General features: G+C 40.1%; 3 protein-coding genes across 3 annotated transcripts; 1 reads left to right on the plus strand and 2 right to left on the minus strand.

The window, feature by feature from the left end:
- The first annotated feature begins 8896 nt into the window (after positions 1-8896).
- LOC128735607 (uncharacterized) lies at positions 8897-19521 on the plus strand. The gene is made up of 6 exons (XM_053830091.1): positions 8897-8947; positions 9004-9831; positions 18557-18682; positions 18745-18910; positions 18968-19350; positions 19411-19521. The coding sequence occupies exons 1-6, from the start codon at positions 8897-8899 to the stop codon at positions 19519-19521; spliced, it is 1665 nt and encodes a 554-aa protein (XP_053686066.1).
- Positions 19522-33015: 13494 nt separating this feature from the next.
- Positions 33016-102808, minus strand: LOC128735608 (neuropeptide-like precursor 1). Its single transcript, XM_053830092.1, has 6 exons — positions 102733-102808; positions 102262-102662; positions 62652-63366; positions 53045-53284; positions 52449-52752; positions 33016-33460 (listed from the first exon to the last, which is right to left on the minus strand). The coding sequence occupies exons 1-6, from the start codon at positions 102806-102808 to the stop codon at positions 33016-33018; spliced, it is 2181 nt and encodes a 726-aa protein (XP_053686067.1).
- A 14161-nt stretch (positions 102809-116969) lies between these two features.
- On the minus strand, positions 116970-120355 carry LOC128734028 (2-hydroxyacyl-CoA lyase 1). Its single transcript, XM_053827995.1, has 5 exons — positions 120282-120355; positions 120138-120200; positions 119760-119882; positions 117440-118752; positions 116970-117378 (listed from the first exon to the last, which is right to left on the minus strand). The coding sequence occupies exons 2-5, from the start codon at positions 120183-120185 to the stop codon at positions 117159-117161; spliced, it is 1704 nt and encodes a 567-aa protein (XP_053683970.1). The 5' UTR covers positions 120186-120200; positions 120282-120355; the 3' UTR covers positions 116970-117158.
- Positions 120356-129326: the final 8971 nt, after the last annotated feature.

Raw genomic sequence — 129326 nt, forward strand, 5'->3', positions numbered from 1 at the left:
TAATAAAAGGTTAAGAGGGAATTTCTAGGCACGAATTTACTAACGCGATACATAATATGCCACATAAAGACGAAACCTTTTTTTGGGCATGATCGCCCCAAGAGAGTGTTGAGTCTAACACCAAACCTAGGTATTTAAAATTTAATACTTCTTCAATTTCTTCTTATCTTATCTTTTTCCTTGGTGAGTGAAAAATCATATATTTGATAAATTTAATGAAAGCAAATTCGTATTAAAAAATATCTAATAAGAATCTGCAGATCTTCGTTTATGGCTGATACAATAGGTGATACCTCATAATTTGGTTAAAATAATGCTGTATCATCAGCAAATAATTTGAGGATTCCTTTAAGCGGTAAGTTTCCAATATCGTCTATGTAAATAAGAAATAAAACTAGCCCAGTATTACTACCTTGCGGAACTATAATGCTTACAGGCAGGCTTGACATACACTTTTCGCTTTAATTTTGCTCTTTTGATTACTGATCCTCACCCAAGCAAAATTTGAAAAAGTGATGTATGGGGAGTTTGTAGAATTTGCTTTTATCTACAATATTGCTGAAGTAAGCATTACTGTGCATTTTGTATTAATGCGCTATAAGGCTGCTACCCGCTTGGTAGCAAAAAGAGCGCTCTTTTTGCTACCAACGGCATTGCTGCCCTACAGCGCCGTAAATACTAAAGATAAAACTTCACTTTCTTCAGCAATATTATAGATAATTACTAACTCTACAAATGCCCCATACACCACTTTTTCAAATTCTGCATGGGCGAGGAGCAGTAATCAAAAGAGCAAAATCAAAGCGAAAAGTGTATGCCAAGCCTGCTTACAGGTTTTAGAAAACTTTTAGCATCTTTGAAGGCTACAAATTGATGCCTTCCACTCAAGAGTTTTAAGAGTGGTACTGGCTCAGTGAAAAATACATGAAAGGAAGAGGTTCTAGGGAAGTGAAAACTGACCTCCCTCCCCGGATTAATTTAGACGGTGATGAAATTGAGCTGGTAGAAGAGTTCCTGTATCTCGGCTCACTGGTTACCGCAGACAACAACACCAGCAGAGAAATACAAAGACGCATTATGGCAGGAAATCGTGCCTACTTTGGACTCCGTAGGATGCTGCGATCGAACAAAATACGCCACCGCACGAAGTTAACAATCTACAAGGTGCTGATTAGACCGATAGTCCTTTACGGCCATGAGACATGGACAATGCTCGTGGAGGACCAACGCGCCCTTAGTGTTTTCGAACGGAAGGTGTTGCGCACCATCTACGGCGGAACGCGGATGGTAGACGGAACGTGGAGGAGGCGAACGAACCATGAATTGCATCAGCTGCTTAGAGAACCACCCATCGCTCACATCGCAAAAATCGGTCGCCTGCGACGGGCTGGGCACGTTGTGAGGATGTCGGACGACTGCCCGGTTAAAAAAGTTCTCAATAACGATCCGACTGGAACGAAACGGCGGGGCGCGCAGCGAGCAAGATGGATCGATCAAGTGGAAGGCGACCTGCGGACCCTACGCAGACTACGTGGCTGGCGAATTGCGGCCATGGACCGAGTGGAATGGAGACGACTTCTTCGTACAGCAGAGGAAACCACGGCCTGGAGCTGATTAAGTAAGTAAGTACTGGCTCAGTGAGCGCAATGAAACCTCTTACCCATACTTGTTCATTCTAGGAACGAGATTGGAAAGCAATGATAGTCCAATACTTGTTGCTATTAAAGACCAGAGAATCCTTCGCATCTACACAAGCATTTCGGAAAAAGAAGCAATTAGTGTAATGGAAGAAGGTACAAAAATTGATCCAACGTTTTTGTTAGATGCAAAAATATTGCGAATAAGCCATGATTCACTTTAATCTACGCACGCGTGAGTGCGTAAATAAATAATTTTATTGGTCTCGAATGACCCTGACCGCCGCAGAGATTTAAGGAGGTACCGCAATGGCTAATCTTATCAACGGTGATGTAATTTTTATGTTACTATGTTTACCAACCGAATCACACATGGTGCGAGATAATACTCTACATACTAAAATTTTTAAGTATAAATATCCATCCTCACCCCCAAAGAAGCATCAGTTACTGAATCGGATTTTGCAGAGCATCCCAATGTTGGCAAAAGTATTCCTTTTGGTGGCGGCCGTCCAGGCAGGCCTGGCGCAGTCCGACGAAGTACCCGGAACACTTCAAGTATCATCAATCTTTCTACCAGCACCAGCAGCAACTTTTGAGTGCACTGGAGGATACGGATCAGGTTGCAAAGATTGCCGAACGCAACAACAGTGTTTAGGAGCACTTGACCCCGTTGTAACAGCTTGCGCAGCACCAACACCGTACTGTACCAGTGGATCGTGCTCTGCATCCATTGACCCAGAGGCAACCTGTACTTTCACTCCTCTCACTTGCTCCGGTGAAGGAACGTTCCCAGGTATAACTTACAGTCTGTCGATGTTCAATCAGTACGATTAAATTATGTTGTTCTTTCAGATCCAACCACTTGTCAACTGTATCATTATTGTTCAAAAGCCGACAGTCCTTCGGATGTCTACGTTTGTCCTACAGGATACGTCTTCAACGCCGCCACCCTTTTATGCAAGAGATCATCCCTTCCTGCGGATTGCATAACAGTGACATGTCCTCCGCAAACGGGTCTGGCCGCCTATGGTAAAAGTAAAACCTTCTACGCTGTTTGTATCTACGACGGTACAACTCTATCGAAAACACTGATGCTGAAGTGCTCGGTTGGAGCGTCGTGGGATGGGGCAAACTGTGTTTATGCGTGCAGCAAGGAAGGCAACTTCCCGGACACTAATGACTCTACCAAATACTATCAGTGCTATGTTCTCAACGGAAAGTGGGCCTATAATCATCTTACCTGTGCATCTGGTAAAACGTTCGATACTACTAAAAAAGTATGTGTGTAACTTTTGGCTGCATTTTAAAAAACCAAATAAAATATCTACCTGATTCCGTAGCAATGAATAGCATGTAGAAAGGTTGCATTAAAATAAATTTTATCATTCGAATTCGAAAAAAGAAACTCATATGAATAATCTCAGTGTTCTATCAATTTAGTTAATATCTCAGTTAATAATCTCTTTAGTCTTTGTAGTGTTTTTTTATAATTGCAGTGTTCTATGGTTTCAATTTGCAATTTTTCTTGAAATTTGACCAAGATTTCTGGATTCTGGATTTCTGGTTAGAGCACACTTCATGTACTTTACTTTATTATTGTCTCTATGAAAATTAGGCGTAGAAAAACGCCGACTCAAGATCGATCATCAAATGCAGGCATCTTTCACGACACGCAATATTTTCATGCACTTCGTCTTTGTCATCATAATGAAAATCTCTGTTAACTGAATTCCCAATATCTTTAAACATGTTTATCGAGATTTTAACAATATCGTTTACAGTAGCAAGAATATGCAAGAATCAGATTTCACCGAATTTCGTATCTATGGATATAACATATAAACAAAAATATAAATTTGGATTATCACAGGTGCATTAGAGATTACAATTGAGCACAATATAGTTTGCATTTCCAAGCCTACGAATAGCCTAACAATACATCATTATCTACTTTACTTTTGTTATCAACTGTTTCGGGATTAAATTGTCTCACTCTCTCTTATTCTGAGAAATATCGCAGCCACAGCATCTGCGATATCCCACTATAAAACTACTCTGCTACTGGCACTATTTTTGATCAGTTTTGTACGAACATCCGAGCAACAGTATGAATCTTTTGATAGTGCTATTAGCAGCATCGCTGGGTACATCACACACAAGAGCGCAATCGGAAAACCAAGGGGATGTTCCCGGAATAAAAGTTCCTGCTTCATCTCTAGTGCGATCAAGCATTCCAGGAACCTGCTCCGCAAACGGCGATGTTATTTGTCTTAATTGCACTTCGTTATCAATTTGCTTCAGTGGAAATCCTGTACCAGGGGGAGTCACTTGCGGTGGAGATCTTCCCTACTGCAATCCTGGAACCGTACAAGCCAGTTGTTCTGCAACCCCTGCGACTGGTTGTGGAGGCAGTGATGACACCAGTCAGTTACCTATCGTCTGTCCATCGATTGGAGTTTTTCCAGGTTATTAACTAATCACAAATTACCGCTACAATACTGATACAGTCTTTTACAGATCCCAGCATCTGCACCCGCTATCACGTATGTCGGGAAGGACAACTCACTTCCGATTTATATGTCTGTCCGAGCGGAACTCGTTTCAACATTGCAACCCTCCAGTGTCGCTCTCAGGCCAACACCAATTGCGTCACTATTCGATGTAACACCACAAATAGTGGATTTGCCTATTACGGAAACTCCCGCCAATACTACGCCTATTGCTCGGTCGCCGACGGTGTCGCGACTCCTTACATTTTCAAATGCCCCAACCGTGCTACGTTCAGCATGAGCACATTATCCTGTGTCTATAGTTGTCCCGGCCAGGGAAATTTTGTGAACACAAACGACCCGACCACCTACTACCAGTGCTACATTCTGAACGGACGCTGGGTAGCTGATTTGAGGCGATGCCCAACCGGAACAAGCTTCAATCAAACCTTGCAGTATTGCGTTTGATTTGTGATTGCTAACCAATCACCAATGAAATCGTGGATATTGAACAGCAAGTTGTGACGCAGATTCTCGTTAGTAATGTTATATTAATTTCAAGCATAAATTCGAAATGGCAGTTTCACGCAATTATGCCGTCACTTAAAAACTTTTCATCCCTAAAAAAATAGCGTATGCATAAATATTGAGAAAAACAGCCTATAATATACTACAGCATTTTACTTCTTGTTTTACCTTTTCTGTTTTGGTGTTTTTGGATTCTTGCCTTTTTGGCCTGTTTGCCTTTTTGTCTTGTGCTTTTCACCCTTTTGGCATGTTTGCCTTTTTACACAAAAAACTTGAATGTGAACTTCTTTAAGACTCGATCCCCCTGTATCGATAAACTTCGCAGCCGGTTATTGGAAAAAAGGACAAATACGGGGCTAGAGCAACGATCCCACTGATTGTAGCGGCACTGCCCAGCCGAGATTGGAACATACGACGACTGGCTTGTTAGACCAGCATCGTACCTCGAAGCTAACTGGGCGATTTCGTTTTGCAATTTTACCCTTTTGCGCTTTTTCAGTGCCTTGCTTTTAGTATTCAATGTTAGTTTTTCTACTTGAAACTTACTACTTTCAACACTTGCAATTTTGGAATTTTAAAATAATTCTATTCCTATAGAATCCTATCCTTTCTGTCCTTTGCAACAATACGTAACGCTAGGTATTAACCCCACCATCATGTCACGTTTACTAAATCAGCCATTTCCCTTTTCTCAACTATACATAAAAATCGCATAAACCATTTAAAGTGTTTATTTTAACAAATCCAACAATTGCCTCCCCCTTACCCTATTTTGAGGAATGTGCTGCTCGAGTTATAACTGCTGATACCCACTATATAACAAGTGACGCAAGCTCAACCTCATCTTCCCTCTATGTGCTGCGCAATTTGTGTACAAAACCATTTCAACTTTTCTGTTTCCTGTATTTTGTTTTCTGTCTTCTGCTTTCTGCTTTCTGCTTTCTGCTTTCTGCTTTCTGCTTTCTGCTTTCTGCTTTCTGCTTTCTGCATGAGCTTTCAACTTTCAAATCTCAATTTTGTACTTTGAACGATTAACTTGCAACTTTCAACTTTCAATTTTCGACATTCAACTCTCAACTATCAATTTTCAGCTTACAGCATTCAACTTTCAACTTTCTACTTTCTACTTTCTACTTTCCACTTTCCGCTTTCTACTTCCTACTTTCTACTTTCTACTTTCTACTTTCTACTTTCTACTTTCTACTTTCTACTTTCTACTTTCTACTTTCTACTTTCTACTTTCTACTTTCTACTTTCTACTTTCTACTTTCTACTTTCTACTTTCTACTTTCTACTTTCTACTTTCTACTTTCTGCTTTCTACTTTCTACTTTCTACTTTCTGCTTTCTGCTTTCTGCTTTCTGCTTTCTGCTTTCTGCTTTCTGCTTTCTGCTTTCTGCTTTCTGCTTTCTGCTTTCTGCTTTCTGCTTTCTACTTTCTGCTTTCTGTTTTCTGCTTTCTGCTTTCTGCTTTCTGCTTTCTGCTTTCTGCTTTCTGCTTTCTGCTTTCTGCTTTCTGCTTTGTGCTTTCTGCTTTCTGCTTTCTGCTTTCTGCTTTCTGCTGTCTGCTTTCTACTTTCTGCTTTCTGCTTTCTGCTTTCTACTTTCTGCTTTCTGCTTTCTGCTTTCTGCTTTCTGCTTTCTGCTTTCTGCTTTCTGCTTTCTACTTTCTACTTTCTACTTTCTACTTTCTACTTTCTACTTTCTACTTTCTACTTTCTACTTTCAGCTTTCTGCTTTGAACTTTCAACTTTCGACTTTCAACTTCCAACTTTCATCTTTTTACTTTTAACCTTCAACGTTTAACTTTCAACTTTCAATTTACACATTTCAACATTCAACTTTTACCTTTTAACTTTCAACTTTCAACTTTTAACGTATAACGTTTAACTTTAAATTTTTTTTTTACTTTTTACTTTTTACATTTTACTTTTTATTTTTTTCTTTTTACTTTTTACTTTTTACTTTTTACTTTTTACTTTTTTCTTTTTACTTTTTTCTTTTTACTTTTTACTTTTTACTTTTTACTTTTTTCTTTTTACTTTTTACTTTTTACTTTTTACTTTTTACTTTTTTCTTTTTACTTTTTACTTTTTATTTTTTACTTTTTGCTTTTTACTTTTTACTTTTTACTTTTTACTTTTTACTTTTTACTTTTTACTTTTTATTTTTTACTTTTTACTTTTTACTTTTTACTTTTTACTTTTTACTTTTTACTTTTTACTTTTTACTTTTTACTTTTTACTTTTTACTTTTTACTTTTTACTTTTTACTTTTTACTTTTTACTTTTTACTTTTTACTTTTTACTTTTTACTTTTTACTTTTTACTTTTTACTTTTTACTTTTTACTTTTTACTTTTTACTTTTTACTTTTTACTTTTTACTTTTTACTTTTTACTTTTTACTTTTTACTTTTTACTTTTTACTTTTTACTTTTTACTTTTTACTTTTTACTTTTTACTTTTTACTTTTTACTTTTTACTTTTTACTTTTTACTTTTAACAATTATCTTTTTTCTTTTTACCTCTCAAATTTTATTCAGCTTTCATCTTTCACCTTTCGTCTGTTGACTTCCGATTTTTAACTTCCATTTTCAAAAATTTTTTGTCTGCATTTTGTTATTCTTTTTTATATTTTTAGCAGTTTTGAGATCAAACATTGTGCTTTTCTTTATTCATATTTTTATGTGTCATCTATTCTTACCGAGGGTTGATGCTTCCCAGTTTTAGTACTTCTAGTATGTTTTCTTTACCAGAGCTCCAATTTAAGTATTATTATGTTCTTCTAGTGGTTTTCATGACCTATTTCATAAAACCTCTACTGAAACTATGAGTTCCAACAGAACCTTCTGATGACCACTATAAAACTTCCTTCCGACCAAAAGGCCCACTCTTCAGAAGGATTTTATAGTCTCAAAGAGTCAGGCGTAAGCTCAAGTAGGATTATTACGCTCTGCTGAAAGCAGCCACGACAACGATAATGCTTCTCGCTACTTGACCGTAATATTGCGTACCGTCGGTGCCTTGTGCATAAAATAGACCCTACAATGGTTGACAGCCTCTTATTCAGCAACTCCTATCCCTACTTCCTCGTGGGACCAGCCGGGATACGAGCAACCTTGGTGAAGACCGGATAACCAACACCGGTGGAAGTCAATGTCGTACGTCGCCTATGCGGTCGTGTCTTGTACACAACCCCTCTGGTTTTTTCGATAAGAACCTAACTTATTACCAAGATTATTCAAGCTATTCTTTTACCATTTAACTTACGTTAAAATAGTTTCTGAACTTCATATAGAATTTCAATCAAATTTCTCCATTAGTCCCCTTAATTTCCCTTTGTTAGCAGCTTGTTTTAAACCTTCCGCTTTTTTGAATATAGCATATAGCTATAAAATATAGCTATACCAAAATTAAACTCGTGTTGTCCATAAATAATCGACTAATTGCCAAGAGTCTCCCTAGAGATCACAACATCGTTCAATTGTTTGCTGGATGTCGACCTAGGTGGGTTTCTTAGTACAGTTCCTTCCTTAGCGAGGCCAACTGTAAAGGTATTTTTGTATAAATACAAATGGAACCTTTACAGTTTCTGTGAATTATGGAAACTGAAGCATTTCATAAACTCGTTGTTGACGAAATCGTTCTGGTATCGTACTTAGTAGCGATTGTTTGTCGAACTCTGAACTAATTCTACTGAATTGGAGGAATATAATACCTTTAAACTTTCTTCATTTCATGTTATTTTGGACAAAGAAGGGTAGGCACAGCTCAAACAGTTTCCGGTGCCATTTCAAAATACACCACAATTGTTATTGGCTGATGCGAATCTCACTGTATGTAGTATAAACAAAACATTTGCATCTTCTTGATAGTATTTGTTTAATATTTAGGAAAATTTTGTGGTCTAAAGCTTGTATAGAGAAGCGAACGATCTGTCATTACCCATGTGCGAATACTTGTAAGGAATAATTGACGATTCATGAAAAAGCTAGATCACAGTAGAACCGGTAACCGCAATTAACAGTAATATGCAAAATTCTTTGCCCCAACATCACAAAAATAGTTCGACACCAAACTACATTTCCTGGTTGAACGTAAATATTTGGTATGATCCCATACGTTATTTGCAATTTGACCTACTTTCTCAAGCGGGTTTTATTTTTCTATGTTTGCACCGAGTATAAAAAGCAAACGCTTTCTTTTTAACTATCAGAAGAACTATTTGATCCCGTCAACAATGACCTGCTGGAAAGTTTTACCACCTTGTCAAGTACTGCTTCTAATACTGGTAGGTATTGAGTTCAATAGGAATCAAACAAAATTACATCGTTTACTATTTTTTAGACAGCGGGAACACTAGCACAAAATGGTCAAACGAGCCAGAACACAATAAACGAGGAGTTCACTCCAGGAGTTCTTCGCCAGGCTTCAACGGATGATATTATATACGATCCACCAGTCACGTGTGGAAACGGACTGTTGACTGTTTGCGTTGGCTGTCGAACAATTAAAATATGCGTTGGAACGGATGATACTACGAACCCGACCCAGATTTGTCCTTCCTCAGGTCCGTTCTGCAATACCGCCGAGGGTGGCTGTTCGACGATACCGGATGACTCTCTAGAACAGTGTTCGACCGCATCGGAAAATTTGCTGTTCCGCTGCACTGGAAAAGGTAAATATCCGGATCCGTTATCGTGTGAAGGCTATTATTATTGCGGAGGAATAGACCAAACTGGCGATTCATACCGGTGTCCATCGGGATATACTTACAACAGCAAGGTCCAGTTGTGTCAACGTTCCAACAGTGGATGCAAACCTATCAACTGCACTAACTCTGGTCCAATTTTGAAAGTTTACCCCTCCAACAATCAGTACTTCTATTACTGTCAGTACGATGCTGCAGACACAACGGCTGATCCGAGTATCATTATGTTCTCTTGCGGTGATGGAGCAACCTTCGATACTAGCACTAAAAAATGTTCTTACAAATGCCGAAGGGAAGGTCTATATGCCAAATCGACCAACACGAACATGTACTATCAGTGCTACTGGGCCAACGGTAAACTGTCGTACATCGAACGCTCCTGCCCGCAGACGGATCAGGTGTTCGATGACACCAAGAAAGTGTGTCTTGCCTCTACGGTGGCATCCAGCAAACGACGCTTTTGGGTAAAACAGTAGTATTGTTTATAAGTTGAAACTGAAAATAAATACTCGAAATGTGTCTATAGTAAGTAAGATAGTTTGATTCCACGACACGCATTCCACGCATTCACCCATTTCACATGGTTCTTCACTGTTTGCACTAAAAAGTTAGTTTACACTTCACATTAGAACTAGGTAGTATTTTTTGAGTGCCGTTCAACCGGTTAAGTACTCGTTGAGAAAACATCAAACTGGTTAATCAAATGATTTGTATGTACCCCTCAAACTGTTTGAACTCCTATTACATACATGAAATATAACTCAGCAGAATAAATTTTCGGTCAAAACAGCATGCTAAAAGTATAACCTTCCCTTAAGGTGAAATTAGTCATCATAGATTCTGCCAACTTCAAACAAAAGTTTTTTTGTTTGAATCATAATTTCTGTTCATGAAAACATATTCGCTGTGTTCAGATTGGCAAGAAGAATGCAGAATTTACGATTTTATAAACAGAACCCCGCTTTTGGGCCCAAAAACTGCTTCTGAAATCGGACTCTCGAACGAAAAGTTAATGTCTGCCAATTTCCCGCTAACGATATTGATAACTGAATATTTAACATGGTATTCAAAAATTTGGTTTTTTAGTTCTTTCATTTTTAATTGCCTGTACCTACATTCACTATTCAAAAGTCAAACGTTCTTGCAATGTAACGTCCCTTTCATATGGTGCAATCCCTTTCACATGCGATTAATTGGTTTCCGGTGCCCTTTCGCAGGCGAGTTTCATAGAAAATGCCTGACATATTGCACGGAATATGCAGTCCACGTGCTGTTCCAGTATCTGGTGGACGAGTTTTAACCTGTGCGGGATGTCAAAGTATGAAAATTTTCATCAACTCCATGCACGACAACATGAATCCTAGGCAATTATGTCCGGACCGGATTCATCGTTTTGTAACATTCTGCCGAACGAAACTAATACTGAGAGCAAGTTCATTCCGGAAAGTAGCTTCGAAACATGTCCTGTGCGAACGGTGGCCAATTCCAACAGCGCTGTTACCAGCCTTTATCCGAATCCATTTGCATGCATTGCATGCAACTAGTACCACTACTGAGTTGCAAGAATAGTCCTTCCAAGAGTAAGTTTCACCCGAACCAGCAAGCTAGCCAACGAAACATGCTCTATCTCCAGTCAAATTGAATGTCCGACGAGAAGCGTTTTCGCCACATACATTACTAAACCAAAGTATTAGGCATACTGCAAGTACAATGTTGGCTCCGATTCGAAGCTGGCTGAATCTAAATTTGCAATTTAGGAATCGGTCTGGCTTTTGATGATAGGCTCTCGATGCATTGACTGCACTACTCGCAGTAACGGAAATTTATACACTAGACAAACCGATGTGAAGGAGAGCAACTGTTTCATCCTGTTGTGCGATTATGTTTTAAATCTGAATAAAATCAAATCATATCTAATCTAAATTAGAGACTCAATTATTGAATTGAAGTTTTTGGAGCGTCTTAGCAGAATACGAAACCTGGAATTAAATAAAAAGAAAACTTTCTTTTTATTTTTATTTAATTCCAAATTATTGAATTACTAGCAGTAGCCCGCGTGCGTCGCCTTACGTCTAATTGAGGGCGATTCATCCCAATTTTCTATAACTTTGACGAAAAAACATTTCTTTGCTATGATAATCTAGATTCACTATAACGGAGATAATCGGAATGTAAGACCAAAACAAACAGCTAGATGTCTTGACTACAATCTGGCATATCTGATTTGAGTCTTCGCTTACTCCACGCTGACGTTTTAATCAGGGCACTGACATCAGAAGATCATTTTGTCAAGAATGTATGAAATTACTTTTTCGGGCTCACAGTAAATCCTGTCTCGGGGGAGAGAGTATACATGGGCTACTAGCCTCAGCTGACTATCTCCAATTGGGAACAGATCTGTGGGAACTTATCAACCCGGTTTCGTCGAAGGTCGGTCTACAACGAATTCAATATTTACACTGCGGTAGATCCTACAAAAGAGTCGTGAATACAGAGTTCCCACGCACCATTTGTTCGTTGACTTCAAAGCCACATATGATACCATCTACCGGAAAGAGCTGTGGAAAATCATGTACGAGACCAGCTTCCCCAGGAAGCTCATCAAACTTATTCAAACTACGATGGATGGTACGCACTGCTGAGTACGGATTTCGGGTGGATTGTCAAGTTCATTCGAATCACATAGAGATGATGGTCTCTCATGCCTGCTGTTCAACATAGCGCTACAAGGTATAATGAACTGAGGGTATGTCAACACGCGGTGCACGAGCATCAATACATCTAGTCAATTAGTCTGCTTTACTGATGAAGTAGATATTATCGGCAGAACGTGTGTGACGGTGGCTAAACAGTACACCAGATTGAAGCGTTAGCATTAGTGTTAGCGTTAGCAGAAAAGATTGGGTTAAAGCTAAATACATCTAAAACAAAGTACATACATGCTGGCCAGCGGAACCCAGGCCGACTCACGCCGCTCGGGCAGTAGTATAATGATCAATGGCGATGACTCATCGCCGATGAGTTTGAAGTGGTCGGCGATGAGTTTGAAGTTGTCTACCTTGGCGCACTGGTAGTGGCGGACAATGATACCAGCCGTGAGATTCGGAGCGTATTATCAGCGGAAGTCGTACTTACCATGGGCTTCACAAGCAATTTCGGTCAAGCAAACTAAGTCCCTGTACAAAGTGCACCCTGTACAAGACGCTTTTTAGACCGGTTGTTCTCTACAGGCATGAAACGTGGACAATGCTCGAGGAGGACCTGCGAGTTCTTGAAGTTTTCAAAAGACAAGAGCTAAGAACGATCTTCGGCAGCGTACAGGAGATCGGAGTACGGAGGCGGAGGATGAACCATGAACTCGCACAGCTCTGTGGCGAACCAGGTATCCAAAAGGTGGCTAAAGCTGGACGTATACGATGGGCAGGACATGTTGCAAGAATGCCGGACAACTACCCTGCAAAGATGGTGTTTGCTTCAAATCAGATAGGAACAAGAGGATCAGGAGTGAGATCTGGCGGAGAGTACTCGGTATCCGAGGAATTAAAAAGCGGTACCCCACAACGGAGTTAACTGCAGCAACCTTGTTCAACAGACTTTATCTTAGTTTAGGTGGCACACGTGTTGATTTCAACTTTGTACAAAGCATGTAGGGAGCTAGCAGTGATTCCCCCGATACTACGAGTGATACCACGAGCATATGGTGTCCTGTCTAGGACCTGGTTTTGGTTGTAAGGATGTGTGAGATTTCGCGAAATTTCGTGTTTACCGAAATTCATCGAAATCGTACGAAATTCATCTTAGATTTTATAGTAGATCACCATTCAACTACAGTTGAATCTATGGTCTAATTTCGTCCAGTTTCGTTCGATTTCGGTAAAGACGAAATTGCGCGAGATCTCGCACAGCCTTATTTGGTTGCAGACAAAATAAGATGCTTATTGCATAAGATAAAAATAATTGCAAGTTTTTAAAATAAAAAATCTCAGTTATCGCATTGTTAGTCCGCTTCAAAAGCTCGCAGCCCCTAAGATCGAAGGATTTTAAGGGAATATCCTCCTAGATTCAAAGAAGCGAAGCAAGCCGGTTTCACGCACAGACTGATATGATTAATAAATAGGTAATATGTAATAGGTAAAAATCAATTTATTGCATTCAATAATTTTCATTTTCTCTTAGCAAAAAATAGCGCAGATAGAGAAACGAATATTATAACTTCATTGCAAACAAATTAATAAAATTATTATTAATAATAAATTGATTTTATTGGTAGTAAACAGCCACCCACAGGATTGATGCCAATTTACAATACTTGCTACATGTCCTGACCAACTACCTTCTCATATCGAAATTTGACCTTTTAATAGAAAAACCACTGAGTTAAGAGCCTCCTATAAAGTAAGTACTTCATCATAACTCAAGATTCTCTTACGTCTTACTCTGGGTCTTACGTCTTTTGACAAAGCCTCGTAATTCCTTCATCTAATTCTGTCCATGACAATTAACAGTCTTCACGGAACTCCACGGGCACCCAATGCTCGCCAGATCTCGTTCCACTTTGTCTTGCCACTTGGCTCGCTGTGCCCCTCTTCGTATTATTTCTTCCAAATTCGATGCGAAAACCGTTTTCAGAGGATAGTTAACCAGCATCCCAACAACATGTTCTGCCCAATGCATCCGTCCATCTGAATTCATCCAACCGTTCTGGATACCGAATTCGCCATAGAGTCGCGCGAGTTCGTGGTTCATTCTTCGCCTCCATACAGCATTCTCATGCACGCCGCCAAAGATGGTTCTTGGCACCCGCCGTTCGAAAACTCCGAGCGCTCGTTGGTCCTTTTCTAGCAGTGTCCACGTTTCATGCCCGTAGAGGATAACCGGACTTATTAGCGTGCTCTTTGCACTTATAACAATGTGCACTTTGTACGGAGGCTCAGATTGTTCACCTGCAAAAGTAGACACAACTTCCGCTAATAACACGCCTTTTAATCTCCCGGTTGGTATTGTTGTCTTCTGTTACCAGTGAGCGTCAAATACCTCAAAGTTATCTCCGTCGATTACCACAGTACTGCCTAAACGGAACCTGTCGCGCTCGGACCCGCCCGCCAGGGTATACTTCGTTTTAGACGTATTTACACACAGCACTCGATCACCTCCATCATAGCCATGATAAGTCTAGTAAGCTTAGCCGTTTTGTCCAGAACTTTCTATAGCTATCATATGCGGCTATCATCATCATCAATGAACAGGTGATAGGTGGGGATTCGGAATTCACGGCACTTCTAGAGGATCTGCCGCCGAGTGAAGATTTGATCCGCTGTAGACAGACCCCCCATCAAGCCGGCCTGATAACTTCCCACGAATCTGTTGGTTATTGGAGACAGTCGATGGAAAATTACTTGAGATAGCGGCGTTCAGGATAGTGTTCGCTCAGTAGTTGTCATAATCCAGCTTATCACCTGACGGGGAATGCCATTAAGGAACAAGAGATTTAGAGGTATGGAACGTGCTTGGAAAAACAATCTAACAATTGCTATTAGGTAGAATTTGGACAAGAGCGGTATGAGTTGACCACGAGTTAGAAAAGTGTAAGAAAAAGCGGCAGAAGCAGGACATAGCTCGTGAAGAGCAATAATAACTATTCCGGGCTAATGAGATGCACAACCAGTGTTTATAAAACTCATATTGCAATGCCCCTGAATTGATGCAATATACTGTTCATTCTTTGCTGTTTCTAGTACAGATGAAATGAATTCAGCATTGCCAACCTGAAACGAATGATTCGAGCGAATCACTTGCGTTCGTGTTTCTGTTGTTCTCTACATTCATTCATTCTCGACAATAGTGAACGAAATTTTAAACTGTCGACAACGGCATTCGAAATTACAATAAACGTAAACATTACTCCGAAGTTTTAATTAATTTCAGGTTTTCGTTGATTTTAAAAAGCAGGCAGCTTAAAAAACTAAAATTTGAGATCTAAAATATGAGTCAAGAGCAAGAAAATCGACTGACAGGTTAGTGGTTAGTCGATCAATTATTCAGTACTGCAATTCATAAATAAATTAAAAACTGAGAAATACAAACACTGTCAGTAGTTCAGCAGTCATGTTCATGGGCACAGAGATAAAAGAATACTACCATGGGTAAAACTGCATGCACTAAATGCGTTCTATATTCGCCTTTATGCAGGACTATCAATTTTTTCGAGCACTGCGCACAACTTCTATGAGAAGGTGAACCAATCTCGTGAAGACTCCGCGCTGAAGCATGATATGTGTAGGAACGAGGAGGGAAATCTCGTCACAAACGAGCAACGACATGGTCGACAGGTGAAAGCAGTTCTTCGGTGGGCAACTCAATGACGACATAACAAAAGGAGATGATCGGTCAGCAGAATAAAAGAGCTGCCGGAAAGGACCAACTCCCGGTAGAATTCTACAAAAATGGCAAAGCCTTTTTTGTGGTTTGTCTCATCTATAAAAAAAAGCGATCGGCTCGATTACTATAATTACTACGGCATTACGCTAATTAACGCCGCCTACAACGTGCTCTCCCAGATTTCGTTACGTCGTCTATCCCCTATAGCAATAAAATTAGTAAGACAGTATCCCAGGCAACACAATTTTGATGCTTCTAATTGTGAATCAATAATAACCAGAATTAGTCATATAATCAGTTGCTATAATAACTGTGTTAGTAGGGATCAGGCGGACTTTATGGGAGCCCTTGCTACTACGGATCAAATTTTCACTCTCCGTCAAATCATCCAGAAGTGTGAGGAGTGCAACGTGTCCACGCGTTATATTATCGTGGTTTTCAAAACAGCGTACGATACGGTCGAGCGCAAACAGCTGTGGCAGATAATGCAAAGAACGGTTTCCCGGACAAACTGACGCAGCTGATCAAAGCTACCTTAGAGCAGGTGATGCTACATGCGTGTTTCTAAGGCACTCTCGAGTCCTTTCGAATTGCGTAGAGAATTGTGGCAAGGGGATGTACTGTCCCGTCTGTTGTTTAACAATACTAGAAACTTTGGGACTGCCACCAGACTAAAAACGAAAGCTGGAGGATTGGGTGACGAATCAATGCTTTAAAAATATGAAAAATATGGTGGGAAGAGACTATACATAAAACAACGTTCGCCTCCCACAGACAGTGACTATATTGATAGCGATGGAATGGAAGTGGTTGATGAGTTCATGTATTTGGGATCTCTGCACTCAAAAAAATCAGCACGTCAAGTTTACGTGAAAACATACGTAATTCTCATCCATCACACTTTTCATGTAACATTCACGTGAATTGTTGGTAACTCGCGCTCATAGTTTATGTGCGATCCCGGTAAATTTTATCAATTTTCCCATTAACTAGTACATGAGGTTCACGTAAGTTGCTGTACAAAAGTTTACATGCTTTTTCACGTGGATGCGACGTGTCGATTTTTTTAAGTGTGGTCACCGTCGACAATAATACGAGTGAAGAGATTCAGCAACGCGTTGAAGCAGGAAGCCGGACCTACTTTTTCCTCCGCAAGACGTTTCGATTAAGGAACATACACTGGCGCACAAAACAAACGCTGTACAACACGCAAATCAGACCGGTTGTTCCTTTATGGTCTTATGGTATTTGTTGTGTTTTGAAAAGATGTTGCGGGCTATTTTCAGTGGCATTCAAACAAAAGCAAAAATAAGCGCTACCCTATGAACCAAGACCTGTAGGCACTACTTGGAGATATTCCCATCGTGGGCTTGGCAAAAGTTATGACACTACGATGAGCTGGCCATGTCGAAACTATACCGGACGACTATGCTGTGAAAATCTGTGCTCTTCAACCGCCGCCCGCCACCAACACCAATTGAAGAGAACACCAATATGCTAGATGGTTCGAGCAAGTTGAAGCCGTTTCCAGATACTCAAAGAATAACCGACGAGTAGCCCAAGACCGGATATAATAGAGAAAAGTTCTTGATATAGCCCGAGCCACCTCGGCTCTAAGCTGTCAGAGGACGAGGCATATTATATATCGACCTGCAGTATTCAACTATGTCTGTTTCTGCGCTGTTATAGACATCATAACGCTACACGATTAACGAAGCCATAGCCAAGGTGAATGTTCCCGACTTTTATGCGGAGAATATAGTACATTTTGATGCGTTAATCGTTTTCAGACACGTCCCATAGAGACCCGAGAAGTCTGTTTCGTTGTTGTCCGAATCCGTCGCATGCGGTGATCTAGTGTGCTATACGTGATGTATGGATTCGTGCAGTTCTAGAAGCATCGATAATCGTTCAATTTTTTATTAAATTGCAACGAAACTAAAAGAAATATGTGATTTTTTAAGAGAAACTTTATAAAAACGCCTTGAGAAACACTTTTTTTTTTGCTTTTTGCATAAAAATAGTTAGTAAATTTCATTAACGTTTAATGGCAATTTCCAGTATAAAATTTTCTCAGCGCTTGAATGAAAGTAACCGAATTGAGCTAGCTATCATACTTTTTATACCAGAGCTCATTTAAGGCAAGCAAAACCGAAAACTAAAAATGTTTAATAAACTCTGTAACAATTGAGATTTAACCATATGCGTAGAATTATTTTTTCGTCAAGTGTGGTCCGCTATCACCCCCTGAAATATTTGCACCAAGCTACCTAACACCCTGTATAAACTTATTATTAATTGCGAATTTGGCACTTGGACGGTCAAGTTAAATTTCTTAAAGGCCCAAAATTAATTGTACCAATGCTTAAATTTCACATAAATTTCTAATAGAATAAGATTTTGAGTAGTACTATCAGTTCTTATCTATCCAAAACACAGAGATGAGAATCATTCATAACATGGATTTAACGTGAATGAGCTACAATTATGAAGAAACTGGTATAGGATTAAGTCTTGATATTTCAAACTATCACTAAGTAAATTTCCCGGTATTCAGGAATTAGCCCAGTTTACCTACATCCGCAAAACAAAAAGGGACTTCTAGTACCAGTTGTTTATGAACATAAACTTATAATCGAGATCCCAACTGATAAGCATTTTACCGCCCAGAAAACCACTATATCTAGATTGGTTCACACGAGCAACCTTCAGTTGTTCTTGCACTTAATTGCCCGACAGCCTCCAGGAAAAGCAATGGCGATCCGTTTCTATTTCGCTACATTGGTAATTTTAGCGGTTTGTTTGCTACAGACAACCCTGGCAAGTGCTGATCCGGCCCATAAACGGAGACTCGTACGATCGGTGGGTCCTGGCCCCAGAAACGCCAGATGTGAAGATGGCAAACGGCTAGGTTGTGCCGACTGTTCCTCAGTACAGGTGCGATTCAATACGTTTGTATTATTCTGAGTATACCTCAAATTCAAAAATATTTTTCACAGGTATGTGGCTGGGATGGTAATCCAATCGAATCTTCGAAATATCGCTGCGATTCAGTCGATCGCTCGAAACCATACTGTTCGGGAAACACGGGAGTTTGCGTCGAGAAACCGGCTGCTGATTGCATTAAACCCAGTAACTTGTGTCCAGAACCTGGAATTTTTCCTCGTGAGTAGCATGTTGTGATTTTAACTAAATTAATCATCAAATTTTATTTCACAATAGAACCCACCAACTGTCGCGAATACATATTTTGCGATAACGAGAAAAAGTCCTACGTAGCATCATGCGCCGCCAACGAAGTTTACAGCCATACGAATCAGGACTGCGTTCGGACTTCACTAGCTAATCCTTGCTTCCAGCTAAACTGTGGGGCTCCCGCTTCGCAAAACCAATGGTACGCTTACACGCCAAATGCTACACTGTACGTGTTCTGCTCCAGTGAGGCCGGCCCAATGACGTTCAAGTGTAGTGGTCAACATTCAGCTTTCAATGCCAACTTGAAACGTTGCGACTTCCGCTGTCCGGATACTGGTCGGTATGCTATACCGGATGAACCCGCTGACAGTAGACGTTACTATCAATGTGTTGCTGGTCCTGGTAACGTGGTGAGTTTTCGACAAAAAAGCGTTATATTACCCGTGATACCAATAGTTGTTCTATTTCAGTTATCCTATAATGTCCAAGAATGTCCAGTCCCTCTTATTTTCGATGCGGAAAATAGGCGATGTGCTCCTCCCCAGCAGCAGCAGGAGCAGCAGCCCCCCGTTACAGGATAATGGTCCATCTAATGGACGTTACAGAATATGGTTATCAGCAGAGTAAAATTATTTGTCTTGGACTATGCACAATGAATAATAAAACCAACTAATATTTCATCTCAACATGCAAATTTAATGATTTATTAGTCACTTCATACAAATGTATTACGATATCACTAAATTTAGATTATATTTAACAAGTCTGTAGGAAATTTTGTGTGTACCGAAATTTAGTAAAATCGTACGAAATCTACCTTATATTTTATGGTAGATCACCATTAACCCTCTAATAACGGCAACAGCATAAAAACGATGCGATCAAGCTAATGACACAGATAAACAGACGAGACACTCGCATTGATTCCATCGTCAATCCAAAAACCACTTGTTTTCCAAAAAATCATGTTTCGCAACATGGCCACACCGCAACACTCGAGTGTTGCTTCGATTTTTCAGTATCAAACCCGTACATATGTAAAAGCCCTACAGTATAAAACCCTACAAATATAAGTTGCAACAAGCATAACAGAAGGTGCTAGTGTGCAAGAAAAATGTGTAGGACGATGGTTTTTAAAAGATTTTATGTAGTATTCTTCTATGTGTCATGTCAGTTCGTTAGCACTGGATTATACTTTATGAAAGCACCCTAAAAAAGAACATGCATTAGATTTGGATTGCACTTGTATTGGATTTGGATTCGATTTGGATTGGATTTAAAATGGATTGGGAATGGATTGAAATTGGATTTGTAATTTCTAGTAATATAGATAAGACACAAATAGTTTACTAAAAGTAATAACCTAAAGCCAAGCATTCAGCAGTTTATCCATGGTCGTAGTTAAAAAATGGGTTGCTCAATTTGGTAAAAATGGGTTATATTTTAGTTGTGACACTTTGCCCATTTCGTACCACTTTCCTAGCAGATGAAAGAATAGGTTGTGCTGTTAGCGTAAATTTTACGAAATATTTACAGCTGCCACGACATACTAATTTTCCACCCAAGATCAAGTAAGTTCATTTGGGGCGAAGAGGTTGGGTTGTACAAGTGTGATTGCATAGATTCCTCAAGACCTTTCTGTTCCGGAAATAGTGTGTTTGTAAACGCTACGCAGATGGAAATTGCATCCAACATACCCGAGCAACAATTTGGGCTTTATTACACTCTTATGATGGCTTTTATGACCACAATAAGAACACAATAAAACTCATACTGTTGCTTGGATTCTGAGATTCTGAAATAAAGATAAACAACAAAATAATTGCTATAATTTTACTAACAACACTCTTTTCAGATAGATGGGTCTTTACCAATATCTGGGAAACACAGGGCCTGGGGGAAAAGTTGGGCTCGAATCCTGTTAGAATTGGCTCCCATTATAACTTGGTTCAATCCACGGATCCTCCAGCATAGGCAAAGAGGAACGTTATACAAACTTAATAAGCGATGCTTCAATAAGCATTCCTTACCTAATTTTCCGCTCTTTCACTTTATGCCATCATCTTTTCCCTACCTTATTCCATTCTGTTTGGATCCTGTCATCATCTATATTTCGTTACCTTCTTTTACCGTCTATTGGAAAAGATTACCGTTGAAAAAAATCCATCGTTGATGTCGATAATGGCCGATAGCAATAAAAATTCGAGAACGTAGGTGAAAGTGGATCGGACACATCTTGAGGAAAGGAGTGAATGAAAGCGGCAGAGAAGCGATCAACTGAAATCTGCAAGGTCAACGAAATAGTGGCAGCCCCAGCTGTCATGCAGGTCGCAGAAGAGGAAAAAGGCATACTGGGAACACAACTTACAAGATGAGGAAATGCTGAAGGAGAAACAGATACAAATGAGAAAGAGTCGATAGAAAAGTGGTGCCAAATTATTCGGCAGACGACCGAAAGTATCAGTAAAGCTTGTTCAATTCCGAATTCTAACCAAGAAGTCCTGAAGACTGACCCATCTTCAGCAGCGGTTTCAAGCAGTGTTGCGAAGCCCACACTCGAGTGATCTAATTTTCTCCCACACGCGTACTTATTCTAACGAACGGCATAAGTGACCCTTTCTGACTCTCGCTCATATTTATTCATGAATTGCGACGAGTTTTTGCGAGTATGTGTTTAGCTAACAGCTACGGTCTTCGCTCTCGTTCTTCGTTGCAGCCCGAGCTGCTGATGCCGATTACTCGCGACGACTCCCACCCGTGACTAGAATCGGGGGCGAAGATGAAGAAGAAAAGAAATAGTAAAGCAAAACCTGTATCCCAGTGTGCTACTATGCCTCACGGGCAGCTGATTTCTCAGGAGTTTGACTCGCGAATTAGCTATGCAGGAAGACAATGTGAGGATGTGCGTGGGCGAGTGTGTAGGAAGCAGAATGTCTGCAGACAGCAACGGTGGCTGTTTGTTTTACGCTTACGAGTGCGCGTGCGAGTGGACAATGTTGACTTCTCGCTTGATTTGCAACATTGGTTTCAAGTAGTCGATGATCGCCAAGTAGAGCATGGATGCAAAAAAAAACGTCATCCAGATTCAAAGGTGACTACGTGGCAGAGCTCTAGAGACAGGTAAGCGTCGTTAGTTTCTGTCGTTGGGGGTACTGCCTGTCACTTGTGGTCCATCCGGTAATCGATAAGATTCACCAGATGATGCCGTCTAGCCATGACGGACTAGACAGCTTGATAAATTTTTGACATTTCGGTACGGAATCTCTTTGACCATTTCTGAACAGGTTAACAGATACCACCATTCGAATCGGAACCAATTAGTTACTTTACCGGGTTCCCGTAGTTCTCACAAGCTCACAAGCTAGTTACACAAGCGAAAACTGATAGAGACGGAATCGTCGTATATCCGCTGTTGGAAGACCCCATAGCTGATAAAACTGCTGTCTCGATACCCACGAAAACATTCGCTCGTCAGTAGACATAGTAACATCTTTTGAGCTACTACGTTCTGTCATCCTAGCACTCTCGAGGGACTTTAACCATCAACTCCGACAATTCAACTTTTGAATTTAAAACTGCTCGAAATTATTATTTTTGTAACCTCGTTACGGCAGCATGGCTCGACCATGTTGAAAGTGATTTGCAACTTCTCCAAAAAGTTTACAAAGATGCTTTTCTAAGTGAAACAACGTGCCGTGATTGGTTATGTCGTTTCAAAGACACCCGTCCGCCTAAAGAGAAGCCAGACACCTTCCAAGACGCTGAATTGGAGCCATTGCTCAATGGAAGTCCACGCTGAATGCAAGAAAAGCTTGCTCCAGCATTAGAGGTTGTCCGCCAAGACATTTCCAAGCGATTGCATGCGTTGGGATGATAGAAAATTTAGATGATTTAGTGCGAAGTCTATTCTTGTCCTCGTGTAACATCAAATCTATCGCTAAGATTCTGTCAGCAATTAGAAATAACAATTTAAATGAAATATTCTGAAATCAATGGTTGGAGAATACGCATATAATTCAAATTTTAAAGTAATATTTAAGAGAAAATTTCCTTTATTACGAAAAGTTGCAACTACGTTTTAGTCAAGGAATAAAAACAATTCTCCCTATGAAATTTGTCCTCAACAAAAGATGTTCTCAAACGTGAAAGAGCGGCAAATTTTCAACACTAAATTAAACATCAAATCAGCGATTAATCTGATCGTTTCATTTCTACTGTAACGTATTTTCTCTTCCACGAATTATGCATCTCCGTTGTGCTATCGAAAGTAGCTTGCCCAACGTTTCCGTTCAAACTTCCGGTTGTACCACTAACAATGTCGATTGTTTCTGCACTATTGAACTCAGCACTATTTTCCCCATCGCCATCCATTACATCCTGCAGTGCTCTATCGACAGCAGTCAGCAGTGCATCCGTTGTAGTATTCAAGCGGTTCCTTTCGCCAGCAGCTGTGAGCGGATTCACCGCACCGAGGGAAACGCGTGGTGCTTTGTTTGCTCCGTTGCCTCCGATCCAATCGAAAATTGATGGATTGTTGTTTCCGGAATTACTAATCACATTCACCAGCCGGTTGTGGCTATTTTCGGCGGGCAGATTGATTGTGATATCACTTCCGTTCGCCACAAGCACTACGATTGCAGCAGAATTCGCAAATCGAATCAGCTGAAAATAACGGAAAACACATTGCAGGATGATTGTTTTTTGTTTGTTTTGATCAAAGTAAAATGCGCGCAAGGAATATAACGGAGGAGAAGTGATTCGTAAACTAGTGAAATGATAGATTTCAAAGCACTATAGATTGATTGTAAAATTTTGTGCAATTTTCCTCTACATACCAAAACCGGTGCTATCAATGCGAGTACGCTAAAAGTAGTATTCATCTCGATATTTCTTGAATAAGGCAGCGGTTATCGACACTGACCTTGAAGCTGCTTCTGTTGTTCCTAACCTAAACTCACGGCGTATTACCGTCGCTTACTTTCTCCATGCAACCCCCTACGCGTTATCGGTGGATGCTGACTAGGACAATCCCGTTTAATTTATTTCAAACGGAGACATCCCCTACAAGGTAAATGTGTGGCAACGTTCGTTTGAGAAGATGACTTTTATAGTTCAGCGCTAGCCATCCAGTAGAGAGCACCAAAGCCCCCAGCCACCCGATTATAGGAATATAATAAAATTGATTCAGAATTATAACATTTTTACTGTAGATGCAATGCATTTACACAAAAGCGTATTCACACAAAAACAAGGTAAACAGATGTTTTGTTGTATTATTTTGGGTTTGGCCAACTTTAAAGCTCATACTAAAGCATACTATGCAACTGAAGCTGATCACTGAAATTATTATTGCTTCCATTACAGAAAACAAATTGCGTTTGAAGTTATCTCGATATTTGCTCACAAATAAAACTTGTTTTCTGCACTATTACAAGTTTGTTGTTTCTCGGTAATTGGGTCTTATTCATGCAGCGTACCGAATTTCCTAGACAACTGGATTAAACTTCCAGTGGCGCTAGATTGTTTGTACATAGAAACTATTTGAAGCTATCGTAGAGCCCGTTAGCTTAGGGTAGGCAGTCGTGCAATATTAGCCGAATAATGTCTAAATGAATCATACAGAATTACCCACCACAGCTATTATTTCATGTAAGGTACAGTCCTCATTTTAAAAAGTTTCACCAACATCTTTCAATTCAACTGCCAACCCTATCCCGCTGTGCCGCTGCAGTTGGAGAAAATGTTTACAATTTTCTCGTTTGCGTTGGCACGCAAACTATTCATTTGCCTGAGCTTATCTCAGTGTCAACAAGTAAAACGAAAATACCAGCTGAGCGTTCTGAAACTTCCTGATAGTACACAGAGATATCTTCACGCTTCAGCTACGTTTATTTTCATCGACTATTCTCAATTTAGTGACGCCTCGGTTTGTTTCGACGGTCCAAACAACAGCTCCCTGGACAAATATTGCAAAGTAAGCTGCATCTAGGGAAAGCGACTAAGCAGCTGGTACTTTAGACGGCAATTAACTTAGAATTCATCGTTATAAGCCATTTTTGTTGGAAAATAAGGGGAAACTCATATCGTTGTTAAATAAGTTACAAAAAAGGAACCCATAGAGTTTTGAAGAATAAAGATATTCGATGATATTCCTACCCAGTGAATTCCACGATTATATTTCCTGGGCAAATCGATAGATTCGCAATTTTCAATACACTCTTTCGAAAAAAAGAAAAAATAAATAGAAGAGATAGCAAGTATTTCTGCTGGGTGAATTTGGCATTTTTTTAGCGAGTTCTGGCCTTTAAAAGAGGTTTAGAGCGATCCTAAGCTTAATTTGAGAACATTTTCATTTTGGGTCTTTTCTGCACTTCAAAGGGGTTTATATCGATTCTGGACCTAGTTTAGGACCATTTTAATCGAAATTCCAGGAAGCACTAATGTACCTACCATAGAGTGCACCTCCTTAGTATTAAGGTCTTTTTAGGACAGTTAATAATGTATGCACTTAAAAAATGAACCAATTACGGATGGCAAACAAAAGCTTCAAATCAAATTTTTCTTGGAGCAAATCCTGCGTTTATTAAGCCTTGTACGAAATGATGCGACGTCTTGCCGGGCGACGTTACAAAAACTGACGGGAGCCTTAAACGTGTCCGATGAAAAAAGATGGATGTCGGGGCATATTCATTAGTTCTTTCGTAGGCTTGGTGATCTTTTGGCCATCTTTTGGCCAATTATTGGAGCAGATCCACCATTTGAGGTTCGGCCAAAAATTTTCCATCGCAGCTGGGCCATCCGCACGCTCTTTTAGTTTTGCTATGTGAACGCGGGCAAATGAAATGTGCGATGTATGCAGAAATGTCAAAAATGCTGTTCAAATACTACGAACGCGGACTATGCCTTCCGCCATTATGGCTCGTAAAAAGCTGGATAGGTGCCCAAGTAACACACAAAACAAACTAGAAAATAATATTCACAGAAAGTCGTTTCTGTCGTTTGTTTGTTTGTGCATAAAAAGCAGAAACACTGTGCCGTACAACGATAATACCAATTGTATGAAGTCTATTTTACAGCTGCAAAGAACCGCCCAAGTCTTACTTGTTAACCAACTGCAGAAGACTGAATGTGATCAGCAGTCAGATAGTTGAATGCGGTCAGATGATGCACTGAACCGTTCATACCCCGCGATGGCACAACGTAAACACTGCCGAGATTGTGTATTACGCGAGACTTATTCTAATGCTGACGCCCACATCTCTCCTCTCCTCTCTGGGACAGAGTTTGTGGCGGAGGTTAATCCCTGTGGCTGCTCGCCAAGATGGTACAGCAGTCTGGCGTAATTACCAGCTCTTACATAGTTCAAATGCTTAGCAATTCCGATATTCGTTTTAAATCGACACCATCAAAAACACTACTGAATTTTCCAACCGAAGTTCGTCTAATTCTTAATCATTTTTACTAAACATATTACTCCGTTAACATCAGTGATGGGCCCGTACACATTTGCATCCCGGAATACTGAATGCGGCGAAAAGGAAAAATAGCTGCATGCTACACTAGAATCTCATTTTACGTGATTTCGTTTTAAGTCTGAAATTTGAATAAACGTTCTCTCGTTTTACGTCCAAAATTTGAATTACCGTACTCTTTTTTTTACATCCAAATTTGAATTAACATCCTCTCGTTTTACGTCCAAAATTTGAATTAACATCCTCCCATTTTATGCCCAAAATTTGAATTAACGTCCTCTTTTTTTACGACCGATTTTGTTTTACGTCCCCCCAATACTGGACGTAAAACGAGATTTGAGTGTATCTATCTTCTATCTTCTCTATATAAAACTGAGTGTGAGTATGTTTCGCCATAAGTCCAGTACGTCTTGACCGTTCTCTATCAAACTTCGCACATATGTTCCTTGGCATAAGGGATTCCTTGGGGAGCACTTGGGGGTTGACAAAAGGGAGTCTCCTTAATAGGGCGGAGGCCATAACTCCGAAACGCCTGGATGTTCGTCCTCAAACTTCAAACACGTGTTTTTGACATAAAAGAATTAGCGCAGGGGGTTGATAAAAGAGGGGCACGGTCTCTTACAAGGTGGGAAGAAGGTTCAAATTGGTAAAGGGGTGTGTGGAATTGCATTTGAAACGATAGCAGTTGTACAAGCGGTAGGATTTCTGAAAGGGGGAATAGGGTGGCAACTAATAAGAGCTTCAAAAACGTAAAAAAATCTTTGTGACGATCTATAGGGATTACCGAAAAGAAGACAAATTTACAAGTGGCTGGGAGGCAACAGGAGTGGAACTGACAAAGGGAGTAGACTCATTCAAATGAATAAAAACAGTTTTGTTTCTTGCATTACGAAAATTTTTGTTACAATAACAGATGTACAAGTTACGTGACTGAGAGACAAAAAAAGCAAAGCCAGTCCAGTCCAGTTGATAACTTGACCCTTCTTTATCGACAGACTTCGCAGCCGGCTATTAGAGTACAGGACAGTTACGGGGCTAGTGCAACGATCCTTCTGACTCTATCTAGCAGCACCGCCAAGCCGAGATTCGACCATACGACGACTGGTTTGTGAGACCAGTATCGTACCTCGAAACCAACTAAGCGGCTAAGCGGCGAACTGAGAGTAAACCAGTAAAACCACTTCATAATCAAGTACCACCATACTGAACAAAGCCTTCTTTTCGACAAAGGTTGTACCGAACCGTGTCATCCATCTATGGTCGTACCGAACCATATACTTCATTGAACAATCATGGTACCGAATTATTTCACTTATTGATGGTAGTACCGTAACACTTTATTATAGAGAATAATTTTCATCGCTAATGATCGTACCGAACCATTTTTTTCATCTATGATCCTACCGAACCATATATTTCATTAAACAATGATCGTTCCGGATCATTTTACTTATAAATGTTCGTACCAATTTAATACTTCCGTTTTTGCGAAGTTTAATTGAAATAGGCCTCTTACAAGAATAATTTAATTTGTAGGATATGACTATACTGGTATACGTCCCAAGGTAAGGTAAAATTTGACAAATTGTATTGTTCTTTTCTATATGGAACTAATTAACATTAATAGTAGTCGAATTTATACGTTTAACATATTAGATATTCAATAAAATGTACTTACGCCCTTTAAACTCTCAAACTGGACTTACCAACATCTGTAAAAATCATGTAATGTTATATCTGAAATATGTAGAGCACTTTCTACGTGTTTTTTATTTCGTGAAGTGGTGGCTTAGCAAGTGATTTGCAATGAATATTTTGTCGATTTAACTTTGTTCTTTGTACTTACGGCACTTAAAAGGGCGTAACTCAAATTTCCACCGTATCAGGATTTTAAAAGTTTCACCAGAGATGCAGTACAATCTCACAAATCGACTAGTGAGGTACGATTTCATGGAACATTTTTTTTAATAACGGTCTGGGGGAGCACCGTGGGTTGTCTCCGTCACCCGACGCGTTAAGGAATTTAATCTAAGTGAACCTGTGATGTAGAGGAAAAAGTAGGAGGGATCTTGTATCGGGCATGTATTGCTTAAATCCCAAACGGGGTTCGACCCAATGTGATTTAAAACGGTGAGGAAGAAGAAGCCATTTGATGGTATTAGTAGCGAAAAGTCAGGAAACGACGTCAAACTACAAAAACAAACCGCGCCGAACAATGGGGTTTGTTTTTGGTGTTTGACGTCATGCTTAATCGTGATTGGTCGATATACGATTTCACCCACACCGTGATGAAATTTCTTCATGGCACTAACACCACTTTACCAACATCACCACACATGTATATACCACATTGGGTTCGGCCCACTTTTTATTGTTGCGACTGCAATTATCTACTTCTTTCCGTGCAAAACGTTCGAAACTCGATGATGATAGCACTATACCACCCAGTAACAATTACCAAATGCACAAACAAGCGCCAGCCGAAGCAAATTCGCATTTTGTTTCAGAATTCCAGCCGAATAGTTAATATATAGCGCTACAAAATACATTCTTTTTTCTGACCTTATATTTCACATCTATAGTCACCATGAATTTGGCAATGGATCGCCAATGTGATATCCTTTGGTTCGCCATCTCCACTACCCAAATAATGTTTAAACAACACATATAGTACATTCTAGTTGAATCATCCTGAATGATATAGATACCAGGATGCCAAAGTTTACTCCGTGGAACACCTAAAAATAATCATGGGCGTTGAGGTACAAGACAAATGAAGACTCGACTGAATTACGAAAATTGGATGATTAAACTGTGCCTAAATTGTCTTTGGCAAAGTATTTCATTCGCTATGTGTGTGAAACGATGTTTTCACCTGGATAAGATTGTTCTATTTGAGAAGCAAAATATGGATGATAAGAGTGCAAAAGACAGAAAATATTTTGCACAATACATCGATTTGTGCTTTCATAGCGTATAGTCGTAAATCAGATGGTATGGTACAATTCGAATATCACTCCAGTTCTTTCATTCACATGCCGAAAACATTTACAATTATCTGAGGAAAACAGTTTCAATGCCTCTCAAAGACAGTTATCTACAACATATAACTTACCCGATAAGAAAACCTTTGAGTCATCCACAACCAAAGCTGAAATACCGAAAGCCCAGAAACAAAAATGCAATTTCATCTCAACCATTATTTGTATTCAATGTTGACTTTATTCTCTGTTCAGAAGGGAGTGGGGAAGGGGGAGAGTAAATACAGTAAATATATGTACTTTTTTTCTTCATTAAGATACACAAGTTTTCCTCTTATGAGCGAAAGCTCTTCTAGCCAGTGCGTCGCTTATGATAATGCTTCGCCAGAAATCTCATGTTGGATTTTTTTTTCTCGCCGAACTTCGGCTTACGGCGACTTTTCCTACCGCGCGCGTTTCATGCTAATGTTGAAAATCACTGCCGAGCTATTTTTATCCTTCTTTTCTATTCGCTTTCGCGCCTTTCCTACTGCTGAGCAATTGTTTTTTTTTTTTTTTGTTTGCACCGGAAGTTTTGTTGGGTATGTATGTACGTATGGTTATTTCTGTCTGCATGTGCCTGTTGTATGCTTATCTAGATTTTCTACTTGTGAGCGGGTGTTTGCCTAAAAGTTCAACAAGTGCAATTTTCAGCTCAGAAGTATTGTTTTTATAGTCTGCTTGGGAAGATAAAAGTCCAATAATCTATCTTTTGCTAGTCGATTTCAAACTGCAGATGAGCACGCCCATCAAATTATTGTCTCGGAAATCTACATCGTGGAGGAAGCAACTGTTATCAGTATTTTCTTCGTTTATTTTTTCATAGCTATTTGGTTTGTTCTTTTCTTTATTGTCCATTGGCTTCTGTTGATGATTAACTATTCTCTTTCATTCGAAAATATGTTTCTTCTTGATGCAATTTATTGTCATGGCTTGTTTCCATTCTGTCATGGTAGTTTTCTTTTTCGTAAGCTTAAGTTTCCCATCATTCTATCTCGATCCTAACTTGCCTAGACTAATGTCTAATTGTTTGTCACTATATTACTATATTATTCATCAATAGAAATGAGTATATAATTTTTCGGCAAGGACACACAGTCGCACACTTTCCACCGGAAGCTATATAATGTGGGTGGGGTGGAAAGCGTGTTTCGTCGTTGCCTTGCAGCGATGGCTTCCCACTAGTTGGGAATAATATGTATTGTCCATTGATTTCTTTTTGATACTTAACACCTAGCGGTTAGCAGATTGTTAGGAGAGGATTGTATTCTAATGGGTAAAATTTGTATGTAAGGAAAACTGTCAAATTCGAACCGGAATCTGCAGTGACCGTAGTAATGATAGGGAAAAACTGAGACAGATAATCGTTGTGTAGGAAAAATTGTCGTGCACAGCATGTTTCGATAAATGTTTTCAATTGATTTTTCTCCCATTTTCCTACCACATGATTCGTTCGTAGTTTATTATGAAATAAAACATGAGAATTATTTATTGTGTGGTCAATGAGCAGCGAGTCTTCAATTTCACACGAATATTTGCAGTGAATGTATGATTTTGATGCAATGAATTGGTTAAATTACCATGAAACCCATCAAATTATGGTTTGCTTAGCATTGGAGATACATTCAATCAGACTCTCATTTACTCATTTACTCATTTGTCTGTCAATTTTTTTGGTAAAATTCGGTAGAGTGGAAAAAGATGGAGTTTTCGGAATTACAAATAATGAGTCAAAATAATATTCAATGAATTGAAATTGGTGTAGAGTAATTTTCAACATTATTTGGAGGTAATTTATAAAAAATTTGTACCAAATATCTACAGGCCGACAAACTGCGAACACAAATTTCGCTACCGAGTTCGACCTTTCTTCCAAATTTGCCAGGCGAGTGATTTATCAATCGTACCGTCTAATCCATCCATCTCGCTTCCAGGATTGATTCCCTCGGCATCCATAAAACATGATCTGATCAGAGCGACGAAAGTACTTCAAATCAAACCGAGTCGAGTCGCATCAAAAGCAATCAATCCGCTGACAACGCGCAGCGAAAGCAAAGCAATTAGGTATAAGAACCTGCTAACGAGACAATTTAATTTGAACATTTCTTATAGCATCTCCATCTTTCTTCCGATTTGTACTATCACCGAATTCCGCCATCGAATGGCCTTGTCTGAAAATGTGGGTCTGCCATTATATATTACTTGACTGCTATTCTCCGTATCCTAGAAAACGGTACTGATAAATTGAAGGGGTTTTTCTTCCCCCACAACTCGCTACATTGTAGAAGTACGTAGTACTTCGGCGATAGGGAAGCCGGCATTTATAGGCAACAAGCGATTATAATTTCAGATTACCGCTCTTCAATTTGTTCACGAAGAACGACTCAATATAAAACCAATTTTATTTTTTCATTATCATGATTTTACAGTAAGTCGACTTAATAACATAACCTCGCATAACAGACACTCCGTTCGCCCACCAAGCAGTCCACCACGTAAATGATAGCATAAATCTGAATGAATTTGTCTACAACACTAGGTTAGGTCCAAACCCCTCTACACTATAATAGCTGCCACCGTGTTTTCTGGCTGGTTTGTATAACGATTTAATATATCTCAATGATGCGTCCGGAACCGCGCAGTCTTCCAGCGGATGCCGAAATGACGAAACGGTCGTAGACCACAACAAATAAACTATTCGGGTAGGATCAAGTCCTGCCATCAGGACCTGGCTGTTGGCAGCGGACCGGGAATGTTCGTGGGAAATGTTGAGAAATATTTGATGATAAGCAAAAATGAATAGGTAGCGTTCCATTTCCGGTGAACATCCTCGGGTTACACTTTTATTCGACCGCAAACAGCCACCGTCCGTGAATGGGTTGGGTATTTATGGTTGGCAAACAGCAGTGCCATGTTTGTTTTTACTCTCAGAGCTATACCTAATTTTGAGTACAATAGTGTCTATAAATATGTTAGGATAAAATTTCATATTTATATTAGGGTTATTAAAAGGAGAAGGATATTGTTTTCTTCTAAATATAAAAAGTTCAGTTTTTTAAGTTTTTCAATTTGATATGAGAGAAAGGATATGAGGATAGAGATATTGTTTATTTTAGTAAGTCAGCTTCGCTGCCAGAAAGCTGAAGCAGAGGAAGATTTCCAGTGAAAAACCGAAATTATAGAAGTTTCAACCCTAATCAGTTTGACGGTCGTAACCGCTCTTGTTAGATAATAAATACATCTTAAAATTGTCAATAATTGTTACCTAACTCTACGCTTCAATACCGTATATAAATGCTTATAAACACTTACGAGGGGGCTCCTTTTTATTTTGTTTTATTGTGTCTTAGTCTAAAGATGTATATAATAAGGTTAAACAGCTTTTTTTTTGAAATTTTACTTACATTTTTTGGTTTTGTTTGGTTTAGTTGATATTCGAAACGCCACCTTGTAGTTAAAAAACTATTAAAACAATATACAGTGCCAGCAGCATTACCTTTTTAACCAGTGCGAATTATTGTCTTGTGTCAGCTTCACTTCAATTATACTTTTGTTTGATAAATTCAAAACAGCTACGATCTACTTAGATATATCTTAAAGCATTTCGTCCGTAGACCGCCTGTATGTACTTATTGTCCAGGTAGTACTGTTTCTTAAGGTAGTAGAGCAACTTGCGTAACCGTGCGGCGCATTGGAACTCGTCCTCGGTGTAGAAGGGGTTGGGCGGGACCTCACTGGAGTCTCCGTAATACAGCGGGAGCTCCTCGCGTGATCCGCCGCCGTACGTTCGGAGACGAGTCGCGAAAACGTCGCCAGTGTAGCGCGGTAAGTCTGGGCGGTGCGGAACCCCACGTAGACTGTAGGCCGGGTGTTCCCCAGCTGCTGCTGCTGCTGCTGCTGCCGCTGCTACTTGCGAAGAAGGGGGAAGGGGCGCCTCGAAATCCGCTGCTGTCGCTACTAGTGTCGCATCGTCTACAAACGCCGGCGGTTGGTTGTCGTAGTCGCTCGGGTTGGAGGTAAAACTCGACCTTTCAAAATAATTATCACAACAAAAGAAAAGAAAACGGAAACATATTAAAGCAATGGATCATATTTTTCTACAATTATTAGCAATTAACATAAATTTCTAACATTAATTACTAACTACGCCAAGGATTCAACACAGTCTGCAAGAAATTTCAACGAGATTTGCTATCGAACTCGAAATAGTTAAGACAACAAACGAACTTCAACTACATTAGAAAATATTTATATCTACTACCTACATTAATGAAAGTAAGTAAAAATCGGACAATGTAATATAACCTAACGAGAATAATCTATATTTAACTAATTTAACATTTCCACACTTTTATGGAGGCATATTGGGCCATTCTTTAATATAAACATTAATCAATGGACTATATAATTGTCATCTTTACGAATCTTATGGAAACTTATTTTCATTTAATGATAAATAAAAATGTGTGACTATTTGTTTATTTGCGGGAGGGTGAATTCCGTACTGTCAAACCTGATTTTCTGCGGTTATTTTTGTGCGATAAACAAGTACTTCACAAAAACAGATTATAAGTCGATTTTCATGTCAGAATGCAACTAGAATGATTTTGCTGGAAGCTAAGATTGGCTAATAGAATAGATTTATTTTATTTAAACCACTGGCTTTAAAAAAAATGCAGAATTTGGATGGCGCGTTAATTTAAGCTAGCTTTCATTCCAAAATGCATGATAAAATTTAATGCGCATATGCAGCACAAGTACGAAAACTGCTGAAAACTCATTATATATTCATTCGGATTTTTTATTATGGTCGTTGTAAATCAAATCGAAGAGAATACTCTGACAGTGAAACTTTACTTATAATAAGCTGACCCGACAAACTTCGTATTACCACAAATTAAGCCGTGTTGTACATAAATCGTGAATCTCGGATGACCATTGTCACAATCTAGAGTTTTGCAAGTTTCTGAGGAGCTTCATGGGTGTTTTAATATACAAATTTTCCTTACAGTAAAGTAGAAAACAACTCCCCCCATTGCTTAACTTGATAAAATAAAGCGGATAGCATTTAAATATTCGCCATCATTACAAACCATTTCGCCGACTACCATTTTGCGGAACACCAATTCTCGGTTAACGCGGAATATAGAGTTTCGCAGAATACCATTTCACGAAAAACCTTACGCGGGATGTACCATTTCACGGAAAATCTTTTCGTATACAGTACCATTTCGCAGGGGTGACCCAACTGAAGAAAAGTAATAGAGGTCAGTAGCACTAAGAAAATAAATAAACCTAGATAGAGGTGATCTCTACGCAGTGGCCGGCGCTTCCGGCGGCAGGACGCCGGCAACACTCGCGGCCTGTGGCCGCCTCGCCCTGAATCATCTAATGTTACTATTGATAGTTTTTGGTGGTCTTGTTATTGATTAATGTTTTATGAAAGTGTCTAAAATTTCTCGAGTTCGATTAGTTTTTCTTAGTTCGCAAAAATTTCTGTTTTATTTCTATAAGAGTCCTTATCCCCCTACCTCAGGGGTTAGGGGTCTCAAACCATCATAAAAAAATCCTGTCTCCAAAACCCCCCACATGTCAAATTTGGTTCCATTTGCTTAATTAGTACTCTACGTATAAGAATATTTGTATTTCGTTTGTATGGAAGCCCCTGTCGCAAAGGAGATAAGGTATGGAAGATCCGTGGCGGAAAGGCCCAGTTTTACCAAAGCGGTGGCGCTACCAACGAACTGGGAACGGGCTTTGTAGTGCTGGGCAGAATGCAGGATCGCGTGATAGATTGGAAGGCGACCAACGAGAGATTGTGTGTATTGAGGATAAAGGGCCGTTTCTTCAATTATAGCATCATTAACGTGCACTGCCCGCACGAAGGTAGACCCGACGATGAAAAAGAAGCGTTCTACGCGAGGCTGGAGGCAAACGTACGACAGCTGCTCGTCACGGGACATAAAGATCGTCATCGGGGATATGAACGCCCAGGTCGGTAGGGAAGAAATGTATAGACCGGTGGTAGGGCCCCATAGCCTGCACACCGACACAAACGATAACGGCCAACGATGTATAAACTTCGCAGCTTCCCGAGGCCTGGTGATCCGAAGCACCTTTTTTCCGCGCAAGGATATCCACAAAGCCACCTGGAGATCACCTGACCAACGTACAATGAACCAAATTGACCACGTTCTCATAGAGGGCCGGTTTTTCTCTAACATCACGAACGTGCGCTCCCGTCGGGGTTCGGATATTGATTTTGACCATTACCTAGTAGCAGTACATGTGCGCTCAAAGCTGTCCACCGTATACCGGACACGTCAAAGCCGCCCTCCTCGGCTGAACATCAGGCAGCTAGATAACCCACAAGCTGCCGAGAACTACGCGCGAGTACTGAATGAGGCACTGCCTTCTTCCGAGGAGTTAGGCGCTTAAAACCTTGAAGACGGTTGGGGCAGAATACGCTCGGCCATCGGAGAGGCCGCTACCGCGGCACTAGGTATTAAACCTCGGCGTACACAAAATGATTGGTTTGATGGGGAATGCCAACAAGCGGTGGAGGAGAAAAAAATGCTTGGAAAAATTATCTAAGTATTGCCACTAGAGAGAACCTGGCCAAATACCGACGAGCTAGGAATCAGTTGACCACGATCCTGAGGAGAAAAAATCGCCAAAAGGAGGACAGAGATCGTGAAGAATTAGAGCAACTATTCCGAGCTAATGACACGCAGTTTTATGAGAAGGTGAACCAATCTCGGAAGGGCTACACACCGAAACTTGACATGTGTAGGGACGAGGGCGGGAATCTAATTACAAACGAGCGCGAGGTGGTCGACAGTTGGAAGCAGTTCTTCGATGAACACCTCAATGGCGAAGTCGCAGAAGGAGGCGGAACGCAAAATACCCAGGAGCGCCCATGGAAGATAGTAAGCACCTGATCTATAAGAAGTCAAACGAGAAATCGGGCTGCTGAAGACCAATAAAGCCGCTGGGAAGGACCGCCTACCGCCTGAGCTTTATAAACATGACGGAGAAATGCTAGCAAAGGCTCTACACTGGGTTATTTCGAGGATTTGGGAGGAGGAAAAGCTACCGGAGGAATGGATGGAAGGAGTGGTTTGTCCCATCTACAAAAAGGGTGTTCGGCTAGACTGCTGCAACTATCGTGGTATTACGCTGGTAAACGTCGCCTACAAGGTACTCTCCCAGATCCTGTTACGCCAGCTGTCACCGATAGCACAACGTTTCGTAGGGAATTATCAGGCGGGTTTCATGGGGGCTCGCGCAACTACGGACCAAATTTTTACTATCCGACAGATCTTGCAGAAATGTCGGGAGTACAACGTGCCCACGCATCACATCTTTATTGATTTCAAAGCAGCATACGATACAGTCGATCGAGACAAGCTATGGCAGATAATGCACGAACACGGTTTTCTGGACAAACTGACGCACATTGGATCGAGTGATTCGTACGCATCTCTGGGACACTCTCGAGTCCCTTCGAGACGCGACGAGGGTTGAGACAAGGTGACGGTCTATCCTGTATGCTGTTCAACATCGCTCTTGAGGGAGTGATCCGACGAGCGGGCATCGAAACGAGAGGCACGATTTTTACCAAGAGTAGCCAACTTCTAGGCTTTGCAGATGACTTCGATATCATTGCCAGGAACTTTGCGACGGCGGAGGCAATCTACGCCAGACTGAAAGCGGAGTCTAGGAGAATTGGACTAAAAATAAATGCGTCGAAGACCATTTATTTCATGTAATTGAAAGGAAGAGGCTCAAGGGAAACAAACGCGCGCCTCCCACGGACGGTAACCGTTGACGGCGACGAACTAGAAGTAGTAGAGGAGTTCTTGTATTTGGGATCGCTGGTGACCGCGGACAACAACACTATTAAGGAGATCCAGCGGCGCATCCAAGCGGGAAATCGGGCCTACTTTGCCCTTCGTAAAACGCTACGATCAGAAAGCATACGCCGCCGCACGAAGCTAACAATGTACAAAACCAATATTAGACCGGTAGTTCTTTATGCACTTGAAGCCGTGACGCTGCTTACGGAGGACATACGCGCCCTTGCCGTGTTTGAGCGGAAAGTGCTGCGGACGATATTTGGCGAAGTACAAACTGAAAGCGGAGAGTGGTGGAGGCGTATGAATCACGAGCTACAGGCACTGCTTGGGGAGACTCCCATCGTACATCTAGCGAAAGTTAGCAGGCTACGGTGGGCCGGACACGTCGTAAGGATTCCGGACGACAGTGCGACGAGAATAGTCCTCTTTAACAACCCCACCGGCACCAGGAACAGGGGGGCCCAACGTGCACAATGACTCGACCAGGCCGAAAGCGATTTGCGACTTCTGAGACGACTAGAAAATTGGCGACGAGTGGCCCAAGACCGAGTTGAATAGAGACGAGTGCTTCAAACAGCACGAGCCACCCCGGCTCTATGCTGCTGAAGAAGAAGAAGAAGTATGGAAGCCCCCCCTCTTAAAGGGGAGAGGGGTCATAATTTCCCTTCTAAAGAGGGGAGGGGTGTCAATTCACCATAGAAAAAATTCTTGTCTCCAAAAACACCCACATGCCAAATTTTGTTCCATTTGCTTGATTAGTTCTCGAGTTACACAGAAATTAGTGTTTCATTTATATAGGAGCCCCACTTCTTAGTGAGGGAAGGGGTCTCTAACCATCATAAGAACCTTCACTGGCCCCAAAAACTCCTACATGCAAATTTTCACGACGATCGGTTCAGTAGTTCTCGATTCTATAAGGAACATACCGAAAGACAGACAGAACCTGAAAATAGGAAATTGGAAGTTAAAAATTGAAAGCTAGAATTTGGAAGTTAAAAGTTAGATGTTGAAAATCGTAAGCTGGCAATCGTAACTTGGAAAACACGGAAATTAGAGGTTAGAAGTGGAATTTGGAAGCTAAAAGTTAGAAGTGGAAAATGGAGATTGAATGATGAAGGTTAAAAGTTGAAAGATGGAATCTGGAACACGGAAGTTGGAAGTCGTAAATTAGAAGTTCGATGCTTAAACTTGGAAATTTACAGTTTAATATTGTGAATTGAAAGTTTAAAATTAAAAATCGAAAATTGGAAGCTGAAAAATGAAATTCGGGAGTTGAAAGTAGAAAGTGAAAGCTGGAAATTGGAAGTTGAAAATTGGAAGCGGCAAATTGAAAGTTGAAAGTTGAAAGCTGGATAGTGCACGTTGGAGGATGGAATTTGAAAGTAGGTAGTTGGAAGCTGGATGGTAGAATCGGAAAATAGAGGATGGAAGTTGTAAGCTGGAAATCGGAAGTTGGTAATTTTAAAGCTTGCAATATTAAAGTTGGAAATTGAAATTCGGAGTTGAAGGTGGAAAGCGAAAGCTGGAGGTTGGAAATTGGAAATTGATAGCTGAAAGTTGGAATCTGAACGTTGCAAATAAGAAATTGGAAGTTGAAAGTCAGAAGCTGGAAGTCGCCAGTTGAAAGCAGTAAGTTAGAAGTTGGAAGTTATAAATTGGGAGTTGGAAGTTGAAAGTTGGGAGCTGGAAATTTTAAGTTGAAAATTGAAAATTCAAAGTTGGAGGTCAGAAGTTGGAAGTTAAAATTTAGAAAATGGAAGTTGGAAATTGGTAGTTGAAAGTTGGACGTTGGAAGTTGGTAGTTGGAACTTTAAAGTTGGAGGTTGAAGCTCGGGTGCTGGAAGTTGAAAGCAGGAATTCGGAAGTTGGAAATAAGAAGATGGAAATTGAAAGTTGGAAGGATGTTCGGAATTGGCAATTGGAAGTTAGAAGTTAAAAGTTAGAAGTTAGAAATTGGATTTAGAAATTCGAAATTATAAGCTGGAAACTGGAAAGTGAAAGCTTAAAGTTGAAAATCAAAAATTGGAAGCTAAAATTTGATAGTTAGGAATCGGAGGTAGAAACTGGAAGCTAGAAGTTGGAAATTAGAAGTTGGATGTTAAAATTTGGAAGCTGGAGTTGGGCCGTTCGTTTAACGTTCGTTTAAAGCATTAAATTCTACACAGTCGCCTCGTCCACCGCACAACACCAGCTTGCCACAAACAGCTTCTCTCGCTTCCAATAGTTTATGGAGTTTTCTTTAGATTCCACTTGTCGATGGACTAACATAACTCAACTGGTCAGAGCTCTGGCGTGTAGAGAGGGTCCTTGTTTTTTGGCAGCACCTTCACGTTGTTAGCGGCATATCCCTCCACTGTTTTTGTTCCGCTATACCAAATCAGGCTAAAACAACACGGAACAATCGTGATGCTTCAGTATAGGCAGCAGAGGTATTTACAGACATTTGTTCTAGTGAATTTTCTGGTTGATGGTCGTGGTTACAATAAAAATGCCGGTTTTCAAACCACAGGCAAAAACCCGCCAACTCCGATATTGTTTATTGAACAATATTGAATCATATTTCATATGCTTGAAAATGTCTGTCACCTATCCACTCTCTGTAGCCCTATGAAACTCGTACCCGAAAAGATGCTTTTCCTGTTTGTCTTTTAAAGCAGGTTTCGCAGTCCATCATCACGCAATCGAACTTCGTCTGCATCGTCATGTAAAGCTTCCGAGATCGTGTTTTGACCGTTTTGATCCATTCATCATCGCGATGCCTTATAAGTCGAAAGTTCAGCTCCGTTCTAAACTCAATGCACGGTTGTGAATAACACTCTGCACTTGTTTGCGACATTTTGGATGGAGATGTACCTCTTTGTATCGTCGCTGCAGCTTCCGGCATTCGATTTTCTTGTTGCAATAGTGACAATAGATTTTGCCACTTTCAACGATTTCGCTAACAGCGATGTGCGAGTAGTTTGGATTTTCATCAAAATCAAAATAATTCTTCATGCAAGCACCTATAAAATAAGGGGTTTTCAGAATTGTTATTGCACCATCAGTGCTTCAAATTTTGAACACAATTCACAAAACCCTTTAATTTTCGACAGAAAGGTAGGTAGAGTAGGGCGGGGCATAAGTGCGATGTTGTAAGTTGTCATCAATTTTCATGAAATATAAAGAAGCACAACAACAAAATATATTTTATATTGATGCAATAACTCAATATCTTCACATTCAACTATAAATCACCCGGAATAATAGTGTTATGCAAAACAAATTTTTCATTTTTTCTGAACAAGTGCCGATTCGCACTTTTACCCCACTAGCGGGGCAAAAGTTCGAATACCGCGGGGTAAAAGTGCGAAGCTCGAATCCATGAAATTAGCACAGCAGTAGCCAACGAAACTATATTATCTTCAGTCTGCGATATGTTTCGGTAAGAAATATTCTCAATTTGCACTTTTCCTATTTTGCGCTGGTGTATTGCAGCCTCCGGCAGATCGAAACTTTACCAAACGTTGTTTTTAGTTTCATCAGTGGAAAAACACTGTTTTCCTTCGGCCAACATCTGCATGGCACACAGTTTTCTGTAGATCTTCCATTTCTAGGATCTGTATTATAGTGCCTAAAACTGTATACAATTACCTATGCTTTTTTATGATTCGCACTTTTGCCCCATCCGTGAATCGCACTTATGCCCCGCTAGGCGCTTGACGGGGTGTGATTAAATTATGGAAAAGCGAAATATATTTTGTAAATTCCTTTCACCGTATTTTCAAAACAGATATGTGAGTGATGTGAAATGTTGCCACAAATTTTCAACAAGTAATATTCTCCTGTTGATATCGTATTTGCCGTATAACGAAAATTTACATCAAAACCGCCCTAAAATAACATTTGCACATAACTCAGCAACTATGCTTCGTAAGCATTCAAAGTTTACGTTAGATTCAAGCTGTTAAAGTAGTCACCCATCCATGCCAATGTAGACAATTTACTTGGAATCTGCACCGATAAATCATTAAATCGCACTTTTATCCCCATCGCACTTTTGCCCCTCCTTACTCTATATTATACATTAGGTTTGCACTGCATGATTTCACTTGAGCGACGTCTTTTTGTGTCGATTTTTTCCGCGTGTCGCTAAAATACTTCGTTATGAAATTAGTAACAAAATAAGCAGAAGGGTTTAAGGAAGCGAAATCTGAAATTAAAATTAAAATTGATTTTTTGTTTTAATTTTCGTCGACCTCAACTCTGCAGTAATTTCATTTTAGTTTACTTATGTATATATAGTTTAGCCATTAGGGGAGTGTCGTCGTGGTTGGGCCACGTTTTGGAATTTGCCCATAACTTTCGTTTCAAAAGGAATTTTGGAAATCTAAATACATTATTGCAAAGGTCTAAAAAAAAGGTATATTTCCGGAAAGTTTTGAACTGATTGCTTAAAAAATAAAAAAGTTATAGGCATTTACGTGAAGACAAAAAATGTTGTCATAGTCGGGCCATGTTGTACAGGTTGGGCCTCCGCAGAAAATGTAAGACATACGTATTGAAATTTTATATAGAGACATGAAAAGAATGAATTCCGTGAACAACGGCTCAGATAGGTATAAATACCCTATTTTTAATTGCATTTTTGCGAAATTTTGGCGATCTTGTAAAATCAATATTGCTACACTCGCCTTTTCCGAAGTGTACAACTACAATGAAAAAACACCAAAAATCTAGGTTTTCATCGTATTAATTATGCTTTATTTCATCACATTTTACGAAACTGACATTCTCTAGCGATTATTGCGCTTCTGCGCTTAAAATTATGGTGGCCCAACCATGACTACTCAAGTGGCCCGACCTGTGCAAATAGCGCTTTTCTAGTATTTTACCTTAGCCTTCCCAAACACATTGCTGGAGGGGATTTTTCTATAGTCTTCGTATGCAGCACAACACACTTTATACATTTTCAAAATTTATCTCGATAATTGCATTTCATGAATCATTTCTTGAAGAAAAGTTCATTGCGCCTGGAAAACTTTTTTTGAAAGATTTAGTCACTGAATTCAGTGCGGGTGTTTTGAATACATGATTGAAACTCACAATATTGTGAAAAGTTAGTTATCACAGTAAGAAGTTTTACAATGGTTGTATCATAGATATCATGAGTTACTAAAACTGTAAAATCGTGATGGCCCGACCATAACAGTGGCCCGACGATAACGACAATACCCTACTGCTTTAATTCTCTGCTGATAAAAATGAATTAAAACTAGAAGTAAGGCTGATATAAGAAGCAGATTCTGCTTTCTGCATAGTTGTTCTAGGGTATGTGTTTCATATGGCAAATGTTAAAAAAAACTGTAATGAGAGTATATTAAAACAACACAAAGATCCTCGGATTGTACCAAAAAGTGCAGTGAAACATTCAGTAATGGGTTCAGAGTGTATTAAAACATGGCAAGGAATAACACCAAAAACAGTTCTGGAAAAGCAAAGTATTATATGATGCTAAACAGTATTTAATACAAAAAACCGGTAAAATAGAAACATGCACAACCCGAACAAAATGATTAGCGCTCAAAATTCAATCAGCACACAAAAAGAAAAACACATTCTTCAAAAATCCATTCTACAGGGGGATCCCAATAAGGCACTCCATTTCACCTGCTCCCTGTAAGGTTCCCGAACGGATTGAGAGTCGCATAGTGTCGCGAAGCAACACGCACGCACGGCAAATGGCCAATTCACGGATAGAAAAAAAAACAAGACGAAATGAATCATTTAATAAACAAAGCTCGTAATTACTGTTGCGACCGCAACGCGTGCAATCGCTTCAGGCTGCCATTCGCAAGGTCAACACGGTGGAACACAGCAGCCAGTGCAGCGCTCCCGCATCGGTTCTCGCTCGCGCTTTCGACGGAAAAGCTCAGTGACAAGTATGACGTTTGTTTGATTGTTTGCTTGTAATCTGATGCCCAACCCACATCGCATCGCACAGCAGCGGCATCATGCGGAATTACTCGTTTCCGAAAATGTGGTATCACAGCCACGACACGGCACAGGTGTAGCTCTTATCTCTACGGTTGTCAGGCAAATAAAAGTTGGTCGTTTCCGCGTCAAAAGTCACACAACCACCAAGCAAAGTTGAAGATGACACGAGAACCAAATAGGTACACTGTTTACGCTGCCTCGCGTCGCGAGTGCTCGGCTAAGCGTGATTCGAGATGAGTTGTAAGGTTTTGATTTTGAGATATACGAAAATTTGCATATATAAAATTTGTAAAGCAATAGAGGAATAACCTAAAATAATTGAACAGTGCTCCAAGAAGATAGGTTTGAAACGATAGGAATGATAGATTTTGAACTGTATCTTCTATAGTTATTCATCGTAAACTTTCTAACAAAGAGTGTGGATCAATTTTTGGCTGTCAATTAAGATTTTCATTTACATTTGGTGTCCGATATTATTATCTAACACAGCGTACAGTGTGAGACCCTTTCGATGCGGATTCGAGGAGCATGACAATGGTGATTCGTGCCTTTTGACGAGATTTGAGCATTCGATTTAGCGAAATGACTGTGATATGATAGTTTCTAGAACATGTATGTTTTGAATTTTTACTGGCGTCAGTTACATGGGTTTAATTTTGCTTATTACAATCATTGTACCGTTACGACTGTTACTGTTACTGATATTGCTGCTATTTGCAGATTTTACTTGTACATAAACAATACTATTGCAAAAGTTGACAGATTGCATCAATTTTTTGGCCTTGTTATGCCTGCCAACTCTTTCTGCCCATTGAACATTTTCGCTACGATCTGCTCTTTGCAGAGGTGTAAGGTGTGAAGAAATGTCTTCATTGTGAGGAACAAAGAAGACTTTTGATTTAGTGTGGTGCAAGGTGAAGACATGCCTTCACAATGCAACTTCAATGGGCTGGAAAGACGATGAAGACAAATGAAGTCATTTATCCTTGCCTCGTGAAAACTTTTGTCAAAAACACCTAACATCCCTCCTCACTCACACAAAGGCTCTGACGATAACACTACAAACGAAACCGTATTTTTGTTATAGACCATTACACGGGAGCTCCTAACCACACTTTTTTGACAGCACTTGGTGGTTTGTTTACATGGTGTTACAGTTTGAATCTTGGTTTGAATTGAGTTTTCTATCTTTGTCCGGCAGATAATGATAAAAAATTATAGTTTTTATTTAAGAGAAAGCACCTTACATGCGTTTTAAAGCACCAAGATGCAGTAATCCTTCACGAAATTTCAAATCGAAACCGGTGGATGTAACAAGAAACATGTAAACAAACCACCAAGTGGTGTCTTTTGACGACAAAATGACGTCATCGCAAAATGATCTATTGTAAAGCAAGAGGTTGACACAATGATATAGGTGCGCTAATATCGCGGCTCTAAACACACGGTTAAAAGCTATGGTAACACGGAAATTTGCTGATTTTCTTGCATTGAACAGGCCCCCGTTATTCACACCCTGAAGAGAGAATGACATTACGACGCAGACCGGTTTCATGTCATAAAATATTGGTTCCGTTCTGGTTGAACGGACTACAGTTGAAAACTATAAAGCATATTTTGCATTTGCAACATATTTTCATAATCTTTCGCAACCCATTCGCAATTCCCAAATTCAAGATAGCATTAGAAAAACACCCAGTTTTCAAGATGTTAAGGTGCGCTTAAAATCTACTTTTTTGAAAACTGTCCAACCCACGCGCGTAGCCAGAAATCTTCCTTGCGGGGGGTTTACAAGAAAAAAATCTGACATAGTCTAACCGTAAGGAGTTTATTCAGAAAATAGACTCCAACCCCATGGAAAACCAGGGGTCTGCTGTTTCGAGGCGTTGAAAGTGTTGTTGTCATTATTAAACAACCTTTTGTGCTTGGTTGGCTGGTTCAATATTCGAACACCTCGTGTCAATGGTCGTCTCGATGACGATTACTCACTAAAGAAATTTTTCATGTTTTACCAATTTTTTGGAAAGCTAATGCACCAATATTGCGAACCGTCCTTCGGTCTGAATCGGTCTTTTTGGGTGGACCAATCAGATTGCAATGCAGTTTGACAGTGGATCACAGACGTTCGTCGAGTGTGTTTGACAGAACATGTCTATGCTGGAGCCATCTGTAAGATTTTTCAGGTTTTTCAATGATCCATTGTAATGGTATATGTTTGATCTACTTCGTGCTCGTACCGTATTGAGAAGTTATCTCCAATGCACTCTGGACCGAGCTTAGATTATAAAGAATATAGATACGCCATTCTTTGCAGATTCAATCGTCAGTAAAGTGGCGCCTAACGGTAAGAGGATTTGCTGACCTGTCATAGTGTTCGTAAAGCGTTCTCATAGGCACACGTCATCTGTCACTAACACTTGTGTAAAATGAGAAGGCCATACAACGACAATGCTAATCTAGTAAACCTTACCACCAGTAGATAGTACTGAAGGCATTCTTTTTGCTCATGTATGAGAAAATCATACACTGGCATATCTAGTTCCTTTAATAATCTAAGTTCCAGGGCTACTCTTCGTTAATTCTTTGAGCGTTTCGGCACTTGTAAGTTAACTTTGATCAGGTCGAGCAAGTCCTCTTTTCTCAAGAAACAATGAGCGTTTCATTGCACATGTCTACTGGCTCTGCAAACCGAAATTGGTCTTCAAGGCTTTGATAAGAGCGCAATAAAACTCGAATTGTTGCTTGGATTAAAAGTATAAATTTCAGTGTGACGTCTATCATCCTTGCGTCGTGGTCGCCTCACCGTAACAACCTGATTTTCACCATATGGGTCATTTCACGTCAAGTGACCGAGAAAAAGTTCAAACGTGTAATCGACCTTCATGGATTTGAACCAAATTTTGCCAGATTGTTCGTTTTCGGCCAGTAAAAGTCGGGAAGTAAAAATCCAAAATTTGGTGCCGATCGGACATTCCCTCGATTAATGGGAGCACCTTCAAGAAAAAGTTATTTGGCTCTTAGTTTCACATTCAAAATAGAGGATTGCTTGCTTTAAAACGCTGTATCTCGGGATCGGCGAAGAATACCTGAGGGCGATAAGTGATTCTTATGTAAAAAAAATTGCAAAACACGATAAAGTTGGAACTTTTGAGATCAAATTGTCTTCATTGAGAGAAAAATGTAAATTTAGTTTTCAAATTGGGTTTAAACATATTTGGCAGCACTGGTGCTCAAAAATAATATTTTTTCGAATTCTTTGGGTAATTTCCTTTGAAAATGTGAAAATAGTGTCTTTCTAAACCTAATACTTCCGGAGATATAAGCAAAAGAAAATGAGAGGTTTTGACAAAAACGGGTATTTTTCTTCAAAATGGAGATGCTCCCATTAATCGAGGGAATGTCCGATCGGCATCAAATTTTAGATTTATACTACCTAACCGAAAGCGAACAATCTGGCAAAATTTGGTTCAAATCCGTGAAGGTCGATTACACGGGTGTCGGACACTTCGCGTGGAATGATCCATATGTATGATGGATATCTTTCCATAGAGTGCCTGCGGCTCGTGATTTGTGCGCCCTCGCCACTCTCCGCTTTCTGTTTGCATTTCACCTAAAATACTTCATGACACCTTTCGTAGGAATACATTTCTCGTAAGCTAAGTTAAATCTCAAGTCGGTAATGAACTACCGGTTTAATTAGTGTTTAGTACATCGGCAGCTGCACTCAATGGCGTACGCGATGTCTTGCGGAGGGCAAAGAAAGCGCGTATCTCAGATTGAATGCCCGAACATAAGAACTCATCAACCACTTCGATTTGAGGTTTACGTTGTTTTCTGTTGAGCTTCTACTTGTCATGAATTTGGTCTTAGATGCATTGGTTTTCAGCCAAGTCTCCTAACCTCCGCTTTTATTCTGGCCTGTATTGGTTCCGCCGTCCGAAAGCTTTTAGTAATAAAACGGAAGTAATCTGAGAAGCCTAGGAACTGACTGTTCCTGTTGAAAATCATACATCTCTTTTCGATCGTCAATGGCGATGTTTATTAACACACAAGGCAGTCCATGGCCATTCCATAGCGGTCTGCGCGATTCGAATGAACTCAAGAATGCCAAAAACGCTTTCCATCTATCCCTCCCGTAGTTTCTCCTTCTCCTGGAAACGATCCAATGAAGGCGACCAGTAATGGCACTTACTAGTTTGTATAGTTCTGCCGGAGAGCCGGTCCTTTCCGATGATTCAGTTAGTCTTCAGCTATCCGATTTCACGCCATATCTTCTCGAAATCGGAAACCAGGACCATACTATCGTTTTTGGGCACTCCCAGATTAACGTCCATGTTATCCCCACTAAGCCGCTCCTCCAGGAGCTGCTTTCCTCTGACGACCACCCCGCGTTCCATTGTAATCAGGTTTCTCTCCTCATCCCTAGACACATCTGGTCTGCAGCCATTCCAAGGTTGATTCATCTTGTTGCAAAACTAACTCATGGCATTAACCTACAACAATTGTTCTAACTCTTTACGATCCCTATCCTCCTTCTGGCTTTTTCCTAGAGTCATGATCATGATTTTTTGACCTCCAACAGAATCAACTGGCTCCGCGCTCGCCAATTCTAGACCAAATTCTCAATCACGGCAACGTGTCTTCACCACATGCTGGCAGTCCATGCCAACCAGTCATTTCGACCTTTCTAATAGCCGACCATATGCTGTCTCATCTAACTTCATGGCTTGAAGTACTTAGCTGTACAGAAGAAGTTAGAGTCTCATCCAATAAGCGGCCGTAGTTCTCGGCAGATTGCGGATTATTGAATTGTCGAATGTTTAGTCAACGAAAACTGGTAAATGACGAATGTTCTGCTACTGGGTAATAGTCTGAGTCCACACCTCGTTGGCGGTCTTTGTATGTTATGCTCAAGAAAAGTCACCGATGAGAACGTGGTCGATTTGATTCGTTCATCATCGATTAGATTATCACTAAATGATCTTGTGGATATCTTTGTGAAGAAATAAAGTGCTTCGATTCTCCAGGCATTGCGAAACAGTGAAATTCATGCACCTCCGGCGGTTATCATTCGTGGTCGTGTGCAGGCTGTGGGATGTAGCCTGTGTAGGCTACACACACCGGAGCAATCATAACCACGTTGACGACTCTTGTGGTGAACAGCTGCTGTATGTTACCTCTAGCTTCACTTTCTTCTTGTCGACAGCTCTACCACAGACTAACAGACGTAACACTTCGAACAAATTTTCTAACAAAACAACGTTTCAATGACACCCTTAAAACTTGGAAAAAACACTAGCATCACCTGGTGCTGTCTTCGCGCTACGCCAGAGTAGATTCCCAAGTAGCACACTTTAGGTCCATTTAGTTGAAGCAACCGAATTACGACTGAAATTAGTCATAATTCGGTTACCACAACTACTTTGTAACAACCGTGCCAATAGGGTTGTTATAAATTTAGCAGTGCTATAAATTTACTTGTATATTATCTGACAATAGCGCCAGCGCAGGCGAGCAACATTTTATCGAGCGTCATTAAAACTGATTTTCGCTAATATGACACGCATGTACTGCCTTATATTGAAGACTCCTGTAACAAAAAGACTGGCAGCTCTGCCAATATTCGAGAGACGCTGATGGTAGCTCGCTCTGCCGGTCAAGATGGGCCCTGGATACATCTGTGTGAGTGAACGCTAATATTTATATCGCCGTGCCAACAGAGTCGAACAAACACCAATACAGAATTTTGGAGCGCTTACTGACACTCATATAAAATTTACCACCTTCGCTAAAAGCAGCATCGCTGACGGTGACACATAACGTTTATATAGAAAAATAACAGAGATGCCAGTTTTGTTAGTAATGAGGTCTTCGCTTATATGTTGACATCTGCACCTCGACAAGGCTATATTTCCTAAGTCAGCTCTAGCTTACTTAGGAGTCTAGGAATCGCCCTTGCATTCCATTTGTTGGACTATTCTTGTTTTCTGTCCGTACCTTCTAGCTTTGGAACAAGCAATACGAGGGGTACCGATCAACACGTTCTATACTAGTAAACTAGTAAACTGAGCGTTTCTACAGCTTCTTGTCGAACACTTTCGTATTCTACTTCTCCTCGAAAGTTCCTATCCTTCATGGTGTAATTTTTATTTGTCAACGCTCTCAGTGGATTCTGGAACTATCTTGATAAAAATTGCCGATAGATCCGTCATTGTGCGGTAGTTTGTCCTTTGGAGAGCATCATAATAAAAGTCTTCTCGATTGAAGCTGATAGGCAATACAATAACTTGACTTGATGGGATACTCACGTTTAAACTCTGTCCATCATCAGTCGGCTTGATTGCGCGATTGAACACTGCGGCGACGGCACTTCACTTTTGAGTCGAATCAAACCCATTTCAGAGCATTCACGTGATCTTGTGCCCTTTGATTCTGTGATTAACAGACTGAAAGCTAAGCGGAGCTGAACTATTTATTATTTTTCTGACACAAATTGTGCTTCGTCCCCGTCTATTTTAGTCAACCACCAAATTAAAATTTTATCCTGACTGGTTTTCTAACCTGGACGACGAAACTGTGGAGGCAATAACTACTTATGAGAAGTTGAATCTATCCCATAGAAACGGAACCTACCCCGAACACTCGCGTTGAAAATCACGGCTAATATGACGAACACCGGGTCGTGTAGTGCCTTGTAACTGCTTGAAAACTTGACATCGTCTCAAAAGTGGCCATTTTTCATGTTCTACCAACCTTCCGAAGGTTGGCTCCTGATACTGACGGGAACGAAAACGAAACAAAACCGCGTTGCCTCGTTTATCACTATTTTCACGCAGCGACAGACCTTTCATTTACTGCCTCGAAAATCGAACACTGAAAGGAATTCCTTCGCTCCTCACTGAACACGAAGAGTCAACCTATTGTGACCGTTCCGAAATCACGGCGGTTTTTTGCGACTTACCGTTATTTTTTGCACCAACTACGACCCGATTCACATCGAAATCTAGAGGTTTCCAAACTCCCAAAAAACATCGACGTGTTCAGTCATGTACCGTTATCTAACTTTCTACTTTTTGATGTCGCTCTTCTTAGGGCATATACGGATGGGTTTTACATTCCGCAGCATTTTTATTCCAATTTTAAAAATTCAACTCTTATACTTAAATTACGTAACAATTAGAGCGTAACGTAACAATATCGTGGTACAATAGCCGTTCGGTTGAAGAATCTTGCATCTAGTGGAATTGTCCCTGCCACAGCCGCTGGGCTGCATAGTAACTGCATCCCAAGTAGCACACTTTAGGTCCATTTAGTTGAAGCAACCGAATTACGACTGAAATTATTCATAATTCGGTTACCACAACTACTTTGTAACAACCGTGCTAGTCGGGATGTGAAAATTCCGCTAATTTTTTGCTTTGCATAAAAGTTCGTCTCTCCCTCAAATGGAAAAAATGACTAAAATTCTTTGTTCCTACAGATCGAAAATTCTTTGCGGCTAGACGACTAAACGAATTTGATATCTGTGTTGGAAAAGTACTTATATTCTATTCGTTGCCATTTACAAAAATACATTGTTCTAGGCAATTTTCGAAGCACTTAAAATACATATTTTTGCAGAAGACTGCAAATATTTAGGGCCTTTCCTTCTACAGTCATCGCAGGGTCATTGCCCAGAACATTGAATTTTTGTAAAATGTAACTAACAAACGTTAAATTTAATATTCTAATTTTTTTGCCAAGAAAATGCTATATAACTGTGCGCTAGAAGAAAAGACAAATTCCATTTATTCAACAAAGTTGCTTCTTTTTACATATTCTACAACTTTACCGAAGAAACTATGTCTCTATCTTTTAACACAAAAAAAGTTAGACCAACCTCTTGTTTTTGGTCTTGACCTTGAAATGCAGTCAAGCATATAATTAATATTTTTTGAAACGGCGGTTCTACAATTGGTGAAGCGACAGTGAGGGTGGTGGAGGTGAGGGGGGCGGGAATATTGGTAGCTACGCTTAACAAGTAGTCGTTGTAACTCCTACCTTTTCCAGCATTAGACAAAAGGTAGGAATCACAACTCCGCCCCCCCGCCTTCCTTACCTTTCCACTCTTTCCCCTCCATTCCAAAAAATTGTCATTACTTTCCCCTATCGTCCCTTCGTCAATTGTAGAACCACCGTTTCAAAAAATATTACAAAAAAAGTTATTTTATTTTTGACTTAGTTTGTTAAAATGAAAGCAAAACACGTCAGAAAAAATGTTACACTTTTTATCCGTTTAAGGTAAAAATGCTTTGGTCCGGTTTGACCAATTCTTACTAGTTTATCCAGAATGATAAAAGCTGGAGCGATATGATAACACAACAATTCGTTTTAATTTCGTTAGCAAACATGTATTACAAATTAACACAATAAACAAGTTACTAACTATTACAAATTAAACACCCAGATCAACTTTCTATTCTCAAGCCAATCACGGAGATCTCCGCCGAAGGTACCTTGTGGCCACGCTTGTTGTACCTACGACCAGATTCCAGAAGAAGTGCTTGAAAATTTTCACTTTATTTTGTTCAAGAGAAAGCAACATTCTCTTGAAGCAAATAAACTAAAACAAATTAAATGCATACTTCGACCATTCCTTTTTCGCCCTCCAGTCCCTGCAGATGGAATAATAATCGAACAATAGCAGCAACAGTAACAGTAGCAGTAGCAACTTAATAATTTCAAGTAGATTCCAAATGTGCAGCAAGAACAGCACTGGAATGCCATTTTGCAAGCGGTAAACTTTTCCAATGTATGATGATGGAATGATACGAAAAACAAATCGTAAACATCTAAACACTTGGAATTGTATATGGAAGGGGCAAATGCTAAAACAAAACATTTCCAAGAATGCTTCAAATGTACATTTAATTAACAGGCATTCAACATGAACCTTGTGTAACGAGGAACACATATTTTCCGGAAAAAAACTAGTCAAACCGATAAATAAAATTTAATAAAACAGCAATTTTAGGAACACGTATGTAGCTGGCACAGTGCATTCTCAGAAAAATAGATACACTTGAAAGGATCGAAGCAGACAGCCTACGATTCCGGCTGCCGCTTCCCTGGGGATTGCCTTTGTCTAACGAGGAACAAACATCTACGCTACGGTAAAGCGTTTAGACTTCCTACTATTTGAGACCTCGCCCTTCCAGATCGGCTGAAGCGGCCTGCTCCTGCCCGGGACGGCCGGAACGCGGGCAACCAGCCGGAGCGTGCCAAGGCAGCAATGTGCCGCTTTTGCGGTACCGCAATGCCATGCTCGTCCTCATCACGCATTGTCTGCTCGTGGAAATCCGTATCACGGTCGTCGTCGTCAATGTCGTCAAGCGAATCACCATTATCATCAGCATCATCATTGTCGTCATACGAGTTCCCCAAGCTCCACGTGAAGCGCTTGTGATACCGATTGAAGCGGCTCAGCATGCCGGAACGCGCTAGTGAACCTTGCGAATGTTTGCATTTGGGAAAATTAGAACAAGACAATTTCCCATCGAAACTCGCAGACCATCCGGTTGATGAAAAAATGCGATAAATTCATGTTTTCTAGAAAGCATACTAATACTTCAATCAAGTGTCGCATTATTGTTTGCTTATAACACTACAAGGATTCTCTTTTACTCGTTCCACAAAATCGTTCACATTTTTTCACCACCCTAGACGACCCCGGCGAGTTTCCCTCAAATTCGTGTATCACCGCGAAATAAAAGAGCACAACGAACACGTCCGCACACTTACCGAGATATCGCTTTTCCTCCAGGTGGTTGCCGCTCGGGGCGTAATACGGATACGCCTCGCTCATTGCCTCCATCAGTTCTTCGTAGTCGAGCGGAGCGGATTGGTAGACAGGCTCAAGAATTTCGGGCGTGCTGTCATCCAGTGATCCATCCTCGTAGTAGAGCTCCCGCTTCTTGCGACCGCTGTTACTTTCGCCGTTGTGGCTTTGCGCATTCTTCAACGACTGGATGTTGCGTTTCTCTGCGAATGTCGGAGAAAATGAAAAATATCCTGTTCAAGATTAGTGGAACAATGAAAGAAAATGCAGACAATGTCGGGGGCGTTGCATACTGAGTGATAAAGTGGCTCGCTAGGAAAATGTAATCCACGGATTTCGCGTCCACTTGACCGGTACAGTGTGGGATTGGCGGTACCCTCTCGCAATTCAATTAAACTTTATAGCAGGACAGACTTTGTCCAATTGAGTAAACAAGCATGCAAATGATTTGTTACTCAGCACATTTTCTTTGATTATCATTCGTGAATAATGCATTTTATGTGAGTGAATTCAACTGGAAACCTTCAAGATCTTTAAAACGGTGTTAGAATGGATGAATTATAGGAAATTAGTAGTTTTGCAACATTAAAGTATATGAAGTAATGAATTCGACATCGTACAGCAGTAAAATATACCTTTTCTAAAATTTAGCTACAGAAATGCTTGAACGAGTAGTAAAAAAATCATATAATTTACTTGAAAACAAATTGCACTCATTCCCGAAATGAGGAAAATATTCCATTAAATATTTATTGTTAAGTGAAAATTCTTATAAGGCCAATGCAAATTATTTTTAAAGTTTTTATCAGAACATCAGCCTTTTTCTTCCATGATCGACCAGAGTTCTGAAAATTGAGCAATAAACCAACTGAAAACTACTATGGAGAAGCATGACCTGCTTGCTGTGCAATCTTTAATATTTTAAAACTCTGAAGATCAATAACGAGACCAGTTAGTTTTATTTTTCTCAGTTTGAAGAGAAAAATAAAACTAACTAAAAACTAACAAATCGTCCGCGCTTCAACAAGTGTCAAATATTTTTCTGTTTTACTTGCCACTGACTCTGTCGCGGTCCAACGTAAACTATTTTATTAAATTAAAGGAGCGTATGGTGAGGAGAATGGTAGACTGGATGAAACTGCGAAACTTCGATATGAGGCCAAAAACATATTGCGTAGTTCAATTGGTAAGTAGAACTCTAACCTAAACTCTCTCGGTTGACGCCCGAGTGTTTTGACAATTAAACTATCACCACACGACACTCTATATTAGATACTCTCACATCTAGTTTCCGTCTCTCCAGTACTAACCATTCGTACGCACCCACATACACTCCACCCGCTGACGGTAATTATTTTCTGTATGATTGTCTTTTTGCTTCTACAGGGAAAATTCTTGACATTAGGTCAAACATATAGACTCAGCGGAGGTGAGAGTCGAACTCACAGCTCTCAATCTCTAGTCGAGTGTGTTATTTAACCAATTACACCACATTACTCTGTCGCGGTCTAACATAAACTAGTTTCTTAAAGTGGAGGGACCGGTAATGTAATTAAGATTGAACAATGAATACGAAAAGGTCGGGATACCAGGAGAAGCTAGTTTTCTTCATCGAAATGATTTTTGTGCCGGCTTAAGGGGACATGAACAAATTAATTTTGATTACTTTTTTGCTTACTTCGATACTAATTTTGTAATTTAAAGCAGATTTTTAAAACTTTTGAATTATAAACACAGTTATATACACAAAACACAGTCAGAGAAAAAAGATAAAGATAAAGTTTTATTTATTCAACAATCTTTTTGTTTTTTTTCAAGCTATAATTCATTTAAAACTTTATTTCAACAAAAGTTTGTTCCAATCCGTCGATGATCTGTTGAAATGGTACACAAAGTTTAAAAATCGCGTTTTTCAGGAGCGGCGTTTTATTGCGTCGAGGTTGTTCGGCTCGACACAGGAATACTTATGTATATGATCCTTTTTCATCCAATCCACTTACCGTGGTCGGATTATTACAAAATTAGTATCAAAATAAGCGAAAAATAAACCAGAAATGAAAAAATAGTGATTTTTCAAAACTTTTTGTCGTTTTTTTAGTTTAGTCCCCTTAAGCCGACACGAAACTCTCTTTCATAAAAGAAAACACGCTTCTTGCTCCTACCGTAGAAAGGAGGAAGGAGGGAGTAATATGCCCAATATACAAGAAGGGCGACAAGTTCGAATGTGAAAACTACCGAGCGATCACCATTCTCGACGCCGCCTATAAAGTACTTTCTCATGTTATTTTTTGGGGTCTATCGCCGCTGGCAAGGCCGCTGTGGACGGGCGATCGACAACGGATCAAATAGCTGCGATAGATCCTCCAAAAGTGCTGCAAATACGAATTTCAGAACTTCCTTATTCTACACTCAAAATAATCCACACGTCCTTTCCACGTGAAAAATCACGTAGATTTCTCTACAGGTTACGTGATTTTCAGCTGATTGTTATTGGAAAAAATAATAACATCCACCTGATTTTCACGTAAATGCATTAGTATGCGTGCGAATTACCTGAAATTCACGTAAATAGTACAGGAAAAGCTAGATGGAAAATATTTACATAACTTTTCCTATAATTTCGACGTGAAAATTATTTTGAGTGTAGAGTTCGTATACTTTGAAACAGTGTTTGACCGACTTAACCAAGAAAACATCTGGGACGCCTGAGAGATAAATTTGCTGCCAACATTGTCGAGTGAAACGTATGTGATGACTTGTTGTCTCTTTTTCACATGTGCTGAGACGTTGGCGCCATCGCAAACCCCCTGACACAGGCATATGGGAGCTTTGTTATTGCATTCAACTTGTAAAAAGTTGCATAAATAACAATTCAGTTTCACAATAAATTATTGCGTAATACTGGCACTTGAAATATAACGTTTAAGTACGTTATTTTAAGTGATCAAAATTAACGATATTTTCGATACAAGGGCGATATTTTTCGAAACCTTTCGAACCAACACGATACCGCGAACACAACGCATATTCGCAGTGAGTGCACTATTTTCGTTTTTGTAGTCGCAAATCTTGTGAGAGTTGATATCGGGAACTCTACAGTGCCGTGCCGTCGTTGCCGGGTCAAGAAAACTGTAACTAATGCGATTGCTAGGTTGTGTGGGCAAAGAAAATGTAGACGCCAGTAGGGTAGATGCTCCAGTAGTTGTGGTAGTACCAGTAGTGGTGGAAACTCGAAATATATCATAATTTTGGCGGATTTCGAGATAATTTCCGTTTTCTATTGTTAAATATATATTTGTTAACAGATTTATCTAAGATACACAGTTAAAATTCAAGATGTTGGTGCAAAAATTACAAATTCATTTTCAGCAGTTCAATAGAGTGCAATTGCTTAAGAAATTCGTAACAATCCATAGCATTTTAACAAGCCTACGTTGTTATCCACCTGCTGCCATGCTCATTGCAAGCGTTGCTAAGGCGGTAAACAATATTCCACTATTATAGGCAAATTTTCCACTATTATAGGAACATTACCACTACTTTAGGAGCACATACTAATGTCAGGAAAAGCAATATTTTAGATATATTAACCAGCAGAATGGTATAATTTTGGTATGTATTTAAAGCCAACACTATGGTGCACCATATTATCATGTAGTTCAATTGGAAACTGATAAATTGAGCGTTCAAATTGTCTTTGCACACTATCCCCCGACATAATCCCTCCATTACTGGAGCATCTACCCTAAACGTTTTGTGTAGGCGGTTTTTGCTGATAAGCCTTAATCGCTTTCAGTGCGAGAAATACATTTTACAGGCAAATATTTGTGTTACCTTAAATTTTTTTAAATCGCAAGTTCCAAAAATTGAAATTTGGCCAAGAACAGTTACAGACAGCGTTACAGTTTACAGACAACCACGTTTGCTTACAGCTATATGACATGGACAGCTGAATTATAATTTTGGAAATAATCCACTTACAGCCACACCACCGAAGAATCAAAAAACACGACAATGACGTATACGCCGCTCACGAAAATATCGTGCAGAATGGCAGAATATTGCAGATTATGCAATATGGTTACCTACCTGTACTGAAAGCGGAATTAACAGTTATAAAAAATTACGCAAAATGCAATGCACACTTAAAGAATATGGCATCAAGAAAATCGCAGCGACCCAACACTGACAACTTAATGATAGAAAGAGTTAAAAGGGCAAAAATTAAGCTTTGCGCTTCTCTAGTCGATCATAATCTAGCGTTTTCAACTACGAACCACTTGACGGAATTACTGAAGCATTTTTTTCCGGACACGAAGATCACTAATGAAATGAAAATTAAAGCCACAAAATCAACTGCGATTGTGAAAAATGTTCTTGCAAGTTCACAAACAACGATACTCAGCGAAAAACTAAACAGGTGTATGTTCAGCGTATTGATCGACGAGTCTACCACTTTTGCAGTCAAGGTGATGTGTATCAATGTTCGGTGAGTAACTTGTTGAATTTAACATGACGAAGCTCACAAAGTACGTCTCTTTTCGTGATCAAAGATGATTGCACCATTCTTATTTGAATGATTAACAAGTACAGTGAGATTTCTAATTTGGCATGGTTCAATTTTGGTGTGCCTCAATTTTGGTTAAAAAAGTATTCGTTTTCGGCAACACACAATGTTTCACTTCCAAAAATATACTAAAATATCAATCAATCAGTTTCCTCAGACACGCTCTAAATGATGAAAAAACTATGCCCTCAGTATATTCATGGGAAAAAGTTTATGATTATAGAATGTTGAATTTTCATTGTCGTAGGTCATTTTCATAGTCGCCTACGTCTTACCGCATAGTGTCAAAAATTTACTTGCACCGGACGAATGACTCTTGGCGGACTTTCTAAGCATAAAGTGGCTGCAATCGTGGACAAATCGTTGATTAGATATTTAGCCAATTTCTACATAGGCGACACGCATTTGTTGCTGAATTCGAATTGCTACTGTATACGTTTCATAATCACATATAAATATATATTTCTATAAACATAAAATGAGATGAAGTATATTTTACTTGCTAGATTTTACGACCCTGACGAGGAAAAAATCGTCAGTCGATTTTTGGGCCTTTGTGAAATTTTCACAGATGAGAATATCATAGAACAAGCGAACGCGGATAACCACTATAAAATTTTGTGAGCTTCTTCGAATGAATATGGTCTACGTCTACCGAACGAAAACGTCATTGGGATCGGATCGGATGGATGCAACACAATGATGGGTACGAACCACTCAGTATCAACGCTTCTTTGTCGAGATTTGCCTGAAATTCACAGCATGTTGCATCCTGCGCCAACCCGTTGGCTGTCACTGGAAGTGGTGGTTATTCGTATTATTGAACAGTGGCATCAAGGCTGTTTTTCATTGAAAAAACTTCAGCGAAAAACTTTTCGCAGTGGAACAAATTTCAACTACCATGAAGAATCCTATAATAGATCTAAATTTTCTTGTTCCTAAAATGGATCTTACCGAAGTTTAACAGCCTCAATAGACTGTTCCTGTCGAAAAAACCGGTGATCACAATAATGTTTGACGCTGTCAGTGCCACTTACCTAGAAATCTTAAATGGTGATTACATCAACAAACCTAAGATTGATCAAATTGACCCGTCGAATAGTCAACATCATGTGCTGCTAGAAAATTAGTACGTAGGAGTTGAGGTTGCAACATTTTTTCAAAAACCAGATATAAAAAGCAATGAAAATGTTAAAAAAGATCAGAGGGGTTGTGTACAAGAGACAACCGCATAGTGGACGCAGGACTACGTAAGTCTCTTTGTAGTGATAGTAGCATGTATCCACATGATTCTTCATGTACTTCATGCTACATGCAGCATTTGTTGAGACTAACTGCAGGTTGAGAAAATTCGATTGATTCTAAATACGTTGCCGAAAGGTTTTTGTGGACACGTTGAAGTCGAACAAGTGATATGTCTCTTGGAATCGTCCGCTCACACTAATCATAGGGTAACAATGACCGTAAACCGTGTTTCCAGGAGGTTGTTGTAACCATCGTCTCGGTCTTAGAATACGTTGCGGTGCGTAGATATGTAGTTGACCAAGCAGTGCGGAACTGTCAATCTCGGAACGTAAAATTTTTGCACCGAAAACAGCTTAGTTGGTGTTCCGTCGATCTTCAAGAGTTTCGATGCCAATCAATGCACACCGGTCTTCATAAGAAGGTAAGTCATACGGGTGCGTCCATGGAAGATTACGTAGAGCGTATCGAACAAACTTATGCTGCACTGATTCGATTCGGGAAATCCATACTTCTTCATAAGGCGACCATACAACTGACGCGAATTTAAGAATGGATCTTACCAATGAGCAGAACAATGCGCGAAGACAAAGTGGATCGGTGAAGTCAGCAGCAATTTTCGAAATGAAACGTAGTTGGCGGTTGGCCTTCGCTTCAATAGATGAGTAGTGCATTTTAAAAGTTAGTTGATAATCGAACAGAACGCCTAGATCCTTAATTTGGTCGACTCGATTCAAAATAGTCCCGTCAATGGTGTAGTTGAACAGAACAGGATTCTTCAGACACCGGTAAGAAATTACACAGCATTTCGCTATACTAACCACAAGACGATTTAGTCGGCACCATCTGGTAAACCTGTCCAGCATATCCTGTAGACGGAAACAATCATCTAACGGATGCGGATGGTAAGGTATATCTTCAAATCATCCGCGTATATCAGCACACTTCCGTTTGGTAGGATCAGGGAGACATCATTGAAGAAGAGAGCGAATAGAAGGGGTCCCAAATTACTTCCTTGAGGAACGCCACACTGCGGAGTGAATATTGTCGATTCAGCCGATCCTATCTTTACATATAGCTGTCGGTTTGTCAAATAAGATTTCAGCCAATCACACAGTCTATCCGAGAAGCCGAGACGACGAAATTTTGCGTACAGTATTCAATGGTCTACTGTGTCGAAAGCTGCTTTAATGTCTGTATATACCGCATCAATTTGCACACCACTGTCCATGTTGCTTATACAGAAGGAAGTGAACTCACAGAGGTTCGATTCTACAGAACGCTTGTGGAAAAACCCATGTTGGGAAGTCGTAATATAGTGTTTGCACGCCTCAAAAACCACTTTATTCAATATGATCTCAAAGCATTTTGATCCAGCGGACAGCGATGTTATCCCATGATAGTTGGCAATATCCGTTTTATCTCCTTTTTTGTATACTGGTGTCATACACGAGCTTTTCCAGGATGTGGGAAACGTTCTAGTTTGCATTGAAACGTTGAAAATCGCTCGCAGAGGTTCTACCAGAACACCGGAACATTTTTTCAGCACGCACGATGGGATCCCGTCTGGCCCAGCAATAGATGATAACTTCAACTTCACGAGTGCCGTAATAACCATCTCAGCACTGATATCGAAAATATCCATGTCAACAACGTCGACGGGAGCATGGCGAATGGCGTTGCTAGTATCTGGGTCATGAAGGGTTGCGGTAGAGTTGAATATAGTCCCGAAATGTGATGCGAAAAGTTCACACTTTCCATCGACAGTAGAAGCGGTTAGATCGCCCAATCTCATACAAGTGGATAGACCATGATCCTTTCGCTTAGAGTTCACAAACTGTATCTGACTGCCTTATACCGAGTTGACGGTCAAATAAAAGTTGACATCAGACATCACTACGGATGCCTCCTGCCTTGTCTTGCCCATCATTTTCAAAAGAAATCAATCTAAATGTAATGCTTGACTATTGTAACTATGTAAAGAATTGCAGGCAACTAGCTGATGCATAGCAGCAAATGAAACATTCAAAACTATTCTCGGATAATAGAGTCGCTGATTTTCCTCCCTTTGAGAATTGCTGCGTCACGTCACATGCACAAATATTCCTTCAGTCCTGTTTCCGAGCAAGACAACAGTTCCAAACAAATTCTTGCAGTATATGGATGCAATCTGACAAAAGAAAAGGGTGGCCGCTCGCTTCTGTATGAAGTTTCACTTTCAGGACATCAAATTAGACTAGATTTACACCCCTATTCTGTATTTCGGACGGATGGGTTTTTCGAACGAAACTGGTTGGTATTATTCAATCCACCAGCGAAATCAAATGAGCAAAACAACTCGTTCGAAACAAGTCGAACGTAATAAGACCCGTTCATAATACAGAATAATGGTTAAATTTGAAGATGATATCGGTTGAATGAAAGGGGTGGTTCTACACTTCAAAAAATTGTTTACGTTCAGGACATCAAATTGGACTAGGTTTATTGTTTAAACGATAATACCGGTTGAAGAAAAGGGGTGGTTTGGCACTCTGGCATACTTCCCAAGCACAGATATCAAATTGGACTAAGTTTAATCACGTTCGTAAACATAGTGCAAAATGAATATATATTGTATAAATAACATTAACTTTTGGGTTACAAGTCTGATATACAAACAACATAGTACACCATTCTTGCTGACTGCGCTGACTGGAAAAAGAGCATCAAGTAAAAAGAACACACTCGTGAATAAAAACTGCAGAAATGCTTTCCACATCACTGTCAGCAATCACCAACAATGCCGCCGACAGGTTCGTCGAGATGCAAAGACATCGTACCGGAGCAGTTCCGGATGACACAAAAATTCCATGAATGCTTTCGCCCATAAACTAAATGACGGTAGCTATGTGTCACATTATTTCGCCAGCCAGTCATCCGGTTTGTAGCTGCAGGAAATTAAATAATTTCACGTTTAAAAATTGTAAAGGACATTTTTGCGCTTGCCAAGATTCACATTCCGAGCAGCATGGATGCAGTTTCGAGCCATTATTAAAAACATAAAATTAATTTTAAAAGGGTTTGTTTTTCGAAAAGTATCATTGTCCTCAAAAGCAAATTTTAAATTTTCGCAAGTGCTATATCCGTATTTATCAATACTTTACTTCTTCTTACAATAAGTTTGAAATTTGGCGGTAAAAACAGCCAGGTTAAATAAATTACGAGGTACATTCCTATATTCTAATAGAAGACGATAGAATTTCCAAACAAGAAGTCCTTATTTCGTAGTAAACCTTTAAACAATCTTAACAATTCCCAATTACGAAGCATCGGCGACAAATAGAGCCGGCGTGTATTGGCAAAATCAAATAAAATATTTTGCACACCGATTCAATTGGCTTTTTGAATGGAGCCATTAATTAAAACTAAATATTTAATTGGAGTTTAATCCTTTTCCGCTGGGGAACGTAAAACCTAAGATTATAATAATATCAGTTTCAATAATAACTTCGTTTGATTATAATTTTGAAATTTCACTAACAAAGCACCACCCAAAAAAGCCGAATCGAATAAATTTCATGATGCATTGCTTTATTTCGATAGAGAACGATATTTATCCAAACAAAGAGTGCTAAATCCGTCTCGAAGGCTTAAGCCCTCCCAACAATTTATGGCGGCTGCAAGGCACCGACCGACGACACATAGAGCCGACATATGCCTGGAGAGCTAAACATTCATCATTTCTGAAATATTAACACACCCATCATCGACAGACGGCTTACCGTTTTCGCCCGTTCCGCTGCCCTGGTGCTTCGGCAGATTCCAGTCGCGTACCAGAGTTTGTATGTTGCGTTTGTTCTCCACATTTCCTCCCAGTCCGCCATAGTGTGGCAGTGCATTATCGCGGGCCAGTGATTGCATGTTGCGCTTGGGAGCAATTGACGGTAGCATTCCGGTGCGCAGCAGTGACTGAATATTTCGCTTGCCTGGAAGCTCGTACTTCCTCGCTAGCGATGCAATATTACGCTTTCCGTTCCGCATGTAGCCCGACCGGAACGCTGACGCGAGATTTCGCTTGTCTTCGCTCCACTCCTCCGCTGGGCCATCCTCTTCCGAGTTTGGCTCGCGGTTCGACGGAAGCTGACCATTTTTCGCCAGCGTGGCGATACTTCGCTTGAGGTAATCGTTGGAAGGTGTCCGCAGGAGACCGGCACGTGCCAACGAGCCAAGATTGCGCTTACCAAATACCGCACCGTCTCGCAACAGTGACCGGTATGACCGTTTGTCTTCATAAGGACCGGCCGTCTCGTAGCCTGCGTAGTCATCCAACGTTTGATAGCCACCGTCCGTCGGGTCTCGTTCGAGGATGTTCCTCAGCTGGTTCCGCAGTGCCGCAGCGTGCATCTCGTAGCCCTCCTCGGGATATGTTAGTTCTCGCAGCAGTGATTCCAGTTCGCACGGTTTCAATCGACGGCCTTCCGCATACTGACAGCTTACCTGCGGGTGGAAAACCGGTATGGAGAGAGAAGGGAAAAACAACATCAGTATTGCGATAGATGCAGTGATAGAGATTATTGAACAAAGCTGCTGAAAGATGACGTGGTACGATCCTTCTCTAGTTGAACGAACACAAAAGTAATATATTGCATTCTCATAAAATATTTATTAGACCAGATTTATTTAGATTTTGTGGTGCTACAATAATCTGAAAATACCGTAACAAAAGTGCTATATTGATTTTATACTCGATATTTATGGTGAAGCTTGTCTTTGATATACATTCAGGCCTTTAATAAAATATGCTTTAATGTGCAGTAGAGAGACAATAATATATTTTTACGAAAGGTAATTTGAGAATTTAATTTCTATCGAAAAGCTTTTCACACACGATAACTTGCCTTTTACTGTAAATCCTTTAAATATCGCATTGCCACAGCCATTTCCTACCCCATATGGCTTGTTTATATTGCAATCAAGAAATGTCTTTTATCGTGACATAAACGACGTACCACTAATTTGAGCACACTTTTCTTGGCTGTCAACTTCTGCTGGCATGTACCCACTCGTCGTACCACCCACTGCAGCCGTCGTAACAAAAGAATCTGAAGTAGCCGCCGTTTCCTTCGTAACGATGCGATGGCACGCTGCTCTGCTTCCATATCGCTGACAATCAAGCCGAAGTCAACGAGTCGATCAAAGACACTTTTCAGCCGTCGCCTCGAGGGTCTCACTCATCTTGGCTGTGCGCGCTCTAGCATCAGAGACGTTTGCCAAACTGTATACTCTAAGCGCGTGAAAAACACAACAGGGTTGTTTGAATTCGACTAAATTACTATACCCGCCAAAAATTTCGCTCCTTGTCTAAATTGGGCTTATTTAAAACAAGGTTGTTTGATAAATTACTCTACTATAACAGTCAGCTGGTTCACCCGAATACGACTCTGGTCAAAATTATGGATAAGCGTGGGTGGCGACAATAATATAGGTGGCGGCAATGTTAAATGATACTGCACAAAATAACTTTCATTCAGAAGAGCAAAACCGATAAAGAATCGAGTCCCATCCAAGCAGAACAATCAAGCCACGTAATTATAATCATCGTAGAAAAAAGCCTGAATATTTTTTTTTTTTTTTTTTTTTTCAGAATGTGCCTTCCCTCATCACATCGGATCGAAAAGTGTCACTTTGTGACGAAACAAAAGTGAAAGAGATTATGTTTCAGCATCCTTTTTTCCGAGGTCGTTCGAACACGGAATCACAATCTGTGATCCTGCTGTTGCAAGGGCAAAGGAAAAAATTCGCCACCCTGATGATAATAAACAAGTTGGCTCTCACATCATTGCGTCACAAATTGGCGTGGGACGACCGAAGATGGATGTGTGATACAAACATGAATAAGGAGCTTACGAAATATAGAACCATTAGATTCAAGCTAGAGCACATTGCTGGATTGCTTCATCGCACAGTGAAGTAATTAGAGCGGAAACTTTGCCAAAAGTGTTTACGAAATCTTGAATTGTCACTTCAATATCTATTTATCGCGAACATCAAAACGATCTAAATATTACTGAGCCTTTACAATCTGCCAAAACATTAAAAATCTTGCACGACCCTCTCTCATTTCAATGAAAATTTGAGCAGGCCTACAATGAAGGAAACCATTCTTTTTGTGCCCAGTCAAGTTGACTATTCCCAAATAACAATTTATTACTACTCAGGTACTTGGGTTATACAGTGCTATTTCAGCATGCCAAGAATCATTTTTGCCATTTGATAACTTCCGTTCAACAATACCTTCTTCATATTTTTCTTGAGACGCATAACACAATAACATTGAAGTGAAATTATGTAGGTATTCATCTCTTATTGGCCCATTGATGAGCAATTACACAAACCTCCCGCCGGCTCGATGACCTCCGAGCTTCCAATTGCTTACTACGTGAGATTATCTGCTCCGTCAGGATGCGCCGCCTACGGTACTAATGGAATACCCGAGTCACCCGAGCAAGTCGTGCTTTCTGATAGTACATGTCTAAATACATATTCGACAATCGCTGTCAGATGAGTACGAAGCCATTTTCAACTTGACATCGCTTTCAGCTCAACTTAACTAGTTTCTCCTCGTCGATTGTTAACTACGCGATCACGTGGATCACGTTGGCGCTGTGGAAGCCCTCAATCCCTCCGCCATAGTCATGCAATTCTTGCCAGCGGCCAGCAGTCGGTCCTACCCTATGTGTATATCTGATGACAGGGTCTTCCAATCCAGCAATTATGGCATGAAGTTCTCGATTGCTGCAGTATACATCCTACCTGATAGAAACAAGATTACCATATTTATCGACGTGCATATCTTCTCAATCCGTGAATTACGTGACAAAGTGACTTTAGACAAAAAAAGTCTCATTTGCGGTGACTATGATCAATTACAAATTTCATTGTTTAATGGGGCGTGCTACTGTGGTCAATGGATTTGGATTCCAGAACTTGAAACAAGCTAACCCTCTGCGTAATCACCTTGGTCGAACGCTGGACCTCGTTCGCTGCCTGGCTGGTGAACGCCTGAATAATGCGTACCGTCGGTGCCTTGTGCACCTGTAGGCATAAAATAGACCCTACAGTGGTTCATAGTCTCTCTTATTCAGCAACTCCTATTCCTACCTCCTCGTGGTACCAGCCGGAATACGAGCAACCTTGGTGGAGATCAGGTAACCAACCCCGGTGGAAGCCAAGAACGTATGCCAACAGGAACGGAGGGCTCTTTCGAGCTTCGTTGGCCCTCCACCAAACAAGGGGTTAGTGTAGCAGGCTTTACAAGCCGTCACCACGAAAAATGCTAAAGCACGGAACGAAGAACAAAGAAATTCTATTTCTAACTGGAACAATCGGAATAGACGCACGCGACGAAAAAGGACTATGGATTGGAAACTCGGGACGTGGAACTGTCGATCTCTCAACTTACAACGGAGCACTCAAGTGCTCTCCGACGTATTGAAGAGCCGCAAGTTCGACGTCGTAGCGCTGCAGGAGGTATGCTGGAATAACTCAACGGCGCGTACGTTCAGACATGAACATACCATCTACCAGAGCTGCGGCAACACACACGCGTTGGGTACAGTGTTCATAGTGATGGGCAAGATGCGGAAACGGGTGATTGGGTGGTGGCCAATTAATCCTCGAAAGTGCAGGTTGAGAATCAAGGGCCGGTTCTTCAATATAAACATCATCAACGTGCACAGCCCTCACCTCAGCAGTACCGATGACGACAAGGATGAATTCTACGAGCAGTTGGACCGCTGCCCAAAACATGATATCAAGGTCGTCTTCGGGGATTTCAATGTTCAGGTCGGCCAGAAGGAGCAATACAAACCGGTGATTGAAAGGTTCAGCGCACACCAACGGACCAATAAAATGGGCCTAACACTTATCGACTTTTCCACCTCCAAGAACATGGCCATACGTAGTACCTTTTTCTAGCACAGAATCCTACACAAGTACACCTGGAGGTCATCAAATCAGACAGAATAACAGATCGACCGGGTTTTGATCGACGGTCGGCACTTCTCAGACATTAACGATGTCAGATCCTATCGAAGCGCTAACGTTGACACGGACCACTACCTAGTGATAATTAAGATGCGCCCAATACTCTCCGTTGTAAATAACATTCGGTACCGACACTAGCTTCGGTTAGATCTCGCGCGGCTGAAGCAGCCAGACGTCGCCGAAAACTACGCGTATTCACTCGATGCTGCGCTGCCAGAAGAGGACGAGATGGACGAAGCCCCTCTCAAGAACTGTTGGAACACAATCAAATCAGCCATCAGCAGTGTAGCGGAGAGCTCCATCGGGCATGTGGCCCGGAATCAGCGGAACGATTGGTTTGATGGATGATGAATGTAGAAGGGTGATGGATGAGGCGAACGCTGCGCGGGGAGCCAAGATGCGCAGTGTCACATGTCAGAACGTGGAAAGACACAGACAGAAGAAGATGCAGCGAAACTAAATCTTTCGAGAGAAAAAGCGCTACCTGGAAGAGCAGGAATATGTTAGAGCGGCTGCATCGTTCTCAGCAAACGCGAAAGTTCTACCAGAAACTGAACGGATCACGCAAAGGCTTTGTGCCGCGAGCCGAAATGTGTTGGAATAAGACTGGCAGTATTCTGACGGACGATCGTGAGGTGACCGATAGGTGGAAGCAGCACTTCGACGAACACTTAAATGGCACCCAAGCGGAGAACCATGGCGGCGGGGAAAGCGATTTCGACGGTGCAACAAACGGGGAAGAGGTGCCAGCCCCAACGATAGGCGAAGTTAAGGAGGCCATCATGCAGCTAAAGAACAACAAGTCAGCTGAAAAAGATGGCATCGGAGCGGAGCTTATTAAAATGGGTCCAGAAAAGCTGGCCGTTTGTATACACCGACTAATTGTTAGAATTTGTGATACGGAACAGCTATCGGAAGAGTGGAAAGACGGGGTTATCTGCCCGATCTATAAAAAGGGCGACAAGTTGGACTGTGAAAACTATCGAGCGATCACCGTTCTCAATGCCGCCAATAAAATGCTGTCCCAAATCATTTTCCGCCGACTATCACCAATTGCGAACAAATTTGTGGGAACTTAACAAGCCGGTTTTGTCGAAGGTCGGTCTACAACGGATCAATTATTTACACTGTGGCAAATCCTCCAAAAGGCCCGTGAATTCCCGAGAGTTCCCACGCATCATTTGTTCGTTGACTTCAAAGCCGCATATGATACCATCGACCGGAAAAAGCTATGGAAAATCGTGGACGAAAACAGCTTCTCCAGGAAGCTCATCAAACTGATTAAATCTACGATGGATGGATTGTCAATCTGGTGGATTGTCAAGTTCATTCGAATCACACAAAGGACTTCGTCAAGGTGATGATCTTTCATGCCTGCTATTCAACATAGCGCTACAAGGCGGATATCAACACGCGGATCTAGTCAATTCGTCTGCTTTGCCGATGACATGGACATTATCGGCAGAACATCTGTGGCAGTGGCTGAACAGTACAGCAGACTAAAGCGCGAAACAAGAAAAGATTGGGTTAAAGGTAAATACATCTAAAACAAAGTACATGCTGGCCAGCGGAACCGAGGCCGAACGACACCGCAGTAGTATATTGATCGACGGCGATGAATTTGAGGTAGTCGATGAATGTGTCTACCTTGGCGCACTGGTAACGGCGGGCAATGATACCAGCCGTGAGATTCGGAGGCGTATTATCAGCGGAAGTCGTGCTTACTATGTGCTTCACAAGCAATAGCGGTCGAGCAGACCAAGTCCCCGTACAAAGTACACCCTGTACAAGACGCTTATTAGACCGGTTGTTCTCTACGGGCATGAAACATGGACAATCCTCGAGGAGGACCTGCGAGTGCTCGGAGTTTTCAAACGACGAGTGCTAAGAACGATCTTTGGCGGCGTACAGGAGAACGGAGTATGGAGGCGGAGGATGAACCATGAACTCGCACAGCTCTATGGCGAACCCAGTATCCAGATGATGGCTAAAGCTGGACGGATAGGATGGGCAGGGCATGTTGCAATAATGCCGGACAACTACCCTGCAAAGATGGCGCTCGCCTTAAATCCGGTAGGAACAAGATGACCAGGAGCGCGACGAGCAAGATGGTTAGATCAGGTGGAGCGAGATCAGGCGGAGAGTACTCGGTGTCCGAGGAATTGGAGAGCGGTAGCCCTCAATCGAGTTACATGGAGAAACTTTGTTCAACAGGCTTTGTCTTAGGACGGCAAGCCACCTAAGACCTGAGTAATTAAGGTAGGTTGCCTAACTGAAGCCACGCTTCAGTTGAAGTCAGGTGAAGCCACCGTCAAGAGCTTGCTCCAACGTAATGGTGCTCCCTGTAAGCATTCGATCTTGGTTTCCACCGGAATTGGTTAATCGATCTCGACTAAGGTTGCTCGTATCGCGGCTGGCACCACGAGAAGGTAGGGCTAGGAGTTACTGTTACTGCTCCTCTTCCAACAGATTAGAAATTAGATAATAAAGTGTCAGGAACGAAACGCATGTTGAGCCCTTTTAGCTTGAATATGCGCTCGCCTTAAATCCGGTAGGAACAAGATGACCTACGATATTTGCTGCTTTTGTTATCAATATACGCAAAAATGTCCTATATTACGTTCGGGAAAATGATTTACGAAGCCAATAATGGATGAATTTGAATTGAAGTTTTTTGAGTTATTTTTGGAATTGGAATTCCGCGTCTAGGTCCGATAGAGCTATCTTCTATAATGTGTCAGACGTTAAGGACCACTCACATATTACGAAACGCGATTATGAAACCGAGGTGGTATAGTATGAGATGTAAAAAATCATCGATATCTTTTTTACGTAATTATATTACGACGGATCATATTGCTGAATGATTTCTCTCAGTGACTCGATAGCAGAAAATTTCTTATCAAGGCTCTGAAGAAGGCTGCAAGTAACAGGCTGAATACGTATCTGCAGAATATTTGCGCAACTAATAATTTTCGTTACGAATTTTTTTTGTGAATATTTTATGCACGAAGCATTCGTAAAGTAAATATTTTGTAAACTCCAGAGTAATAAAATTAAACGGGAAAAAATTCTTGTTAATTTATTTATTTAAGTACACTTGCATGAGTTATGTTAAGCATGCCTTTAAACTGCATAAATAAAACAAATATTAAATAAAACTACTGATGTCATCCCATTTTATCTTAAATACTCGATTAAATTCCGTAGATAAATCGACTACAGAGAGTCAACTACTGCTAAGCGTACCATACCATACACTATATTTATCGCCACATGCCTACGTGTCTTATAGAAGGATACCGACCGCATTCTGGTTTTCCTGTGAAATTGAAATCGTCCAACCGGACAGAAAGTACTTACTTTTGCTTTATTGCTTCTGTAGTGCAAGGATATGTGGTTGTGGTTTGAGCCTGTACGAGAAGGGCATTTCGTTTCCTGCAAACTATTGTAGTCGATAGCTTGCAGCTGTCACAGTCAGTAGCAGGCAATTTGTAGAATATCTCAACCTTCGCAACTTTAAACACTAGCATCGAGAACTTGTTTAAATACAGATTCTGGAAAGTTAATTTTCCAAACTGATAACAATACATATTATTCAACCAGTTGCCGAAAGTTCTCGAGAAATCATCGCTCATACTGCAAAGCAATTGTTGTATCCTGTTCATAGAACAGCTTTTAAAATACGTTCCTAAGCCTCCAAGCAATTATATAAATGTTTATTTCGAAACTTCAAGCCAGTCAACTAAAACTTTATTTTACCGTTACAGCTGCTTATCCAGGGGCTGTAAAGAAACTGCATTGCCATCAAATAATTCCAACAGCTTGTCCGGATTTCAATTCCACGCCATGTAATTAAAAAGTTTATTCGCCATTTCGTCACTTTAGCGCGTTGTCCCAGTTAAACGATATCTCGCTGAATGCAGACATAGCTATTATTCAACGGACACGAGCAATTTAGCAAAACTTTTTCCCCCATCGAAGCTATACGGATAACTGTTGCCAACGGTGCCAAAGTTAAACGACGAAAGATTAATTTCAACCTAATTTAATTACCCCCGCTGCTGCGTGCCATGGAAACAGGAACAAAAGAGCCGTCCATTGCTGAGCTGAAAACTATACTATAGCCTCGGGTGATAGTGACGCCAAGTCGGAAACTGCCACCCAATTCTTGCTGAAATAATTTGACCCCAGCTTGAATTCCACTAAGAAAGCAATTTGCGAGAAGGCTAGATATGATAGTATGCTTTAAACCGACTCAAAGGCGGACTTACTCGAGAGCAGCTATTTTCCAGAACTTCACCCCACAGCGCTTGTAAGAAGTTTAATCTACTTTACAGATTACCGGAGGCTGCAATGGCTTGCATTGTGGGAAAAGTAACATTAATGCGATTAAACGGGATCTAAGTATAATTGGTTGCACAGGTTTTTTTTTGTAACTAATTCGCTTTTGCTACTATGGGCGATAATGTAAGTAGAATTCGCTATAATGGTTACGATTTACTAACCAACCAGCAAGTAATTGTTTTAGTGGTAGTGCCCACACAATAGTCGACTAATTTGAGAAAATTTACAAAAGCAGTAAAATGAGCTCCATTTATCAACCGGAAATGTCGCTATGGAATTTATTCAGCCCACTCGCATATTGTTATTAATAAAAAAAAACTGCCGCAATAACCAACTCAGTCTACTGACATATTCCAACATAATCCTGTTGCATTTATTTGCAGCAGACCAACGACCAAGCAATCTAAAGCATTTAACCACACCTGCTACCAGCAGTTCGTGTTAAATGGTTCGTATTAAACTTAATGACCATACATGAAATAATAGTAACTGTGTTCTTACAAGCAATTGTTTATATCACACTGCTAGAACGAGTGACCCGTAATAGGGTTAACCCTTTATCGGCCCCTGGAAACTAGTTTGGGTTACAATATGAAACGAAAATTTTTAAAGCATCTAGTTTCTTACCATTTTTCCAACAGACGTCAAAACTAGCTAATATGTTTCCGAATATTTATCAACTGTAACAATAATTATGACCTGATTAACCGAGTGAACATCCTAACTGAAATCAACGAAACACAATTTCGCATCCGTGCGTACGTTTTACCGCTGGCACTGCCACATGTACTTAGCCAGATGCAACTTATACGGAATTCTCTATGCGGTTTTTGCCCACATCAGCAATGCGGTTGATCCTGCAAACTAGGTATCCCTTGGATAAGCTAAAACACTCTCGTTAACTAAATTGCTCTCTACATACCATCAGAAAACACAACCAAAATCAGAACGAACTTTTTCCATATTGTCCTTAGTCCTTTTTCACTAAAAATCCCTATTTGTTATTGGAATTCAATTGTTGGTTGAATCAATGGAAATTAGTTGTCATTTTAATGATGATTACCAACGTACAAACCAATTCCAGGGATCCTATTGAACAGTGGCATATGTTCAATTTTAGATCACTTGGAATGGTGTACCATTTTGCAGTATCTGCTTTCCCTTCTCAGTAAGAGGGTTTTATTGGAAAGTGAACATAATTCAACGATACATCTATGCAGCTCGTTGTTACGAATGCATGCAACGAGAAAAAATAAGCCTAACTTTAAAATAATGATTCCGAGAGATGGACAAATCCATAACACTCCAAGCTTACCGTTTCTATGCTATTACTGACGACAATTGTGTTTTCCTTTGACAGCTTTATGTAATTCGTTGATATAACGGATCGGATATAATAGAATATAACGGAACGGATCTGTCACTTAATTCCATCTAGGCTGGGTAATCTATTGAGAGCAGGGGGAAAATCAGTGATTTTGATCAAACCTGGGAGTCGCCGCAAGCACAGATCACGATCCGTACAGTACATGACAAACAGTGAATCTTTAATATTACTTACAAGATTTTGTTCTCTAAGCAGTGTCAGCAGTCGATCATAGTGTCTACATCTTACCTAACTGCGAGAAACAAAGGTTACTCATGTTGTTTGTATTTAGGTTCATACTCTGCACACAACCAATTGCCTGTACCTATCTGTTATATTTCTCAACGCAATCATGCTCTGACATGAGGTTTACCATAATCTGTTCAGATCGCGATAGAGTATTTGTCGCTTACAAGTAGTGATTTATTTATTTATTTATTATTAAATCAACGGGCTCGAGATAGCCCCAATGATTGTCGATAGTTACATAAAAATACAGTCAAGTGAGTAAAATACAAATACAAAAACAGTTAAAATATAAGTCTACATCACTCGCGGATTATTGCTCCCGAAAAAAAGCTTGCAAATCTTCTGCCAAGTATTCGACGCGACAGATGAAAATCGAATAATGACGACACTTGATTAAATGTCAATGTGATGTCAATGAATCTGAATCTGAATCGCTCCTATGATCTTGTTCGCAAGAAGCAATTTTTTTGACGTAGGACTACGTCTTACGGCAAGTTTTGAGATAGGGTGTCATTCCAAAATATCGAAAAATGCGAGCGTCACGAAAAATGAAAGGTTTTGAGCGCTAATAGCTCAGCGGTTTTCCGATCGATTTTCAATATTCTTACACCAATCGATCGGAAAATCTTCTAAGAATTGACCCAAATGAAGAAAAGTATGGATTCTTGATGTTGAACTATTGAAAAATTGAAAATAATGAACCTATGTTTTACCAGAATTCTCGCTTCGTGATTAGTTGGAAGATTCTTTACGATGATCTAAACCTATACCAATTTGATATCTGTGCTTGGGAAGTGAGCCAAAACTAGTGACAGTTTCCTCATTTCAACAAGATTTCTTAATACCGCGGTTCATCTAGACCATTTTGATGTCCTTGCTTGGGAAGTACGCCAGAGAGAGTAACAAAGTCCCCTCGTGCTAACAGATTTCTTACGAACACGATTAAACCTAGTCCAATCGGATGTCTGTGTTAGGGAAGTGTACCAGAAAAAATGACACAAGTTCGTTGTCCCAACAGATCGCAAATTCTTTACTGCGAGACGATTAAACCTCGGCGAACTTGATATCTGTGTTGGAAAAATGTGCTACAGCTGTAGTGTTCGGTTATAATACGACTCTGTATGAATACGCATGCCTGCCGTTTCATTAGAAGTGTAGTGGAAAGATGTGCTGTTGATAAAATAGGATTGAAATGGTAAAATCCCTTCAACATGGGAAACCATGGATAATAAAAACAATCTTCAATTTCAGTAAGGTAGCAGGAGCAATAGCTTGTGTTCTTGATTTTGTTAAATTGTTTTCAAATGCATAATCTTTTGAGAATTGAACGTATGCAATGTTACTACTTTGATAAATGTTACATACAACGCATGTAGCATGTATATATGTTGCATATAGCATGTATACATGAAGAATCGAATGATTACAAGCATGAATACATGGCACTATCACTACAAAGAGACTTACGTAGTCCTGCATCACCTATATATGCGGTCGTGTCTTGTACACAACCTTTCTGATTTTTCATACCTGAATGTGCGTGAAGTCTACTTGAGCAATAGGTACAATGTTGATAAGAGAAAAAATAACATTGAGCTAACAATTATTCCTAACGACCGCACAGTGGGACCATTCTGAAAAAAGACGGTCAGAAGTCTTTTCTCACCTTTCTTGACGTTTCACCGTTGTTTTACTATGACAAAGGTTTAGGAATTGGTCGAAAAACACGAAATTGATCCGAGGCCCGGAGCGCCGAGCCACATATACCAATCGACGAACTGAGCAATGTTTGTGTGTGTGTGTGTGTGTGTGTGTGTATGTGTGTGTGTATGTGTGTGTGTATGTGTGTGTGTATGTGTGTGTGTATGTGTGTGTGTATGTGTGTGTGTGTATGCGTGTGTGTGTGTGTGTGTGTGTGTGTGTGTGTGTGTGTGTGTGTGTGTGTGTGTGTGTGTGTGTGTGTGTGTGTGTGTGTGTGCGTGTGTGTGTGTGTGTGCGTGTGTGTGTGTGTGTGTGCGTGTGTGTGTGTGTGTGCGTGTGTGTGTGTGTGTGCGTGTGTGTGTGTGTGCGCGTGTGTGTGTGTGCGCGTGTGTGTGTGCGTGTGTGTGTGTGTGCGCGCGAGTGTGCGCGCGTGTGTGCGCGTGTGTGCGCGTGTGTGCGCGCGTGTGCGTGTGTGTGTGCGCGTGTGTGTGTATGTGTGCATGTTCTGCGGGGCGCAACTTTTCTATCGTCTGTTTCTCGGAGATAGCTGAACCGATTTTTTCGTTATTATATTTGTTTGAAAGGTATTTTTGCCTAGTATATCCCTATTGAATTGTTTCGTGGTCCGATATTTCGATTAAAAGTTATAAGTAAAAATGTAAAAGTACGTGACACGATTTTCTCCGAAACCACATGACCGATTTAAACGATCTTACTATCAAATAAATGCTCTTATTAACGCTAAATTTTTCACAGTTTTATTGAAAACAAACAAGTACTACAAGTACAAGTATAAGTATCAAACTAATCATAAACCCTTTAGGAGGGGGGGCTCCCATACAGATGAAATACAAATTTTCTCATAACTTGAGTACTAATCAAGCAAATAGAACCAAATTTGACATGTGGGGATTTTAGGAGGGGGGGCTTCCATACAAATGAAATACAAATTTTCTCATATCTCGAGAACTAACCAAGCAAATGGAACCAAATTTAGTACCGTTCTGATTCATATTTAGAACAGTCTCAAACTTCGGACACCTAGAATAAAATGCTGGCTAGTATCGCTAATATGACAAAATATTATGCATAATATATACCACCGGATAGAGGTCATCATTAGGAGCACTGTGGTATACAATAAGTATTTATCATATAAGTATTTATCACAATAGTATTTTATCATATTAGTGATACTAGCGAGAATCTTATTCTGAGTGTTCGAAGTTTGAGACTGTTCTAAGTTTGAATCAGAACGGTATATGGGAGTTTTTGGAGAGGGGAGAGGGGGGGTCAGCCAGTATGTCTTAGATTTTCTACGGTGGTCCAATCTGTACAACATGGTCCGACTATGACAACATTTTTTGTCTTTACGTAAATACCTATAACTTTTTTTTCAAGCAATCAGTTCAAAACTTTCCAGAAATATGGCTTATCCTTAGACCTTTGTAACGAGGTATCCAGATTTCCAAAATTCCTTTTGAAACGAAAGTTATGGGAGAATTCCAAAACATGGCCCAACCACGACGACACTCCCCTACAACACAGTATACTTTGTGGCAATACCAAGTTTGTCGGGTCAGCTAGTTTTGAATAAAAGCGCAGAGTTACCTTTATTTATAGTGGTACTCTCCGCTTTGCTTAAAATTCAATTCGATTTTTAAGTGTCTTGTCCCTTCTGAATCTATAGTTTCCGAGTAAATCTCGCTGAAACGGGGCCACTACTGACACGAGGTCTTCAAATATTGGAACTTTTGCGTTTATGGTTGAAAAACAAGAATTACACTATTAATACCTCGAAATAGTGGACCCCTCGTTCGCCAAGGGGCCTAATAGTTTCAAAAAAAGTTGAATTTTGAGCAAACCTTGAGATCTATATCATATGATTTTTCATAAATTTGCCATGAAACAACTATCAAATGGCCCGGTTCTGTAAAGAAGAAGAATAGGGCCATATTGGATTTTATAAAAAAATCGCCGTTTCCACCATGAACCACCCAAACGATTTTCACTTTAAGACGCCCATCGGAAAGCTGAGAAAAAATACTACAAGAAACATTCATAAAATTAGGTGTGCATTGGTATTAACCGAAGAAACAACCAGTTATTTGTAACAAGGTTTACAATTTTCATATAAATAATTATAATATAATTATTCTGATATTTCCAAAATTTGCTATGAATTGAACTACAAATGACATGATTTTGTAAAGAGGAGAGATAGGTCTTATAAACGAAGTGAAAAAAAATCGACGGCCATCTTGGATTTGGCCGCCATATTGGATTTTATCCAAAAATCACCGTTTTCGCCATGATCCCCCCAACCGTTTTTAATTTCTAGACCACCATCGCACAGTGGTCCGAAAATCAAAATAGTTGGCAGAAATCCCATTTTGAAAGTATTTTTAATTGATCAAATAACTCAAAAGTGTTCTTCTACATACCTATATGAGCCTAAATCCTTGTTTTGGTTGTTCGTTTCTTAGTTTTCTAAAAGCTATAGCCTTCTGAACTTGTTAAATAATATTTAAGCCGGTGAAATCTTTTCAAAAACACATATGGTTGTTTCTTATAGGTATGAAGCAAACGTTGCATAAATATCGTAAACAATGACATATTTAGTTGAAAGACATCTATTTCAATATTATTGAGAAGGCTACATTAATTTAAAATATTATTGGTTCACCGAGTACGGCTTGATTATGATAAAAATGAGGACGAATATCTAAACTCTTTCGAATTGACAGTCGTAACTTATGGAACCCGTCGAGTTCCGCTGCCATATTACTTTTAGTGTGCAGGTATACTTGTAAGGAACCGATTAAACCTAAATTTGCCAGCAACTTTCTGCAACTAAGAAAGTAAAGACAAATCTTAGAGAGGATGTACGAATTCATGTAAGCAAATTTGATTTTAACGAATAAATCCTTGCAATGGTTTCAATATATGATAGTAGGCATTGATTATTCTGCATTGATTATTCCAAGATATCGTGGAAATGAAAGGGACAAGCATTAATATAGTTTAATAAACTGATTTTGGAGTATACTTCAAAGAAAGCTTCGTAGCGCAAAACAACAATTTAGTTTGTTTCGGGAATATCGAAACAGAATGACGCGCTTCTAAGGCACATCTAATGCAAAGGCTCATTTCAACAGGATTTACAGGAGACATAGTACTCCCATTACATCTTATTATTAGGCTTGCATTTTAGATGGAAGACCCCTTTACGATAAGGATATACAAGGTCTAAAACTAATGTTTAATTCAAAAAGTAATCAAAAGTATTCAAAATGTGACACAACAGCGAAACATATCATGGGTGTGTAATTATCGTTCGCTGTATGTTACATTACATTAATGTATGCTCCAGTCTAAATTCGTAACTATTATCAATATATCTAATACAATAAATAAAATATGATAAAAATAATTTCATACTTTTCAGTGGAAGAAACTAGAAGTCTAATATTAATTAATCAAGGATATAGTAGAGGCCGCAAACAAAGCAATTACAAGAAAGTTTTTCTTGTTAATTTTTATTTGTTGTTTCATTAGTCAGACCGATACGTATTTCGCCTACGACTTGCCGGCTTCATCAGTGTCTGTTTTGAATTTGAACTTTATTTGTATTTCTTTATTTGAAAACTTATTTAATAATAAATAGCTTGTCTATAAAACCATTCGGGTGCAATTAGAATGCTGAATCAAATGTACTGGGAAAATCGAATGAGTCGCAGAAATGTGAAAAAATCTTTCAATAAAAAAGTACTTAAGCAATTATTGGATAACAATCCAATAAAATGAAAATGTAATGTTATCCAACCTTTCAGTGCCTTATAAGACAACTGAGAGTTATCAAATCAACTCAACCATTACTGAAAAACTTAACCAATAATTAAAATTATATTATGGTAATAACGTGTATTAAAGAGTTAACTTATAATTTAAGGGTTAAGCACTAGTTGAATGATATCACATAGATCTCCTGAGTATATCAACCAACTTCGCAGAAGTCACCTATCCTCTAGGAGATCGTTTAGACATTTCTGCCAGCTTTTTGGACTTTCGGACCACTGTGCATCGGAAAGCTGAGAAAAAATGCTATAAGAAACATTCATCAAGTTATATGCGCAATGACACTAACTAAATAAAACAATTAATTTTCTGTGGCATAGCCAGATATTCCATTGTATGAGAGTTGTAAACCTTGATACAGATAATTAATTGTTTAATTTATTCAATGCCACTGCACATGTAATATGATGAATGTCCCTTATAGCATTTCTCAACTTTCCAATGATGGTCGTAAAATTAAAATCGGGTGGGGGGTTCATGATGAAAACGGAGATTTCTTGACAAAATCCAAGATGGCCGCCGATTTTTTTTCACTTCGTTTATAAGCCCTATGTCTCCTCTTTACAAAACCGTGTCGTTTATAGTTTGTTTCGTAACAAATTTTGGAAATAGGGTATGTTGCTGCTTCGTCGTAATTGCCTTTTCCCGTCCTATCCAAGACAAATTATTAAAAATATCAGCATTTTTATGACACATAATGCAAAACTAGCTATTCCCGAATATTTTAGTTTGTGTTGTATCATATGCGATCAATCAAAGTGAGCTATTTAAATGCTTTTTATCTAAAGAAGTCCTACCAGCCAAATTTCCTACGTTTTTTCGTGTGACGAAGAAGAAAATGTCAGCTAATCGTTTTAATTTCCTTCATTCATAAATGAACATAACTCACGCTAGGCATTGTCGTTATTCTACAGCCAGGAGAACTTGCCTGACCTGCAGAAATTTTGCAGAATAACATTTGTCATGGCGTCCTCCACAAATATATGCGCGTTAGCTTCGCAAACATTGTGGTGATTTTTAGTTCGGACGGTGAAAAATTTTGATGGACGGATTTTAAAACGGTACGACGAATTTGAGAAATGAAGTCAGTTGCGTAATTTCAATAATATGCTTTAATAATCGCTTTTCAGTGAATTCAAAGTTCACGGATCGGAAGGTAAGTGTTTTTTCGTCATATCAGCACAAGAACTTTTGGAGTATTCATTAAATTCATCCAACAAATGATGAAAATTAGAATGGCTTTACTTACTACGACAGGTTAGAAATAAACCCTATCACAACAGTGACATGAAAATTGTGAACCTTGCTACAAATAACTGGTTGTTTTATTGAATTAATGCTAATGCACCCCTAATTATAAACGGCGATTTTTTTATTAAATCCAAGATGACCGCAAAAAATTGTTTTACTCTATTCGAAAGCCCTGTTCTTCTTCTTTACAGAACCGGGTCATTTGTTACTTGTTTCATGGCAAATTTATTAAATACCACATCATATAGATCTCAGGGTTTGCTCAATATTCTACTTTTTTTTAAACTGTTAGGCCCCTTGGCGAACGAGGGGCCACTATTTCGAGGTATTAAAAGTGTAAATCTAATTTTAAACCATTATCAACCAATTAAGTGCAAAAGTTCCAATATTTGCAGCCATCGTGTCAGTAGTGGCCCCGTTTCAGCGAGAATTACTCATCTGTAAAGTCGACGATCAGTGAGAAAGAAATGTCCAAGCCGCTGTTCTTTTCTTTGAGGCTTGAGGTGAACGGGGAGGTATGAGCATCATGAAGCGCTTGCTGGAAATTTCCGTCTGTAGGATATGGTCTTGGATTGAATAGCTTCCAATCTGGATGACCTAATAGCTGTGTAAGGGCTCCACACCACAACTGCGCATTCAATTAGGAATTATACGAACGAGTAATAAAGAGTGGGTAGGCAATATAAATCCCGAAACTCTTTGAGGACTCGCAAGAGAAACCCCACATTTTTATTGGCCTTCGCTAGTATGTAAAGTAATGTAAACCCGAATTTTCAATTCAAGGGTACTGCTGTATGCCTGCGAAACTTGGTGCGTCTCAGCGGACACAAGGCAAGAACTGCAGATATTTATTTACCTGTGTTGTGCAATATATCATTCGTGCCTGGTGGCCTGACAACTGAATATCCAATGAGGCACTCCGTTGTCGATGTCATCAAAGGCCGATAGCAACAGAAATTCGTAGGTGAATGTGGATCGGTCACACTTCGAGGAAAGAACCCAAGCAACAATGTGAGTTTTATTGTACTCTTATTCCAGTTTTGAAGACCAATTTTGCTCTTAAATACCATCATAAGAATGTAATAAAACCCAAATTGTTACTTGGGAAACCAACGAGATCTGCAAAGAAGCACTCGACAGAAATCCGTAGAAGAGGCAGACCTAGAGGCTCATGGCGACGCAGCTTAACCAACGACAGCCAGGCTGTAGACAATAATCTGTCTTGGCGATGGCGACAGGTAAAAGCCATGGCGGGTAACCGTCAACAGTGGAGACCTCTGATTTCATCCCTTTGTTCTGCCGGACCAGCGGACCGGATGGACACATAAGTAAGTAAGTAAGTAAGTAAGTATAATGTAAAGTAATGTTCACAGAGCGAGAGATATTCTTCCAGGTATACACCAAGGGTTTTGAGGACAGAGACTATTCAGCGACTCGTCATCGATATTGTAGTTCCATTGAATCGAGCAGTTGAAAAAGATGATCGAACGTTTACGCACAAGGATGATGATTCAGACGAGGAAGGTATTAAGAAGACCTTGCAAATTGCGACAATATTTAATAGACTTGACACTGAGGAAGAGCTTCAAGTCATCAGCATACAGAGGTCTGCATCCTCGAGCTAACACTGCGCGTACATTATTGAATAATAGTGAAAAATGCAACGATCCGAGATTGTTCCCTTGTGGAACACTAGATCGATTATAAAATTGATACAAATGAGCGTTACGCAGTCTCACAGTAAGACACCAGTTAACCAGATATGGCCAACCAGTCCACAAAGGGTGACACCGCACCCATCTACTTTACTTTGGCCGAAACAACCTTTCGTTACTCGCGTCAACTTCGATTTACAGGCATACTAAAACCTAACAGAATTCACTCGAATACTAATGCCTCTGGGTGAAAAACTTATAAAACTTTTCCCACCGTTTGGAAGATCTTGGTCTGCGGATCAACTTTGCTGAAAACAGTAAGTTTCTTTATTCTTTATTGGAATCCCGAGATATACCGAGATAAAGTTAACGACTCACAGGCATTGTATAAAATACAACAGCGCGAGTAACGGAGGTAACTCTGCTTCAAATTCTTTTTAAAACATATTTGAAAATTTCTCCATGACAAAGAAAGGTAAGAATTTGTTCTATTGCCTTTTATTAAAAAGTACCTATAAAGTATTGAGAGAGAAAATAATATAAAAACCCATTACTTAGAAACAAACCAACCACAGGCTAAAAGGTCCTGAAACAAAGAATTTAATCTAATCTAAACTAAAAACCCACCATTCTTTCGACACGGTGCATTGACGGTGGCAACTTCATTCAAAAATCTGCCTACAACGTAAAGTAAGTTCGCATGAAAAACTTTATCCAACGATAAACTTGCTTTGAAGAATAGTTTGTTTTATCCGGTCTTTTCTCTTCATCAAAAAACCCGCAACGTTCTGCATTTGCGTAACAGTCAATCTTTGGCCGCACTCCTGATGGCTCAAAACTGGACCTGCTTGATGAGAAATTTCAATTTCCGGTTCATTCATCATTCAGTTTGGATAGCATTGGAAGATGCATGCGGCGAAAGCCCCGACACAGCCGGCTGAACACCCAGCCCAGTTCGTAAGGACAGATAACTTTATCCTTTCCATAATCTGAATTTTACGTCGCCTCATGGTTTCAGCTTGGTACACGTAAAACCCACACAAAACCACCGCAACCGCATATAGCATGTGCAGGCGTATAGGCAGTATAGCTTCCACAAGCCAAAGTTTTCCATACAAATTGAAATAGTGAACGTGATCCTATTGCATCGCACACTAGACTTTATAGATAGCTTGCATCAAACTGGAAGATTCGAACGGAGGATGTTGCAAGAAAGCAAAAATTCTATTTATAGACAGATATCTCCTATCCTGCCACTTTAAATAGGTACTAGCTATACACAGACCATCACTTAACTGTTTAATTTGCTATGATTTTATGTGCCATTTCATTACTTAATGATTAAAGCTGGGACTAAGAATTTTTCTTGTATTCAAGTAAAATGAATAGACCTGTTAAACATCAGGAAACTTACATCCTGTTTAAAGAGTTTCGCCGACTATCAATTTTCGCCAAGCGGAGGATAATAGCAATAAAAATGATCTAGTTTATCGTCGAAACGTGAGACTGCATTCTGCTTGGCATATTACCAAAGCGGGTTAGATTCTGTTTCGCGATTTGGAACGAAAACGGCGAAAATCTAGCGTCAATATTTCGCTGACAATAACACGCTTAGCTTGGTATTTCGCGAATTTGATTATCCTTCTCTGTCACGGTTAACAATATATGGCAGCAGAAGCTCTTGAGCACGTATCCGTCATTTACCAAAATACCTCAGAGGAGCTAGGGGTGGTAAACAATGAGAATGTGTTAGGCAGATGGAAAAAAAGTAGATATTTTTTGAAGTTTTGATCTTGAACAGAGTTTCTGGGCCCATGGCTTCTTTGCTCTAACGTTAGCTATTTTAAACCATAAACTAATTTAAAACTAATTGACCTTCATTTTTTGTTGTTTACATTTGTTGGTGAACCACGATTTACATATGATTTTTTTAACCAATCAAGCGTGAACTTTGGCTGTATGTACGGCAAAGTTCAACTTGATTAAGCAAGTCATTTTCAATCGGTTTTCCATTTTAAATCGGAGACTGCATGTATTATTTGATGGGTAGGTATATTCGGAAAACTTTTAATTGGATCCGATAGCACTAATGAATGATATTAATTGGGTGCAGTGGGTGTGGCGATGACGATGAATAAATAGTGGTGGGATTATATTAAATGTTTCATTTGGATGATTCCTGTCATAATTTCGAGATTTTTTTACTTTTAATTATTTCGCCAGCTCGATACACATTGATGAAACCACTGATCATTAACATGACTGCTGCCATCCTGATTGACCTTGATTGGTGGAGGTCACTTAATATTGCATGCAATCCAATTAGGTGCAAGTCCATCCAAACACACCTTTCATCCGCAGCTGGCATCCCATAAGCCACTCGTGAGGAGAATGGGGGACTGATTTCAATTTAAACTCGGTCCACTTCTGCGGCCAGGATGCCTTCCTCATTTGAAAATGAAATCATTAATTATCTTTTTGCTCATCCGGTTTTCCTAGACCATCGGTTCCGGGTACAATACACAAAGGTTGGCAAGCGACAGTATAAAAAGTTCAACGAATATGCAGCTCTAGTTGACTTCAAGTTCTAACTAACTATGGGGGATGGCTACCGTAAAGGCAGTGTCTGCTGAAGAAACATCCTGCAACGTTATGCGACATTACAGCTGTGCTGCCACCCACTGGGAAGATGTGTCGAACGTTGCTAAAGGCTGCATGTTTTGGCCAGTGGGAGAATTCCTATGCAAATTATGTTTGCTTTGTAGAATCCAGCCCCATAAATTATCTAGCTGTAAAACGAGCAGCGGAAGTTGTAGAGTCATTTCTCGGGTTGCGATTTGGAAAGTTTGAAATTGCGTTACTAGACAATTAACAAGTTCTAACTATGTCAACACAGTCTCTGCTTGATACAACAAAGGATTTTAAAAAACGACTTCTGCTTTAAAATTTTTAATCGTGTTAGTCGCCAGGCGACCAAAAGTGTCTAGATCTCGATCATAAAGCTAAACAGCAGTAAACAAAACAACGATTTTTTATCATCTTCTAGGTTCTAGGATAAAGATTTGTCCAATTTTCTGCAAAGGGGCCTGAATTCCGTATAAAAGATGCCCCCGAGCTTAATCAAATTATGAATTACTAATAATATTACAGAATTTTGAATTTTGGATAAACTCACGAGACGAGTAAATTTAATATAGTGAACTACCAATACTTGAATTTGCACTGTCCAACGGGAAGGGTTATTCCACATTAACTCGCGAAGTCACATGAAATGTTCTGCACTTACTTACTTACTTAGGTGGCCGTCCTAAGACAAAGCCCGTTGAACAAAGTTTCTCCATGTAACCCGGTAGAGGGCTACCGCTCTCCAATTCCTCGGATACCGAGTACTCACCGCCAGATCTCGCTCCACCTGGTTTAGCCAACTTGCTCGCTGCGCTCCTGGTCGTCTTGTTCCTACCGGATTGAAAGCGAGCGCCAACTTTGCAGGGTAGTTGTCCGGCATTATAGCAACATGCCCTGCCCATCGTATCCGCGCAACTTTAGCCACCTTCTGGATACTGGGTTCGCCATAGAGCTGTGCGAGTTCATGGTTCATCATCCGCCTCCATACTCCGTTCTCCTGTACGCCGCCAAAGATCATTCTTAGCACCCGTCATTCGAAAACTCCGAGCACTCGCAGGTCCTCCTCGAGCATTGTCCATGTTTCATGCCCATAGAGAACAACCGGTCTAATAAGCGTCTTGTACAGGGTGCACTTTGTACGGGGACTTAGTCTGCTCGACCACTATTGCTTGTGAAGCCCATAGTAAGCACGACTTCGGCTTTGAAGTCAACGAACAAATGATGCGTGGGAACTCTGTATTCAAGGCTCTTTTGGAGGATTTGCCGCAGTGTAAATAATTGATCCGTTGTAGACCGACCTTCACCGAAGCCGGCTTGATAAGTTCCCACAAATCTGTTCGCAATTAGTGATAGTCGGCGGAAAATGATTTGGGACAGCACTTTATAGGCGGCATTGAGAACGGTGATCGCTCGATAGTTCTCACAGTCCAACCTGTCGCCCTTTTTATAGATCGGGCAGATAACCCCATCTTTCCACTCCTCCAGTAGCTGTTCCGTATCCCAAATTCTAACAATCCCATTTAAATAAGCTCCGCTCCGATGCCATCTTTTCCAGCTGACTTGTTGTTCTTTAGCTGCATGATGGCCTCCTTAACTTCGCCTATCGTTGGTCCTGGCACTTCTTCCCCGTTTGTTGCACAGTCGTAATCGCTTTCTCCGCCGCCATAGTTCTCCGCCTGGGCGCCATTCAGGTGTTCGTCGAAGTGCTGCTTCCATCTATCGGTCATCTCACGATCGTCCGTCAGAATACTGCCAGTCTTATCCCGACACATTTCGGCTCGCGACACAAAGCCTTTGTGGGATCCGTTTAGTTTCTGATAGAACTTTCGCATTTCCTGAGAACGATGCAGCCGCTCCAACGATGCATATTCCTGCTCTTCCAGGTAGCGCTTTTTCTCCCGAAAGATTTCGTTTCGCTGCATCTTCTTCTGTTTGTGTCTTTCCACGTTCTGACGTGTGCCACTGCGTATCTTGGCCGCCCGCGCAGCGTTCTCCTCATCCATCACCCTTCTACATTCATCGTCAAACCAATCGTTCCGCTGATTTCGGGCCACATGCCCGATGGAGCTGTCCGCTACACTGCTGATGGCTGATTTGATAGTGTTCCAACAGTCCTTGAGAGGGGCTTCGTTCATCTCGTCCTCTTCCGGCAGCGCAGCATCGAGTGAATACGCGTAGTTTGCGGCGACGTCTGGCTGCTTCAACCGCGCGAGATCTAACCGAGGCTAGTGTCGGTACCGAATGTTGTTTACAACGGAGAGTATTGGACGCTTCTTAACCATCACTAGGTAGTGGTCCCCCAGATAACACAAAATCGTAATAGAAAGTTCACATTAAATCGTTTTCATGTCAATTTCATATTGGAGTTGTATAATGATTAGAGTATGTCAAATCGAAGTGAACAATAAATTGTTTTGCAGTCGTACGTGTCTTCATATACAATTCATGACTGTGAATTATAAAGCAGGATAGACAATTGCAATATTTGACTATATCTATATCATATATTCAGTAGTATTTAGTTGCGTGTTATAAAAACTGCGCAAAATAGAATTACAAATAGTTGTCAAAATTTTCGCACGTTTATCGCCTCCACTTTGGTACATATATGTTCTTATATGGCGTGAAATATAACTTTTTCGTTCAGATATGATTTCGTATACCTCAGTTGCAATCGAGATATACAAACTAAATGGTTTAATGGGCCGTGTCAACGTTAGCGCTTCGATAGGATCTGACATCGTTAATGTCTGAGAAGTGTCGACCGTCGATCAAAACGCGGTCGATCTGTAATTCTGTCTGATTTGGTGACCTCCAGGTGTACTTGTGTAGGATTCTGTGCTAGAAAAAGGTACTACGTATGGCCATGTTCTTGGAGGTGGAAAAGTCGATAAGTGTTAGTCCCATTTTATTGGTCCGTTGGTGTGCGCTGAACCTTTCAATCACCGGTTTGTATTGTTCCTTCTGGCCGACCTGAATATTGAAATCCCCGAAGACGATCTTTATATCATGTTTTGGGCAGCGGTCGTATTCACTCTCCAACTGCGCATAGAATTCATCCTTGTCGTCATCGGTACTTCTGAGGTGAGGGCTATGCACGTTGATGATGCTTATATTGAAGAATCGGCCCTTGATTCTCATCCTGCACATTCGCGAATTGATTGGCCACCACCCAATCACCCGTTTCCGCATCTCGCCCATCACTATGAAAGCTGTACCCAGCTCGTGTGTGTTGCCGCAGCACTGGTAGATGGTATGCCCTTCTCTGAACGTACGTACCGTTGAGCTTTTCCAGCACACCTCCTGCAGCACTACGACGTCGAACTTGCGGCTCTTCAATACATCGACGAGCACTCGAGTGCTCCCTTGGAAGTTAAGAGATCGGCAGTTCCACGTCCCGAGTTTCCAATCCATAGTCCTTTTTCGTCGCTTTTTCAATTTGGCTTACTTGGATCTATTTTAAAAGTTTTAGTGTAATTTAAGGTGTCGTATGATGAGTTTTTGTGCATGTTCGCAATTGGTCATTTCCTAGGGTTTTCCGGAGTCCGCCAAACATGTCCAGATATGACCAAACCTGAGCCTAGATAGCAAATTTGGCTTTCATTGATCTAGTTATTGAATTCTAGCGTGATTTAAGGTGCCGCACGATAAGTTTTTGTTTATGGTCAAAACTGGCCACTGGTCTGGGTGTTCCCGGAAGTCTCCGGAACTTGTTTATATATAACCAACGTGGCGCTAGGTAGTTGATCTGACTGTCAGTGATCTAGTTTTTAAATTCTGGCGTAATTTGAGATGTCGCATGATAAGTATTTGTTCATGTTCGATACTGGCTATTTCCCACAGCGATAACTTAATCCAGAACATTTCCAATTAGTTCCAATACCGCGTGATGGTCGGCAATGGGCATATGTTGCATAAAAAATCAATACCAGCTGTGATTTACTTTCTTTTTTGAAGTGTCATTGAAGATTTTTATTTACTTTATATGAGTAATCTGCTATTAAAACTTCAAAAGGGCGTACCTCAAAAATTCGTCGATCGATTTTTTTAAAAATTGGCTCAGAGGTGTTGTAGGATGGCAATATAAACCAACTGGCATTTTCCGTTTAAATGGCCTATTTTATTTTGTAATAACGGTATTTGGAACACCTTGGTTACATAATAATTACCGGAAAAAAATTCATCCTGTAATACATTTCGATACGGTTAGATGAAATATCATAAAAGCGCTAGGCGGCAAGGTCGAGACGCTCATGTAAAAAAGGCCTCCATAATTTTAAATCTATACCTAGTAAAATGGATTTCTGTCTGTCTGTCCGTATGTTCCTTATAGAATCGAAAACTACTGAACCGATCGGCGTGAAAATTTGTATTTAGGGGTTTTTGAGGCCCGGTAGGTTGTTATGATGGTTAGAGACCCCTTCCCCCACTAAGAGGGGGGCTCCCAAACAAATCTATACCTATAAAAATGGATTTTTGTCTGTCTGCCCGTATGTTCCTTATAGATTCGAAAACTACTGAACCGTTCGACGTGAAAATTTGCATATAGGGGTTTTTGGGGCTGGGGAAGGTTCTTATGGTGGTTAGACACCCCTTCCCCCGCTAAGAGGGGGGGCTCCCATACAAATCTATACCTATAAAAATGATTTTTTGTCTGTCTGCCCGTATGTTTCTTATAGAATCCAAAACTACTGAACCGATCGGCGTGAAAATATGCATGGTGGGGGCTTTGGGGGCTGAGAAGGTTCTTATGATGGTTAGAGACTTCTCCCCCCACTAAGAGAGGGGGCTGCCATGCAAATGAAACACAAATTTCTGTCCGTCTGTCTATATGTTCCTTATAGAATAGAAAACTACTGGACCGATCGGCGTGAAAACTTGCATGTTGGGCTTTTGGGGCCGGGGAAGATTCTTATGATGGTAAGAGACCTCTTCCTCCCACTAAGATGGGGGGGGGCGGCTGCCATACAAATGAAATTCAAATGTCTGCATAACTCGAGAACTAATCAAGCAAATGGAACAAAATATGACATGTAGGTGTTTTAGGAGACAAGAATTTTTTCTATGGTGCATTGAGATCCCTTCCCTCTTTAGGATGGGAATTAAGACCCCTCCCCTCTTTAGGAAGGGGGGCTCCCATACAATTGAAATACAAATTTCCTCATAACTCGAGAAGTAATCAAGCAAATGGAACCAAATTTGGCATGTGGGTTGTTTTGGAGGCAGGATTTTTTTAATGATGGTTTGAGGCCCCTCAGCCCTGTGGTAGGGGGATAAGGACTCTCATACAAATAAAACAGAAATTTTTGCGTAACTTAAAAACTAATCGAACTCGAGAAATTTTAGACTCTTCCATAAAACATTAGTCAATAACAAGACCACCAAAAACTATCAATAGTAATACTAGATGATGCAGGGCGAGACGGCCGCAAACCGCAAATGTTGTCGGCAACCCGCCGTCGGAACCGCCGGTCACTGCGGGGGCAGCGTCCATACTTTCTGGGACAGTGTTTAGTAAAGTATTCACCAACTTGAATCAAACAATTCGGACTTAGAATTTGTCAAATCTAATTAGTAATGTTTTCCACTTCTAGATTGAACTAACAAATGGGCGTATATGCAAATGTAAACAAACTGACTGAGAAATATTCTTTGTTGGACCAGCGGTCTCACTTGTTTTGTTTACGCTTACACAGGGCGTTTGTTGATTCAATCTAGATTTTATCATCAATAGATTTACGCTGATACCACATTAGGAATTGTCCAAACATTCTGTCAAAATCCAAGAAATTTTATGGCTCCTGAACGAGCAAAATCAATGCCTAGATTCCATTTTCGCAACCTGATCCTCTATGTTTATTTGATAGACTTCACAGCCAGCTGTTAGACTACAAGAAGTCAGCTGAGCTGTCTTATAGGAAGGTTGCTGGAACGGGGAATTTGGAATTTCGAGCAAAATAAGCAAAATATTTATAACACGCTTTGTTACATTTTAGTTACAATGCAAAAAAATATTTTTATTCTAATTCTGTTCTGTCTGTTTCTTACAGGGACTTACAGGGACTTTAGTTCTCTCGATATAAAGAAATATTAAAGTCAATATCTCCGGATTACGCTGAGCTATACCCTAATTTTCTCGTCGTTTACCAACAAATGTCTATAACTACCGCAATCAAATAGGCAACCATCGGTATTCACATGAAAATAGCTTTCATATGTCGGAAAAAGAGAGATTTTAATATTGACTTATTGCCATCTGTTTACATCGAAAAAAATGAAGGCAAAACGTGTTCCATTTGGCCAAAATTGCAAGAAACAGATGCCTGTTGTAAACAAAAGCCATACCATTAGATTCTGGATAAAATATCTTTCCTCCGAGATCAAGAAATTGAATCTACACTAGCGGCATTTGGTGATATTGAGATAAACGACCTTTTTTCGAAACAGCCTCAGGACGCTGAATTTTTGTCGAATCCAAACAAAATAAAGAGCCAACGCCTCCATGAGTTCCTGAAGTGGTCTTCCGGAAGGCATGGAGGCGTTTGGTTTATTGTGGCTTTACAGCTGCGAATGATTTTCAGTTTACAATACCCCCACGCGATACCGTAAGAACGTTTTATTTCTGGTTTCGAATGAGACGCTTTTATGCAGTTCAGGTTTAAAAATGATAAGGTTTAAATTTTAAAAACGAAAGAAATGTCATAAATAAGTTGTATTATAACTGTTTTTCATTGTAACATCAGCATATATTTATTAAAACTGTAAAAACTTCATATGTCAAATATATAAATATTTCAATGACTGGCAATGTCCGGAATTCCGTATAAATTTTTCAAATTTCAACGAGTTACTATTGCCATTAACGATGAACTAGAACGATTTCAAATATGCATTCCGCACAAATACCATTGGAAATCGTTGATATTTATAGCCATAAAGTACGTTACCCCATTGAACAAATAAATATCTCTAACAACGATGAAATATTTCCAGTTAAACGCAATTTGTTCTGCTTGTGAATCAGAATTCCAAACCCACGCGACCAATTCACTTATTTATTTTCAATGCATCTCCACACAAAATTATTCCCCTTCAATAGCTATTGCCCCAGCCAGGACTAAAATAGCATCCCACAAGAGAAGACCATAGCCATCTGCGCGCTAGGGGGGTCAATATAATAAACAGATACTCACATTATGCAGGATCAAGAAGAGCAGCACAGAAATTCTCACAAATAATTTTGGCGGCAAAACATCCCCAAAATTTCCCATGTTGCCAACGGTGGTTGCAAGCGGGTATCTATTTTTATCTTCGGTCTCTTCTAGGAAACTTTTGTTACACTTGTTGTCCTGCGAGGAATTTTATTATTCCTACTATTCTTAGCACAAATCACTCCGAAAGACACTTGTAACAACGATTTCTTCCAGCACCGATTTCTTAAAAAGGAAAAAGAGTGAACCGAGTCCTAGGATACTACAAGCGATTTGCGTGTTTGCTCTATTCCCAATCTTCTGTTTATTTCACCACCACCTATGCCAAATACCGCCTCCGCATATACAAGGTGTGTAAAACTTATTCACAAACTCTTGCTCCTGCTAAAAATATTCTGTGTTACACCGTCCGGTACGTCTCTCCTGCTCAGATGCACACTTCTTGCGCTCACTTTTCCTTAGCAAAAGAAACAGCAGCCAAAAGGCAACCAAAGCAGCAGCAGCACCAGGTTCATACACGTATCCCACCCCGGGAGAGGAAAATTCAATTAAATTTCTTTCTCGGCGAAAGCTTCTCGGTTCACCGTGCGTCGCCGTCCACTAGGAAGACCGTAAATTCTGTCACAATTAATCCTCAGTCACGTTTTGCAATCACTAGCCACACGAAAATGCATAAAAATGCAGCTTACCTCTTTGAAGAGGTTAGAAACTTTTTTGCACTACAACTTAGAGAAGTTTTCACTTTTAGCAGCGAGGCTTGTACCAAGAACTTGATGTATGTTCGAGGCCGCTCCAACCCAGGATGTATTTCAGGATGTAATCACTACCGCTTGTTGCTCAGTCTTGCGACAGGAATCGCCTGAAGAGCGGTGAGTTTATGCAATCCTTTTTATAGCCATTCGGCTGCTGGTCGACTGATTCTCGACGGACTACCGTACCGTACCAGCCAGCCGTACCTAGGCGCGTATGAATGAAGCCGTCTCGTGCGCATGGTCAGCTTCAAGACCCGACAGACCCGAAGCGGAGCTTCCATTCAGAACCGATCCCAGGATAGTGGCGTGTGTACGAAGAGCCGCAGGTGCGTGTGTGTTGGTAACTAGCACGGCAGCTTTCGGTGACTCGCGGAAGCTTTCTGTCGATTGCGATGGTATCGGATGTCGGACAGCGGCAGCATGTATGAACCCCACTGGTGCTCAAATAAAGATAATACAGTGATTAGATTTAATGATTCAACTTTTCATGGATTGGTCACAATTTTGAAATGAATTGATTTCCGTTTGGTTTTAGGAATATTAGGTACATGCACAACTAATCAGAAGACATGAGCTTACCAGCCAGAACTTCGTCCGAAATGTTGAAAACCTGTGAAAACAGTATACTTTAATTTAAAAACTTTTTGGTAAATATTTTCTGCTTAACGCTGCTGCTTCACCAAAAACACGGTTTCGCAAGGCTTTCTTCTTACATGGCTCTATTTACCAACAATCGAAAGATCCGCTAATTCTGCATAATATCACTTTTTATTTGACTGAACTGAAGTTTTTGGAGCGTCTTAGTAGAATATGAAATCTGAAATTAAATTAAAAAGAAAACTTTCCAATTAAATTCTACTATCTATATTTTTACTTGACAGATACGACTTTCGCTTACAACTTACAGGCAGTTCGCAAACAGACACTGAGGAAGCCTGGTAAACCTGGCGAAAGTTGGGAGAGTACGGTGGGCCGGCCACGTCGCAAAGATGCAAGGATTGTGCAGTGAAATCCGCCCTCTTCAAGAACCCCACCGCTCCAGAAACAAAGGGACCCAAGTGCTAGATGGCATGTCTAGGTTGAAGGCGACTAGCGTGTGTCGAGAGGCTTCCCAAGCAGCACACTTTCCGCACTTATGGTTGCATAAACTTATTTATGACTGAAATTAGTCATAAATCGGTTGTCATAACTGATTTGTAACAACTGTGCTACTAGGGTTAACGAATTGGCGACGAGTAGCCCAGGATCGGGTATAGTGGAGAAGAATTTTTGATACGATAAGGACCACCTCGGTTCTACTCTGCTAGAAGTAAGTACGTATTACACTGATCAACGCCGCCTACAATATGCTCTCCCAGCTTTTGTTCCGTCGTCTATCACCAATAGCATGAGATTTCGTAGGGCAGTATCTTTTGGACCTATATGGGGCCCGTGCTACTACGGATCAACATTTTACTCCCCGACAAATCATCCGGAAATACTGGAAATACAACGTGCTCGCGCGACATACTGTCGTAGATTTCAGGGCAGCATACGATACAGTCGAGCGCTAACAGAACGGTTTTCCAGATAAAGTGTCACGGCTGATGAAAACCATCGGGGTATAAAAGAAATGCAACGTGCGAGTTTCGAGGGCACTGTCAACCAGAGATGCCACATATAATTCTGTGTTTTTTGTTGAAAAAATCTGGCCATCTGTACAGCGAGGAAAAATAGCTGTGCAAAAATCTTTCCAATGCAAAACAATGAGAGTGAAAGAGACGGAGTGTCAGTTTGCTGGATATTTCCGTCTCTTCCACTCTCATGTAAAAGCTCAAAAATCTGTTTAATCTGTGTAATTGGCAAAAATCTGCATTCTATGCATACAGATTGTGTACAGGCGATTTCTTTCAAATATCTGTTAAACACAGAATAATCTGTGCGTGTGGCAACCCTGCTGTCAAGTCCTTTTGAATAGCGCAGAGGTTATTGGTAAGGGGTTCTTGAAAATAACGGATTTCACTGCACAATGCTTGCATCTTTGCGACGTTTACAATGGAAATCTCTCAAAGAAGTGCCTGTACCTCGCGGTTCAAACGCCTACGCCATTCTCCGCTTTCCGTTTGTCCTTTGCCAAAAATAGTCCGCACCATCCACCACACGCACTACGGTACATTATTTGGGCTTGGGGGTAGCACGTTTGGATCTCCAATTGGAAACTACATCGGCTATGTCACTAGCATATGATACAAACAAAGCTTCCAGAGGTTGGTAAAGATGGATCGAACATACCTTGAGGTGAGAAAGTAACGAAATCAGCGAGGAAACACTCGCCGGGAATCCGCAGGGACACCACAGTAGGACCTAGAGTGCAACGATATTCAGACTATTAATGTCATTCCCTGTTGGCAGTAGGTTATAGGTGTAATAAGTGAATATCTGCAGCGTCAGTGCCCAGTACGGGTAACATTGACCAACGGTAGCAGTGACGGTTAACATTGACCGAAGCTGCGCGACAGCGAAAGTTTTACCTTTCGGTGCGGTTGTAAAGTTTATTTCTATGCCAGTCTCAGGGGCAAGTGCAAACGTTTGCATATGGAAAATAACAAACATTGTACGTCGAACGTGCGATGGGAGTTAGCTTAGTACATGTGTGAGAGGTTTCGCGCGCCAACTGAAACTCTCATAGAACTTAAGTTCCGCTCTACTCTCTCTTTGTTTTTCTCAGCAGCTGTTCTAGTACTTCTTGCTACGAACAAGTAAAAGCTGTTATAAATACGGGCGGCAACGCCACGAGGGGGGATTCGGATTAAAACTCAAGTGAAAAGTTGAGAAAGTTGATCCCCCCGTGGGGGGGTTTCGGATTCAGATGAAGATTTTTATTGAGAAAAACTTGTAGATAGATTTGTCCGTTCGTTCGGACATTTTTAGTAATAAGCTTCATAGGGTTTAAGCTCCATATGTGTAATGTGTAGATAGTTTGCTGCCAAAAATATATTTATAGTTAGCTGCCAAAATTTAACTTTGCTTGTTAGCTACACACCGTTTAACTTTGCAGATTCAGCTACACAGGGGAAAAACTTGACTTCATCCCTTTGTCTCTACTAGCCCTGCTTTGTCTCTTTATGCTTACTGAACCTGTGGACATGGACACAAAAGTAAGTAGGTTAATAACTACAACGATTCGTCCCAAACCGCGACCGCCCCGTCTACAATCGCTCCGATAATGGCAAAAACTTTGAAGCAATCAATAAGTTGAACAAGTTTTGATTTGTTTCGAAAAAGTGAGGAGGCCACGAAAATGATTTCAACTTATGCAGCTGAAGGGATTACTGGGCACCAAAAGTACCATACTTCGGCGGTCTCTGGGAAGCGGTCATTAAAGTGACAAAAAAGTATCCATACTGCCAGCTCTAATCACCACGTGAATCTATTGAAATTCAGCCGTGATGAATTCCTGACCTGTCCTGCTAATGCCAGATGACCCAAATGGTTTAGCTGCGCTCATGATCGCTCATTTTATGACAGTATCCAGTATGTCAGCCTCGACGCAGACCATTGAAATATTACAACAAATTGGCTTGACCAGTTCCAAAAGCTACACGTTCAAAAGTTTTGGAGTCACTGGAGCGCAGAATTCCAATAAATAATGCAAAAAGAAACAACCATAAACACCAAAAAAACAAACTGCAATATTATTGATTGGTTCTTGTATCCTGATCATGGTTCTGACTTGATCTGAACGTTGCGCTGAAAGAAAGCTTGTCCAATAAAATCTTTCTGGCAAAGGCAAAGAATCTGTTCATTACATAACTTACGTACACACCATTCGCACAAATTCAGCAAGTGCACGTATGTCTTCCCTAACCAAAGTTACTGCCTCAAGTCCGTTGAGGTTGCAGTCCCAAGTGGCAGAGTATCCTTCTCCCAAATCCTTGAAATTATCCAGTGAAATGCCATTGCTAGTGGTTCTTGGCCATTTTTTTGTACTGGAGTTGGTCTTTTCCGGTGTCTCTATTAGTCCTTAGCAGACCGGATCTCTTCAAGATCGTAAACCGAGCCGCTGTTATCGTTTATGTAGGCACCACTGGGTTAACTAGATCCTTGCGTTGCCTTCTGTTATACCGCTGTTGAGATGTCCATCGAAAAACTCCTTTCACCTGTCGACCACCTCGCGCTCCCTACACATGTGTAATTTAGGTGTAAATCCTTTTCGAGACTAGTCCACCTTCTCATAGAATTTACTCGTGTCATTAACCCGGAATAATTGTTCTAGCTCTTCACCAACAGCAGGTCTTCAGTTGTTCTAGCGTAGTCAGCTTATTCCGCGCTCGTCAGTACTTAGCTATAATCTCCCTCGTGACAATGCCTAGATAATTTGACCAGGTTCTATTCCACCTCTCCATCGCTTGCTTGAGGTTTCTTCACCTTGCACCTCATTGACGGTCGACCATATCCTGCTCCATCCACCTTCGAAGCACCTAGCTCCACAGAGGAGGGTAGAGTTTCATCCAATAAGCGAGCGGAGTTCTCAGAAACTCGGGGTTGTCTATTTGTCTAATGTTTAACCAAGGATGGCGGCTTTGCGTGGTACTAGCTGAAATACGAGCCACCTTTTCAGAAATCGAATAAACCTACCCCGGTGGTAACTTAGTATGCCGACAGGGAAGGAAGGATACGTGCAAATGCTGAGTGTAGTAACCAGAAATAGTCTTGTCAGCCATAAGCGTCTATTTTCATGTTCAGGGCGGCTCTTGATAGCTTGATCATTCCTTAACCAAATGAGCGGTTGAACTCTAGGTTAAAAGCGGCACACAACAGCGTTTGATCCGGAGCGAGCGGCTGAATTGAAAAATATGTAATATCGGCAAAAAAGCTAAGAACTGTATCTTCATGTCTTCCTCAGATTTGACCTTCTTGGTGTGGCATCCGGTCACTTATACTAGGGTAACCAACCTATTTTGGACCCCCTCAGCAGCTGTACATAATTTGGACACTTCCATTTGATTTTGCTGTAAGTGTCCAAATTATGTACAGCTGCTGAGGGGGTCCAAAATAGGTTGGTTACCCTATATCGTAAGGTTTCGCCTGAAGTGTGTAAAGGTATGTTTGACACGATAGTTGGGCAATATGCGGTAGCGTGTAACTGGTCGGTCGACAGAGTGTGATCGAGCGTGCAGTGGATGCCCGCGAAAAGGCAGTTAAGTGAGTGGCGGGTAGTGGATGTTTGGTCAGATGTCACACTTGGGATGTTTCCGTAATGTCTGCTTGATAATAGACTAGTATTTTTCGAAGGACCTTAGTTCCAGTGCGTTGGAGGGTTCATGTCCTTGGGTACGAAAGTGACATCTTTTGAACAGTGGCACGTAGCTAGATCCGGTCAGAAGATCATAGGGCCCTCGTGTTCCATCAACAGAGGTAGCAGACGCTTCTGTAGACACTCCTTGAGGTAGATCTGCCCGTTTACAGTCCCGGTAATCACGAACGGCGCACTCCGTTTGCCACATGAGCAGATCGCTTGCCAAATCATGTATTTCTTGGCAAACTTTGAAAGTTTCTGCATCCTTACTCCCTCCTTAACACCAAACTTGTGCTAGGCAGTGAAGTACAGTAGCCCCGGAAGGTGCCAGAAGTCCGCCTTTACGTAAGTCTCATCATTCATGATGAGAGAGTTGAGGATTTTACAGGTGATTGCGCAAAATAAATTCGCGACGTTGCTTTTTGGGTTTTCGGCCATTTTTTCCAATTTTCGAAAAACTGACCGCGATAAAAATAGAGTTTAAACAATACACTCTAAACAACTTCTCAACAACTCAAATTTTGAAGAGAAAATACCCAATGGGTAATTTTCTACAGCGTTCCTTCCGTGGTGCAATTTTATGTGGGACACCCTTTAGTAGGGCAACATTCCGAAATCTGCCCCGGAAAAAATAACCATAACAAGAAGATAAAAATTATTGTAACAGTAGGATACAAAATACAGTTAAAACAATCGAATTTATCGTCAGAAAAGATGACCAAACCATCAAACTTATTATTGTCCTGTCCTGTTTTGAGAGATACTACCATAAAAATGACGGGTTGTTAAGCATCCTAACAATAAAAAAATCTACTTTTTCGCGAACAAAATTTTCATTTACAGTAAAATTTATCATCCTTTAATGGTAATTTTTTGAGGCGAAAAAACAAAATATAATTAAAACAGGGAGTAAATGTGTGATGAACTATGGCCAATTCTATTCCATAAAATAAAAAACAAAATATGAATAAAATTTGAATTTGAGGCACTTTTACAATAAATTTACCATAAGTTTCAATGTCCACAATAATCTGTTGTACATGCATTGTTTCTAGGCTAGAAACTTTCTATTGCAAAATTTAATGTAAATTTTTGTCCTGAACCTTACTACAAACAGTCAAGGAAATTCGACTTAAGCTTTAGTAAAACTTTTTATTTTGCATTTCAATGTTATGTTGTCATTATCTTGCTACAAAGCAACCCAATTGATCGACGAGTTGGTAGTACAGAAAATCTTCAAGTCGTCAGTGTACATGAGATGGTGAGAGTCGAGTCGGTTGCTCAAATCGTTCACAAACAGTATGAAAATTAGAGGGCTGAGATGACCACCTTGCGGCACACCGGATGGTGTAACAAAAGTACCTGGCTTGACGCTTTGCCAAAACCCACTTAATAACACGGCATGTGTATATCGCACGGTAGCAAAAATTTCACCGGCGACACAGGCGGAGAAACAGTAACAGCGTGACCTCATTGAAAAACAGCCGCAGAGAAAAATGCTTAATGCTTAAGACTGTATTAGGTGAGCAGAAATTGCGCAGAGAAAGTGTACTGGGCCCATAACCTGTTAGAGTTATTAGAGCACCGGAAATATGGACACTTTGATAGGAAAATATAAACGCATGTGGTCTCTAGTAAGCAGTTAACCGAACGGAAATAATAATTCTTTATTTCGCTTACTTTTATAAATCACTAGCTGACCCGACAAACTTCGTATTGCCACAAATTAACCTGTGTTGTACATAAATCATGAATCTCGGATGATCTTTGTCACTTCTCGAGTTTTGCAAGCCCCCCAGTGGGCGGCGCTTCCGACGGCGGGTCACCGGCAACACTCGCGACCGGCTCGTCCTGAATGATCTAGTGTTACTATAGATAGTTTTTGTGGTCTTGTTATTGATTAATGTTTTATGGAAGAGTCTCGAATTTCTCGAGTTGGATTAGTTTTTGAGTTTCGCAAAAATTTCTGTTTTATTTGTATGAGAGTCCATATCCCCCTACCACAGGGGTGAGAGGTCTCTAACTATCATAAAATAAATTCAAGACTCAAAAATCTCCTACATGCTAAATTTGGTTCCATTTGCTTGATTAGTACTCAAATTATAAGGAAATTTGTATTTCATTTGTATGCGAGCCCACCCTCTTAAAAGGGAAAGGGGTCGTAATACACCACAGAAAAAAAATTCTGCCATCTAAAACTCTCACATGCCAAATTTGGTTCCATTTACTTGATTAGTTCTAAAGTTATGAGCAAATTTGTATTTCGTTTGAATGGGAGCCCCCCCCCCCTCCTAAAAAGGTAAGAAGTCCTAATTCATCATGGGAAAAATGGTTGCCTCCAAAAACACCCACATGCCAAATATGGTTCCATTTGCTTGATTAGTTCTCGAATTATGAGGAAATTTGTATTTCATTTGTGTAGAAGCCCCCCCTCTTGAAGTGTGGAAGGATCCTAATTCACCGTAGAAAATATTTTTGCCTCCAAAAACCTCCACATGCCGAATTTGGTTCTATTTGCTTGATTAGTTCTCGAGTTATGGGAAAATTTGTATTTCATTTGTATTGGAGCCCCCCTCCTAATGTGGGAAGAGGTCCTAATTCATCACAGAAAAAATTCTTGCCTCCAAAAACACCTACACGCCAAATTTGGTTCCATTTGCTGGATTAGTTCTCGAGTTATGAGGAAATTTGTATGGAAGTCCCCCCTCTTAAAGGGGAGAGGAGTTATAATTCCTCTTATAAAGAGGGGAGGGGTCTCAATTCACCATAGAATAAATTCTTGTCACCAAAAAAAACACCCACATGCCAAATGTTGCTCTATTTGCTTGATTAGTTCTCGAGTTAGGAGGAAATTTGTATTTCATTTGTACAGGAGCCCCCCCTCTTAAAGTGGGGAGGGGTCCTAATTCACCGTAGAAAATTTTCTTGCCCTCGAAAACCTTCACATGCCAAAGTTGGTTCCATTTGCTTGATTAGTTCTCGAGTTATGAGGAAATTTGTATGGAAGCCCCCCCTCTTAAAGGGGAGAGGAGTTACAATTCCCCTTATAAAGAGGGAGGGGTCTCAATTTACCATAGAATAAATTCTTGTCACCGAAAACACCCACATGCCAAATTTGGTTCTATTTGCTTGATTAGTTCTCGAGTTATGAGGAAATTTGTATTTCATTTGTATAGGAGCCCCCCCTCCTAAAGTGGGGAGAGGTTCTTAGTCATCATAGAAAACATTCTTGCCTCCAAAAACACCTACATGCCAAATTTGGTTCCATTTGCTGGATTAGCTCTCGAGTTATAAGGAAATTTGTATTTCGTTTGTATAGGAGGCCCCCCCCCTCTTAAAGTGGGGAGGGGTCCCAATTCATCATAGAAAAAAACTTTGTCTTCAAAAACACACACATGCCAAATTTGGTTCCATTTGCATGATTACTTCTCGAGTTATGAGGAAATTGGTATTTCATTTGTACAGGAGCCCCCCCTCTTAAAGTGAGGAGGGGTCCTAATTCAACATAGAAAATTTTCTTGCCCTCGAAAACCTTCACATGCCAAATTTGGTTCCATTTGCTTGATTAGTTCTCGAGTTATGAGGAAATTTGTATGGAAACCCCCCCTCTTAAAGGGGAGAGGAGTTATAATTCCCCTTATAAAGAGGGGAGAGGTCTCAAATTACCCTAGAATAAATTCTTGTCACCGAAAACACCCACATGCCAAATTTGGTTCTATTTGCTTGATTAGTTCTCGAGTTATGCAGAAATTTGTGTTTCATTTGTATGGGAGCCCCCCCCTCTTAGTGGGGGGAGGGGTCTCTAACCATCACTAAAACCTTTCCTGGCCCCAAAAACCTCTACATGCAAATTTTCACGCCGATTGGTTCAGTAGTTTTTGATTCTATAAGGAACACAGGACAGACAGACAGACAGACAGACAGACAGACAGACAGACAGACAGAAATCCTTCTTTATAGGTATAGATTTCGTGAGCGGAAACATTCCCAATTTGATAGATTGAACACTCGTAGCTATTCGAACCTAGGGCTTCAGCAGATAAACTAACCGTAAAAGGTATAACATTGGATGCATGGTTTAAACTCGTGCATGGTTTATTCATCGGAACTAACAAATCGTGGAAGTTTATTTATTGCTAAAAACACTTTTTGTAGAGCTCAGTTTATATGCTGTAAAGTCATTCCCAAAAACTACGTTGTGCCGTAAACTAACATGCAATCCCAAAACAGTTATTGTTTGAATAGATAAGCTGTATTGCTTTCCACCCAATCGTGAGCAACAAACATGAGCATAAAATCCTGCCGATATTTTAATATCTACGAATTTGCCTCATGCCGTTGAAATCAGAAACAGCACTCGACTACCGCTTTATACGGATCGGTTGTCTGTAGTGGAAAACAATTGTAACAAGCAACAGCAGAATTTCATTCATAACACAGTAAGGAAGTGATTATTTCACTGTTTTTCCTGTTTGCGTTGTGGGAACGGATTAGGAGTTACGGTACGGCTGAGTTTATCGCACTCGCCCACGCGCGTAATTTTACGTCCTCTGTCAGTACGTCACTCTGGCAGCAGCTGTGAGAACTACTGGTATTGGAAAAAGGAAATCAGCACAGTTTGAAGAGAAGTTTGGTATTGTCATGATAATAGAAGAACATGATTTATGACATATACAACACTAGCAAACAGCGCATCGAATCCATTCATAAGCTTTCGTCAAAATAGTTACAATCTATTAATATACAGATACACGCTATATTTTAATATTTGTCATTATTCAACAATGTATTTTTAGTTGGATTAATTTCTATTCATAGTCTCATTGAATGCCTCTCTGGACATTTCGAACGGAACAACTTTACCATGCAAAATCTTCAACATTTCTTCCAATGTTTGAATTAAAGTGTTGGTAAGGAACTCCAGCCAAAATATTTCATTATCCTTAACTAAGCAGGACGGCCCAAAGTTTAACTCTGCCTTAGTCTCTTTTTCCTGTTTCCAGTCTTTATGAAATTTCAAGCGTTGAAAATTTGTCTCGTTCATTTTCGTTACTGTCAGCGAAGAATGAATAGAACGTTTTTTTCGACCGCCCCCAAAATTTCCTCCTGCTCGGCCACCAAAACTGAATCCCAAACCACCGTCATTTCCTGCGCTACCGGAAGCTGATCCACTAACTCCCCCTGATAATCCTCCGGAACCTCCAATTCTACCTCCTGCGCTACCACCTAAGCCACCATCTCCACCAAATCCGAACCCTCCAGAACCACCTCCGCCACCAGCCGCTCCACCAGCTCTTGCGCCACCTCCTCCCGATCCGCCAAATCCGAACCCACCAGAACCGGCTCCCCCGCCATTACCAGCACTCATTCCGCCACCACCTCCGCCTCCTCCCCCACCACCAAGATTGCCAGTCGTCATACTATTTAATGCATTTACAAGTAATGATTTCAGACCTACGCAAAATAAATTCAAAAGTCATTTTTAGAGTGCTTCAAATGAAAAAAATTTAAAAAAAATGCTTACGAAAAGGCATTCCAGCTAAGTTTAATCCTCCACTTCCACCTCCACCGGCACCTAAATTTCCCATGCCACCAGACATCCCGAGTAGAACATTTCTCATGCCGTGAACGAAGGTGTCTATTGTTGGTTCAGCTGGAATAGAGTCCTAAATATTTGCGCTAGAATTGGTAGCATTTCGCAAAACAATACCAAGAACTTACCATTGAACACATTACAATCAAAACTAAACACGAACTAAGAAACTTCATTTTGCTAAACAATTGTTCCCTCAGCGCCTGCAGAAAAAATGTGCTCTATGTTCTGCAACCGCGCGGATTTTATTACAGTTGCAGCGGATGCTGCAATCGATTGTGCTAAATGCGATTGAGATAAATCACCACAAAACGGTAGTCATTTCAATAATTATAAGTTGCCACAGATTTTTAATGCGAAAATTTGCAACAACACGTGTTTGAGTACGAAACGTGGAGTCAAATTATTTCCCATTAGCAGTCAACCAACAGGACAATAACCTTTCTCCTAATGTATGTTTTCAACCCATCGACTTTAAATCTTGCAAGTAGGAAACAGTCAAAAAAAACTAGGGTATTGTCTTTGCAACGTGTATACCGACACTATGCACCAATGCATACAGTCATTGGTCAGTAATAGCAGTACGACTATAAGGAGCACTTTTAATAAATTCGGCGTCCAAGTGGCTCCACGCGGTGCTCGCGGAGACCATTTTTAGGAATACTCGAAAGTGACAACTTATGTACACGTAATATTCCAGTGAACGTATCGGTAAGAATACTTAGAAATAATGAGATTTATCACATTACTTTGAAAGTATTATATTCTTCAAATATTTGATAGTAAAATCATTTACAAAAAGTTCCTTAGTTGTATCTCCGCATCGGGGACCGCCATTCAGTGCATCGCAGAAAAATAAAGCAAAACAATGCTCATAACTACAGCAGACGCATAAAACTGACCGCCGAAACAGCCACGTAGGACATAGACACACTCATAGATATTGCTATCCCCTGGAATGAAGCATTATCATGAGGGGCATTTTGCACTTCAGTATCTTTTTCGTACATAAACGCGTATAGACATAAACGCGTATAGTAGGTACTGGAAGTCAGTTGAACAAACCTTTGCCGGCCACTAATTTTTTGCCGGCACTCTCTAACGGTCTCGTTGGCATGGACTCATCGCTTCCACTCGATAAATTACCGGACGTGCCAGCCCATGGCCAGCCGCAGGCAGAGCGGTTTTTTTGCACCGAGTCATCCTGCTTGCTTAAATTAGCCAACTATAGCGAGCGTCATCTTCGTCCGAAAGGCTTAGAACGTGGTACGTCATTTCCACATTTTATTTCAGCACCATTTTCTGCTCGAGATTTACATATTTCGAGCATCAATCCAACGTACATGGCGAGAGAAGCAAGATTTGTATGTCTGCAATTCATGTTTAGTACGAGAACTAATCTGCAAGGATAGAGCAGCTCAGTCGATGGAATGTGGTTGCATACATTTGAATTAAATTTACACATTACATCTACGGTGTATATTAGATTTTAGCGGAATGATGTGAAGCAACAGGCTTCCTGACAACGGGTGATAACAGGACTCGTGTGCAGCCGGTTACAGGAAAGATAAGATAATTTTTTTTGTTAAATGGAAAGCATTTCCCAATTCCATGCAATTAGGATGTATAATCGTATCGTATAATTTTCCTTATGCGTTTGTGTATCCTTGAAAAAGCAAATGAAATATATTTTTGACAATTTATATTCAACATGTCATATTTTCAAGATGATCGTTATTAATTTATTTAAACGGAATGAACATAACTATTCTTAGGTATATAAATTAGCCTTTCAATTTTTTATAAAAATACTAGCCTTGGCAAACTTTGCATTGCTTAAACTGTGCTGTACATAAATCGTAAATCTCGGCTGACCTTTCTCACGATCTCGAGTTTTGCAAGTTTCTGAAGAGTTCAACCTTACACGATTCATTTTGGAAGTTACGTAACTATGAAATCATGGCTAGTTTGATATACAAATTTGCAATTTATTCTCACAGCAATTTATTTATTTATTAATTTTCTATCCATCCGACCTAATAGGTCTACATGGAGCAATGGTTGGATGGGGAAAAGCCAAGCTGAGGCCATCCTCACGTAGGCATAAAAACCCCATCATCTTCACAAAAATTCATAATTACAATTCACATCACATACTACATAATAAATAAAGATTAATTGTCAAGTGAGTAACTAACTTAAACTAAATACAAAAAATCATGGTCACTTATGAAATACTAGAATTCGAAATCTTTTGGAAGAATTTGTGCGATGGTTCTCCGAATTCATACATGTGCTCCACTAAAGAAAACGTTCGAATACACGCTGACATAGGTTCATTGAATCCGAAAGTTGTACGGTGCGATAGAGGTTGTAGCAGTCCAGCAGAGCGGAGAGAACGCTGAGGAGCACGGAAGTTCATCGTTGAAAGAATGTTCGTTGAATCAATTTCTCCATTCAATATTTTGGCAATAAACATGGCTTGCTGAATTTTCCTACGGCGTTCTAAGGTGTCAAGCCCAATAAGGCGACAGCGATCAGGATACGGAGGCAGGTTCACGGGATCTTGCCAGGAAAGATTACGTAACGCAAAACGAATGAACCTCTTCTGCACTCGTTCAATTCGTAAATTCCAGGTTAGTTGATATGGAGTCCAGATAGGACACGCGTTTTCCAATAGAGGTCTCACCAGGGAACAGTACAAAGCCTTCAAGCAGTATGGTTCCTTAAAATCTCGTCCAATTTTCGAAATAAAGCCGAGCTGCCGAGTTGCTTTGGAGATAATAGCCGAGCGATTTAGATGGAAGTTAAGTTTTGCATCGAGAATAACGCCAAGATCATTGACATGTTCAACCCTTTCAAGTGCTTGTCCATCAATGTTGTATTCGAAAATAACAGGGTTAGCAATGCGATGGAAAGTCATAACCTGACATTTTGAAATACTAACGATCAGCCAGTTCTTGCAACACCAATTTACGAAACTATCCAGCAGCTTTTGCAAATTACGACAATCTTCAATTGACCGTACAACAAGATACAATTTCAGATCGTCTGCGTACACTAACTTACAACCGTCACCCAGAAGCAAAGCGATGTCATTGAAGTACAGCGAGAAAAGCAATGGGCCCATATTGCTGCCTTGTGGTACGCCCGATTTATTTGAAAATGGGGTGGATAAACAGGAATTGAGCTGTACACGTAGAGTTCGTCCGCATAAGTAGGAATGCAGGAAACAACTCCCACCATTACGACGCCTGATAAAATAAAACTGATAGTATTTAAATATTCGCCATGATTATACAACATTTCGCCGAATACCATTTTGCTGAAAAGCAATTCGCGGTTGACCATTACGCGGAATATAGTGTTTCGCGGAATACCATTTCGTAAAGTACTACAGTAATGTTCCGATTTTGGCAGCTCCCGATTTTGTCTATTCCCGATTTCGTCTACCCCCGATTTTATCAGCCTTTTATCCCGATTTTATCAACCTATAAATTTTGTTTAACTTATGAGCTTTTAAACATGATTTATAAAACTTTTCAGTGCCCATCAAACTATTCTGATGCCCTGGGGAGAGTTTTTGAATAAAATGATGTCTTTTTTGCGAATATTTCGGGGTCAAAATTAGGGTATTTTTATATTAAAAGTTCTACAGTTCATAAACAAGCAATGATAGAGGTATACTATATTCAGCAATGTTGTGTATTTTCACTATTTGTACAACTTTGTAAAACAGGAAAAAGTCATACAACAACTACAAAACCAGCTTAAATAGAAAAACTGTTTTTTTGAAACGATGGTTCTACAATTGATGAAGGGACGGTAGGGGAAAGAAATGGAAAATTTTTTGGTGAAGGAGGAGGGGGAAGAGCGGAAAGGAAAGGGGGGGGGGGGTATTGGTAGCTATGCTTGACAAGTAGTCATTTTGACTCCTACCTTTTGTCCAATGCTGGAAGGTGCATGAGTCGAATCAAGCTGTAATCTGAGATTACAACCGGATTCGAACTCACAACACCCTCCAGGGCATGTGGTTCGCTGGTACTTGTACCTTTGAACCATAGAGGCGCTGGACCCTCTATGCCAATACCCCCCCCCCCCCCCTTTCCTTTCCGCTCTTCCCCCTCCTCCTTCACCAAAAAATTTTCCATTTCTTTCCCCTACCGTCCCTTCATCAATTGTAGAACCATCGTTTCAAAAAAATATTAATATATGTATGACCTCATTCCAAGGTCAAGACTAAAAACTTGAGATTAGTCTAGAAAAACTGATTTTAACTATTTTTCTTATATGAGAAATAGGATTTTTCTATCTTTGATGAAGAGATAGAAGATCGCTGTCTTCAGCAAAATTTCTTATAGTAATATGCTAAAAAACTTTGCAGAACACATCAATGCGTTATATTGAAACTGAAGAAAAATAAATTTTTATTGCACGTTCAGGGGGATTAATCAAAATTTGAATTCCGCTAAACGATAGAACTTTTAATTTTAGGAAACTCTTCCAAAGATTCCATAAACCTACAACCAATTTTTCCCGCTCAAAACTCTAATGCGCACCAAACGAGACTCTGAACCACCGCGCTGTTCCCGGTTGATTAGATTACGTTGAGCTTTCGATTGATCAATTGAGGGTTAAAATTTAATTTTTAGTAGAAGCTTCGATATTGCAAAATCTTCAATATTGAATTTTGTAAAAAATTTCGAGAAAAAATTTTCCGATTTTGTCAGTTTCCCCATTGTGTGTGTATGTGTGTGTGTGTGTGTGTGTGTGTGTGTGTGTGTGTGTGTGTGTGTGTGTGTGTGTGTGTGTGTGTGTGTGTGTGTGTGTGTGTGTGTGTGTGTGTGTGTGTGTGTGTGTGTGTGTGTGTGTGTGTGTGTGTGTGTGTGTGTGTGTGTGTGTGTGTGTGTGTGTGTGTGTGTGTGTGTGTGTGTGTGTGTGTGTGTGTGTGTGTGTGTGTGTGTGTGTGTGTGTGTGTGTGTGTGTGTGTGTGTGTGTGTGTGTGTGTGTGTGTGTGTGTGTGTGTGTGTGTGTGTGTGTGTGTGTGTGTGTGTGTGTGTGTGTGTGTGTGTGTGTGTGTGTGTGTGTGTGTGTGTGTGTGTGTGTGTGTGTGTGTGTGTGTGTGTGTGTGTGTGTATTTAGTGGGTGTGATCCTCTCCTTACTCGCTGTCGCTCGTGTGAACCCAACAGCAGGAAAATATTTAATAATATTTAATAGAGGTCAGTAGAACTAGGAAAACAAATAAACCTTGACAGAGGTGATTTCTAGGTTGCGGGTGCAGAAATTAGTCTTTCATTTGTATGGGAACTCCCCTCTTAGGGGAGAGGGATCTCTAACCATCACAAGAACCTTCCTCGGCCTCAAAAAACATCTGCACATCTGCAAATTTTTGGTTCAGTAGTTTCAGAATCTATAAGAAACATACAGAAGGAAATTCATTATTATGGCTATAGATTTTTCCTGATAACATGAAAAATAAAAGAACTAATCCAATAAATCAAATTGACCAATAATATCCGACTTACACAGCCAAATAATACAAATAATGTTAAAGCTGATTATGTTCAAAATGCTAATAAGACCGGTAGTCCTCTACGGACTTGAAACGGTAACTTTGCTTACGGAAGACATACGTGCACTCGCCGTTTTTGAACGAAAGGTGTTGCGAACTATTTTTGGCGGTGTGCAAACGGAGAGTGGCGGAGACGTATGAATCACGAGCTACAGGCACTGCTTGGAGAGATGTCCATCGTACACCTGGCGAAGTTTAGAGACTATAGTGGGCCGACTACGTCGCAAGGATGCCGAACGACTGTGTAGTGAAATCCGTTCTCTTCAAGAACCCCACCGGCACCAGGAATAGAGGGGCTCAACGAGCACGATGGCTCGACCAGGTTGAAGCCGACTTGCGTGCGTCGAGACGCGCAACGAATTGGCGACGAGTAGCCCAGGACCGAGTACAATGGAGAGGAATTCTTGATACGGCAAGAGCCACCCCGGCTCTCGGCTGAATAATTAATTATTCATTATAATACAAATAATCTTCCATTCAATTACAGAATCATTTTTTATACGAAAGGTAATGAAACGCGAGGCGTGTATAGCATCTTTAGAGTAGAACAAGACGTGAAGTGAAAAGAGCAGAAAAATTAGATGATTATGCCAAGTCAAAGTTCAAAAGTGATGGTACGTAAAAAATCATCAACCTGTTGATATGAGAAAACATTGCCACTTTTTCTGTCGTACTTCCCAAATACAGACATCAAATTGATCTAGGATTAATCGTCGTAAAATCTAGGTAAAAGAACCTTCGACCTGTTGGAATTAGAGGATTCTGTTACTTTTTTTAATGTTGCACGCTCGCAATGGAAATCCCGGACTATCTGCTGATATCATTTTTTAATCACTCATCCAAGTACCAATGTTTTAAATATCTGTTCAATAACAAAATATATTATAACGCAATAAGATATTGGTAAGATACTTTTTTGGTATGGCTTCCTGCTGCGGGTAGGCTTCACAGATGACTTTACCACAGATATCTGTGACGATACCAATGTTCACTACACGATTAGGGGCAGCACGGATGTAAATAACAGGCATGAGTAGCTACTTGAATACTTTACTGCTAACAATATCAATGTATGCAGTGTAGGTAACATCCCCACTTATGTCAATGCTAGTACAGATGAGGTCCTAGACCTCACACTATGCAGCACTTTTCTAGTTGAGAAGGTCAAAAATCTCACTTATGAACCTATAGTTTATCAGGCCTCTCTCAGGAGAGAACAATACAGAAACCCGAAGAAAACCAACTGGTGTTCTTTCACATTTGGGTAACTTTCGCTACTTCTGTCAATTAATATGACAGATCATATTAATATACGCACATCAGCTGAGCTGGACGTTGCAGCCAATGACCTACAGAGTAGGATCATTAATGTTTTTACCGCTAACTATCCGTTAACCACACGGACAGTCTGCCGTGACGTGCCCTGGTGGAATGAATCGCTCAGCAACCTTCGTAGAGAGGCTAGGCTAGATTCAACAGGGCTAAAAGCACGTCCAATTTGGAGGGTCACCAAATACAACGCAGAGTTTCACAACACCAAAAGGATGTCCAGAGTCAAGTTATGCGAGAGCAACCGCACTCTGCCTGAGGCGGCGCCTCCAAAAAGCATTAACCAAGGACCATAACAACGGCAACGGCTTACGGCAATTGCAAAAAGAGTATGGAAGTCTCACTGTTACTACTGCTACTGCGCACAATCACGGGACTCCTCGTCGGGCATTGTCCCACTCGACTCTTTACTATTTAACTGCCGCTTTTGCAACTAAGAACTAGAAAGTTTAGCGTACTTGCTGTGCTGCTTGCGTCTTCCAGGGACAGCTTCTTCGGAAGCTAACTATTAACTCCATACTCTACATGGAAGCTCAATCCCAAGAAGGTTATTGGTTATATTATAACCATGTAGTACCTAATTGGGGCTGAGTCTTACAACAACCCAGCTCGTCTCCTTCAATGGTTTAGAGCAATTCGTAAACTGTGCACAGCAATCGGAGCCAGCTGCAAAAGACAATCTCCATGACTGTTTCACTGGCGTTTTTGAACCCAGTGCCCAGTTCCAGTTGGCTTCGAGGTATGACACTGGCCAATAAGCCAGTCGTCGTATGTTCGAATCTCGGCTGAAAGAGGCTGTTAGAGTCAATAGGATCGTAGCAACTGGCCCTGCAATTGTCCTGCACTCTGGCTGCGAAGTCTGTCGTATAAAAACAGAAAGTCAAGTTTCGATAACGGAATGTAGCACCTAGGCTTTGCTTTTCCCTTCTGGCATACAAAAACAAAATTCGCCACCGTACAAAGCTGACGAAAGGCACCAGAAGCAGAGAGGCCCGACGTGCAAGATGGCTTGGGCAGATCGAAAGCGACTTGCGACATCTGAGATGCCTAGAATATTGGTGACGAATGACTCAAGATTGAGTTGAATGGATACAACTGCTACCAGCTCTAGGCTGATGATGACGACGACGAAAATTTGTTAACGAAACATACTTGGATCATTCTGGACTAGATGATGAAACGTAATACAAGCCCTTTCCGGACAAATTTTTGGACAAGAAATTTGAATCATTGATCGAATCTGGAAAGCTGTAAAATAACATACAGTCAACCAAAAAAGTATTCGGACAGCAGCGCATATTTTTTTCTTTTAGTAATTTTGCGCAGTATTTTTGCAAAGAATGGAACCACATATGTTTTAAAACAATGTTTAACTAAAGCATATTTAGATGCACAACAAAAATTCGGGGAAAAGCTTTCCGTTTTGAAGATAGAGTACATATAGTTTGAATTGGCTAAAAATGCAGCCAAAAAAGTATCCGGACAGTTAACTATTAGTTGAAATAAATGTCCTTTCTCGCTCAACTACTACCTTGTAGGACCATTTACATTCTTGATGACCTGTTTTAATCTGTTTGGGATAAAATTAACAATTTTTCAAATATCCCTCTGTGAATTGCAGACCATTTTTTTACAAGATGTCGGTTTAAGTCATTTTAATATGAAATCAAATGATTTTTTATTATAGAAATGAAATTGTCTAAAAAGATGTTCAAAAGGGTTCAAATCTAAACTGAATACTGATGTTTCGATAGCGCTAGGACAATTGTATGGTGCCTACCGCTTACAATTATCGACAGTATGTTTAGATTCAACATCCCGGTACAATATGTATGTACCACACAATTACAATTTTGCTTTAATTTTGCCTAAAATTGTTCAGATAATTAAGTTTACACTTAGTTCTATCCAAAAATATATATCTTTGCTACCTCGGAGCTTTCCATGCACCCCAGCAAGGTACGTCACCAACAACCCTTATGCAGGAATAACTAAAAGAGAAGGGCTACAAGAGGAAAATCTCTCGTTAGCAAGTAAACAAGCAATGCGGTTAGTGACATACCTTGCTGGGGCGCATGGAAAGCTCCGAAGTAACAAAGATATATATTTTTGGATAGAACTAAGTGTAAACTCAATTATTTGAACAATTTTAGGCGAAATTAAAGCAAAATAGTGACGGTGTGGTACATACTTATTGCACCGGGATGTTAAATCTAAATATACTGTCGATAATTGTTAGCGGAAGACACCATACAATTGTCCTAGCGCTATCGAAATATCAGTATTCAGTTTAGATTTGAACCCTTTTGAACATCTTTTTAGACAATTTCCTTTCTATAATGAAAAACCCGAATTAATCCACCTAGCGGCGTGACCTAGCCTTTCTACTGCCACAATAATCATTATTTAATTTCTCAGGAACGTCTATGTATAATTCACTTGACTATATTTTTAAATATCCGTTCCGTATTCCTCAAAATCCTTATTTGCCAGTAAAATTACCAACGTATTGCGTAGAATAAGGCCATTACAAATCATTTTGAAAGTTTTTGTCCCCCGCCCTTGGAAATTGGCTTGAAAAATAGGGGGGCAAAAAAATAATTGGTAGGATATGAGTCAAATTTTTTTTATAAAATCAATTGTTTGTGGGCTCTACAGTCTGAAAAACTCGAAAAATGAGTGTACAAGTTGAGTTAACGCTTCTAGCACGAAACAGAAATGGAAATTCGAACAATGGAATTTCCGAAAATCGTCCAAAATTTTTTTTCCTATTTTTTGTCTTTTTTTCGTATATTTTTGCATAAGAAACAAAAGCGTTTGTATAAGCAAGAATAGATTCGGTTTACACGTTTAAACTTTAAATAAAAATGCTTAAAACCCATGTTTTTTTTTGCTCGATTAAAAAATTCACTTTGTTTTTTTTTCACCCCCCCCCCCCCCCCCCCTTCAGTGACCGAACACCGGAAGAACAAAAATTTTATAAAATATTTGTAATGGCCTAATTAAATTTTCTTTCCTTGGGTGCGTAAATACTTGTAACACCTTATTTAGTTTTATAATCGGTCGGCCTTAACTTTTGGGCTTCAGAGCCATATACGAAACTTGTTTTGAATTGACAATATGAAATATGTGTTCATAACAGATTTTTTGATAATTAATACCATGCGTTCAAAAGTTAGCATCTTTGAAAAACAAGAGTTCAGAAAAATTATTATTATACTTCGCTTTTGAAGACAAAGGGTATCGACAACAAAATGATTAATCTCAAAATTTTGCTATTAGTTTGCTTGGCTTCAATTTTGCGATATATCTGAATTAGAAAAAATAACTGAATAGAGCATTAGATATGAAAAAGAGAAATTGAACTTTTTCTTAGCTGGCGCTCCTTCAGATAATTATTTTTGCATGAAAATCAAAACTTAAGCTTCTTTTGAATGTACTTTCATGAAAAGATAGTCATTAGCTTGATCGCATCGTTTTTGCACGTTTTTACCCGCTAGGGTTAGGAAAACAAGATGAGGTCGAAAAATAGTGCAAGCTGCGCCTTAAACATGCTTGAGAATGGGAAATATGATCGATATGATTTCCAGTGCTTGTCATTTTTGATTTATTTGTTGAAACATGATACACGACATAAGACATCTGTCCTTTAAAATGTCATTAACGAAAACAAATCTTATAAAATTACTACCGTGCAACGTTTACTTCCTATTTTTCATATAACATTTCTAAGCTCTAGTATCTATTGATTAAAAAAACCTACATGCTTAAATTAACTGCTTTTCTTCGCTGTTTGCTTTTCGTGTACAATTGTGAGTAACAGCAAGTGAACAAAATGACAATTGAAATCTGAAATCAAAGAAAAGAAAAAGCTTTTCGATTGAATCCCACTATTTAATATTTATTTGCAACAGATACGTAGTTCGCCTACGACGTGCAGGCTTCATCAGTGTCTTATTTCAAAGCGTATACGTATCTGTCGCGAATAAATATTAAATAGTGGAATTTAGTCGGTAAAAGTTTTTTCTTTTCTTTAATTTCAAATTTCGTATTCCACTAAGAGGCTTCAAAAACTTCAGACAATTGACATGTTTCTCACTTTTCTTGAATTTCATTGCAAATTTTAAAATTGCAAATTGTCATCACATACATACATACATACATACATACATACATACATACATACATACATACATACATACATACATACATACATGCATACATACATACATAATACATACATACATACATACACACATACATCACACACATTAAATATAATCAACATTTGTTTTGATTTCACACGTTTTAACGGTTTAATATACGGTGCTTAAGTGTTAAAGTTTAAATAACTTTTGAATGAACCGTCCGATTTTAAATAACTCGGTTTCGTTTGATAGATCTCAGCAGTAATTTTCAAATAATAATAAAATGTGTGATGTTTTTCATTGAATTAATGCTTATATGTTACAAAAATATGTTTTAAATACTATTTTTTCACATTTCTTTATGTAACTTTCAAACTACAAGTCCAATCGTCATGAAATTTGGAAGTTAAGGGTTTGCAAGGCTCCTCTTTCATATGCAATCAATTTTGTTCAAATCGGTTAAGGGACCTATGAGATAATGAAGTCCCATATTTTTCATATTTTTATACATAACTTTTGAACTAAAAGTCCGATCAGTATGAAATTCAATAGCGACCAATGGGACACCTAGACCTTTCATTTGACACTAAGAACATTAAAATCGGTCCAGCCATCTCCGAGAAAAGTGAGTGAGATTAAAAGCGTCACATACACACACACACACATACACACACACACACACACACACACACACACACACACACACACACACACACACACACACACACACACACACACACATACATACACACACACAGAAAATGCTCAGTTTTCGAAACTGAGTCGAATGGTATATGACATTCGGCCCGCAGGACCTTCTTTCCATTTCCGGTTTTCCAAGTGATTTCTATACCTTTATACTATATATTTATATAGTAGAAAGGCAAAATCATTTGATTTCATATTAAAATGACTTAAAACGACGTCTTGTAAAAAAATGGTCTGCAATTCACAGAGGGATATTTGAAAAACTGTTAATTTTATCCCAAACAGATTAAAACAGGTCATCATGAATGTAAATGGTCCTACAAGGTAGTAGTTGAGCGAGAAAGGACATTTGTTTCAACTAATAGTTAACTGTCCGAATACTTTTTTGGCTGCATTTTTAGCCAATTCAAACTATATGTACTCTATCTTCAAAACGGAAAGCTTTTCCCCGAATTTTTGTTGTGCATCTAAATATGCTTTAGTTAAACATTGTTTTAAAAAATATGTGGTTCCATTCTTTGCAAAAATACTGCGCAAAATTACTAAAAGAAAAATTTATGCGCTGCTGTCCGAATACTTTGTTGGTTGACTGTAGATCGAAGTTACCCGAAAAGTTCTTAATTTGGCAAGCTATCTGCAACCGCGGGTTAAAGTCTGTAGATACGCGGAAAATGTGAGGCAAATTGATAAGTTTGTAATATTTTAGTCGAAAATGGGATTTTGAATGACACTAGCTGAGAATGTAATGTTTACATTGGTAGAATATCATCAAAATCTGTTAATTGGTTATCGAGATGGCATCGGAGAAAGTGCAGATCTGCCAAAAAATCATGTACGCCGTCGTGGAAAATTCAACGGCGTCCATATAGACCATCCATCACTCGACGGTGTCCCGGGTGATGATGTCATTCAAGGAAATCCAGACGACCCAGCAACGATTAGACCAAAGCAGTAAACCGAAGACAGCTCACCTGATGAAGGCCAGGGAAGCGTTGAGTATGTTTAAGCGTCGGTCGAAACTTTCGATTAACGATGCAGCGAAAAGGTAGATGTTTCCATCTAGTTTGCCCAAAAAACGATTAAATGTGCCGGTTTGTACTTACGCAAGGTCCAGAAGGCACCAAACCGGAACGACAAACAAAACACGTTGACCAAAACTCATGTCAGTAGGCTGTGCCAAGAATGGCTGAGTTGGAGAACAAACAGGTTTGGAAATATCAAAAGAAGGTGATCCCATCATTATTGCCCTCAGCCTTATGAGCGGTGTCTAGGACAAAATGCAGACATTCGGTTATGGAGAGGACAACCAATGAATCAATGAAGTAGAAAGCTGACCATAGTGTTGTAGCTTATTTACTGAATGTTTGAAGAAAATGCGACTTAATATCAATATGACCACCATTTCGGTACCATGTTAATTTTTATGACGTCAAAAGAAAAATAAATCGCCCGACATCAAATATTGATCGGTCAAATATCTATGATTTTGTTTGTTTGTTAATATGGCGTGCACATAACATTAATCTAACTCAACAACCAACAACATTATTCATTATTGTGGAGCTCCAGTAACGCTATGACGCAATCAGACAAGTTTCAGTAAGGGTTATTTTCTCTGCATCGAATCCATTCGAGAATTAGATGCAATTTGTACATTTATTTGATGACATTTCACCAGAAACCAGAGTCACAATTTACCCCCGAAGGATGCAATTAGGATTTCAGTGATATTCAGTGGTTAGCCGTCAGCTATATGTCGCCAGTCAGTGGGCGAAAGAACGTGAGCGTACACACGTCCGAAGATAGATGAATTACAATTTCCAAGTAACAAATAATGATTGAAACTAAACACGATAGCATGTCGTTTACTATGAAATTCGAGAACTACAGTCGGTAATGAAAGCCCAATGGAATAGCAAAAATAGGACAACCAGTAGCGTAAATTGGTTTACAATTACCAGTAAAGCAAATCATTGCCACTTTAGGATGTCTGATCAAAATGTTTTACGAATAACATCCAATGGATATCACAGCTTTCCAAAAAACAGTGCCGCATTTGTTACAGAAAACTGCTTGAAATTCTGCTTGCAAAACCACTGCGAATCAGTAATACGCAATTTTTACACAATTATAAAGTGTTATAAATAGTATCTAGTCTTTTTTATAACAAACTTGATAAAAAAACCATATTTGTAGTATCGTAACCATCGCAATACTAGTAGCGTCGTAACCATCGCAATATTAGCAGCATGGTATCTATCGCAACATTGTTATATTATACAAACTGAAAATATATCTCATTAGTATATCAGAGGCCGACCGACACAGAAGCAAGAGTATTTCGTTCCTGTGGTCCTTTGCTCCCTGTGTCCTATACTACAATATTCCGATAAATATCAGCGAGGCACGGTTCGACTATTCTTCGTTTATGCAAAACGAAATATTTTTAACACTGGTTTATTAAACTGACTTAATGGCTTAAAATACAACAATTACGTCCTTGCACCACAATACCAAACTAAAAGGAATTAAATTCTAGGATGACCACCCTTGTACGAAAAGTTAGCTCACGTGCTGGCTGGAACTGAACCCTCTCCCTTCACAGCTTGGACTCGGTCAACCACTGGAAGTCTTGTGGTTTTCGGTCGGCCTGCGGACTAATAATCACGTTAACGATCGTTGGTCTGTTAGTTAAAATTAGCGCTTCCTTCAATGCCGCTTGGAGCTCCGGAATAGTACGAACAAAGTAACCTTTCGATCCAAACATGTTCATCATTGCCTCGTAGTGCGTTTCAACTGTGAGCGCCGACGGCGGTGTTCTAAAAAAGAAATTACGCTTTAATGCTGCTACAGCAAAGCACATTATCAGCAATAACTTACACCTGAGCTAAATCCCCTCCTAAACGAATGTCCTCATAAGTCTGTTTATCAAAGCCTGAGTAAATTCCTCCGTTGTTAACAATTACAATCACAATCGGAAGCTGATAGCGCACCATGGTCTCAATCTCCATACCGGAGAAACCAAACGCCGAGTCCCCTTCGACGCAAATAACCTTTTCTCCTGGAAAACGATCACGGCACACCAAGGCAGCGGCAATTGCAAATCCCGGTCCCACGCCCATTGTTCCAAACGTTCCCGCATCTAGACGATGTCGTGGCCATTTGTTGTGCAAAAATGAGCGGCCAATATCCATCGTATTTGCACCTTCGCTAACGATTATGGCATCCTTGGGAATCATTTCTTGAAGGTGATGGAAGACAGCGTGATAGTTCAGTGGAATTTCCTTGTTCATCGCCATCTGGTGAACAATTTTTTTGTTCTTATCACACTTGGCCTTCAGGTCAACCCACCAATCAGTATTTGCAGCGAAATAGTAGTGCAAGCGAGCCAGCTCGTCAATTAACTGTTCGGCAAACGGAATGATATCTGACTGCACAGCAAGTGCACTTGGAATGCTATTATGCATCTCTTCGGCGCATAGATCCACTTGTATGATCTTCACATCGGCACTGTATCGTGGGGCTCTTCCAAAATGCAACATCCAATTCAGCCGTGCTCCCAGCAACAGAATAACATCCGCTTTCTGCAAGGCCAAAGTTCTAGCGGGAGCCACGCATTGTGGATCTAAATCGGGTACAACTCCCTTACCCATCGGTGTTGGCAAAAATGGTAAATTTGTTTGATGTACTAATTGTCTTAAGTGAAGTTCAGCCCGCGCGTAAGCTGCACCCTTTCCAATGATGATTAGCGGTCTCTTGGCTGAAGCTAGTAACTGTGCAGCTAGCTTCACCTTCTTTGAATCAGGAAAAGCGACAGGAGGTTCAGGATGTGCGTACTGTGTTGCAATAGAATCTTCCGAAACGCGCGCCAGCAATAAGTTCCCGGGAAAGTCGAGGTAAGCTGCTCCGGGACGGCCATAACATGCCAAACGAACCGCTTTTTCTACATGCTGAGGTATCAGCGCAACACCCGGCGGTCGGGCTGCGTACTTACAATATGGTCTACTTAGCTCCACCTGAGGACACTCCTGGAATCCTCCGATACCTTCGTGATCCTGGAAGGTAGAACCACCGATCACGAGCAGTGGCCAACAGTTAACCTGGGCATTTGCCATGCCACCGGTTACGTGCAGCAGTCCAGGACCCGAAACTACCAAACAGACACCAGGTTTGCCCGTGAGGTAACCGATCGCCTAAAATAAACATCGATCAATTGTAATTTAGCTATTAGTGAGTCAATCATATCTATTATGTATTGTTTATTATCGAAGTATAAATAAGATAATAAACCATTATCTAATCAGTTTACCACTTTCAACAAACCCTGCTGGTGGTTGGTTGTATAAAAAGTTACATAGCTTAAAGAATTTGGTAGGAAGGACCACAAAAAATCTAACGTTTGATCTGATATTAAACAGGAAAAGTATAAGTACCTATATAGGTATATTTTTAAGATCGAATATATTTTTTCGAACGCGCAGTTTTTGTTTTCTTGTTAAATCGATGAATAAATTAACAATTGTGAAAATTACTGCACAGAATCACAATTAGCATTAGTCCGGCAGTTATAAAAAACTGTAAATTCAACAAATTGGCATTTTCAAATTACTGCCAAGCTGTAGTCTTCTTACATGGGCAGTTACATGAAAGATTACAAATTATTTCCTATTGATGCATACTTGTGAAGAAATAGGTACACAACTAGATTTTTTTCTACTATTTAAACATATTTCATTACTGCATATACATTGCATATGTTCATATTTCTATGCCGCTGCCCAGCAAAAATTTTTGTTGTATAACAGCTTATTAAGCGCCTGTTAACCGGTAATTAGTTATACAGCGATTGAGTATGTTACTATTCAACCAAAATGTTTGTTGTGTATGAACCGTATTTCCATTTTACCCTGATGCTTAAAATCATTGTTAAACTATTACATTTAGTATTTAGTTCAGTAAGTAAGCCAATGTGCTAGAATATCTCGGACCTGAATGAATAAATCTATTTAAAAGGTCGTTAATAAAAAAAAATGTGCTAGAAACATAATTTTGAAGGATTGCTAGACATTAAGTTAAACATTTTAATCTATTCAAGTATTTGAATAGTCTACCGTCTATCGAATAGAAACTACGATATCGAAACGATTGCTGGAAATATAAATAAACACAACCAAATATTCGGCATTATACTTTCATTTACCTGCGCGGCGTAACAAGCCGATTGTTCATTCCTCATCCCGATGTACTTCAGGCCTTCTGCTTGCATCGCCATCGAGAGTTCCACAACCGGTATGCCAACGATGCCAAATACATATTCAATGCCCTGATAAGAAAGTCAAAATTCGTATGTAAGAGATATCACTAATGTGAGAACCATAAAAACAAGCAAGATTATTCGCCTATCAAATAATCAGGGATTCCAAAGTCCCTTGAATCTTCTTATAATTTGGCAGTAAAAATTAATATTATAATGCTTTGATTTAGCTTTGATAATATTGCACAAATACTTTTTTTGGTTAATGAAATATTATTTCGTGTTCCAACATATGTTTAAGCATACTAATCCCATCCCACTTACCTGTTCTTTGAGCGACCGAGCGAGAACGGTGTTTCCATCCACTTCCATTATGATGAATGAAACCTGAGTGTAGAATGATAGATCGAAAGTTATTTTAAGATCTTACTCTAAAATTTAACTAATTACTCGACCCTTAACACTTACAATCTACCAAAACAAATAAATTAAAATCAAACCGGACAACTCAACTGCGCTTCGCCAACAGCAAAATCAGCGAACGTGATACGTATCACCGAGCTGCCAGAAATATTTTACAATAATATCTTTTGCATCTTTGAAACCCAAGCATAAAAGCTTCACTCGGACAACAGTCTGCTAAAATCTTAAAATTTAAACTTAAGTTGAAAAAGTCCGCGTTAACCAGAAGCAAATTTACGAGCAGAATAAATAATCAAACGCAAAATGAAATCTATTAAATGCTTATAAATTACAAAAATCTATCAATTTCAAACGAATATCATCTGGTATCACTGAAACAATATAAAACCTTTGCTTTATTCTCTCCTCTCTGGAAGTCTGCGGATGGGGTTGCCATCCGTGTTTCTTTGCTTTTTTTGTGAATTAAAAGTTTACCTGTAAATGTTATCCATTTGAGTTGGGTTTTGGGAGATTTATTTATTTTGTATTTATTATTTAGTATTTATTTTAAAGCCCGAAAGTTTCGAAAGTTATAATGACTATATTATCCTTAACATGCAGATATTAAAGCTGATATATACGGTTGAACAGGCTGGGCACGAAATGAATCAAATATAGAACATTTCAGTTTTTTTGAAACGCATTGGTTTTCCCATATTCCGTAATGGTCAGTATTTTAAATACTCATAATCTAAACTTCAATTGCAAACAACGTTGGCAACATGCTTTTCCCAAAAACTGGTATAACTAGATTGAAAAAGTCGGGCAAAAATCCGGCAGTATATCAGTAGTTCTGAGAAAACATTGTTTTAGATTTTGTTTATCTAAAGTAAAAATATTGGTCAAAATGTTGTATGATGATAACAGGAACGCACATTGTCACTAGAGTGACTCTGTCAGTGTCATTCCAATCGAGCAGATGACCTATCCAACGCGTATGCAGGAAAGAGAAAGAAAAACCTTGGAAAAACCGCATTGCATACATTTGGGATGACTTGTCGCCACTCTGTATATAGTCACTCTAATTGTCACATATCAGGAGTGACATTGCGCATCTCGTTTCGAGTGATTTTGGTTCTTTTCGACCACGTTAAACAAATGGGCGTCTCGAACGAAAATCACTCGAAACGAGATGCGCAATGTCACCCCAGAACGAGTATGTAAATTTCGGACACAAAATTAAAAATATTTCAAATGCAAATTTATCTGTTACAATGGCAACCTTTATTACAAGAAAACAGGAAAGAAAAATGCTCTTGGAGAAAGTTTGCGTACGCAGCCACATGCCTTAATATATGATGATACATATTGAGGTGAACAATTTCGCAAGATAAGATTTGTTACAAATTGTAACTTACAATCATGCAAGAGATTAAAAACGTCCCTACTCTACATCTGCTAATAATTCTTATTACACGATATTCGATTCTTTCCATTATGTTGCCAATTGCTTTCAAAGTTAGATTCATCATAAGTACTATTTTAGGTTAGGTCATTATAGTGGCTTTAGCGAACTTCTTCATAACTGCCATCCGTGGTTACTTGCAAAACTTTTGAACTTTAACTTGATATAACTGCCGAAATGTACTGTTCAAGCCCAAGTACAAGCAGCATAAACTTGTATAATGGTGGCACTTTGAAATTATGAATATGAGAAAACAATATCACGCGAAAAACTGCAGAATCCTTTGAAAAAGAGAGTGTTGTGCGTAACCCCGTACTTTTTCGAATTTTGGTTTCTCTCAAACCTCCTTTTAGATATTTTTAGTCTGCAGGGAGTAATATTAGAGATAAGTACTAAAGATATGTTTTGCTTCCCAACTTCATAAATGTTGTAGGTAAAAATGCAGCTCCCAGCTCGTAGGCGAGCTCCCAAACCCAATTGCCCTCTAAAGGGACGTGATATTTTTCACAATTTTTATTTTTTCTGGAGATACCAGAAGAGGCAACAACATCATGCAGATGCAAACTTACTTTGTACATATCATGTACTAGTATAATTATTTTATAAGTACTGCAAATTGCGCCATATTGGAAGTACTAAAACAACACGAACACATCATTTCTTTCCAAGCTCAAACTATAAATAAGGCTCAAAGTTGCTATTTGCAAGCCGATAAAATAATTGAAGTCATAAGATACGTTAACAGTATATAGAAAGTTGATAAAAGGATAATAGAACTACATACCACCTTGCACGTTTATTTTTTCTTTGAATCAAGCGTGAAATTACTTACTTTACCAGCCAGGGTGGCTCTTGCCTTATCAAGAATTTCTCCCCATTGTACTCGATCCTGTGTTACTCGTCGTCAGTTCATTGAGCGTCTCGACACACGCAAGTCGGCTTCAACCTGGTGGAGCAATCTAGCACGTTGGGCCCCTCTATTCCTGGTGCCGGTGGGATTCTTGAAGAGAACGGATTTCACTGCACAGTCATCCGGCATACTTGCGACGTGGACGCCCCACTGTAGTCTCCCAACTTTTGCCAGGTGTACACTGGAAATCTCTCCAAGCAGTGCTTGTAGCTCATGATTCATACGCCTCCACCACTCTCTGTTTTCCGTTTATACTAGACTAACCAGACGTCCCGGATTATGTGGGACTGTCCCGGATTTGGATGGCTTGTCCCGGATTACTAAGCGTCCCGGAAAGTGTCCCGCATTGATTATTTTTAATCGAAACAGTTTCTAAAAATGAAACATAGGAAATTATGTTACATTACATGAAAAAACATACTGCTGACACCGCTCGTCAGCCGGTGCACACCCTCCCCAGTCACGGCCCCGGCCAGCCGGCACCTCGAACTCCTCATCTGACTAATGTTGCTGGTGACTGTTCTCTTCATCTTCAGCTTTCGCTTCATTATCCCCCAGTATTTCAATACTGGACGAACCCGGGGATAATTTGGTGCTTTTGAGATGAACTGAGGTCCATTGTCCATTGAAACATGCATGCTGAAACTGCGGCAGGCTGTCAAGGGACCTAATGAAGGGCAAAATACGCCTGGTGAGGCACCTACCCCTGTGTATCTCCGAATTCTTATCCGTCATAAAACACTGGTTTTCACACGGATGCCATGGAAACAGATCCCTTGCCAAGTCATGACCTTTTATCACGAACCCATCCCCAAAACCAATCTTGAATCTGCTACAAACCCTGCTGCAACCCAGAGCATAAAGGTATGGCTGAAAGGTCGCGCAGCCCACGAGACCGGATTCTAGCCTTTGTTTATTGTTTGAGGCTTCTGTTGGGCTACCCACTTGCTCGGTAACACTTGTAGTCCTTCCGAGACGAGTTCGTTGTACAGTGCAGCGGTCAGTATTCAGTTTTTTTCGCCAAAGCACAATCCGTGATGCTGAGATCAGCCTTGACTTTCCGAATGACACTCAACCGCAGTTGACGATCAAGAGTTCAACTCCAACGTCTGGTCCGCCTCTTGCGGACAGCCCTGAGAGTTTCCTTACACCCCTCAATTACTCACACCACAGCTCTTTCAGGATAATCCGTCAGTCCTGTCAGCTCCCGAGCCGACGCTGGTGGATTCTGCAGGTGACCGCACACAATTACTTTCATTTCTCCTCCTGCATGATGAATACACTGAAGTCGCTTTTTACGCGGTTTTTTACGCGACTATTTTTACGCGAATTTCGGAATTTACGTGGTTTTTTTTACGCGTTACCTTTGAACTGCGAAAAAAATATACAGAGTATAAACTAAAGTGACCAGATTTTTTTTGGATGAATTCGGGACATATTGAGTGGCTTATTTGCTAAATCGGTTCGGTAGTAAAGATGGGATCACTTAGAAATTGGGCACATCATTTTGGCGATAGCGGCGCTCCCAGAAGCCGTGGTAAACAGTTAAACAGCTAAATTTATAAACAGCTGTTTATAAATAACACAACGCTGCCAAAAGTTAGCAACCACGGCTTCTGGGAGCGCCGCTATCGCCAAAATGATGTGCCCAATTTCTAAGTGATCCCATCTTTACTACCGAACCGATTTAGCAAATAAGCCACTCAATATGTCCCGCATTCATCCAAAAAAAATCTGGTCACTTTAGTTTATACTCTGCCAAAAATAGTCTGCTACACCTTTCATTCAAATACGGCAAGTGCACGTATGTCTTCCGTAAGTGAAGTTACTGTCTCAAGTCCGTAAAAGACTACCGGTCTAATTAGCGTTTTGTAGATTGTCAGGTTTGTGCGGCGGCGTATGCTGTTTGATCGAAGCATCTTACGCAGGGAAAAGTAGGCTCGATTTCCAGATTGAATGTGTCGTTGGATCTCCTTACTCGTATTATTGTCGGTGGTGACCAGAGATCCCAAATGTACGAACTCATCAACCACTTCCAGTTCATCGACGTGTTCATCGCGCAGTCACTGTCCGTGAGGGCCAAATGCTTTCTCTGGAACCTCTTCCTACCATATATTTGGTTTTCAATTCATTGATTTGTAGCCCTATCCTCCTAGCCTCCGTTTCTAATCTAGTGTAGATTGCCTCCGCCGTCCCAAGGTTTCTAGTAATGACGTCGAGGTTGTCTGCGAAGGCTAGGCTACTCTTGCTGAAGATAGTTCCTCTCGTTTCGATGCCCGATCGCCGGATCACACCTTCATTAGCGGTATTGAATAAAATACAGGATACCCCACGCCGCAATCCTCTGTGCGATTCAAAAGGACGCACATGTAGCACATCACTCGCTCTAGAGTAGTTTTGATCAGCAGCGTCTGTTTGTCCGGAAAACCATACTTCTGCGTTATCTGCCATAGCTATTCGCGTTCTACTGTATCGTATGCTGTTCTGAAATCCACGAATATATGATGCGTGGGCACGTTGTACTCTCGGCATTTCTGGAGGATTTGTCAGAGAGTAAAAAATTTGATCCGTAGTAGCAAGAACCCCCATAAAACCCGCCTGATACTGCCCTACGAATTCTTTTGCATGAGTAATCGTTCAAACGAACGGGGTCCACGCTATTACAACTTGAATGGCGTTATTAAGTGACATAAGGTTAATTCACACCGTAACTCTTGGCGTAGTTCAAAAGGACTACAGGGTATCGCGGAAACGCGCCCGTAGTACATCACTAGCTGCAGCATAGCTATTGTCAGTCGCGCCTATTTATCCAAAACTCCAATCTCGTGTATCAGCTGCCATAACTGTCAAAAATATAAGGTTCATTCCATACAAAGTGTCCGCGACCTGTGTAATCCACCCTGACGGATTTGAGCCCAATTTCGCCAGATTATTCGTTTCAGGTCGGAAAGTAAATGGTGCTCCCATTCATCGAAGGGAGGTCGGATCGGCACCAAATCTTAAATTTTTAATTTTTGATGAAAAATGTATAATCTGCTAGAATTTTGTTCAAATTCGAGAGCAATAACCTTCTCAAAGAACTTGCACGCATCATTAGTCCCGAATAGTTGTTCAAATTCTTCACGATCTCTCCTTTTTCCGCCTCAGAATCGTGTTCAACTCGTTCTATCGGCCTATTGATACCAAGTTCTCCCTCGTGGAAATTCTTTGGTGGTTTAATTAGTTTGTTACCATTACCCGTTAAACCAGTTATCTCGTTGCAATACCAAGGAAGATGACTTTGTCGCGAATGATAGCTTAGTATAGCATAGCATAGACAACCGTACACACCATGAGTGGCTGATATGGTGTACCCGTAGGTACACCTAACCATGTCCTTACGATTGTAGAAACGGATACGTTGGTTGAACACCTACTTTAAGAGGATGCGCAAAAACTCACGCAATCTTCATAGGTGTTCATGTACCCAGTAATATACGATATGAATATATAAGTGTAAAAATAAAATGAAATCGAGCATATATCAGCAAAAATAAAACAATCTCACCAGCAATCCGTGGAATGAAATATAATTGCGTCATTTGAGTTTCAATCAGTGCATCTAATATCCAATAATTAATTTAATTTTTCATTTTGATATCTATGTGCATTATTTAAACTTGTCACGGCTACTGTACTCTAGGAGGTGCTTGGGGAGCTGAAACGAAACAAATCATTAGAATATCATATTAGGCTTACCTAGTCGTGTGGCTCAGCCGTCTGCCAAAAATTGCAGTTTTGAAATCAGGTAGCCGGGACCCTCCCAAATCCCAACATCGTACCTCCTAGCTTAGCTACTCAATAGAGCATTACCGGATATGGCCGCATAGAGGCGCTAGGTTCTTGAGATTTCCAAGAGCTATGTTGGTCGCTTACTTGTTTACCTTTCCCATTTCATGCCCAGATGACATTGTCGCGAGTGATGTACCGTTAATAGTTTTGTACTGCTAAAAGGTGATTCGATATAAGACAATTTCGATATATAAATTAAAAATTGTCAAGGGTATTGAGGTATCCATGTATTTAATTACTGTGTTATTCATTGGACTTTTTAATTAAACAATAAGGGTTATTTTTTCCTATTCACCTGATATCCAATACTCTCCAACAATATCTCAACGAAAACCGAATATTCTCCACAGCTAATCAATAGTTCAATAAATGAAAAGATCATTACAAATATGAATGTGCGAAAACGCCGAACCTCTCTCTAGATCGTCCCCGCCGAGTAGGTATGTTTTTTTCCAATTTCAGCCTCAATCCCGACTGGTGAAAATCTGATTCTAAATTTTCGTTAGCCGTCCATTGGTAAATGTGGTTCAAGGTTCAACCCATTTCTTATCGATAATATATCTAGATATTGGGCAAATTATATTAAGTCGAAAGAACAGATAATTTCACAGCATTTCCCAACCCAAGGACACTACAAGAGCAGGAGCTTTCGAGGGCTCTATAGACCACATTGCTCACCTTCTCCAGTCAATGCAAGTGGTGAGAAAGTTTTCCGCTCAGCAATGTTAGGCGCGCATTCGGCGCCTGTCGTCGCGATGGATGCCTTCGTCGTCGGCATGCGCGCAAGGTTTTATTATAAAATAAGCACATGCTGCCGCAGTTCATATCAGTTCGCAACGGTTGGTCGTTTTGTGTGATACACTTGGCGCAATAAGGCTAGATGAGCCGCTCGTAAAAAGTCTCCTTGGTGGAACGGTGGTGGAACGGTTACTTCGAAAGTTGTTTGTTTTGGTTTGGCAGCCTTGCGAAAATAGTAAATTCGGATATTTGGACGAGCGGTTTCAGTGACAAAGTGTGACTTTTTCGTGTTTCTTTTTTTTTTGTTTACCGCGGTAGACGGTGATCAAGTGATGTGACAGAGTGATAATTGGTAATGAAAATATTCAATCTCAGTTTTTTTTACAATGCCATGGATATTTTTGAAGAAAAGGTGATCAATAGATGGGATTCTTGAATATTTAAAATATTTAACAAGTAAGTATTTTGTGAAGAAAACAAGAAAAAAATTTGAAGTAACTATTGGTGTAGTTATTTAAAAATCTCAGATTTACTCATAGTACCTAAATGAAACATAGTACGTAAATCAAATGTAAGTTTCCAGTCGCAACTGTTAAAAATACTATCAATATACGAAACACGAGCCCAATAATTGCAAGGACCTAATACAAAGCTTTCACTATATTTGTTTATGTATGATACTAAGTATAGTAAAAAGTGGTCTAATACGAAACGAATACAGGTCGGACTCGATTATCCGGGTGAAAAAATTTTTTTAAATAGGTTTTTTGAAATGTGCGTTACGTTCAAAACGTGTTAAAATTATAAAAAAAAAAATTTTTTTCACGGATAATCGAGTCCGACCTGTATACTGGATTTATAAATGTCGATCCATAATCGTGAATCAACTGTTCTGTGAGATATGTAATATGACGTGTTTTGAACCTTTGTTCTTATCACAAGATTAAAATATATGAATACTGCTAGTTTGGGAACATAAGACCCTGCGGTAGTCAACGAAAGCACACTACTCGTGTACTTATGTATAAGTTTGGAAATACTGACTAATCAATGCTGATCTATTTCATCCCGCTTTTCTGCTGTTGTTTAGTGTTGGGTAACCTGTTTCGTACGAAACTTGAAACCAATGAACTGCAGTCAAATTATGTCGCTTCGTATGAGTCATTACAGAATACTTATTTGCCCTCTTCGGACCATATCGGCTAGACTGATCTAGCATCAGAAAATTTAATGATGTTCAGTTTTCCCATGTCATGTGGTTACACTGCGATACTTGAACTAAAACGTATAAAAGAGAATATGATTTCTAAAACCCTGTACCGTGAGGTGCCCTAATTCCGTGCGGCGCGTAATTCCGTGCACTTGGTCAAAAGGTGGCGGTTTCCTAGCGGCACATGCAGAATATTTTCGAAAAAATGTTTGAACGTATGCTTTTCCAAGCACCCAAAATTGTTCACGGAAATGTGCACGTTTTGTGGAGAGATTTTGGACTTTAATACCTAGTGCACGGAATTATAAGCCAAAATTAGCCGCACGGAATTAGAGCACCTCATGGTAATTAAAAACCTCCCAGTAGGCCTCAAGGTACAGCACTGGACGAACGAGCAGGTCGTCGCATGTTCGAGTCTTAACTGGGACTGGGACTGAGATTGTGGATTGCATCAGTAGCTTCGCAATTGTCCTGTGCTCTAGCAGCTGGCTGCGAAATCTCTCAAAAAATTAAAACAGTAGGTCAAGTTCCAGAAAGCGAAATGTAGCACCAGGCTGTACTTGCTATGCTATGTTATTTATTTGATTTAATATAAAAAAGAACGGACCGATTCTGTCACTCGTACAACGCTGCAAAACTCCAAATGGCTTAGCAAATCTAAAGGTTTTCCCCCAGTGTTTGTAAACCATTCAACAATTTTTTCTTGTAGAACTCAATTTTTAGCACATTCGATGTGTGCATCATTTCTATTAGCACTTAGTCGCAATCTATGATGATCAATCAGTCTCGCTGACCATGTTAATCGAACGTGTTACCAATTAACATATCCAACAGAGTCAACCAATATAACTGCCAAATGATAAATACGTTCTAAGCCATTTTTTATCTGACTCCATTTTTCAGATCGATTCAATCACTTGGAACAATCAGGCAGAAACGCTTTGAATCCTTAGTGCC

The sequence above is a fragment of the Sabethes cyaneus genome, chromosome 2 (genome assembly GCF_943734655.1).
Source record: "Sabethes cyaneus chromosome 2, idSabCyanKW18_F2, whole genome shotgun sequence".
NCBI lineage: Eukaryota > Metazoa > Arthropoda > Insecta > Diptera > Culicidae > Sabethes > Sabethes cyaneus.

Bases quoted from the DNA above. Each gene is read 5' to 3' on its own strand.
- LOC128735607 (XM_053830091.1), top strand. From the start codon at position 8,897: ATGACCTGCTGGAAAGTTTTACCACCTTGTCAAGTACTGCTTCTAATA. The intron at 8,948-9,003 runs GTAGGTATTGAG...ACTATTTTTTAG, and splicing joins AAGTACTGCTTCTAATACTG to ACAGCGGGAACACTAGCACA. The intron at 18,683-18,744 runs GTGCGATTCAAT...TATTTTTCACAG, and splicing joins CCGACTGTTCCTCAGTACAG to GTATGTGGCTGGGATGGTAA.
- LOC128735608 (XM_053830092.1), bottom strand. From the start codon at position 102,808: ATGTCTGGTGGCATGGGAAATTTAGGTGCCGGTGGAGGTGGAAGTGGA. The intron at 52,753-53,044 runs GTAAGTGTGCGG...AACATTCGCAAG, and splicing joins GGAGGAAAAGCGATATCTCG to GTTCACTAGCGCGTTCCGGC. The intron at 33,461-52,448 runs GTCTCAAATAGT...TTATTTTGAAAG, and splicing joins AGCCGATCTGGAAGGGCGAG to GTCGAGTTTTACCTCCAACC.
- LOC128734028 (XM_053827995.1), bottom strand. From the start codon at position 120,185: ATGGAAGTGGATGGAAACACCGTTCTCGCTCGGTCGCTCAAAGAACAG. The intron at 119,883-120,137 runs GTAAGTGGGATG...CTTTCTTATCAG, and splicing joins CTCGGTCGCTCAAAGAACAG to GGCATTGAATATGTATTTGG. The intron at 118,753-119,759 runs GTAAATGAAAGT...TGTTTATTTTAG, and splicing joins CGGCTTGTTACGCCGCGCAG to GCGATCGGTTACCTCACGGG.